The sequence below is a fragment of the Aquarana catesbeiana genome, linkage group LG03 (genome assembly GCF_042186555.1).
Source record: "Aquarana catesbeiana isolate 2022-GZ linkage group LG03, ASM4218655v1, whole genome shotgun sequence".
NCBI classification, from domain to species: Eukaryota; Metazoa; Chordata; class Amphibia; order Anura; family Ranidae; genus Aquarana; species Aquarana catesbeiana.
In genome coordinates this window covers 279,349,180-279,492,363 of record NC_133326.1, presented here as the reverse complement: position 1 = coordinate 279,492,363, position 143,184 = coordinate 279,349,180, and the positions used below count along the sequence as shown (strand labels likewise).

Genomic DNA, 143,184 nt, shown 5'->3' with positions numbered 1-143,184 from the left:
ACAGAATGTATTTTGGGGTGTAATTTCACATATTCCCATGGCATGTTTGAGCAATATATCATTTAGTGACAACTTTGTGCAAAAAAAAAAAAAAAAATGTGTCTCTTTCCCGCAACTTGTGTCACACTATAAAATATTCCATGGACTCGACATGCCTCTCGGCAAATAGCTTGGGGTGTCTACTTTCCAAAATGGGGTAATTTGGGGAGGTTTTGAACTGTCCTGGCATTTTATGCACAACATTTAGAAGCTTATGTCACACATCGCCCACTCTTCTAACCACTTGAAGACAAAGCCCTTTCTGACACTTTTTGTTTACATGAAAAAATTATTTTTTTTTTTTTTTTTGCAAGAAAATTACTTTGAGCCCCCAAACATTATATATATATTTTTAAAAGCAAATGCCCTACAGATTAAAATGGTGGGTGTTTCATTTTTTTTTCACACAGTATTTGCGCAGCGATTTTTTTTTTTTTTTGGAAAAAACACACTTTTTTTTTAAATTTTAGATTTACAGAGGAGGTCTACTGCTAAAATTACTACCCTCAATCTGACCTTCGCGATACTTCACATGCATGGTGCAATTGCTGTTTACATTTGACGCCAGACCGATGATTGCGTTCGCCTTAGCGTGAGATCAGGGGGGGGCAGGGGTGCACTTTTTTTTTTTCCTTTATTTTTTTGTTTATTTTTAAACTGTCCCTTTTCATATATTTTTTTTTTTTTTTTTAATTTAATCATTTTTATTGTTATCCCAGGGAATGTAAATATCCCCTATGATAGCAATAGGTAATGACAGGTACTATTTTTTTTTTTTTTTTTTTTAAATTGGGGTCTATTAGACCCTAGATCTCTCCCCTGCCCTCAAAGCATCTGACCACACCAAGATCGATGTGATAAAATGCTTTCCCAATGGCGCTGTTTACATCCGGCAAAATCTAAATCTTGAAATGCTCGTAGCTTCTGGTTTCTTAGGCCATAGAGATGTTTGGAGCCACTCTGGTCTCTGATCAGCTCTATGGTCAGCTTGCTGAATCACCGGCTGCATTCTCAGATTCCCTGTTGAGACAGGAGAGCCAGAGAAAAACACGGAAGACGGTGTGGGGGGGCATTCCCTCCCACTGCTTGTAAAAGCAGTCTAGAGGCTAATTAGCCGCTAGGATTGCTTTTACATCAAAGCCGACCGCTAGCTGAAAAGAATGATACTAAGATGATACCTAAACCTGCAGGCATCATTCTGGTATAACCACTCAGTCGTGAATTGCGTACCTGAAGACAAAAAAATGGTTAACAATAAAGCACGGTAAAGTATAAAAAATTGCATACCTGAAAAGCAAACATGATAAAACATAATAAAACATTGCAGAATAGAATACAGTAAAAAAGAGCAGAACAATAGAGAGAGAGAACAATGAAACGACAACTTTTTTTTTTTTTTTTTTTATATATTTTTTTGTTTTGTTTTTTACACTTTTTTTGTAACTAACTTTTATAACTGTAACCGGTTCCAGGTTCGGGTCTCTCAAAATGCAATGGCATCTTGGGAGACCCTGTGAAAGTGTGCCTAGTTTGTGCAATGCTGTACCCTACGCTAATACTCAACTAGTGTATGGTAGCGTTCAAAACATTCACCAATGCAAAGACCAGGATTATCAGGACAGGAGGGACAATAATAGCGGGTGTCACGCCTATATCCGCGCTTGCTGCAGACACAACATCTTTTTTGGGGGGGTTCGTTGGGTAGGGGTACTCGGGAGGACATAAAAATGCCTCTCATGCAGCCGACTGCATTTGGTTGGGACGTGAATGGGGGCAGTACGAGCGCTGCAGAAGCGGTGGGTTCCCAATTATTAGGATTGGCGAATGCAGCAGGAAGGGCACGACGGGCCTGTGTTTGTCTTCTTAGTGGCAGCGGGACACTACTTGTGCTTTCCACCTCACCAGCTTGAACTGCACTTATGGGACTCGCCACGTCACCAAGTCTTACTGCAGTGCTGGTTTGACTACGACCGGGGTGTACTAGGCCGCTGGTGCTTGCCAGTTCACCAAAATGCTACCAAAAAAACTGTTAGCGATCGCAGGGATCAGGCCTGACTCTGCGAACGCTGCAGTTATGCATTTAGTGTTTTGTAAGTGACAGTGATCGATCGATACTGCACTTGAGTGTGCGGGCGGAGGGGCAAAACGCAGGTGCTAGCAGGTATCTGGACTGATCCCGCTAACACTGCGTTTTTGGGAACCCTAAACTGCTGGGGACACTAGTATAGATCTGATCAGATATTGATCTGTTCAGATACTATACCACTAAGGGAGGCGTATGCTGCGAGCGTGGGTGTTAGCGGTACTGGCGCTAATCTGACGCTGCCTGGGGCGACGCATATCACCGCCGGGTGATCAGGGGGCTAAACCTTTATTCGGTAATAAACAGCGGGTGCCCTGACACTATAAAAAATAAACGAACTAACCAGCGTCACCCATAACAGTTATACGGTGCTCAGTGGTGAAAGGGTTAACTAGGGGGCAATCAAGGGGTTAAAACCTTTATTAGACGCTATAAAACGCTGACGACAAACCTAAATATTTACCTCCCTAACTAGCGTCACCAGTGACACTAATACAGCGATCAGAAAAATTATCGCTTAGCAACACTGGTGACGGGGTGATCAAGGGGTTAAAACTTTATTAGGGGGGGTTAGAGGGGTACCCTAGACCTACAGGGGGCTAACACTAACTGCCCTACCACACTAACTGTCACAAACTGACACCATGCAGTAATCAGAAAAAAAAAACTGCTTGGTGTCAGTGTGACGGGGGGGGGGTGTAGTAAAGTGTGCCTGGCGTGTGTGTGTGTGTGTGTGTACTCACATTGCAGTCTTCTCTCCTCGGTGCCAGAACTGAAAATACCGCAGCAGCAGAGGAATGATTCTGATTGGCTGGGAGCGATCGTGAGGGGGGGGGGGGCACGAATGGATGGTCTCCCCCTCGCCTCTCATCGCTCCCAGACCAAAGCCAACCGCAGGAGGCAGATCACGTACAGGTACGTGATTCTGCCGAGGTACATCGGCGTGAGGCAAGTGGTTAAGAAGCCAGGTTAATCAGGTGCTAGAAGTGATTGGTGGTTTAAAAAAGTAATGCCAACAGGGCCAGGTGTTTTCGTAAATTTAGAGTGAGAGTCATGTGCAATATGGATCAGTTCTTCCATCTCTTCGCTTTTACATAGGCAGGTGAGCCAATAAGGTACAGTGCCGATTTTGCAGGTTTTCTGACTTACAAAGCATGTATGGGTCTGTAATTTTTATCATGGGTACTCTTCAACTATGAGAGATGGGATATAAAGCAAAAATCCAGAAAATCACATTGTATGATTTTTAGGTCATTTAATTTTTCATTTTATTGTATGACAACAGAAAAGCAGAACTTAATATTTGGTACAGAAACCTTTCTTTGCAATTACAGAGATCATACGTTTCCTGTAGTTCTTGACCAGGTTTGCACACACTGCAGCAGGGATTTTGGCCCATTCTTCCATACAGACCTTCTCCATATCTTTCAGGTTTCGGGGCTGTCGCTGGGCAATACAGACTCTTAGCTCCCTCCAAAGATTTTCTATTGGATTCAGGTCTGGAGACTGGCTAGGCCACTCCAGGACCTTGAGATGCTTCTTACTGAGCCACTCCTTAGTTGCCCTGGCTGTGTGTGTATCGGGTCATTGTCATGCTGGAATAAAAGAAAACAAATGCAGCCCAGCGCTCAGGGTGTATTGAAAGCAAGCTGCAACAGTCAAAAAAATTGAGTAATTTAATAAACCAGTAATAAATAATTATGAAGTGACAGTAATGAATACTAATTAAAAACCAAGTTAGAAAGCACTGTTACAGAAAAAACACAGTAACACAGTATTAAAAACCATAATCTCACAATGATAAAAAAGTTGAAAAGTATTACGCTAAGTATCAACATGTGAAGAGCACTTGAAATGGGATACAGTCAGCCTTAGAACAACAGGAGACCTTTACAGGAGTTCCATACCAAAAAAATGCCCCAGCAGAAGATAATGGGTGAAGTGGTGGGAGCGGAACACAGTGCTCACAGCAGGAGGCAGTGGGTGAGGTGGTGGGGGCAAAACAAGTTACTCACAGCAAGAGGAAAACACTCACAGCTGCCACGTTCGTTGGGAAGTCTGGCATCGTGCAGGACAGCTCGCCGGCTCCAACAGGCTGTGAGATGACCGCAGCGTGGATGGTGTCAAGGCTCCGCCGTAAGGAGAGCAGCCTAGCTGGAGCTCCGTGGCGGTGAAAGATGATGTCAGCACGGGGGAGCCGCTGGAATGTCAGCAGATGGAAAGCAGACCGCTGCCCTGCCGGATGGTGTCTCCACAGGGGTGAAAGTTCCTCAGTGAAAAATGGTGACACTGCACCAGGATCAGTACTTAATCTGAGAGGCTAGTCAAGGGGGAAAATGATGCTGCCGGCAGGCTGATGGAGCTCACATCTGCCTACACGGCCTGGGGTTCATCAGAAAAACGTGAAATAAATCAATAACAATAAAAAATAAAACAACCGGAGAAACTTGATCGGAAGTCGCCAGACCAGGAAGGTGAAGATGATGATGGTGAGGAAAAACCACTGCTGTTTGATGGGGCGGCTTCGCAGAAAAGATGGATGGATGGATGGATCAAGGCTCGCTGTGAAATGGCTCTAGCTGGGGCCACTGTCATGGGATTGCCTTGACGACGCTTTTCGTGCATGAGCGCTTTGTCATAGTCAGGGGTGTAGGCAACTCGCAAGGTTTAAATAGATAAATGTGAATTAAAGGAGGGGACATAATGGGAGGGGAAAAAAAAAAAAAGGTTAACCCATTATGGGGGACAGGGGGGAAAACAGGATCTCCAATGTTAACCCCCTGTTGTTCAAAACACCCAATAATGGAAAAACATACAATACTATACATATATATATATATATATATATATATATATATATATATATATATATATATATATATATATATATATATATATATATATATATATACACATATACACACAAATATAAATACAGGGTACAAATCCTAGAAACACATAATTTACACTCCAACACAAAATTTTCATTGGTTGTCACTCGGTACTTTTAACATAAAGTCTCTTGAAAATCTCTAAAAATCTCATACGAATATCTTAAAAATCTCTTAAAAATCTTATTTGAAAATTATTTTTGATTTCATATCATACCTTCATTATTATTCTAAAAAACATTCAGCCTCTCACCAATTTTACACAAAACTGCATGTTTCCAGTTCTTCATTCAACCCCTTAGGGGCAAGCGAGTCAAACATATAAATCCAAAAAAACTCACGCTTGCACAGCAAGGAGAATCTCTCATTGTTGGTTAGTGTACCCTTGGGGATCGTTTCAATCACAAAGACCTCTAGATGTCTAATGTCCTTGTTGTGGAAACGTAAAAAATGCCAGGGCACACTGTGTTCATCGCTCCCTTTCGAGATGAGCCTACGGTGGTCACCCACTCTAGCCCGTAATGCCCGAATGGTCCGACCAACGTAGACTAGCCCACAAGGGCAAAGCAAAACATATATAACGAAATCAGTGGAACAAGTGATGAATTGCCTAATCTCGTATTTTTTGCCTGTGCTGGTTGTGATAGTCTTGGTGCCATGGGCAATAAATTGGCACGTGAGGCACCCCTTCTTTTTACACTGAAATATGCCCTTTCTATCGTGAAAATAAGATCTGATATCAAAGGGGGATTTGGATGATTTGTTTATTATTTTACTAGGTGCTAACAAGTTTTTTATAGTGCGTGCTTTTCGGAACGTTACCTGTGGGACCTCAGGTAATACTGAAGCAAGACGTTGGTCCAAACGTAGAATACCAAAATGTTTTCTGACAATTTTAGAAATAGACTTATAGTTATCATTAAAAGTAGAAATAAATCTAACTGGTTCTTGATTCATCTTTTGGACACTCTTCCCCTCTTCTTTTTCATCACTGCCCCCTGTTAGACATAATCCTCCACTCTTGTGCAATTGCATCTAAGTCTGTTAAATTGACCACTTGGGATGTTGCGTTTCCATGATGGATGGTGGCAACTTCCAAAATGGAGATAGGAATTGCCGCTGGTTGGCTTAACATGGTTTCTAGTAAGAATCCTATGTTGATCATGGACTAACACCAGATCCAAGAACACGAGTTCCTGGGGATCTATAACGTAAGTAAATGACAGGCCAAGAGCATTAGAATTACAGTGGGCCACGAATGAGGACAACAGATTGGGGCTCCCGCTCCATATGATCACAATGTTATCGATGTACCGCCCAAAAAAGACAATGTGCTCAGCGAACGGATTATTGGCCCAGATATTATATTCTTCCCAAAAGCCCATGGTGAGGTTAGCATAAACCGGAGCAAAGTTCGCTCCCATGGCAGTTCCCCTACGTTGTAAATAGAATTGTTCACCAAACGTAAAATAGTTATGTCTGAGGCAGAATTCAGTGGCTTGAACCAAAAATTGTGATTGTAGCGAAATGAAATCCCCACTATTGGTCAAAAAGTGTTGTACGGCTCTCAGGCCTATTTCATGGGGTATAGAGGTATAGAGAGAAGACACATCCAGGGATGCCCACCAATATCCCTCCTCCCATGAATAATTCTGAAGAGCTTTAATTACTTCGTTGGAATCTTTAATTTATGATGGTAGTTGGCACACAAGGGGCTGCAAACAATAATCAATATACATGGACAAACCATTACTAAAGCTATTCGTGCTCGCTACAATAGGTCTCCCGGGAGGGTCCACCAATGATTTGTGGACCTTTGGGAGGTGGTAAAAGTAAGGAGTACTACATTCAGATGGTAATAGAAATTGTCTTTCTTTATTAGTGAGCACTCCATTTTGCCAAGCTTCCTGAACCAGTGACCTTAATTCCAGTTGAAACCCTGGAAGAGGGTCAGACTGTAATTTTAAATACGTGTTAGTGTCCACTAGCAATCTACTGGCCTCTTTGATGTAATCGGTGCGATTTTGTATCACCAGACTACCACCCTTGTCTGCCTGCCTGCCTAATGATGATCCTAGTATTGGACATTAGCTCTTTCAGGGCCGCATTCTCACATCTGCTCAGATTCTGATGTTTCCGCCTTTTAGAACCATCACATAGTGATAAAAAGTCTTTATATACAGCTTGATAATAAGTTTCAATGTAGGGGCACTTTGAATTGGTTGGAAAGAAGGTTGATTTGGGTCGGAAGGGGGTATGCGTTATTGGTGGTTCTAGACACGCGGAGGGTACAAAACCATCTATATGACCCTCCGCCCATAGTTCCTCTAGGGCCTGTAGTGCAGCTTCATCAAGTTCTGTAGAGGGTGTGCACTCTGGTACAGGACCCTGTGTAGACTTGGCCTCTTTCCTATCTTTTTTATGTAAAGCCAATGGGTTGGGGGCATAGTGACGTTTTAGAGTTAATAAGCGTACAAAATGGTGTAAGTCTTTAAAAAGACCAAACTTGTTTGGCCCTATTGTGGGAGAAAAACCCAAACCCTTCTGGAGTAAAAGCTCTTCGGACGGGGTGAGAGTATGTGAGGACAGATTATATATTTTTATTGTGCTATTATTTATGTTGATGCTGACCTCTCTTTTTTTGTTTAGTCTTCCTAGTGGTTCCTCCTCTTTGTCCTCTTCTACTTTTCTTTTCTCTTTGGGCACTCTCTTTGGAGGAGAGAACTGAAAATTTGGAGAATTAGAACCTTTTGGAGATAATGTAAGACAGTTGGCGCCCTGGAGATAATGATCATCTCTAGTGTCTTGGGACTTTGGTCTGGCTCCCAGCAAGATATAATCCTCTAAGTCCCGAGACAAGGGGCTAAAACTGTTTTGGGTAGGTATATTATATGCCAATTTAAGTTGAGTGGTAGGTTTTTGAAACAGTAGCAACCTCATGCCTAGCAGTGGAAGGGATGAGTGGTACCATCAAAGAGGAGGAAGCCACGACGAGAGGGGAGGGGCTCAGATCTATAATAGTGGTGGTCGGTATAGTTCCCCCTCTAGTCTCAGATTTTGATTCCAAAGAACTCGGACTGGTTGGATTGGAAGCCCCCCTAGCTTGTGGATGTGGAATTGTTTTGGGAATAGGTTTCTTAGGGTTATTAGGATTACGTTTTTTAGATTTTGTTTTTTTGGGTTTAGATGTGTATATAGGTTTTAAATGAGTTGAATATATTACTGTCTCGTTGACCTCTTGTTTGTGGCGTTGCCAATCGAACACTTGGCCATTTCCATAATCAAAAAGGTCTCGTTCTAGCTTTTTAGTTTTCTTAAGGACCAAAGCATCTTCATGCTTCTTGACATTTCTCTCAAGAACTTGAAGCCACTTGGGAAACAAACAGGAACCACTGACTTCTTGAACAATGTCCTCTTTATCCTTTACCTGTTGTATTGCTAATTCTAATTTCCTTTCTCTTTGCGAAATAAGGATTTTGATCCATTTGATTGTGCAGAACTCTGCTAGGGATCGCCATTCCTTGTGAAGATATTCGTCCAGGAAGCTACATTGCTTCTTGATACGGAGTCCTCTAGGGGTGATGCCTAATTCTATGTATTTTTTGAGAAATGCTAGATCCCACCATTGGGTCTGTTCATACTGTTTAGCATCTTGCAACCGTAGGAAAGCTTTCCTCATACGAATTTCAAAAGCTTCCGTATGTGGTCGTTGAGAGGAAGTACCCATGGGTGCTTCATCAAATAGTGGTCGAACAGTATTGTTATTGTTCATGTTCTCAAAAATGGCCTGTAGCCGATGTGTTCTATCGGTACCCATAACAACAACAACAATCAAAAGTCTCCCACCTGGGGAAGAGAAAAATTAAAATAGGATAGAGATCTGTGTTACGTGGGATATACCTCTCTCTATAGGGACTTAACCCTCAAGGCTACTCAGGGTGGTTATACAGAGGCTGCCGGTGGATGAGAGAAAACAGAAAAAAACACACAGCAATAACCCAGTCCCAATGGTAGACTACCCAGAGAGCTCCAAACAGAACATGTGATATATGATTTGTATATTAACTGGAATACCCAGCCACGACCCATCTTTAATGCTCTTACTGAGGGAAGGAGGTTGTTAGCCAAGATCTCACAATACATGGCCCCATCCATCCTCCCCTGAATACGTTGCAGTCGTTTTGTCCCCTTTGCAGAAAAGCAGGCCCAAAGAATTTTTTTTCCACCTCCATGCTTCACGGTTGGGATGGTGTTCTTGGGGTTGTACTCATCCTCCTTCCTCCAAACACGGCGAGTGGAGTTTAGACCAGTGGTGTCCAAACTATGGCCCTCCAGTTGTTAAGGAACTACAACTCCCATCATGCCTAGTCATGTCTGTGAATGTCAGAGTTTTACAATGCCTCATGGGAAGTGTAGTTCCGCAACAGCTGGAGGGCCGTAGTTTGGACATCCCTGGTTTAGACCAAAAGGCTCTATTTTTGTCTTGTCAGACCACATGACCTCCCATTCCTCCTCTCGATCATCCAGATGGTCATTGGAAAACTTCAAACGGGCCTGGACGTGCGCTGGCTTGAGCAGGGGGACCTTGCGTACGCTGCAGGATTTTAATTCATGACGGCGTAGTGTGTTACTAATGGTTTTCTTTGAGACTGTGGTCCCAGGTCATTGACCAGGTCCTGCCATGTAGTTCTGGCCTGATCCCTCACATTCCTCATGATCATTGATGCCCCATGAGGTGAGATCTTGCATGGAGCCCCAGACCAAGGGCGATTTGTCATCTTGAACTTCTTCCATTTTCTAATAATTGCGCCAACAGTTGTTGCCTCCTCACCAAGCTGCTTACCTATTGTCCTGTAGCCCATCCCAGCCTTGTGCAGGTCTGCAATTTTATCCCTTATGTCCTTGCACAGCTCTCTGGTCTTGGCCATTGTGGAGAGGTTGGAGTCTGTTTGAGTGTGTGTACAGGTGTCTTTTATACATGTAACGAGTTCAAAGAGGTGCAGTTAATACAGGTAATGAGTGTAGAACAGGAGGGCTTCTTAAAGCGGAAGTAAACCCATCTATGAAACCCTTTCATTTCCGGCATGTGCCGGAAATGTAACACTCCCATTGGTTGTGCTCTCAACCAAACTGTCAAACCATCCAACGGCTGGTGTCTTAACTGATCACATGTGGAGCATCATGGCAGTTGTAGATTAAACAGAGGCAAAGATGAAAGCTTCCTTGGCTCAAAACGATCGGAGGGTTTACTTACACTTTAAAGAAAAAAATAACAGGTCTCTGAGAGCTGGAATTCTTACTGGTTGGTAGGTGATCAAATGCTTATGTCATGCAATAAAATGCAAATTAGTTTTTCAAAAATCTTACAATGTGATTTTCTGGATATTTTGTTTTAGATTCTGTGTCTCACAGTTGAAGAGTACCTATGATAAAAATTACAGACCTCTACATGTTTTGTAAGTAGGAAAACCTGCAAAATCGGCAGTGCATCAAATACTTGTTCTCCCCGCTGTATATTTGGAACACTGGGTGTGCCCCAGTATACCGGAATGCATAATTTCGCGACATTGATCATGTGCCCAAATGCATAATTTCGCGACATTGATCATGTGCCAAAACTGGGGTGCTCTGATATGCAGACATTTATTTTAATGTCAAAGGCTGGCCCACTTATTCGATTTCCAACAGATAGCTATTGTTTACAGAACCTACCTAGCATATTTAAGAATCCATAGCAATGTGCTGGGGGTTGTGAAATAACTCTTGGCAAGTAAATTGCCAAGATGATTTTCGTATGTTTAGCTCCCCAGGATATAGTGGGCCAATGCCACTTTAGGAGAAAATTTAAGATATGTACTATAAAGTTTAGAAGAGTGCTTTACATTTATTTTTCTGTTAGATTGTTTGTTCTGTGGAAAGGTTCTTGAAGAAATCATAAAATCCAATTGCCAATAGTAATTTTATTATGAATTCCATTGTAGCCTTATATGGATCCAGAACCTGACATTTAAAGCACTGATAAAGTACATCTAAAGTAGCTCTATATACAGTACTTGTCATGGAAGGACAGTGTTTCCCACTACTATCTCAGGAAAACAGTTGGAGCATACCAGGCTATGCTGCACCTTGGGTCATTTATGAGCACATATGTGCCTTGGATAGTAGTACAAAAGGTGAGGGACACACATTCAGATATGCTTTTGTATCAGAGATATGGTTTTAAGCTAAAAATACAGGTTGTAAGGACAAACCATAGCAAGGATTTGTCAGTTGATTTTAGCATGAATCGTGTTTTTGTATAGTGCAAACTTTCACAAAAGACCTTGTTCCAGTGAAGCTTACAATCTGATTTCTCTGTTTATAGTCCTTCAGTACACACAAAGCAAATTAAACTATTTGCATGGAAGTAAAAAAAAAAAAATGGCATATGTTACTGAACTATTGTGGTAGGCCAACCCAGCTAAAGCAAGCCCAAAGGCATACAAACTCCATGCATACTATCCTGGTGGAAAACGAATCCAGTAGTACAGTGCTAAGCACTAATTCTGCCAGTCTTGGGCACTGTGTGCAACTCTTAAAATGATTGAGTTCAGGTGATTCTAGTGAAATGTGCCATTAATGTTACAGCACAAAGACATTTTAGACAATTGCACACTTCCAACCTTGTGGCAACAGTTTGAGGTAGGCCCTTTTCTATTGCAGCATGACTATGATCCCATCCACAAAGCCAGGTCCATAAAGACATGACATGACTCAGTTCTGACCTTAAATGTATTAAATACATTTGGGATGAACTAGGAAGCCAATGGTGAGCCAGGTCCTTTTGTTCAATATCAGTACCGGACCTTATCAAAGTGTTTTTAGCTGAAATAGTACAAATTCCTACAAACGCATGCCAAAATGTTTGCAGAATAGATAAAACTGTTTAAACCGCAGAGGGTTAACTCCATATAATGCTCATGGTTTTGCTATGGGATGTCCAAAAAAGAAAACGCAAATGTGATAGTTAGGTTTCCACAAACTTTTGGTCAGTGTGATTGTTCCCATCAGTTTCTATATTATTACCTTCAAATAACATCAAACCCCAAATCACCCTCTTGGTTCATCTTAGGACAACTATACTTAACTGTATTCTAGTAAGTTAATATATTTTAATATTTGTACTTGTGGTTTAACTAGTGTTTGAGCTTTGCACCGCAACTTTGGCTTAATATGAATAAAATAATTTAGTTATTGAATCTACAAGTTAATAAACACAGAACAAGCAAAACTAATAGCTTACAGTAGAACATTGTTTTTAGTCCATGCATATATTTATTTTCTGGACCATAGTTTGTATTTACCATTAAAAAAAAGGAACATCAAGGGACCCAAAGTGCTGGTAACTGAATATAAAATATCAGGCAACCAATATCTGGTGGCTGCCATTGCATGATTCTCTAAGATTCACCAAGAGATTTTTTATAAATGCACTCTGCTTCTTATTTTCTAAGAGTTTAATCAAAACTCTCGACACTTCCCGCTGACATCACCAGTTGTGGAAGGGAGTTCCACATCCTTACCGCTCTGACAATAAAGAATCCCCTAAAGCAATTTAAGCTTAAACCGCTTCTCATCCAATTTCATTGAGTGGCCGTGTGCCTTTTTAAGCTCCCTGAAACTGAAAAGATTTTTCCCTATGCTAGAATTAACAGTATTTGTATATCACTGTCATATCTCCTCCCAAGCCTCTCTTCTCCTGGGAGAAGTTGTTCAGTGCTTGTAGCCCTTTCTTGTAACTGAGGTCCTTCAGCCTTTATTTTTTATTTTGTTGCCCTTCTCTGGACTCCCTCCAATTCCAGCACATCGTTCCTGAGGACTGGTGACCAGAACTGGACGGCATACTCAAGATGCGGCTTCACCAGAGTTTTGTACAATGATAGAATTATGGTTTTGTCTCTAGAGTAAATATCTCTTTTCAACTTATGCTAATATTCTGCTTGCTGCAGCTTGGCATTGCATGCCATTGCTGAGCCTCTGATCTACTAGGAGCCCCAGATCTTGTTCAGTCCTGGATTTCCCTCAAAGGTTCTTCCCCTAGCAAGTAACTTGTGTTTATATTTATAGCCCTCAGGTGCATTACTTTACATTTTTCAACATTAAACCTCATTTAGAAAAAAGTGTAAAAACCGCGCTATGGAAACTAGAAAAAACTAAAGGGGTGGTGGCAAGATGATTACCAACGATCCACCACATCGGGAGCCGCAATGATTATGTACAACATCAATACACTCATAAATAGAAAAAATTGGAAAATCGCGTTACCCTTAGAGAACTTAACCAAAAACCTATGTGGTTAATGATAAATGTAATCCAAAACCAATATACAATAGATTTGTGAAGTTGATCAACAGTACAAAATTAATTAATTGATCAACTTCGCAAATCTATTGTATATTGGTTTTGGATTACATTTATCATTAACTACATAGGTTTTTGGTTAAGTTCTCTAAGGGTAGCGCGATTTTCCATTTTTTTTCTATTAAACCTCATTTGCCATGTAGCTGTCAACCCCCGTTATTATATTGAGGTCTTCTTGTGAAGTTTCTTTATCCTATTTAAAGTTACTGCTTTGCTTAGCTTTGTATCATCAGCAAAAACTGCGTTTTGAGCTATTTATACCATACTCTATATCATTTATGAATAGATTAAACAGAATTGCTCCCAGGACAGAGCCTGGGAGCATCCCACCTACCACTTCCCACCATTCTGAATACACGCTATTTATCACCACCCTTTTGAATGTGGTTCTGTAACCTGTTTTCTATCCAGGTACATACTCTAAGGTCCATGCCAAAAGGCCTCAATTTGTAAATTAAGCATTTATGGGGAACATCCATAGCCCTTCCTTTTATCTAGATCGCAGCTTACTTACTCGTAGAATGTTAACAGATTGGTCTGGCAAGAACTATTGTTCATAAATTCATGCTTATTACTACTAATGGTATAGTTTTTATTAGCGAATTCTTGGATATAGTCCTTTAATAGTTTACATAATTTCAATGTTAGACTGACTGACCATGATTTCTTTTAAAATATATATATATATATATATATATATATATATATATATATATATATATACACTCTGTTAGAGTATGTGTGCTTCTTATAGTATTAACTATATACTTCACTAACAGGTGTGCATTCTGGGCATGCTGTGTTATCTGGATGTGGCCTCAGCTACACACAATATACCAGGGATATGCAATTAGCGGACCTCCAGCTGTTGCAAAACTACAAGTCCCATCATGCTCTGCCTCTGGGTGTAATGCTTGTGGCTGTCAGAGAATTGCTATGCTTCATGGGACTTGTAGTTCTGCAACAGCTGGATGTCTGCTAATTGCATATCCCTGCAATATACAGTGCTGTGTTCCGGCAGTGGGTGTGAACTTCCTGTCCCATTCCTAAAACAAAATAGTCAGGTTCATCACTGCTCAGCCATTTACAGGAAGCTTTGTATTCTTTCAAGAAAAAAAAAGCTTCCTCTGGCTGGTGGATGACATTATGATCTCCACTTCGACCAAGTAGAGGGAGCTTTGTATTAATTCATAGAATACAAGCTGGCTCAAATAATCTATTTAAAGGGACAGTTTGGCTTTAAACGGTTATTTCACCCTTTTTCAGTGACTATTGTATTCCAAAAACATTTCCTTAACCACACACTGTTTTTGGTTTTATTTCATCGCCAGATCTAGGCGGGTGCTGGAGTGGGCTGTTCCCCCCTAAATTTAAGTGGCACCTCTCCAAAGCCACCCACCACCCCTAATGCTGTATTGGCCATTTCCCATCCTTGAATGGTAGACAGCATGAGCACAGGCACTAAGGGGTCTCCTCCCACACACAACACACACTGTAGTTGAAATCTGATTTCCTTACACACAGTTATGATCTGCATAGTGTATAGCTGGCTAGTTTAGTTAAGCTGCTTTTCCAGCTATGGAATTTCACAGGTCAGAACTGCAACACAGTAGTCAGCTATACACTGTGCAGATCGTAGCTCTGTGTAGGGGAATCAGTTTTCAGCTACTGTGTGTTGTGTGGGGAGGAGGAGATCTTAGTGCTGTGTAGTGCTTAGGCTGTGTACTGTGCAGGGATGGGAGAAAGAGCTCTGCTTCGTACCCTGCCAGCAGTGACCCCTTTCCTCTCTCCTGTCATCGGTAATCCTTGTCCTCTCTTCTGCCAGCAGTAACTCCTGTCCTCTCTCCTCCTAGTGGTGACCTCTGCCCTGCCAGCGGTGACCTCTGTCCTTTGCTGACCCCCTGTCCTTGGCTCAGTTGACCCCTATCCTTGGCTCTGCTGACACCTGTCCTTTGCCCTACTAACCCCCCTCCCATACACTGCCTTACCCATTCCTATACACTCCCCTGCTGATCTCCCATCCTCTGCCCTGCTGACCCTGCCCCCATCCTACTGACCCACAGTCCTCTGTCCTGCTGGCATCCTGTATACTGTTCTATGAACTAATAGCCCCTGTACACTGCCCTATAAACTGCTGACCCTATTCTATGCACTGCTGACCTCCCATCCTTTGCCCCTCTGACATTTTTTACTGCACTTCCACATTATACAGACTATATCTGACCCTGTTTAATTTTGTTCATGTTTACAGGTCCTAAATTTTCTGTTAAAAACATGTGAATCCTGCCTGCTGTTGCACACATTTTTCTGTGAAATATTCTCATGTGATATGAATAATTTTACTATGTAAGGTAACCCTGAATTTACCAATAAAATTTACTATTAATATAAATCATTAATTAAACAAATACTATATCACCAGCTAACAATTTTATTGGTCTTTTGTTTTTAAAATCATTATTCTTTTTCTGTTCTGTTATTATTACATTAAGCTATTTTCTCCTTGGCTAAATATTATTAGTATTATTTGGTCTTCATACAGAGGACACCCACACATGACAAACTACTTTTGAATACATAAATTGTATTAGTTTGTTTGGCCACCTTAAAGAGAATAGGCAAACCCACTTACACTCAGCTTCCTCATGCCTCCCTGCCAATCCATCAGAGGTGCTGCAAAATATCTGATGATTCTGGGTATGGGGAGCATGCTACCTTCTCCTATGATGCAGTAAGTGGTTGGGCCTAGTGTGCAGTCCTGAACACTATCAATAAGGTAGATGATATCATCAAGCTCCAACACCTTTCAACATGACGATTACAAAGGGTATGACTCCGGTATCCTAAAGAGTAACAGATCGGAAAGGGCGTGGGGTGAAAAGGAGTATAACTGGGTGGGGGGGGCTCTCTTTAAAATAAACAAGGAGGAACCACTGTAAGCAATGGATAGTTTATATTTTAGATAACCAGGAGCATGTCTAAAAAATAATTTTCTGTTGTTTAGTGTTCGTTGGGTGTTTAAAGGAATCCTGTCACTATGCTGGTTAATTCAGACTGAGCTGAATGATCAGTAGATGATTTTAAAGGTTTGTAAACCCTTGTGTTTTTTCACCTTAATGCATCCTATGCATTGAGGTGAAAAAACTTCTGACACTGACTGGCTCCCCAGCCCCTGCGTTTTACTCACCGGAGCCCGTTCCCACGGCAGAGACGCGCTCTACCTCTCTGCCCATTGTCTGGCATTCTGTGTCTATGGACGTAAATGCTGGACTCAGGAGCGTGCCCGCATGGTAAACCCCAGGGAGAGCGCTTCTCCTAGGGAGTTTTCCGATGCGGAAAAGAGCTGATAGTGCCACCGGGGGTCCCCAGAAGAGGTGGATCGGGGGCCACGCTGTGCAAAACGAGTTGCACAGTGGAGGTTTGACATGTTTGTTACTTAAAAAAAAAAAACAAGGGTTTATAACCCCTTTTAGCTTTTCTTATAACAGACATCTCAAGTCTCCTGCGAGGTGCGGGAGCCTCCCGGACACCCGCAAGTGCTGCCTGATATCCCGTCTGCAGGCTGATCCTGGATGGTCCCCTGGTTCACAGCCAGGGATGATCGGTGCAGCAGGAAGGACAGCTATGAACACCGATCTCCCTGTATAGCTGACATCCACTTCTCCTTCTCTCCCTCCTGCGGCTGTCAGCTAAAAAGCTATACAGGGAGATCGGTGATCACAGCTGTCCCTCCTGCTGCACTGATCATCCCTGACTGTTCCCTGTATCCTCCTCCTCCAGCCCCCCTCTGTGTCTTCTACGGCTCCCCTCCTGTCCTTCACCCAGCTCTCTGTCCTCCTCCTCCAGCCCCCCTCCGTGTCCTTCACCCCTCTTCTTCACCGGCTCCCTGTCCTCCTCCGCCCCCATCCCCCGCAGCTGGCTTCCCTCCTCTCCCGCCAGCTGTGGGGATCTGTCAGGATGGCGAGCGGAGGAAGGGACCTGTCATTTCCCGGCCCCTGCCTTTTCTGAATTGGACACAGTAAATGAGATCGCTCCTGTGTCCTGTGAAAACTTTATGAATGGACAGGAGCCGCTGTCTTCTGTCCATTCATCTTCAATGCTGAGAAAGGGACTGGGGAATCAATGTCCTCAGTCCCTTTCCATGTCTCAAAGAGGAGACCCCTGATATCTCACCAAATCCCCCCCCCCAATAGAGTTGATTAAAAAATAATTAAAAATAAATAAAATTGTAAACAAAAATTATAAAAAAAATAATTATATGTCAAAAAACTCAATAAAAAGTAATTTACAAAAAAAAATAAAATTATAAAAAATATATAAAATAAAAAACTATTGACACCACCCCCTGCCCTACCAACACTATCCACTGCCCCAACCCCCTCCCCCCAAAAAGCATTGTGAACAAAAAAAAAATTGGAAAAAAAAAAATATGTAAAAATAAAAACTACTGCCACCATCCACTGCCCTACTGACACTATCCATTGCCCTACTGACACCATCCACTGCCCTACTGACAACATTACCGCCACATACTCCCCAGCCCCTTCCCCAGAAGCACTGTGAAAAAATATTTTAAAAAATGATTTAAAGAAAATAATAAACAACAAAATTGTAAAACATAGAGAAAATAATGAAAACAAAAAACTACTGACACACTGCTCTACTGACACTGTCCACTACCCCACCCCAAATCATTGTGAAAAAAATAAAAAATAAAAAAGTAAATTGTAAAATCATTTAAAAAATACAATTGTAAAAAAATAATAATAAAAATAAAGTCCTACTGACACCACACTCCACACCCTCCACTGTAAGTCATCTCAGACTCTATTAAACCACACCCCATTTAAGCCACGCCCAACATGTAGCACAGTTTAAGTCACACCCACCTCCCTGAAATGAGTTTTTGCAGGTTGGGATGTCTGTTATAAGATGATCGAAACCTTTCTTAAAAAATTAAGCCACACCCTTCCTCCTCCTAAACATCCATGTTACTGTTGTAGTATATTGGACAGACAGAAAAACCAACGGGAGAGGGTAAAACAAATCTGGCTTTTACTATAAAAATTAGAGGACAGCCCCAAGTAATTACTTTCAGAAAAAAAAACTATGAGGCAAGTGTCTGTGACGGTTCTCATTTGTCCAGGTCATAGTATATCATGTAGTAATTAGTCACGTTCAGTTGGACTTGTTCTGTAATGTTTAAGGCATTTTATAGCTTATAATGTAAACAAAAAGCAGCACTAATAAAGGTTGCATTAACAATATGTTAGATTTCATAGCTTGCCAAGCCTCTTCTTCAATTCCTAAAATGTCAGGAAGATATTCCAGCATTTTTTTTCACATCTTGGGACACCTAATTCAATCACCATGAAATGTGGACAGTAAATGTTGTTGATCCAAGAGCAGGATGAGAGGTCTGGTAGTTGTGGCACGCTACTGTCCAGATTACGTAAGCCCATTGTTGATGTCATTAAGCCTGCATACATGGGTGTCAGTTCCTAGATGTTCATTGCTAATGGTTTTATAGCTTCTCAAATGCCCAGAGTGGAGATGTTAAAACTACATTATGCAGTATGTGAAAGAAATATTGCGACAAGTGTTTTTTAGTTACCTCTATGGTGTTCTTTCTGAGATACAGTATGAGCTCCCTGCTCATTATTTCAATTAAATTAATCACTGCAATCAATTCCCTATATACTTCTGTACCAGCAGGACATTAGGGCTCAGACGCAGTGAGTGATACTACCGATGGATAGAAAATGTCTAGGAAAGTTAGGCCCCATTCACACTAGCGCGTTTTTTGATGCATTTTGCATTTTGCAGAAATGCACGGGAATTTTTTAACATGGGTTCCTATGGAACATGTTCACATCAATGCTTTTTTGTATCTCTGCGTTTTTGGAAAGGGTCGGGGACTTTTTTTCATGCAAAAAGCAGCGTTTTGCATGTAATGGTTTTCAATGGACAAGCATCAAAAATGCAAGTGCACCGTTTTTGCAGCGTTTTTGATGCGTTTTTGGTGCGTTTTTGGTGCGTTTTTGCCGTTTTTTTTTTTTTTTTTTTTTTTGTAATTTTTTTTTAAGACTGTAAAAAAAAATGAAAAAAAAAAAAAAAAAAAAAAAACGCAAAACGCAAATCGCGGCAAAAACGCGGCAAAACGCCGCAAAAACGCGGCAAAAACGCGGCTCAAAAACGTGGCAAGCATGAAAAAAAAACCTCCAAAAACGCTCAAAAGCAACATGCATAGGTGTGAATCGAGCCTAAGAAAAACATCCTGTGTGCATGAAGCCATAGGCCCCTTTCACACGTGCGGACCGTATGTCCGTATTTCATCCATCCGTTTTTGGATGAAATACGGACATACATGCATCCCTATGGGATAGCGGGTGTCAGCGGATGTACATCCGCTAACACCCGATGTTGTCCGCCTCCGCTCTCGTCCGATTCTGCGGACGGAAGAAAATCCTATTTTTCTATCCGTCTGCAGAGCGGATCGGATGAACACGGACAGACGGTCCGTGTTCCTCCGATCCCCCATAGGGGAGAGCGGAGATCTGACAGGGCGGTCCCTGCACAGTGTGCGGGTCCCGCCCTGTCATCTGCCTGCTCAGCTGGGGAAAGCGGAGCGATCCCCGCTGAGCAGCGGATAAACACGGGGCGGATCAACACGGATCCGTCCCGTGTGAAAGGGGCCTAAGACCTCATACTTTTAGATTTTCTGCAGATTTCGGTCTTCAGATTTAAAAGAGAAAACAAACGTGCGCTCATAATGAACATAATCTGTGTAAAAAATACATAATCTAAATCCCTGTAAGAAAATCAGAAATGTGCATCAAAAAAATATTGATAATTAATAAATGGTAAAAAGCTGTGAAAAAAATATGCTTAAAAAGTGTCATAACATTTCAAGAAAAGTTTTCACAACCCAAATGGACAAGGAACAGTCCTTATGAAATACTCCAAGGAGCAAAAGTTCTTATGATGAACAGTAGGAGAGGGAGTCCCATACATAAACAGTTACTTCACAGAAGCAGGAGGAAGCATCCACTTTCCGACCAGTCAGACACTGCACATATATATGGAGAGGGAGGGAAATGAGGATAAGAGCTCTCATATAGTCCCACAGTATTAAAAGGTGGACCCTTACCCTCAATGATGGACCTCCTCTCTGGCGAGGTCTCACGCGCAGGCAGACTTTGCCCTCTGCAGGGACTGTGGATGGATGATGTCCAGATCCAGCTCATACAGTGTGCGTCTCCAGCTTGGCTTCTACCAACTCGTCCACCTGGGGGGGGGAGGGAGTGACAAGCACACTTGTCCCAAAGGGAGGTGGATAAAAAAACAAAAGAGGGGCTCCGATGGTGTAATAAAGTTTTGGAATTTATTGCTAGTTAAAACAATGGAGTCACAACAAGTGAGCTCCGTGAATACAATATAAAAAAGCCGGCATAAAAATAGCAAACACCCGTGCAAATCATGGGGCGGACTGAGTGATGGCTTACGATGCATAGCCATGCCCTACTAGTTTCGTTACATCTAACATCTTCAAAGGGGCACGGGCGACGCATCAAGTCATCACCTATATAGTGCATCCTCTGCATCCTCTGCATTATATAGGTGATGACTTGATGCGTCGCCCGTGCCCCTTTGAAGGGTCTTTATTTTTGCCACATGACTTTAACGCTTTACACATACTATTGGACTCAGCTGAAAATTATGCTCACTTATTTGGAAAAATTATCCTTATCTTGGGGACTGAGCTTTGTGGCATGAATCTAATGTTTGGTCATTTATACCAGTTTTTTTCAAATGGCAGGGTCCATGAAAAGATTAGTGCTGCTTGTTTACAGTCACAATTGTGAGTCATTTCTAAATATTTGAAATAAATTCAAGAAAACTTTTTTTTTTGTGTAGCCAGGTGCCAGCCAATTCCATGTTTGTGAACCTCCGCCTGCTTGCCAACCATCCATGGCCTGATTTGTTCTGTGTTTACAGAGCGGGCTCTGCATGTGTAGCAGCCGACACTCTCTCCCTTTACTTCTCTGCCATTACACAGCATCAGAGTTGCTCCAGCAATTTGAACTTCTAAGGTTTGACCTCATATTATATGGTTTTGGTAAATCTGAAGGCAAAAAATCTACAGAAAATTGGATAGTGTGTATCCAGCTTTAGTCTGCGCTCGCCCTGAGAGAGCTTGTGAGAGTTTATTGCTGCTCGAGAGTGGAGCTGGAGGGACACGTTGCCATGTGTGAATATACAAGTGAGGACCAGAGCTGAGAGACTTAGCTTGTGGGGACCTGTTCATGAGGACCAGATCGTAAGGACTGAGCCTTTTGGGACAACCAATCACCAAGTGTAATGGTAATGGACCTGTTGCATATCAGGAGTGGTGCTGGTCCTAGCCTCTTACTACCTACAGTTAATACCAACAAAAACTGTCCCTTAATGCCAACAAAAACTGCCCCTAATATCAGCCATCCATTGAGTACAGCCTGAAAAGGACAGCATCAGGTGCACCACCTCACAGATTGGCCCCAATGATAGTTGGCTAATACTGACAATTAGGCTAAAGCTACCTTTAGCTATCTCCAAGGGTTCCCCTTGTCAGGAATGTGTAGTCCCAACCATTAAAGGGCTGTATGCACTCAAGGGCATTTATTTGGTTAGGTGATATTTAGTTTAGTTATATTTCCCACTGTTTAGGTCAGTTAAATTTCAGGTTTAACTTTATTGCGGTCAAGTGCCATTGCATAGGTTGGTGTATATCCTATTTGGTCTAACCTATTCAAACAAGTTCAATTGCTCGTTTACTGATGCATGCATTGTTTAATTGTCTTGTCAACCAAGACAATGTGCTAGAGAGAGTCACTATAGACACAAAGGTATTTGCCACAACCTCTGCGACACCTGCCTGTCTCCTTCTTCACAGATGTGAAAAATCTGGGTGAGACTCTTTGCGAAGAATAGTCCGACTCCTCTCTGGGAATACCCCCATGACCTTGGAGGATGAGGACTTGGACACTTGGATCGACCAAGCTGTGCAGGCTGAAGAGTGGGAAGTGGCCGACACTATAAAGAGACAGAGTAACAGAAAGTCTACGGGCACTGGCTTCAGATGTCATCTGAAATGTAAAGCTTGACAAATCAGGTTGCATTACTGCAGAGTGACTGAAAGCTCTTCAAGAAGTCTACAGAAGAATGGTAAGCTGCACAGAACTAATCTACCTCTTTGAGCACACCTATCAAGCAGAGGCAGAGAAGTTGTCTTTTGTGACATGCCTGCATAAGGTCCTCCACTAGATTATATTGAAGAGTCAAGTAGAGACCGACACTGCAAACAGAACTCTGCTCTCTCAGGCCCTTGAAGGGGCACAACCTTTAGATCCAATAATGCTAAAACACAGGACAAGAGACACCAGACTGACTCATTGACCTACTCCAAAATTATGATAAAAAAAAAATCTAGGAGGAAGAGGCTCAGACTGCGGCCAAGACCCAGAAACTCAACACTTCTGAGGAGAGATAGGCAAGAGCACAGTGGAGTGTCTTTGTACTCAGTTCAGGCTATCCTGGATGCACCAGAAGGGGAGGAAGTCATGTTTAAAACCAAGTTAGGTTGGTAGGGGTTATGGAGGTCAATCTGGAGATAGCCACCATGAAGTCACAAATGATGACCCTACTGCCAGCCAAAATTGCCATATTGTTTGGTGAAAGTGCTTAATGGCCTAGTCAGTCTCTTACCCCACTGAATTCTGTGTTTACAGAGTGAGTTGTACATGTGCAGCAGTTGGCTCTCTCCCTTCATTATTGCACAGAATCAGAGCAGCTATGTGTTCAAACCTGATCCTGCAGACTGAGCCTTTTGGGACAACTGATCGCCAACCGTACTGGGACTGGACCTGTTGCATTCCGGGAGTGGTGAGCAGAATTACAGGCTTAGTCTCTTACTGCCTACTGTTAATGACAACAGAAACTGCACATTTTTGTTATTATTGAATAATTACCATATGCATTAATCGGCTAAAAAAATAAGTTTGATTATGATATAAATGTCAAGTGAAAGACACTCCACTCTTCCAATCAGCCACAATAGCATAGGAATCAAGATCAGCTTCAGCCTGAGAGTCCTTGTCAAAAGGTCATTCCCACTGATGCATTTTGCCCCACCCACTGTAATTCTTTGAATTTCTTTTTCACTTGATGTATGCAATGCTCTGGATGGGCATTTTGGCAGCAATCACCTATTTACCGGTGTATCTTGGGAATGCAATCCCCGGTTTAAGCGGCATTCGGCTGAAGGTTCAGCTTAAAGCGGGGTTCCACCCAAATTTTGAACAATATCTGTATGTATTCTCTTCCTTGTCTAGATGCTGACATGCCGTTTAAAAAAATTTAAATCGCCGTAATTACCTTTTATTTTTCTATTCGTCTTTGCACTTCCTGGTTCTCCTCCCGTGGGAGTAGGCGTGTTTCTAGCCTCTCCCAGACTCCTGGGAGCTAGTCTCAGGCTTCCCAGGATGCCACTGAGCATGTGCGGGAATGAGCGGTGAATGCTGGGAGCACAGCATTCACCACATCCAGGAAATAAATGCTTGTGGGCTTCAAATGCCCACAATGAAGATGGAAACCGCCTGCAGTGAATAATATAAGTTATTCTTTCCGATGAAATCTGACACAGGCGGACATATTACACACAATATGTGAGTATGTAATGCTGAGAAGAAAAGTTTGTGAATGAACTAAAAAAAAAAAAAAAAACGATAGATAGGTGGACCCCCGCTTTAAAGTCCAGTTTAAAGGGGTTGTAAACCCTCATGTTTTTTCACCCTAATGCATTCTATGCATTAAGGTGAAAAACCTTCTGTCACTCAGTAGCCCCCCCCAGTGCCCCCATTATACTTACCTGAGCCCTGTGTTTCCCACAATGGGAACAAGCACACCAGCTCCGGCCCGTGTCTCGATTGGATAGATTGATAGCAGTGCAGCCATTGGCTTCGGCTGCTGTCAATCAAATCCTATGATGCGGGCGCCAGGGGTGGGGCCGAATCCTGCTTTCTGTGTGAATAGACGCAGAAGCAGGACACGGGAGCACGCCCACACAGGTGTCCACGAAGGAGAGCGCTTCTCTGACAGGGCACTCGAGAAGAGGAGGAGCCAGGAGCAACGCTGAGGGACCCCAGAAGAGGAGGATCGGGGGCCACTCTGTGCAAAACCAACTGCACAGCGGACGTAAGTATGACATGGTTTTTTTTTGTTTGTTTGTTTTTTTTGGTTTTGAACCTCTTGGTTTCTGAACCTTTACAACCCTTTAAAGGTTACTAAGATGTAAATATGTGTCATTAGATCACTTGGTCCTTTTAGATTATAAAGTTTCTGGCACCTGGTTGGCTACAGGATGAGAAGGTCACCAAACCGATGGCTCCTAGCTTTACTTCCTTACGGGTAGACAACCACAGATCAGCCCAAGAACAAATTGTTTGCGACACCTTCAAGGCAGTAATGAGGGGGGACATGTTTGACATAAAAACAGCTCATATGGAACATAACAAGACCCTACAATGGTTACAGATGAGGAAGTGGCATGTATCTGCTCACATCTCCCTTCCTCTATCAGATACTACCTATACTGACTTATTATTGGAAGCCAGGCAACAACTGTGTTTATATGTACCAGAACAGACAACTCTTTAAACAGGGAGATAAAAATAGAAAATTGTTAACTATTAGTAACAGACCAGTAGACTCCGTCTAATATTCTGTATATAAAGACAGTGGGGGGAGACCCTCCCACAGACACGGAGGTCATTCTCAATTCCTTGGTCTACTTCTACAGTACGCTTTATGTGCCCATCTCTCCCTACAATAAGCAGGACCTGGTGGTTCTCCTCACTCTCTATTCCTTCACTGTCTGGGGACGACGGTGCCTTATGGATGCCAAAATTTCTGTGGAGGAAATAGACAAAGTGATTAGCTCCTTTCCAGCTAATAAATCCCTGGGACCTGATGGGCTTTTGGTAGAGTCCTAATGCTGAGCTCTTGGTTATTAGGTTGCACTCTTTATATAAAGATTGTCTGGAGATGTCCTATATTCCTGACTTCATCCTTGAAGCACATGTTGTATTACTGCCCAAATCAGGCAAGGATCTCACAGAGTGCCCATCCTTTAGACCAGGGGTCTCCGAAGTGCCGCCCATGGGCCACAACAAAAGCAATTATACTACACTGGAAAAAACCTGCAGCTTCTAAGCTACAGTTCTGGAAGGGATTGATAAACACTGCTCTACCATGTTATAAAGCCACATACATTAACAGGGGCTGTGTCAAAAACCATGAAACCAGGCCGAGACAGAAGTACAGTTAAATCACACTTGTTTAATATTAAAAGTAAAAAGAACAAACGTAGTCAAAACATAGCCAAAGTTTAGCAACCGGAACGTATAGTCAGCCAAGCCAGAAGTCTAGGATCAGTGTAGTGGAACAGCAAGCAGGATCTGGAGCCAGAAGGGATGTCAGCCAAGCAAGTCTTGAACTGGATCGCAGTTTCTGTGATGTGACCAAGGGAAGGGCAGAGCTCCTCTGGACTGGACGGCTTACGTAGGCAGGACTGACGAGCAGGATATCAACAGCTGAGTAACTATGGAGGGATAGGAGCTGGCAATCAGCCGACACCTGAGTGGCCAGCTTAGAGAAGGAAGGGCTGAGCCCAGCCCTGACATGCTAGAACTGCTGGACATCTTTGTCAGATACTACAACCCCTGGCAAAAATTATGGAATCACCAGTCCCTGAGGATGTTCCTTCAGTTGTTTATTGTTGTAGAAAAAAAAAAGCAGATCACAGACATGGCCAAAAACTAAAGGCATTTCAAATTTTTATTTATTTATTTCAGGTACTTATATAGCGCCGTCAATTTACGCAGCGCTTTACATATACATTGTACATTCACATCAGTCCCTACCCTCAAGGAGCTTACAATCTACGGTCCCTAACTCACATTCATACATACTAGGGACAATTTAGACAGGATCTAATTAACCTACCAGCATGTCTTTGGAGTGTGGGAGGAAACCGGAGTAACCGACACAGGCACAGGGAGAACATGCAAACTCCAGGCAGGTAGTGTCATGGGTGGGATTCGAACCAGCGACCCTTCTTACTGCTAGGTGAAAGTGCTATCCACTGCACCACTGTGCTGTCCATTTCAAATGGCAACTTTCTGGCTTTAAGAAACACTAAAAGAAATCAAGAAAAATAATTGTGGTGGCCAGTAACAGATTTATAGAACAAGCACAGGGAATAAATTATGGAATCACTCAATTCTGAGGAAAAAAAATTATGGAATCATGAAAAACAAACATACAAAATAACACTCCAACACATCACTAGTACTTTGTTGCACCACCTCTGGCTTTTATAAGTGCTTGCAGTCTCTGAGGCATTGACTTAATGAGTGATAAACAGTACTCTTCATCAATCTGGCTCCAGCCTTCTCTGATTGCTGTTGCCAAATCATCTTTGCAGGTTGGAGCCTTGTCATGGACCATTTTCTTTAACTTCCACCACAGATTTTCAATTGGATTGAGATCCGGACTGTTTGCAGGCCATGACATTGACCTTATGTGTCTTTCTTCAAGGAATTTTTTCACAGTTTTTGCTCTATGGCAAGATGCATTATCATCTTGATAAATGATTTCATCATCCCCAAACATCCTTTCAATAGATGGGATAAGAAAAGTGTCCAAAATTTCAATGTAAACCTGTGCATTTATTGAAGATTTAATGACAGCTATCTCCCCAGTGCCTTTACCTGACATGCAGCCCCATATCATAATTGACTGTGGAAATTTGCATGTTTTCTTCAGACAGTCATCTGCATAAATCTCATTGGAACGGCACCAAACAAAAGTTCCAGCATCATCACCTTGCCCAATGCAGATTCGAGATTCATCACTGAATATGACTTTCATCCAATCATCCACAGTCCACGATTGCCTTTCCTTAGCCCATTGTAACCTTGTTTTTTTGTGTTAAGGTGTTAGAGATGGCTTTCTTTTAGCTTTTCTGTATGTAAATCCCATTTCCTTTAGGCGGTTTCTTACAGTTCGGTCACAGATGTTGACTCCAGTTTCCTCCCATTTGTTCCTCATTTGTTTTGTTGTACATTTTCTGTTTTCAAGGCATATTGCTTTAAGTTTTCTGTCTTGACGCTTTGATGTCTTCCTTGGTCTACCAGTATGCTTGCCTTTAACCACCTTCCCATGTTGTTTGTATTTGGTCCATGTTTTAGACACAGCCGACTGTGAACAACCAACATCTTGTGCAACACTGCATGATGATTTACCCTCTTTACCTACATACTGACAAGCAGATTTAATCTGATGCAGGTGTTAGTGTTTGTAATGAACATTTACAGGGTGATTCCATAATTTTTTCCTCAGAATTGAGTGATTCCATAATTTATTCCCTGTGCTTGTTCTATAAATCTGTTACTGGCCACCACAATTATTTTTCTTGATTTCTTTTAGTGTTTCTTAAAGCCAGAAAGTTGCCATTTGAAATGCCTTTAGTTTTTGGCCATGTCTGTGATCTGCTTTTTTTCTACAACAATAAACAACTGAAGGAACATCCTCAGGGACTGGTGATTCCATAATTTTTGTCAGGGGTTGTATTGTGTAGTAATTTTTCCTTTTAACTTGATTGTAGTGGCACCTGGAGCGCTCGAAGGGCCGATGTAAGACACTAGCAAGGTCAGAGAAAATCTATCTGGCTGGGCTGGTACCACCCAGATCCATCTTTTTCACCTCAAATTAAAACAAGACTCCTAGGTTCAGAACTGTACCATGGCTCTAATAGCTGGTACAAAAGGGGTGCTCAGAAGTAAATACAACGCATTGGCATTGATTTTGACATTCAAGTGACTGCTGGGTGTATGGGGGCATGCAGTTTGGCATCTTTACCCTGGGCGCTGGATGATCTCTTCCGAGCACTGAATACAACACCTAGATATAGATTATGTACAATGTTCATCCCCAGACCATCCAAATATCCTACAATTAAAGCCCTACAGAGATACTATGAATAAACTTATTAATGCAGCAAGGCAGTGGGTAAAACATGCAGAGGCCCTAGTTTGCAGGGAAAATTAAGTAAGGATCTTCTGCAAGAGCATCAACTACTTATGCTGTGTACACATGACCGGTTTTGCCGTCAGAATATACTCCGAAGCTTTCTCCGACGGAATTCCATTCAAGCGGTCTTGCCTACACACGGTCAACCCAAAGTCCGACCAAAGTCCAACCCGCAAGAACGCGGTGACGTACAACACTTACGACAGGACTAGAAAAAGGAAGTTCAATAGCCAGTAACCTATAGCTTCCATCTCGTACTTGCTTCAGAGCATGCGTCGTTTTTGGTCCGTCAGAACAGCATACAGACGATCGGTTTTCCCGATCGGAATTGGTTCCGTCGGAAATATTTAAAACATGTTCCATTTCTAGGTCCGTCAGAATTTTTGAAAAAAAAAAAAAAAGTCAGATGAGGCCTACATACGATCGGAATAGACGATGAAAATCTTCCTTTGGACTTTTTCTGTTGGACATTCGTGTGTGTACGTGGCTTTAGGCTGACAGCATGCACCTATTGTAAAAGTTAGCCAGCAATTTTGAAATTTGTATAAACAGGTTTAGCTGCCAGACTGGAAAGTGAAGTGTGAATTGGCCAACTATGGGTTCAATTTAAAAGGGAAGCTTTGGTGGTAATTTAACCAATTTTATTTTTTCTATGTCATATTATATATTATGTGAACCAAATTCAAACCTCTATAAATGTGAGAATGAATAATGGCGCTACCGTGAGAAAAAAAAAAAAAAAACACAACAAATGATTTGAAATCTATGTGAAATAAAAGAGAACAAAATCTCAGTGAAAGTGGAATGAAAATAAAATTAAATATAAAATGTGTTAGACCAACTATATAACACCCTGTGACAAGTGTAAAATATAGGTGACACTTCTCAAAGAATAATGAGTGAATAATAAAAATGCATGAGGACAGTCCATACACAATGTAAGCAACCAGCAACAAATAAACCTAGTGAGATAAAAGTGTCACTTCTCAAAAACAAGTGAATATAAAATAACAATCCATATAGGACGTGGAGAAAACAGATGAAATACACCTCGTGACAAAAGTGCAAGGTGTATATCACTTATCCAGGGATGATAATGGGAGAAAACAATCCATATAGAGGTTTGAATTCGGTTCACATATTGTCTTTTTTTAAGTGGCAGCTATAGGATCACTCTTTCCCATTTCCTAGAGCGCAGTGGTGGTATTACGGGTTAGGGTGGACTCACTTGTAAACCATTAGTTTGTACCATATTATATATTATACAATGTTTGTATAAATCACAAATAAGAATTTAGGCAGAGGCGTAACTAGAACCTTCAGGGCCCCGATGCAAGAAACCTGGAAGGGCCCCCCCTGATCCCCGGACAGGGCTCTTTTAGCTGAGCCTGGTGGCGGAACACCAGGGCCCGCTCACAAGTGGGTGGCTGCATATAAAAGGAATCGATTTCTCCATTCCCCTTCCCCCCCCCCCCGCTTCTCCTCCTCTCCCTCTCACAGGCATTCAGCGGCTGCAGGAGGAAAATGGAGAGATCAGTTCCTCTATGACGATGTTTCTCAATCTTTTTCCAGTCAGGACACCCTTAAAGTATACCCCTAGGTGAATGGGGCTGCACTGCAACCACCCTGCAACTGTGTGCATTGCATGCAATTGCAGCATAGTGATGATGCATTTAAGGGGTTAAAACAGGCGGTCAGGAGGCAACATATTGCCTCTTTACCGGCTGTCAAATGCCTCTGAAAAGCTATCTGAGCATGGATCACATTTCAGAGGAACAGCATTTTTTTTGCTGGTACTATGAACTAGCAAAAAAAAAAAAATCGGTTCTAAATGGGACACATATAGGGGGTCAGGATTAAAAGCACATATATAAATGTAAACACACATACATTATAATTATATATATACATATATATATATATATATATATATATATATATACACATACACACACACACACACACACACACTATAATATATATATATATATATATATATATACATATATACATATATACATACATATATACATACATACACACACATACATATATATATATAAAAATGCACATATGCACACACACATAAACCAGTGGCAGCTGGTGCTCAAAATTTTTGTCGGGGCGCAAGCAAACTGAAAAATTCTTTAAAAAAAAAAAACGCATCAATTGCAGCCTCACTGTGCTCAAACGCAGCCACTGTGCCCATCAAACGCAGCCACTGTGCCCATCAATTGCCACCACTGTGCCCTCAAACGCAGTCACTGTGCCTATCAAATGCAGCCACTGTGCCCATCAATTGCCACCACTGTGCCCATCAATTGCCACCACTGTGCCCATCAAACGCAGCCACTGTGCCCATCAAACGCAGCCACTGTGCCCATCAAACGCAGCCACTGTGCCCTGAAGCGCAGCTGCTGTGACCCCCCTGCCCACTCGCAGTCTGCCCGGCACTCACCCTGTCTCGGTGGGGCAGTGGGTGTCCATGCGTCTCCTCCCATCCTCTCCTCCTGATAGGCATCCAATAGCGGTGCCTGTCGTTTCAGCCAATCAGGTGACGGCCGGGTAACAGACCCGAGCACCTGATTGGTGGAGAGGCGGTTCAGTGTTAGGAAAGCAAATATTCATTCGCTTTTCTAACACACCTGGGTGGACTGTGAGCGGCAAGCATGGCACTCGCAGTTCACCTATTTTGAAGCCTATTAGTGCTTTAAAAACATCCCCGCCGGTGTAATTCAGGCGCCCGGCGTCCGAAAAGGGACCAGGCGCCTGAATAGGGGGGACAGCGACGGCCATGGATTCATGCTATGCATGAGAGAGGGGGCGGCACCCGTGCACCATTATGGACGCACCGCCACTGATATAAACACATACACACATACATACACATACAAGCACATAAGCACACGTACATGCACGCACACACACACGCACATATACATACATGCACGCACACACACATGCACACACATATACATACATGCACATATATATATATACACATACATGCACACACACACACATACATATAAACACACATACAGTAGATAAAAAACATCAGACCTTTACCTTAGCTCTTCCTGCCGGGTACTGCACTGTAGGGGGAGACAAAGAGCACAGCACTGTGCTTTCACTTTGTAATCAATGTGAGCAGCTCCCCACACAGTGCCGATTACAGTACGGCTTATGATCGGGGAGCTTGTCTCCGCTCCTCCTATCGAAATACTGTATACAGGGGGCCCTCATGGGCCCCCTGCAACAAGGGGCCGGTCACCATGGCAACCTCAGCAACCCCTATAATTCCGCCACATGCCCCATTCACACCTGAGGATTTTTTAGCTTGAAGCTCCAAAGTGCTCAAGGAGTAAAAAATCAATTATTCTTTATGATCGTGGTTCTCATCTCCCCTCTAAAACAACTGAAGATTAAAAAAAAAGTTTTGAAGCTAGTTTTGTAGCTTGAATCAGGCAGATTAGTGTGTTTATGAAGCAGCTGAAAGCAGAAACACATAGCAACAAATGATGTAACAGATGATAGTTTTCTCTATTGGCTAATACAAAAATGGCAAAGCTCCTAAATGCTTGGAAAACACTGTAAAAAAAAAAAAAAAAAAAACGCTCAAACAAGCATACAAAACCTGTCACAAAATGCCCAAAAAAAAAAAAAACGCACAAAAGCTTGATGCTCAGGTGTGAATGTAGCCTTAGACATGGTCTCTTGGTGTTTGTAGGGTGGACACTGGGTCAATATGTTATATTTTCTGAGGTATGCGAATACATTTTTCAAAAACATTTTTACCCCTAAACAGTGTTTTTGTAAATATTAAGTTGTTTATGCATTTTTGTTTCCTTTAAAATAAATGCTTTGATGCGAAGCTCAGTACCTGCACGCATGCACCAGAAGGTGCAGCATGTACTGCTAACATTCTGAAATACTGCTGTACCCTCAAGCCTACTGAATCTACATGCAAATACTGATCTTCACTATCAATATTCCATCTAGGTATTACAATATTTTTCTACAGCGTAATGCATGATATTATGTATAGCTCCAACTTTTCTTAGAGTCAGTGCCACTGAGCTTAGTTTCACTGTTTTTTTTTAAATATTTTTTATGAGAAAACACATGTGATATGAGATGATGTAAATAGGGAACCGGCAAAAACATCTGTCATACTTATCCAAATGCTTGCTTGTTTTATCGTCTTGTTTTAATGTAAATTTTCTACATGCTTACAACAAAAAGGATTACATTACACAACACGTATCATCTACAATATATGGGGGGCATGTATGTTACAAATATTTTACCAAAACACAAGCCTATAACAGTAGCGTTACATGATTGGAAACTTGTTTCCTTAAGAAGTTCCTTCAGTAATTAGACTTCTACATTTGGAAACAGCTATGGACTTGTACGTAAATCATTTAGTGAGGACTGAAATTCCTGAAGATTATCATGGTCCTGGTTATCATTGTGGTCCTGGGGATCATGCACAGAGGTGTTGCTTAGTGACATTGAGTCCACTGAAAATGCAGTAGGGGACACTGGTCTGGATTCAGGAATGTGTTCCATTCTATATTTTTCAATGTATGGTTCTGCCACATGCCAAATCTACACAAGAGTGGGGAAAAAGATAAAAATTAGCAAATATAAATGGAAAAGAAATCTGTAACAAAATGTACAGTTGTAAGCTGCCCATTGGATTCCAAGACTCGGGGCACTTTGTTCTGCAAATTCCAAATATAGATTACAATGGTAAAATTAGAGCAAAACTGATGACTGTAGGTGTAACTAGGACTGTACTCATGTGCACCAACAGTACAACTGCACCCAAATGAAGAGTTAGAACTAAAGACTGTCCCCTTTACAGCTGCTCCAAAAGATCTTTACCCATTACTTATGCCAAGAGGTACATCTAGGGAAACATTGCACTATAGCCTAGCCATTCTCATAGACTACACTTTAAACTAGTTATGGTTTTATTACTTATATTGCAGTTAATGCTTACATGCAGAGTTTATTGCCAACTTTGCTGATTTAGGAGTTGATTCCAATCTAATGGTACAGAACTCTGTTCTTACTTCGGCATAGAGATTGTATTGTCTAGCAGACTGTCTGAACCTACCTCCTGCATGCTCATTTATGCTCAAACCACCATTTGTTATAACCCATACTAATACATTTAGTTAATTTACCATAAAAACGGTCGTGTATGTCCTAGTGCAAAGTCACAGCCGAGTTAAAAAGGCATCTATGCTCGTGTTTTTATAAGTGTTAGCAGTGATTTTCATTCAAGCAGGTGTCTCCGAGGGGCTGAGGTTGTTCTTGGAGTCAATGTGCAGAACAGAGAAGTCAAATTACCAAGCGGCTCCTTCGACGGTAGCAACATACAGAGTAAGAGTGAGTTGAAAAGTATTGAGACTGTGGAGTGTTTCAGAAATTAATTGAAGATGCCAGCCAATACCAGCCCATAGTTTCTAGTTTTGAGGATCTAGGGCAGGGGTCTCAAACTGTCGGCCCCCCAGCTGTTGTGAAACTACAAATCCCATGAGGCATTGCAAGACTGACAGTTACAAGCATGACTCCAACAGGCAGAGGCATGATGGGACAGTTTGAGACCCTTGATCTACGGAATGTGTCCCAGATCACTCTTAGATGGGCTTTCCATTATGCTCTAAAGCAGGGAGTCCATATATGCACAGAACAGCAGGAGTTTCAGCTCCAAACTTTGACAAGCACCGCCCAAAGCCAAAATGTGTTTCAATTTGGATAAAATGGGGAAGGTTTAGAACTTCAGTTAGGTTTTTATTGCTGTCTCAGTCTCCACTAGGGAGATTTACTCTCTATATATTTGTACTGGTGACCACTGTCACCAAGACGAAAAATGAGGGGAAATTCAAAATTTGTAATTGTCGCAGGGGGATTTGGGTCTAAAATAATGACAGTTAAATAAATTTCAAGTATAGCTTACAATGGTAAAAATCAGAGCAAGCTGATGCCTGCAGGTGTGACTGGGACTGTACTCATGTGCACCAACAGTACAATTGCCTCCCAACGCTAGCCAGATGAATAGTTGGGACTAAAGACTCCCCTTTACAGCTGCTGCACAGGGACCTTTGCCTATTCCTTATGCCAAGTGGTACGTCACGGGACAAAAAAAAATAAATAAACTGCTTGCTAAATTTTATTGCATAGATAATTAGATGTACATATCAAAATGAGACATTTTTTGAACATATATCAATTCAATCTAAGGGTTTGGTCACAGGGCCAGCGCTACCACTAGGGGAATAAGGCAGCCACCTAGGGCGCAGCCACGACCGGTCACCTTCTCATCTCTGGTGGATGTCACCTCTGAAGCCGCTGTCCCTGTGTGGCAAGTCTGCAGGAGTGTATCGGAGGTCCGGAGGAGGAGAGGGATCGTGCAGGGGTGCGGGGAGGGAACTATCACATGCAGTACACCGACAGATCCCTCCTCTCACTCTCCCAGCTGCAGAGCTGTTTAGCGGCTCAGGGCTCTGAATGATGCCGAGCATCTGGCACGCCTCCTTCATTTCACTGGTTGGGACTCATGAGGGGGCGTGACCAGCCAAGGGCTGATTCGTTCATCACTGGGGGGGAGGGGGCAGAGCAGCCAACCTCAGGGATGACTGCGTGGTCCTTCTGGGGCAGAGAGCGACATGGAGGTAAACAGATTGTCTCTAGAAATGCCTATTTTTTTTATTTTTATGCAGCCATTGGACTATATGGCACTGCAACTCCGGGGGTTGGGTTTGGTCGGCAAGCATTGTAACTCCGAATCAGCCAGCCTGGGAGGTGGTGGGGGGAGGTTGGAGAGGGAAGATCAGTGAGAATTCCTCCTGCTCTGCTGTTTGCACGATCGGGGACCGCCCACCCCTGAACATCCTGATCAAAGTTTGCTGGGGGTAGAGGTGGCAGGCTGGGCTAAGGGATGGCAGGGTGCTGGGAGTGGAGACAGCAGGGTGCTGGGAGTGGAGACGGCAGGGAGCAGGAATGGCAGAGCGCTGGAAGTGGGGATTGCTGGGAGCAGGAATGGCAGGGTGCTGGGGGTGGGGATTGCAGGAGAAATTTGGCTTGTGGAGAAAGCAGCAACTTTGAAGGTATTTTTATTTTAAGTGTTTGAGCAGTCATTAAAAAGGTCAGGGCAAGGGCAAAGGGGCAGGGTCAAGGGCGGAGCAGCAAAATAAGGTTTCGCCTAGGGTGTCAAATATCCTTGCACCAGCCCTGTTTGTTCACATCTGGTGCGTTGAGCTGCGATGATCAGTATTAATAAAAACAGTCTACATAATGCCTTATACAGAACAACGGTTTTCTATATGGCCCATTCACACTATACAGGTGGATTGCAGTGCCCTACATATGTCGTAGAAACGAAGAACCTCTGATGGAACAGAATGAAATGTCTATTTGTGGAATTTCAATAAAATTAAAAAACAAAAACTAAACAGTGTGACACGTTGTAACAAAGCATCGAACTGCCCCTTTATAATGTACACCAGTGGGCTGCCACAATGATTTTCTTAGAAGATGGGCACATACGCTGTGAGATTGATTTACTAAAAACGAAGAGTGCAAAATCTGGTGTAACTATGCATGGTAGCCAATCAGTTTCTAACTTCAGCTTGTTCAATTAAACTTTGACAAAAAATAAACCTGGAAGCCGATTGGTCTCTATGCAGAGCTGCACCAAATGTTTTGCACCAAATTTTGCACGCTCCGGTTTTACTAAATTAACCCCTGTGTGCTTAGCAAACATCCCTAGTGCTACCTTATTTTACAGTATTAAAAGTCCATTATACAAAATAGTCCACAGAGGACAAGAAGGTATTCACAGATGTCAAATTGGTCTTGAAATTAGCAAGAGTGGCTAACCATTCCAGAATCAAAATCTTGAAGTAAAGTTGAACTATTTAGAATGGACTTGATGATGTTTTCTCAGAGTCTCATTCAAAGATATCATGGGTCAGAAGGAAAGATAAGCAAATTCTGAAGGCAGTTTAGTGGTTCTGGCAGTTTTTGGTTACATAAATAGGTAGAGGATCAGAGAGACCTTTGGTCCCGTTTTACTTGATAGCTTACTTTTCCTCTGAAGAGTGTGTACAGTATATTAATCATTCACTCCGATTGTCAGAACTGTCTTACTCTTCAACTTTTAAACATAATCGAACATGGGAATACACAAAATTCAGCTACAAATAACCACACAGACTTGCCAAAGAAAATAAAAAGGCAGTAAGGGCTCTTTCACACAGGTGGCCAAGGGGCAGTAATACTGGTGGCTAAGCCACAGTTTGGCTGCCCACCCAAATTCTAACATTACAGCCTGATAGTTCTGTACACATTGTAGGTATGATCCATAGCGTCAGGATTGCTGCATTTTTAACTCTGACTGCAGAGTTTGACAACACCTGTCAAACTCGTCCCTTAAGATCAATGGGCCCGCACCACAACCACGAGCCAAATGCTTGGCTCGCAGTGGCAGCACAATCCTGCAATGTAAAGTTGCCCATTTAGTATATGGGAAAAAACAGGGCATAAGGAGGCAGTCTGAGTGTGAATAAATGTTAGATATGAGAATTAAGCAAAAGGTAAGTGTACGTGTATTCAGAGGATGCACTGACTCGCAATTTATGTATTACTGTGGTAAGTGGCAAGAATAATACTTTTCTTTTAATATGTCCTCACATGCAAGCCTGTGCAATAAGAGTAGCATACCTGAAAAAAAGTTTTAGGAAAAGCGGTTATGGCATACTGCAAGCATTTCAAGTTCAGTTAAGTCTGTCCCAACAGAAAAGCTTATACTAGGTTCACACCTGTCAGAAGACAGTTCACAGAAGAACCAACACAGATGAGGTTTGCAGGCACTCAGGATTGTGACCATGCGAATGTGCATGTGGGTGCGACTGGTTGCGAACATCGATGCGCAATAGCGCATACGCCATGGCGCACACAATGAGTGACAGATCCTAGAACCCAGTGGCCTACTTAAAGTCAGCAGTCTGATCCACAAGTTGCTGGATGATTGTAACCCACCCCCCCGTGTGTTTCTGCTTATGCCATTATTGGATTCCCTGCTACCGAACCGGCTTGCCTTTGACCTGTCTTGTCTCCATCCCTGGCTTGTTTTACTGACTCTGCTTTGCCTGATTGCCCGTTTATGACCTTGGTCTGCTCTCCTGATTACGCTACTGCCCAATTCCCTGTGTATTACCCTGGCTTGTTCCCGATTCTGCTACCTACTTCTGTTCCTGGCCGAACTCCGTGCATGACTACTGGCCTGGCTTCTGACCCTGCTACTGGCTCTCCCTACTGCCAAGTATCGCCTGGTACTTCTGAGGGACTCCTGCTCTGCAGTACATCCTGTTTGCCCAGCCTTCATCCAGTGATCATCTCCTCAGCACTTCAGCCTAACACAGCTGGCAACCCGTACTTCTTTGGGCGTAGCATCTCCTGTTACCACCTTCAGGGGTGCTCTGCACTCAGCCGCAAGGGAAGCACTCTGGCCTCCGACTAGGCAACACCTGTGCAGGCGATTGCCGCTGCGGGACCGCTCCTGCAGCCGCAACCACATGCACATAAAAATGAATTGCTCCTCGGGAGATGCGCGGAGTTGCTATTAATCCTAATGGCACCCCCATACACTGGGAACTGTAGTGTGGCTTCCCACACTGGGTACTGCACTGAACTTGCGTTTTTTCTATGCGGGCAGCATTTTCAAAAATGGTACAGGGACCTTTTCCAATGAATGGGCTGCCGTGCCTGGGCAAAATGCGTCTCTCAGAGCCACACAAGTGTAAACCTAACCTTAGGACAAGGCGAGTTTCCTCTCATTAACTTACTATGCAGAAGGCAAGCTTCTGTACCTCCAACCCTTTGTTAGGGCACACCATGTTTAAATCTGGTTTTCATCTGATAATTTGCAGCACAATATACTGTAGCCAGGGACATTGACGGGAAAACATAACTCCGCAGCCCCCTAATAGATATAACACCCTGATGTTTAGGCAGGGTTGCTCCTAAATTTACCTGCCAGGTGTAGCAACCTTGGCTCATTGTTAGGGATCAATTGAGTTCACCCCAAGTCTGGAATTGCTGCACTTCTCTCTTCTGTCGCTAGGTGGCCAGGTACCTGGTGACATTAGATAAGACAAGGGCAAAGCAAGGACAGATTAGAAGTATATGGGGTACCTCAGCCAATGGGCAGGGGTTTTCTTAAATCTCTTGGCCTGCTGGGAGAACCTATATATTTGGATGGAGTCAGGTGATCGTGGTTCTGTGCCACCTGGACAGCTGTCTGGGTGTGTGTTGTACTGCCTGGGCTGCTAGGCCAGAGTTTGGGCCTATCCCGGGCACATCTGGCTGCTAGGCTGTCTGAGGGCCTATCCAGAAGCAAGAGAGCAGCATAGGGTTGGGATTGCGGCTTGCAGTCCAACTAGAAGTGACGGATCTGCCGGCCGGAGAATCTGTCGGAGGTACGGTCGCCACTAAGGGACCAACCACCTTATTATCAGGGCCCACAGTGAGTAGCTGAAGCAAGTACCAGAGCAGTGTTCTCACCAACTGGGGACGGTGAAGAATTGGGAAACTTTAGCAAGTGTCAAGCCAGGGACCCAGCCAATGGAGTTGACACTTGCAGAGCAGCCTTGTATGCTAAGCCAGGGACGAGCAGGCCAGTGGGGTGAAGCTTGAGAAGTATCTGGAGTACCAAGCTAGGGACCCAGAAGAGAAGAGAGGGTGACGCTTGAGGAAGATACTTAAGCGAAGTTTGGAAGAGCTCAAGGGATGTGTGGGAGTGAATCAGCAAGTCTAGTGAGAGAGACTGGGACCTCTGTGGGTTGAGAACCTGTAGGAAGTGACTGTGGAGAAAATAAAGGAGTTTGTTAGGAACTGTTCTAAGACTGTTGCCATATGAGACAGCATTCCTACACATGCAGATGTGGTGTCTTGCTGGATGCCTTTCCCTGCATGGCTGTCTACCTGTAGAAGTCTGAGTCTGTTAATTAACATTGCAACTACCAAAGGGTGTCCTGGCCCTTACCCTCTCTCCCAAAGTTCTGTTCAAATCTATCTTGCATTACGCTCTCTATGCCTTACAACCCACTCTATAAAGGAAGGATGTCAGCAGCTCTTGGCTCATTAAACTGGAGGTTCTCATTAGGCTAAAGGAGGCCTGGGATCTTGCTACATAAACAAAGAAAACTAAGAAGGATAATTTGGAGGAGAACATCTAAAATGGTAATAAGCAATTTTTAAATATTTTTTTTTTTTTTTTTATAAAATAATGGGAACAAATTTTTACAAATACAAAAGTAGAGCTTGTTCGGACTTGGCTGCAAAAGTGGAAAGACACTTTTAATTCAAAAATGTTTCTTTCTACCACGTTCTCCCTGTCAACCATTTTAAGAAAGGGCAGAGGATTATTTCTCCCTTTCGTCATGGACTTGTAAGCTGCCGAAATCATTCCCTTGCATCGCATTTTTATTACCGTCTATTCATCACTCAAGAGTTTCACATTCATGATAATTTGGCTTCATAGAACAGCGCCATTTCCCTTTTTTTTATTAATTTTTTTAAGATTTCACTTTGTGAAGTTTGTTTTAGGGAGGCAGCAGTTCTCATTACTCCTAAGCACGGAATTCTTGTTTATTTTTATGACTTGGATCCTGGCACTTTTCCCCCAAAATCTTTAAAATAGTTTGCATATGTCAATACAGATTGTTCAAACTATAGTGGTTATTATTGGGAAGTCTCTTCCAAAACTATGCAAAGTTATACTAGTTTACACTCACCGAATTAAAAAAAAAAAAACAAACAAAAAAAAAAAATACAAGTTGCAAGCCAAAAAACAAAAAAACAAACCCTCACCTTCTGATCAACAAGTAATCTATGAGCAGCTTCAATGTCAGGAGCCATGAAACGGTCCTTCATCCAAGGCCTAGCAAAAGACAAGCAAACATTTATTGATCATTAACCACTACAAAAAGGAGGCCTTCAAAACACAAACACAGGGAGATACTGTTTGCTTTTACCTGACCACAGAGCGGACAAGGTCATAGACTTTCTCCAATGGAGTGGTGGTTCTAAGAGGGCGTAGAAATTCAATACCTTGGCAGGCTGCAAGCAGCTCAATGGCCAACACTAAATAGAAAATATTAGTGTTACATATAAACAAACAAATGGATCGACACTCAGACGCTGAATAGCAAATATACTGTAACAAAGATTATGAACTGCTATGAGCCGATCTGCTTTTTCTGTATTATTTACAGTCACTTGCAAGTTGTAGATCATTTGATTCTTTTATGCCACACACATATAGTTACTTTAATAATTATCCATTTTTAGCAAGGGCTGTGGAAATTTACACCAGATAATTCAGATCTACATGGGTGCCTTGGTTATAGTTTAAAAGTGTCGACACCTACATACAAGAAATGAACCAAACTTCCCTCCCCTGGACCCTGGCTTCCTTGGCCGCTAAAACTGCAAATCTAATTATCATTTCTGCTCTGCTTGGCATTCCTAGAAACATGACCCATGACAAGGATCAACTCCCTGGAGAGCAGGACCCACCAGCTTATCTATACTACTTCCTTTACCCACTTTGTACTTTTCCCCCAAAGCCCCCCCCCGAACGGGGTCTGCCATAATTGTTATTAAACAGTAAAAAGCTTCACTACCTTGAAGTGACAGGTCAAGGATCCTTACCTTTTTATCTGATTACCTAGTCGCTTATTACTATACAAAGCTACTATAGTACATATGGAGTTGGTGGCTTATAGTTTTTATATTGTTTGTTGATATATGCATAACATTGGAAAAAGTCACTTGAACTTCATATGGGTCTGTACACATATAAATTGTTGGAAGTTATTGTGACAACATAAATAAATTAAAAAAGAAAAACTAGATGTGCAAAAAATATACATACTTGCAATCTAAATTTACATGAATAAACTGTACATTTCCTGTTTAATAATTACAAAGTTTGTTCCAAACTTAAATATCCTGTTACATGACCTGTCAAACCCTTCCAAGACTTCTTTCCCCTCCAAAAGTCTAGGAAAAGACAGATCAGTTGTTGTCAAACATGCAGAATAGGTCTTACAGTCTCAGAAAAAGGAAAAGTTCTCATTGGCTACCACAGCTGTGGATATTAATGGATCGCACTTGCAATGTCAGGCTCCTACAGACACTTCCTATAGCTCTCTGCTCATACCTCCATATGAGCCATTACTGAGCTGCAGGAAATGTCAATAGACTACAAGGGAGCTGATCGGAGCTTCTATGATGGTAAAACTTGACTTGTAGTTTTTTGCATTCACATGGGCTGGTGCATAGCAAAATGTTACATATTACACCCTAAATACAGATGTAACATGTTGCTAAAGGTGAAACTATCCTTTAAATTATAACTGGCCTGTACTAAGTGAATTTTCCTCTTGGTTGATATCCTGTAAACATCCCATTTCTCTACCCATTCCTAACAGGATGGATGTAATGATGAATTCATTTGGTAATTTCTCTTACCATGTTCTACATGTTCAATGACTCGAAGTGCTTTTCTTGCTGCCCAGCCACCCATGGAAACATGATCTTCAGTAGCAGCACTAGTTGAGAGGGAGTCCACAGATGATGGATGGCACAAAGATTTGTTTTCAGAAACTGAGAAAGGAAACGATGGTTGAAAAACTGAGTGCACATCTAACGATTGTCCCGCCACTATTTTTTTGTTTTGAATAAAGTAGCAAAAGGGTGTTTTGTCATATCAGTAAGAGAAAGACACATACACAAACAGAGCCACTTCCAAATTCTAATTGGACTGTCAACCAGGGCAGTTGTGTGCCAGTGCTTACAGCAACAGGTTAGAGGCATCAAGATTCAAAACTAGCAGATTGTGATAACTTCCACCTCATTTCCTTCCTCTGGCTACCTCTGGACATTTATTGCTATATTTAGTAAGAGATCTATAGAGGGGACGAGTACATGAGTCATTAAGTAGTCAGAAGACTTCAAAGTTCAGGAGACTTTATATATCTCGTTTTTTGGAGGTCTGTGCAGCTGAAAGTATTTCTGCATGTGAATCAGACTTGATGCCTTCAAACACACATTCTGGCTTTAGTTGTTATTTAAAATAATCACTGCAAAATGAATGGAGCTCATAAAAAAGCATCATCGTTCAGTCTTACCTAGGGTAGCATGTCAACTAAATACAACCCTGCTCCTATCTATAATAGGCCCCTTTCACACTGAGGTGCTTCTGGACTGCCATTAAAACACTGCTTTTCAGGCGCTTTCCATTTCAATGGAGAGGGGCGTTTTTGAGGTGCTTTTAGTGCTCCAAACATGCTGCTTGCAGGAGTTTTTTCACAGCCCCGCCAGCGCACTGCCCCAATGTGAAAGCATTCATTGATTTTAATGGAAATAGGTTTTCGTGGGCTTTTTTTTTTTGCGCAAAAGCACATCAGTGTAAAAGGGGCCTTAATTCCACATTTATGGCCTCATACTTTTACTGTTAATCCTTGCCTTAGAGAAACAAGTTAAAACCCAACCTTTAAGGTTTTGGACAAAGTAGGAAAGACTTATAACCTGCATCTGTTTTAATTGTGGTCTGTGCTGCTGCAGAGTCCCCTCATTACCTGTTCTCTATGACACCTGTTAAATAGACAGCAAGTGTGGAGAAATCTCCCAAACAGACACATCAACATCATTAAGAGTTTGATAAAAGTTGTTTCCCTAAAACTTTGAAGTTCTAATTTGGCCTCACGCCAGTAGAATTTTGTTAAAAAAAATTGTCATTTTTGGAATTTTTCTTCATCTGTAATGGTTAGTGGGGTCAAATCAATGTTTGTTTTCAGCCATAGTGGGGAGAAAATGCAAAGGAGCATGATGAAATTTTATTCCTCAATTCTAACTGTGAATGCGGTTTTCTCACAGGAAAAATACATATTGTAATTTGTTTATCACATCTGGAATTCCATTCAAATAGCAGGTCAATATGAAATTTTAAGGGCTTCTGAACAAAATTAGTTGACAAGAAAGAATCTTTTGACAAATCATTTTTCTGCAAGTGTTCCAAAGAAAATCTAACCATGTATGGCAAACTTTAGATTACACTAAGAAATACTGGGCTTTGATTACACAGAACACTAACCAAGTGCAGCCGCTGTGCAGTGTGCGATCATGAAACCAGAGTTTAGTCCACCCTCAGTTACCAAGAATGCTGGCAGTTCACTGAGGGAAGGGTTGCAAAGCCTTTCAATTCTTCTCTCACTGATTGCAGCAAGCTCATGGACCCCAATAGCAAGATAATCCAAGGCCTGTAAAGCATAGCAAAATGTAACAGATCATGTCATTCTATAGATATGTAAAAGATACTTTAATGCCGCGTACACACGACCGGACTTTACGGCATACTTGGTCCGGCAGACCGGAGTCCGGCGGACAATTCAATCGTGTGTGGGCTCCAGTGGACTTTTTTTCCCCAAAAGTTCGACGGACCTAGAAATGAAACATGTTTCAAATCTTTCCGACGGACTCGAGTCCGGTCGAAAAGTCCGCTAATCTGTATGCTAGTCCGACGGACAAAAAACGACACTAGGGCAGCTATTGGCTACTGGCTATGAACTTCCTTGTTTCAGTCCGGTCATACGTCATCACGTATGAATCCGTCGGACTTTGGTTGATCGTGTGTAGGCAAGTCCGTTCATTCGGAAAGTCCGTCAAAAAGTCCGCCGGACCAAGTCTGCCATAAAGTCCGCTCGTGTGTACGCGGCATTAATCTTTAAATAGTTATCAGGAAAAATAGGTTTACCTTAGCTGGGTATTCACCATGGAAATTTCCACCTGAAATGGTTTCTCCTCTTGCTGCAAAAACCATCTGAGAAAGGGTCAAGGAATTCATTTATTTTTTTCTCAGCCTCTACCCCTGAATATTGAGATTAAACCCAGACATATACAACCTAAAATTTCTTATTTTGGCTACTGAAAAAAGGATTCCATGCTCAAACTGGCTAGTGTATGAAGGATCAATTAAAAAAGGAGCAATGTTGAGTCCAAAAATGTGTAACACTGAACAAAATCTTAGGGCATGCTGAAACAGTTCAGCGTTTCTGGTTGTGAATTAATTATAAAGTAAAGGAATTACAAAATCAAAACTATTCCTTCAACATCATTCACATAAGAATTGTCTGCGTTGACCCTCAGCAATCAATCAATCATTTTTTCTTTCACTGCCCCACACTTCAAAAAGGAAGAATTTGAGATAACTCTTCCTTCATAAATGATGCCCTCAATGTTAAGCATAGTTGTGGGAGCCTGAAGGAGGATTTTTGCTAGACTGTAGTTTCCAGGAAAGGAGATCAGATTATACATTGTAGACAAGTTACCATAGTGTATCAACCATCACAAGAAAAGTAAGTTTTGATAAAGAACTCATGATTTTTGAGTAGTTTATATTAAAGTGATTGTAAAGTCTCCTTTTTTTCTATAAAAATAACAAACATGTTATACTTCCCTGCTCAGTCCAGGAGCCAGTGGCACCACTGCTGTTTCTTAGCCAGTCAGGAGGGAGAGTCTAGGATGGCTGAGACACTCATGGACATCGCTGGTCAGAGAGGGGGCTCAGGTAAGTGTTATGCCGCGTACACGCGGTCTGACTTCGACCGGACTGGTCCGACGGACGCAGATGGACCAAATCCGGCGGACAATCCGATCGTGTGTGGGCTTCACCGGACCTTCAGCGGACTTTTCCAGTCACAAATCTGACGGACTTTAGATTTGGAACATGCTTCAAATCTTTACGTCGTAACTCCGCTGGACCCAGAAATCCGCTCGTCTGTATGCTAGTCCGATGGACAAAAACCCACGCTAGGGCAGCTATTGGCTACTGGCTATCAACTTCCTCATTCTAGTCCGGTCGTACGTCATCACGTAGGAATCCGTCGGACTTTTGTGTGATCGTATGTAGTTAAGTCCGTTCGTTAGAAAGTCCGCCAAAAGTCCGTCGAAAGTCTGTCGGACGGGCTGTCGGACTTTTGTAGCTGAAAAGTCCAACCGTGTGTACGCGGCATAACAGGGGCTGCTGCACACAGAAGGCTTTTTGTCTTAATGCATAGAATGCATGAAGATAAAAAAACCTTCTGACTTTACAACCACTTTAAATAAACATCTGTATTATGGTAAATTATACCATTGGTCTGCAGATATGTCCCAGGGGAAGTACTGAATCTACAGCATCAGCATAACAGCCAGGTATGTAATGTTTTTAGAAGAAGAGGTCAGCAATGGTAGCATCGATATGTTTCTTAGCATTGGGTTTTTTTTATTTTTATTTTATTTTTTTAAGTGAAATGAAAGTAAAATCTGCTGGGAAATAAAGCAGATGTGGCAGTATTTATCTCAGTTACTTTTTCATCTTTTTTCACCAGGTGAACTGACCGCGTATACATTGTGGTTATTTCATACTACATCTTAGGTGATCAACCTGGTTATTATGGCTGTTACCGTCTCCTTCTGAACACTGTAGCCAATGAAATGCATCGGTTGTTCAAAATATAACACACTAGGGGGAAAATTCAGTAAAGCTGCTGCGCCACTTTTCTGGCATTTATCCCTCGCTAAGGTATTGCGCCAAATTCTTGAAACATTTGCAACACTTTGGGTTTGCTTCAGCGACTCATGCACTAAATTCAGGTAGTTCTAAAATGTGCCAAAAAAACACTACAGCGCTGACACTGTGCCCACCCTATAGTGATAAAATGTCATACCAGGATAAAAAAGAAGTATTGAAAGACATTTATTCCCGGGAGGTTTCGGAATAAAAATTTCAATTGGTAGAAAACGGCTGACACTGTGGTACTGGCAGGGCTGCTTTAATTTGTGGGTTGGAAATCCACAAATCTGTAAAATAGGAAGAGAAGAAAGCGCCAAACCAGCATAGTGTAGCACAATTTATTAAGTAAAATAACATATAAAACAAATAGAACTCAAAAGCGGGTGGGGGAGAGAGGGGGAGAGGGGGAGAGGGGGAGAATGACAGAATGACAGCCCACAGTGGATTGTAATGAGCTGGGAGCTGTGTGGTAGCCCTTGGTGGAGAAGAAAAACAGCTGTGGCGAGGAGCAAGATAAGCCTGAAGTCCATGTAGGGAGACCAGCGTCAGGCTGCCCTGTGTGGCCCTGATGGTATATCCAGAAATCAGATGTCCGCCCAAAGACAATGTGTCCAGCTGCAGTAGTGAGAGGAGCTGTCAATCCCCTTCATTAGCATGTGGTTAAGCTTCCAAAACGCGTCCCGATTGTCTCACACAGCGGTTGGACTAACAGCTCCTCTCACTACTCCAGCTGGACTCATAGTCTTTGGGTGGACAGCCGATTTCTGGATATACCATCACAGTCACACAGGGCAGCCTGACGCCGTTCTCCCTGCATGGACTCCAGGCTCATCTTGCTCCCCACCATAGCTGGCTTTCTTCTCCACCAAGGACACAACGCTCCCAGCTCATTACAATCCACTGCGTACTGTCATCCTCTCTCTCCCCCTCACCCACTTGTGAGTTCTATTTGTTTTATATTGTATGGTATTTTATTTAATTGTGCTACACTATGCCGGTTTGGTGCTTTCTCCCCTTCTCTTCCAGTTCTAAAATGTGCCCCTTTTACATTGTGTCACAGTCAATGCACTAAATGTAAAAGTGGAGCCAATTAAGACCAACTATCTTGAAAAACTGGATCAGACAGATTTTGCAGAAGTGCCTTGCATGCATTTTAAAAGTGGTGCAGCATGAGCCAAATTCAAGTACAAGTTCTAGACAGGTATATGAATTTGGCACGTGCTTCCCCACTTTTAGAATGCATGAGAGAGACTTTCACAAAATCTGCTTGCACCAGTCTGTATGAATTCCAGGGGCTGATTTCTAAAACTGGTAATAAACACAGGGGTGTGAGCAACTGTAAAAGAACATGGAGACCCTGTCCAATTTCTAGGTCACTAGACATGGACACGCATCATTCGATGCATGTCAGTCAATTTGCTACTGCGGCATTAGGTACAAATACATGTGGCTGGGTTGTCCCTATTCATTCCTACTTTATCAATGTTAAATATTCAGGTATCCTTGGTTTATATCATGTCACGTTATGAATCATGCTATAAGAAGCTGCAGTCTCGTACAAGTACACTAGTTAAGTTGAACAGTTACCGGTGACAGTGTTTCTAGTAAATCTTCCAGGACGGCACACATGAGATGACTGGTCTCACCTGACAGAAAACACAATCAACAATAGAGTTTAAAAGCTACCACCCTTCCCTAGTATTAGCCTACACCAGTGCAAGAGCGTACATTCTGTGAGAATTGAACATCACCAACAATTAAGGGTAGGGAAGTAGACCTGCCGTTCTGGAAGATTTCCTAGAAACACCGCTACAGGTAAGTGTAACTGGTAATTTTCTCCAGTCACCTTCTAGGACGGCACACCCGAGATGATGAACAAGAAGCTCAGGCCTACCTTAGGGTGGGACCACCGCCTGTAGGACTTTTCTGCCGAACGCCAGGTCCTGAGGTGACAACAGCTCCACCCTGTAGTGCCTCAGAAAGGCGTTTTAGCTTGTCCATGTGGCTGCCCTGCAGATCTGGTCAATTGATGCGCCTGCACTCTCTGCCAAGGAGGTCGCCGGTGATCTAGTCGAATGAGCTTTAAGTGAGTTGGGATTGGCTTACCTGAGTACTCATAGGCCACCGAGATAGCCTGTTTTATCCACCTTGCTATAGTTGGCTTGGAGGCCTGCAGACCCTTACTCTGGCCACAGAAGCTAACCAGTAGATGGTTGGATCTTCTAAAGGCTTTAACTCTCTCCAGATAGACATATCGCCATCGTCTGAGGTCTAGCAAATGAAATTCTCTCTCTCATTCTTGGGGTTCTCACAAAATGAGGGCAGTACAATCTCCTGTGACCTGTGGAAATTTGAGGTCACTTTAGGCAGGTACAGTGAATCCTATCTGAGGATTACCCTATCCTCTATGAGCAACAAAAAACGGCTCTTTAATTGTCAGAGCCTGTAGGTCACCAACCCTCCTGGCTGTCGTAATTGCCAGAAGGAAGGCCATTTTGAGGGAAAGGAATTTAACTGAAATCTGAGCCACTGGCTCAAAAGGCCCTTTAGTTAGGGCATCCAGTACCAGGGACAAGCCCCATGGTGAAAACCTATTTGTCTTTACCGGGCTTACTCTTTCCCTGGCTAACAAAAATCTTTTAATGAGAGGGTTCAGAGCGAGTCTACTATCCAAAAACATGGATAGGGCCGCGACCTGAACCCTGGGAGTATTGACTGCCAAGCCCTGGTCAACCCCCTCCTGAAGGAAGTCCAGGACTGTCGGTATCGTTTGGAGAGTGCCTTCTCTAGCTTGAGTCCAACGAGAGAAGACCTCCCAAACCTTAGCATAAATCTAACTGGTGACAGGCTTCCTACTTAGCAGGAGGGTATCAATCACCTTCTTCGAACAACCCCTATTCCTGAGGATCTCCCTCTCAAGCACCAGCCAGTCAGGGAAAGGAACCCTGGGTCAGGATGTAGAACTGGTCCCTGACAGAGGAGATCGCATCTGGACGGGAGATGCAACGGAGGGGCGATCGACCACCTCACTAGGGTGGGGAACAATGCCCTCCTTGGCCACCAGGGTGCGATTAGAATAAGACAACAGTCTGTCTGAGACAACTTCTGTAACACCCGGGGGATGAGTACCAAGGGAGGGAACGCGTATGCAGGGCCGAACCTCCAGCTCTGGGCTAAAGCATCCACCCCCTGGACGCCCTGTTCCCTGGCGAGAAAGAACTTCCGGACCTTCCTGTTCTTTCTGCAAGCAAACGGATTGATCTCCGGTCTACCAAAATGTTCGCTTACCAGCGAAAACACCTTGCCGTTCAGCTCCCACTCTCCCAGATGAATGGGCTGCCTGCTGAGGAAGTCCGCCTGTATATTGAGGGTCCCTCTATTATAGACCGCTAAAATTGAGGAGATTCTCCTCTCTGCCTCCTCCAAGATCTCCTGGGTTAAATTCATAAATTCATTAGCCTCCAGGACCTTGTTCCTGTCCCTTTAAGTAGGACACTCCCACCGCATTGTGTACCTGTACTTCTCTCCCCCGGATCTCTCTGAAAGGACATCTACGCTTCCACATCTTGAGCCCAAGTACCTTTCCACTCAGGTTCCTTCCACTCTCTCAGGATTATGTCCTTGAAAGATTGGTGAACCGGGAAGGACTTAGCCTGAGGTCTGCCCAGACCCCTATACAATCTATCCTGAGCTGAGACCTGCGTGGATGGCTGTTGAATATCCTCAGATGCATAAATTGCTTTGAGGAGGCCCTCCATGTCATCGGCAGAAAAGAGGTGCCTTCCAGGCCTAGCTTCCCCACTCTGACTATCCTGGTCCAAATCTTCCCCCTCTTCTGGAGAGCTCTGCCCTGAGGCCACTGTTTCCTCCTCATCAGAGTAACAAGGTGCAGGTGCTCCTTGGAACCCCCCTGCGTTACTCGTTGAGGTTCCCTCCTAAGAGGGGGAGTCCTCCCTACGGGAAGGGGTCTCCGCCTGCCGACTGGCCCCGACTGTAGATTTAAATGATTAGAGAGTTGCTAGCATCTCGGATTGCAGAGCAAGGCACTTTTATGACCTGTGCCGATTCCTTGCCCACTAATTTATAAATGCATTGAAAGCAAAAGGGCTTGGTGTGGTCCTGCGGGAGTTTCTCATTGCAGTATCTACAACGTTTTGACCTAGAGGGGCCCTTGGACTTGGATCTACCGGCAGACCCCTGGGCACGGCATTCTGTTTCTGTGGAAACAAAGAATAATTACCCATTAGCCAGCCACTCTAAGGTGTTCTGTGGGGGTGAGGGAATAGGACCACCCCTAACCTTACCCCCACAACAGCCAGGTAGACTCACCCCCTGTGGTCCCCTCAAGTGCTGTGGCCGCACTCAGCCCATCCTCCTCCTCTATCCCTCCTAGGCTTTCTGCGGGAAAGTATCTGCTTAGGCGGTTTTGAAGGTACCAGGACCTTGGACCCCCGCTCCACTGTCTCTTCAGCGCTCGTTTTAACAGCGCCGATCGCCGCCATTTCGTTGGAGCCTCCGTCCCAGGTAATGACCTGGTGGAAGTGAACCCGTGCGAGCGCCCAGCCCCTCTGCCCGACATCCGGACCTGCGCAGTAGCGACGGCAGATGCCGAAGCCGCCATGCCAGGAAACCTGCATGTTCGGCCCGTCCTCCAGGAGCTTCTCGCCCCCCCCGCGGGCAGAAGGGGTGTGCAGACCTACTCCTCCATCCCATCCACCACTATCAGGTAGGAGGAGAGAGTGGAAATGTGATCCCTGGAGTTCCGGACACACTTCACTGTGTCCAGGGGCCTCCAGCTCTCAGGGGGACTCTTCTGTTACCTGCTACTCCCCGAGTACTCTTTGGAGACAATATCCCCCTTGGGAAAGGCAAAGCCCTAGCAGACCCGGCATCCACCACTGGCCTGCCTAAGGTCTGATATCCCAGGGGGGGATCTCAGCCCCAGGCCTGGGTCCGGAGAAAAAACAAAAAGGTTTTGCTGCATCTTGTGGGAAACACAATCAATAACTGAGGGACAGAGGGAAGGGTGGGGCCTTTTAAACTCTGTTGATGATGGTGTTTCCTGTCAGGTGAGACCAGTCATCTCAGGTGTGCCATCCTGGAAGATGACTGGAAAAAAAATATTTTGGAAAAAATACTTAGAAGCTATAATATACTTCAGATTAAGTCAGAGGATACAGGGTTGTCAGTTGCGCTGTTAATTTCAGTTGCAATGATGTTCTTCACAAAATCAATGGTATCGTTCACAACACCATGTACCTAGGGACATATATATCAATCAGGAGGCAGTCAACATTAACAGTATCAGTCGTGTAAAAAAAAAATAAATAAAAATACAAATTACATCCCATTACAGAAGGGTTAAAACAATTTTTAGCTGTATGTCCCACTGGGGAGATTTTCCCCTTCACTTCATAGGCATATAAGGAAGTGAGAAGAACTCTCTCCAAAGTGAATAAAATCCTCTCTTAGCCAGTTGCTATGGCAATAATTATCACTGGAACAGGAGTAGAGGAGAAATCTTTCAATGGAGACAACTCAAAATGTTGTATGCGCCCTCACTTCCAGTCCTGGTGACAATGATGACAAAATAGAGAGCGTGAATCTTCCCAGGGGGGAAAAGAAAAAGAAAAAAGGATAAAGAGAAAAAGAAAGAAGGATCCAACGGGGTTGATAACTCTTTTGAAATAATTTAAGTCTACAAGATAATGCACACCCAGCTTAATACAGGAGGTTATTCATGCAAGATGAAGAGAAGCTTTTTCTTTGTCACAAATACACCAACTAGATTCTGGAAATTGTAACAAGTAACATTTGCACATTAGAATGCCTACCTGTGGGCAGCAACGCAGTGTGTATGCATCTTGGACTCGGTCACAAAACCTGTGACTCTCTGCAAGAAAAAAAAAAAAAAAAAGAGAACACAAAACAATAAATCCACAACCCTCAGCAATTTTAAGTCTCAGTATTGACATGCAATCTACATTTCCAGTAAAGGTATGTTCACAACATATAAAGATTACTTCTATTATTTTATGGCAGTGACATATTCTGGTAGTGAATTTCCCTAGATAAGCACCCTTATGAATTTATCAGTAACCTTTTTTGATAAAAACACACACACACACACACACACACACACACACAACCACCTTTGATGTTCCTCTTTAGAATGTTCATATATGGACTATTTTTCAGAAAATTCAAAGAATAATCAACAAATACTGGTCATCGCAATGATCATAAGTGAATAGAATATAGTATCAGAATTTTAACATCTCAACTTAAAGGGGATAAGTTGATTCAACTTCAACATTAGCAGTGTAAATTGTCTAGCACAGTAAACAAACATTTATTATGGTCATATTTCTCAAAAACCATCTGCTCAAAATGGTTTTCCAACAAACTGGAGAAAAAATTTGGAATCACCTATACCAGTGATGGCGAACCTTGGCACCCCAGACGTTTTGGAACTACATTTCCCATGATGCTCAACTGCACTGCAGTGTAGTGTAGTTGAGCATCATGGGAAATGTAGTTCCAAAACATCTGGGGTGCCAAGGTTCGCCATCACTGGTCTATACAGTATGTTCCAGATTACTTTTCAATACTAGAAAACAGAAGTTGACTGGTTCAAATAGCACAATGTTTCTTTATAAAAATGATTATAGAGGAATACTGCATAAAGAGGAACATAGAAGATTACCAGCAATCTCTGATGGATGATGATCAGAATCCAGGAGTGATCTAAATCGAAAGGCCACCTCCACTTGTCCAGGGTGAGGTCGTAGTGCATGAATATCTAAAAATCAAAATTACACTTTACTTAAAGTCCATCAAGCTTTACAAATTTTCATCATTACCAAAATCTGTTTTTTTTAGAGAACAAAAAATATATTCCGTTCAATGAAAAAGAGAAAATCCCCAGTTCCCTGCCAAAGCAGTCCAGGGTATATGGCCTCTGGCTTTTACTACAGAGTCTATCGTATTTAATCAGCAATGTTTTAACAGAAAACATTCAGACTGGATTACCTAATCCCATCCACATTTATATCTAAAATACAATTTTCTTTTAGGTAGTTTGGAATTAACTGTAGCAAATATTTTTGTGAATTTGTTTTCTACAATGACATTAAATCCTATCGATTTTTCTATAGTGCCTTGAAAAAGTATTCACACCCCTTGAGATTTTCCAAATTTTGTCATATTACAACCAAAAATTTAACTATTTTTGGGGTATTTTATGTGATAGACCAACACAAAGTGCCTCATTATTGTGAAGTGAAAGTAAAATGATAAATGGGTTTTCAAATTTTTTTACAAATAAATATGTGCAAAGTGTGGCGTGCATTTGTATTCAGCCCCGAGTCAAAAGTTTGTTTGCTGCAATTACAGCTGCAAGTCTTTTTGGGCGAGTCTCTACCAGCTTTGCACATCTAGACGTTTTTGCCCATTCCTGCAAAATAGCTCAAGCTCTGTCAGATTGGATGGTGAGCGTCTGAACAGAAATTCTTGCAAAAGCAAGTCTTGCCACAGATTCTCAATTGAATTTAGGTCTGGACTTTGACTGGCCATTCTAACTCATTAATATGCTTTGATCTAAACCGTTCTATTGTAACTCTGGCTGTATGTTTAGGGTCAATGTCCTGTTGGAAGGTGAACCTCTGCCCCAGTCTCAAGTCTTTTGCAGACGAACGGGTTTTCTTCTAAGATTGCCCTGTATTTGGTTCCATCTTCCCATCAACTCTGACCAGCTTCCCTGTCCCTGCTGAATCCCCATAACACGATGCTGCCACAACCATGATTCATAGTGGGGGTGGTGTGTTCAGGGTGATGTGCAGTGTTATTTTTTCGCCACACACAGCATTTTGCTTTTAGGCCAAAAAGTAAAATTTTTGTCTTATCTGACCAGAGCACCTTCTTCCACATGTTTGCTGTGTCCCCCACATGGCTTCTCGCAAACTGAAAACTGGACTTCTTATGGCTTGCTTTCAGCAATGACTTTCTTCTTGCCACTCTTCCATAAAAGCTATATTTGTGGAGTGCACAACTAATAGTTGCCCTGCGGATAGATTCACCCACCTGAGCTGTGGATCTCTGTTACCATGAGCCTCTTGGCTGCTTCTCTGATTAATGCTCTCCTTGCCCGGCCTGTCAGTTTAGGTGGACGACCATGTCTTGGCAGGTTTGCGGTTGTGTCATACTCTTTCCATTTTCAGATGATGAATTGAACAGTACTCCATGAGAAGTTCAAAGCTTGGGATATTTTTTTTTATAACATAACCCTGCTTTAAACTTCTCCACAACTTTATCATTGACCTGTCGGATGTGTTTCTTGGCTGCCATGATTCGGTTTGTTCACTAAGGTTCTCTAACAAACCTCTGAAGGCTCCACAGAAAAGCTGTATTTATACGGAGATTAAATTACACAGGTGGACTCTATTTACTAATTAGGTGACTTCTTAAGGCAATTGGTTCCACTAGATTTTAGGGGTATCAGAGTAAAAGGGGGCTGAATACAAATGCACACCACACTTTTCAGATAGTTATTTGCAAAAAAAAATTAAAAACCATTTATCTTTTTCCTTCCGCTTCACAATTATGTGTCACTCTGTTTGTCCATCACATAAAATCCCCATAAAATACATTTACAGTATGTTTTTTATTGTAACATGACAAAATGTGGAAACTTTCAAAAGGGTAGGAATGCTTTATCAAGGCACTGTATCTATCTATCCATCTATCTTAGACATGTGCGGTCCGTTTTGTTCCAAATTGAAATTCGGACAAATGTTCTTTTTTTTTTTAAATTCGGATGTATCTAAATTTCCGAATTACAACAGTACTGAATTTAAACAAATCTGTAATAAAACGGAAAAAAAAATTCGTACAAAATTTGAATGCTTTTTGAATTTCTAAAGAGAATAAAATAGAATAGAAAAAAAGGAATAGAATAGACTATACCATAATAGAAACAAATACGATAGAATAACATAGAAAGAATATAACCATCTTCTGAAATTTGAATTTCAAATAGAATACATTTTTGAATACATAAAAGAATAGAGAAAAAAAAGGAATAGAATAAAAAAATAGAATAGAAAGTATATAACCATTTCCCAAAATTCAAATAGAATTAATTCAAATTTGAATAGAAACGAATATAGATTGGAATAGATTAGAATAGAAAATAACAGAATAGTATAGAAAAAAAAACAATAGAATAGAAAGAATATAACCATCTTCCGAAATTTGAATAGAAAAGAATAGAATAGAATAAACCAATAGAAAAAGAATAAAAATGAACAATAGAATGAATATAATAATTTCTCAAAATTCAAATGGAATCAATTCGACATTGAATAGAAAAGAATAGATCAGAAAAGGAAGATCGTTATATTCATTCTATTCTGTTTTTTTTCTATACTATGGTTTTATTTTCTATTCTATTCTGTTCTGTTTACTCTATTATATTCTATTCCTTTATTTTCTATTCTATTTTATTCTCTTTGGAAATTCGAAAACGATTTGAATTCGAAAACGTTTTGAATCGATCCGAATAAACAAAACTAAATTCCGTAAAATGAATTAAACAGATTAAACTAATTTAACTAAACAAATTTTTGTAAATAACAAAATTTTTTTGTTTTGCACATGTCTAATCCATCTATGAGCCATCTAAACAGTATTCTGTCAATATTAATGGGTTTCCTTTGTTCTAGTATTTTAACCTTTTTATACATATATGCTATATATTGGTGTATGTGTGTATAATCTGTTGAGCAGCTGATATAAGGCATTTAAAAAAAAGGGTTTAAAAATAAGTATACGGTTATCTCCTATCACCAGCTTGTTGAGTTCAAACAGCATTATATAAACTTTAGGAGAATATAGTAGTTTAACTTGCTTTGTCACACAATGATTTACCAGTGTCAAAGGCTTTTGTGGTTCCTTTCAAGACCTCCAATGTTAGAGCAGCAACAATGTCAGCTTGCTTTGCAATTGCACTGGCTCTCTCCACGGCCTCACACCCCAGGGATGTGATCATCTGCGTCCCATTAATAAGAGCTAAACCCTGCAAGCATTGAGCAAAACAGCAGATAAAAGTGGACAAGGAATACATTCATTGATAGATATTTCTTCTTGTAAAATAAGTTATAACAAACAGAAAGAACACCAAGAGCTTGAAATGAATCAGTCTCACCATTTCTATCCTAAAAATATATCAAGCTATGTCACCTAAATATGGATACACAGGTTGTAATAATTTCAAATTTATAAAACGCTCAAGAATTAGTCATGGATTACTGTAAATCTTATTATAGCAGAAATTCTCAATTTCATTCCTCAACTCCCCCAAAGGATAATTTTAAGGTTTCTCAAAGGATACTTGATGTGAAAAATGTGAAGGCCTACTATTGCCGACTATCTCCTGTAAATTATTATTATTATTATTATTATTATACAGGATTTATATAGCGCCGTCAGTTTACGCAGCGCTTTACAATATTAGGGCAGACAGTACAAGTACAATACAATTCAATACAGGAGGAATCAGAGGGCCCTGCTCGTTAGAGCTTACAATCTAGGAGGGAGGTTCAAATTATACAAAAGGGTAATAGCTGTGGGGCATGAGCTAATGGAGAAAATAGTGCAGTTGTTAGATGGAGGCAGGATAGGCTTCTCTGAAGAGGAAAGTTTTCAGGGATTGCCTAAAAGTGGATAAATTTAGAGACAGTCTGACAGATTGGGGTAGGGAATTCCAGAGGATGGGCGAGGCTCGGGAGAAGTCCTGGAGGCGGATATGGGAGGAGGTGATGAGGGAGCTAGAGAGCAGGAGGTCTTGGGAGGAACGGAGATGGCGATTAGGTTGGTATTTTGAGACTAGGTTAGTGATGTAGCTGGGGGCAGAGTTGTGGATGGCTTTGTAACTTATTGTTAGCATTTTGAATTTAATTCGTTGGGTGAGTGGTAGCCAATGGAGGGATTGGCAGAGAGGGGTAGCAGACACTGAGCGGTTTGTAAGGTGGATGAGTCTGGCAGCAGCATTCATGATGGACTGAAGGGGGGATAGTCTATTTAAAGGTAAGCTAGTTCCTTTGTGTCATGCTGACCCTCTGGCTTAAATTCCTGAGTTATTGACCCAAGAAAAATATACTGATGTTCTCACTTTACCGACAAGGAACTAGCAATTTTAGAAAGAGCTCAGCAATTATAGCCTAGGCAATCTTCTCATGAGCAGATCCTTTTTTTTTCCAGCTTCACTGGATCAGATCAGCAATATTCATAAGCATTGTTGAACCAAAGGCCAATCTAATTGCATACTCTTAACCACTTGCCGACCGCCTAACGCCTATATACGCGAACAGAATGGCACGGGCAGGCAAAATCACGTACCTGGTACGTGATTGACTTCCCGCGGGCGGGGGGTCCCATCGGACCCCCCGGTGCCAGCGGCGGTCGGCCTGTGACTGGAAGCATTCAGAGATGAGGGGGAGGCCATCCGATCGTTTCCCCCCCCCCTCGCGATCGCTCCCAGCCAATGACAATCATCCCCTGCCTCTGTGTAGTACACAGAGGCAGAGGATGTGATGTCATCTCTCCTCGGCTCGGCAGTTTCCGTTCCGGGGAGGAGAGAAGACATGTGAGTGCACCAACACACACACACACACACAGTAGAACATGCCAGGCACACTTTACACCCCCGACCCCCCCCGATCGCCCCCCAATCACCCCCCGTCACACTGACACCAAGCAGTGTTTTTTTTTTTTTTTTTTCTGATTACTGCATGGTGTCAGTTTGTGACAGTTACTGTGTTAGGGCAGTTAGTGTTAGCCCTCTAGTTAACCCTTTCACCACTGATCATCGTATAACCGTTACGGTTGACGCTGGTTAGTTTGTTTATTTTTTATAGTGTCAGGGCACCCGCCGTTTATTACCGAATAAAGGTTTAGCCCCCTGATCACCCGGCGGTGATATGCGTCGCCCCAGGCAGCGTCAGATTAGCGCCAGTACCGCCAACACCCACGCACGCAGCATACTCCTCCCTTAGTGGTATAGTATCTGAACGGATCAATATCTGATCCGATCAGATCTATACTAGCGTCCCCAGCAGTTTAGGGTTCCCAAAAACGCAGTGTTAGCGGGATCAGCCCAGATACCTTTTAGCACCTGCGTTTTGCCCCTCCGCCCGGCCCAGCCCAGCCCACCCAAGTGCAGTATCGATCGATCGATCACTGACACTTACAAAACACTAAACGCATAACTGCAGCGTTCGCAGAGTCAGGCCTGATCCCTGCGATCGCTAACAGTTTTTTTGGTAGCGTTTTGGTGAACTGGCAAGCACCTGCCCCAGGCAGCGTCAGGTTAGTGCCAGTACCGCTAACGCCCATGCACGCAGCGTACACCTCCCTTAGTGGTATAGTATCTGAACGGATCAATATCTGATCCGATCAGATCTATACTGGCGTCCCCAGCAGTTTAGGGTTACCAAAAACGCAGTGTTAGGGGGATCAGCCCAGATACCTGCTAGCACCTGCGTTTTGCCCCTCCGTCTGGCCCAGCCCAGCCAAGTGCAGTATCGATCGATCACTAACTTACAAAACACTAAACGCATAACTGCAGCGTTCGCAGAGTCAGGCCTGATCCCTGCAATCGCTAACAGTTTTTTTGGTAGCGTTTTGGTGAACTGGCAAGCACCTGCCCCAGGCAGCGTCAGGTTAGTGCCAGTACCGCTAACACCCATGCACGCAGCGTACACCTCCCTTAGTGGTATAGTATCTGAACGGATCAATATCTGATCCGATCAGATCTATACTGGCGTCCCCAGCAGTTTAGGGTTACCAAAAACGCAGTGTTAGGGGGATCAGCCCAGATACCTGCTAGCACCTGCGTTTTGCCCCTCCGTCTGGCCCAGCCCAGCCAAGTGCAGTATCGATCGATCACTAACTTACAAAACACTAAACGCATAACTGCAGCGTTCGCAGAGTCAGGCCTGATCCCTGCGATCGCTAACAGTTTTTTTGGTAGCGTTTTGGTGAACTGGCAAGCACCAGCGGCCTAGTACACCCCGGTCGTAGTCAAACCAGCACTGCAGTAACACTTGGTGACGTGGCGAGTCCCATAAGTGCAGTTCAAGCTGGTGAGGTGGCAAGCACAAGTAGTGTCCCGCTGCCACCAAAAAGACAAACACAGGCCCGTCGTGCCCATAATGCCCTTCCTGCTGCATTCGCCAATCCTAATTGGGAACCCACCGCTTCTGCAGCACCCGTACTTCCCCCATTCACATCCCCAACCAAATGCAGTCGGCTGCATGAGAGGCATTTTCTTTATGTCCTCCTGAGTACCCCTACCCAACAAACCCCCTCAAAAGATGTCGTGTCTGCAGCAAGCGCGGATATAGGCGTGACACCCGCTATTATTGTCCCTCCTGTCCTGACAATCCTGGTCTTTGCATTGGTGAATGTTTTGAACGCTACAATTCACTAGTTGAGTATTAGCGTAGGGTACAGCATTCCACAGACTAGGCACACTTTCACAGGGTCTCCCAAGATGCCATCGCATTTTGAGAGACCCGAACCTGGAACCGGTTACAGTTATAAAAGTTACAAAAAAAAGTGTAAAAAAAAAAAAAAAACACAAACAAAAATATAACATAAAAAAAAAATAGTTGTCGTTTTATTGTTCTCTCTCTCTCTATTGTTCTGCTCTTTTTTACTGTATTCTATTCTGCAATGTTTTATTGTTATTATGTTTTATCATGTTTGCTTTTCAGGTATGCAATTTTTTATACTTTACCGTTTACTGTGCTTTATTGTTAACCATTTTTTTGTCTTCAAGTACGCCATTCACGACTTTGAGTGGTTATACCAGAATGATGCCTGCAGGTTTAGGTATCATCTTGGTATCATTCTTTTCAGCCAGCGGTCGGCTTTCATGTAAAAGCAATCCTAGTGGCTAATTAGCCTCTAGACTGCTTTTACAAGCAGTGGGAGGGAATGCCCCCCTCCCCTACCGTCTTCCGTGTTTTTCTCTGGCTCTCCTGTCTCAACAGGGAACCTGAGAATGCAGCCGGTGATTCAGCCAGCTGACCATAGAGCTGATCAGAGACCAGAGTGGCTCCAAACATCTCTATGGCCTAAGAAACCGGAAGCTACGAACATTTTATGACTTAGATTTCGCCGGATGTAAACAGCGTCATTGGGAAATTGGGAAAGCATTTTATCACACCAATCTTGGTGTGGTCAGATGCTTTGAGGGCAGAGGAGAAATCTAGGGTCTAATAGACCCCAATTTTATCAAAAAAAGAGTACCTTTCACTACCTACTGCTATCATAGGGGATATTTACATTCCCTGAGATAACAATAAAAATGATTTAAAAAAAAACAAAAATGAAAGGAACAGTTTAAAAATAAGATAAAAAAGCAAACAAATAATAAAGAAAAAAAAAAAAAGGCGAACGCAAGCGTCGGTCTGGCATCAAATGTAAACAGCAATTGCACCATGCATGTGAGGTATCACCGCGAAGGTCAGATCGAGGGCAGTAAGTTTAGCCGTAGACCTCCTCTGTAAATCTAAAGTGGTAACCTGTAAAGGCTTTTAAAAATGTATTTAGTTTGTCGCCACTGCACGTTTGTGCGCAATTTTAAAGCATGTCATGTTTGGTATCCATGTACTCGGCCTAAGATCATCTTTTTTATTCCATCAAACATTTGGGCAATATAGTGTGTTTTAGTGCATTAAAATTTAAAAAAGTGTGTTTTTTCCCCAAAAAATGCGTTTGAAAAATCGCTGCGCAAATACTGTGTGAAAAAAAAAATGAAACACCCACCATTTTAATCTGTAGTGCATTTGCTTTAAAAAAATATATAATGTTTGGGGGTTCAAAGTAATTTTCTTGCAAAAAAAAATAATTTTTTCAAGTAATCAAAAAGTGTCAGAAAGGGCTTTGTCTTCAAGTGGTTAGAAGAGTGGGTGATGTGTGACATAAGCTTCTAAATGTTGTGCATAAAATGCCAGGACAGTTCAAAACCCCCCCAAATGACCCCATTTTGGAAAGTAGACACCCCAAGCTATTTGCTGAGAGGCATGTCGAGTCCATGGAATATTTTATATTGTGACACAAGTTGCGGGAAAGAGACAATTTTTTTTTTTTTTTTTTTGCACAAAGTTGTCACTAAATGATATATTGCTCAAACATGCCATGGGAATATGTGAAATTACACCCCAAAATACATTCTGTTGCTTCTCCTGAGTATGGGGATACCACATGTGTGGGACTTTTTGGGAGCCTAGCCGCGCACGGGACCCCGAAAACCAAGCACCGCCTTCAGGCTTTCTAAGGGTGTAAATTTTTGATTTCACTCTTCACTGCCTATCACAGTTTCGGAGGCCATGGAATGCCCAGGTGGCAAAAAACCCCCCAAATGACCCCATTTTGGAAAGTAGACACCCCAAGCTATTTGCTGAGCGGTATAGTGAGTATTTTGCAGACCTCACTTTTTGTCACAAAGTTTTGAAAATAGAAAAAAAAAAATTTTTTTCTTGTCTTTCTTCATTTTCAAAAACAAATGAGAGCTGCAAAATACTCACCATGCCTCTCAGCAAATAGCTTGGGGTGTCTACTTTCCAAAATGGGGTCATTTGGGGGGGGTTGTGCCACCTGGGCATTCCATGGCCTCCGAAACTGTGATAGGCAGTGAAGAGTGAAATCAAAAATTTACACCCTTAGAAAGCCTGAAGGCGGTGATTGGTTTTCGGGGCCCCGTACGCGGCTAGGCTCCTAAAAAGTCCCACACATGTGGTATCCCCATACTCAGGAGAAGCAGCTAAACGTATTTTGGGGTGCAATTCCACATATGCCCATGGCCTGTGTGAGCAATATATCATTTAGTGACAACTTTTTGTAATTTTTTATTTTTTTTTGTCATTATTCAATCACTTGGGACAAAAAAAAAAAAAAAAAAAAAAATGAATATTCAATGGGCTCAACATGCCTCTCAGCAATTTCCTTGGGGTATCTACTTTCCAAAATGGGGTCATTTGTGGGGGTTTTGTACTGCCCTGCCATTTTAGCACCTCAAGAAACGACATAGGCAGTCATAAATTAAAGGCTGTGTAAATTCCAGAAAATGTACCCTAGTTTGTAGGCGTTATAACTTTTGCGCAAACCAATAAATATACATTTATTGACATTTTTTTTACCAAAGACGTGGCCGAATACATTTTGGCCTAAATGTATGACTAAAATTGAGTTTATTGGATTTTTTTTTAGAACAAAAAGTAGAAAATATCATTATTTTTCAAAATTTTCGGTCTTTTTCCGTGTATAGCGCAAAAAATAAAAAACGGCAGAGGTGATCAAATACCATCAAAAGAAAGCTCTATTTGTGGGAAGAAAAGGACGCAAATTTCGTTTGGGTACAGCATTGCATGACCGCGCAATTAGCAGTTAAAGCGACGCAGTGCCAAATTGTAAAAAGTGCTCTGGTCAGGAAGGGGGTAAATCCTACCGGGGCTGAAGTGGTTAAACCTTTCTGCTGCATTTGATATTGTTGACCACCTGCCCATACTCAAAAAAAACTCCACTACTTTGGCCTCCAAGACACTTTAGTAGTTTTCCCCTACATAGCACAATGCACCTTCAAAGTCATCTACAAATCTATTTCTGTCAGAAACCATGAAATCAGGCAGAGACAGAACTATAGTTAAATCACACTTGTTTAATAATAAAAGTAAAAAGAACAAACATAGTCAAAACATAGCCAAAGTTCAGTAACCGGAACGGATAGTCAGCCAAGCCAGAAGTCAGGGATCAATGCAGTGGAACAGCCAGCAGGATCTGGAGCCAGAAGGGATGTCAGCAAAGCAAGTCTTGAACAGGATCGCAGGAAATAGTTTCTGTGATGTTGACCAGGGCAAAGGCAGAGTTCCTCTGGACTGGATGGCTTAAGTAGGCAGGACTGACGAGCAGGATATCATCAACAGCTGAGTAACTGCAGCCAGCTCAGAGAAGGAAGGGCTGAGCCAAGCCCTGAGAGTACCCCCCTCCCCCTCGGAGGACCACCAGGCTTGAGGGGAAAACTATGGAAATTAAGGAGGACGACAGGGGCATGACCCAAGAGACCCAAGAGCGTTCCCCTGGACCGTAGCCTTTCCAATGCACCAGGTACTGTATGTGCCCACGGAACCTACGGGAGTTAACAATGGACTGCACTTCATACTACTCATGGTTCTCAACCTGTACAGAGTAAGGACGTGGCACCGAGGTGGTAAAGTGGTTGCAGACCAAAGGTTTTAATAAGGAGACGTGAAATACAGTCGAAATACGCATATTAGAAGGAAGGTCTAATGCGTAAGCCACTGGGTTAATCCTGAGAAGAATACAGAAAGGCCCAATAAACCGAGGTGTGAACTTCAGTGAGGGAACACGAAGTCGGAGGTTGCGAGATGACAGCCAAACCCTGTCCACAACATGGTAGGAAGGCACAGGCAGGCGTCTGCAGTCAGCATGGAGTCTGTACCTATCATTAGCATGTCGCAAAGCCTCCTGCACTTGTGCCCAAGTGTAACGAAGACCACAGAGATGCTCCTCTAACGCAGGAATATTCTGTGGAATAAACAATTCAGGCAACATGGAAGGTTGGAAAACATAATTCGCCATAAACGGGGACAATCGGGAAGCAGAATTCAAGGCACTGTTGTGAGCAAACTCTGCCCATAGTAATAGGTTTGACCAGTTGTTATGATGGTCATAAATATAGCAATGTAGGAATTGCTCCAAGGACTGACTCGTTCTGCGGCCCCATTAGACAGCGGGTGATACGCAGAGGAGAAAGCAAGCTGAATTCCCAACTGTGCACAAAAGGCTCGCCAGAACCGGGACAAAAACTGGACTACCCCTGTCTGAGACAATCACCTTGGGTAGCCCATGTAAGCGAAAGATCTTGCGAGCAAAAATGGAAGCCAGTTCCTTAGGAGTGGGCAACTTCTTAAGTGGAATAGAATGACACATCTTTGAGAACCTGTCAACCACCATAAGGATAACCGTGTTGCCCTGGGGAGTTGGGCAACTCCACAATGAAATCCATAGACAGGTGGGTCCAGGGCTTCTCTCCATTGGGTATGGGTTGTAGGAGGCCCACTGGAAGGTGTCGTGGAGTCTTACTCTGACCACACACGGAACAGGCAGCACGTAGACCAAGCCACCAGAATTTTTGGGAAATGGCCCAAAAGAGTCGATTCTATCCAGGGTGGCCAGCAGCCTTGGGAGAATAGTAAGTCTGGAACACGGCAGTACAGAGACTCTCTGGGACAAAGCAGTGGTCACAAGGTTTCTCAGGAGGAGTATGGACCTAATCAGCAACAATTTTGTCACCCAGAGGAGAAGTGAGACTGGTGTGAACCGTAGCCAGAATACGATCAGGAGGAATCACAGGAACCGGAACCGACTCCAACTTGGAAGCGGAGGAAAAAATTGTCATGACAAGGCGTCAGCCTATACATTCTTAGTACTGGGTAAGAATGAGACATTCATGAGAGATTGAGACTTTATTGTGCCTGGCCACAATAAAGGCACAATCTCTCCCTTCTCCTTAAGGTTCTCTCATCCGCAGAGAGACACGTGAAACCCAAGTGCAAGGGTTCATCTTCACTGACCGACTCGGTACCAGGAGGGAGGCATGGGAGGTGAGGGAGACACAGGTGGGACTGCAAAGCTCGGAGACAAAACGTACAGGAGGATTCCACAAGCGCTCCTTAAAAGGAGTCTTTCTCTGAGTCTGGAGTCAATGAGGGTGGCAAATGTGATCAACTTCTCCAGCTCAGTAGGTATATCTCGGGCTGCTATCTTATCCTTGATGGTATCAGAGAGACCATGAGAAAAAGCAGCCACGAGGCCCTCGTTGTTCCCGCAACCTCTGCTGCCAGAGTACAGAATTCAATGGTGTAGTTGGCAACAGTTCTCGTACTCTGTTTGATGGACATGAGGCACTTGGTAGCAGAAGCAGAGCGTGTGGGAACGTCAAATACCCTTTTAAACAAGCCACAAACTCAGGGTAGCTCAAAACAACAGGTTTTTGAGTCTCCCATAGAGGGTTTGCCCAGGCGAAGGCTCTCTCAGAAAGCAAAGATATCACAAAACCTACTTTGCTTCTGTCCGTGGGAAACACCTGGGGCAGCATCTCAAACTGGTTGAGAAACCCTCTGCATTGGACTGGATCACCCCCAAATCGCTGGGGAAGCAGAGCGGAACCAGTCATACCTCTTGTAGAGGTAATATTCGAGGCGGGTGCCTGCACAGAGACTGGAGCAGCAGCAGGGTCAGCTTGCAACATAGGTTGTACCGGGGCGCCACAGTGGGAGATTCCAGGTAAGCTGTGCAACCCAAGAGCGTTTGTAACGCCATGGCAAACTGATCCATGTGGTGATCCAGTTCATCCATTCTGGAAAAAATATTACCAACAAGTGGATTGACTGCATCTTCTGAATTCTTGGCCTTCGCCTACTGTCAGAAACCATGAAATCAGGCCGAGACAGAAGTACAGTTAAATCACACTTGTTTAATAATAAAAGTAAAAAGAACAAACGTAGTCAAAACATAGCCAAAGTTCAGTAACCGGAACGAATAGTCAGCCAAGCCAGAAGGCAGGGATCCATGTAGTGAAATAGCAAGCAGGATCTGGAGCCAGAAGGGATGTCAGCAAAGCAAGTCTTGAACAGGATCACAGGAAATAGGTTTCTGTGATGTTGACCAGGGCGAAGGCAGAGCTCCTCTGGACTGGATGGCTTAAGTAGGCAGGACTAACGAGCAGGATATCATCAACAGCTGAGTAACTGTGGAGAGATAGGAGCTGGCAATTAGCTCACAGCTGAGCGGCCAGCTCAGAGAAGGAAGGGCTGAGCCCAGCCCTGACAATTTCCTCCTCTCCTCTTCCTCTTTCCATTGGGGTTCCCTTAGGCCAGTGAAGGCGAACCTTGGCACCCCAGAGGTTTTGGAACTACAGTTTCAATGATGGGAAATGTAGTTCCAAAACATCTAGGGTGCCAAGGTTCGCCATCACTGCCCTAGGCTTTGCCCTTCTCACTGGGTCAGTTGATAACCTTCCATGGCTTCCAATCCTCTAGATTGTAAGCTCTAACGAGCAGGGCCCTCTGATCCCTCCTGTATTGATTTGTATTGTAAGTGTACTGTCTGCCCCATGTTGTAAAGCGCTGCGCAAACTGTTGGCGCTATATAAATCCTGTATTATAATAATAATAATAATAATAATAATACGATCTCTATGCTGATGACATACAGATCTTACTATCTACTCTTCAGCTTACCCCACCTCTTCATTTGCCATGCCCCCTGTCTTTTCCTTTTTAATCAAGATGAACAGCACAACTATCAGTCCTTTCTACTCATGCCAGGCTACTAGGTATAATTCTGGACTCTAACCTCCCCTTCAGGCCCCGCCTCCAATGACTGTCAAAATCTTGCCACCTTAGCCTCTCTTCCATTTTCAAATTTCACCCCATCTTAGGCTGGATTCACACCTATGCATTTCTAGTGCTTTTTGCAGATTTGCACTACAGTCCATTTAGCATGGTTTCCTATGGAACATGTTCTGTAGTGCAAATCGGCTAAATGCAAAAAGCACTAAAAATTCATAGGTGTGAATCCAGCCTTAAAAAAATGACACCACACAGCTACTAATACACTTTCTAGTTATATTTCACCCTCATCAAGGCTGGCTCCTTCTACTTAACGAGCAGCTCTTTTCTAGCAGTGCTCAGAAGCAGCTCAGCTGTCCGTTAATTACCAGCCACTCATTGTTACCACAGTGACTCACCCAGTTACCATTAACCTGCCTCATTAGTCTAGCCTACAACCAGACCCTTTTTGCTATTTAAACAGCTTAGCTAATTTTCTCCTTGCCCTTGCGAGGTCTATGATCTCCAAGTGCATTCCTTCCTGCGTTCCGGTGTATGTCTTGGCCCGGCTGACTTCCCTTCGATTTCTGTTCCTGATTTTTGCTACTCTGACTTCTGGTTTCCTAGCCCGGCTCGTCTGAATACCAAACCCTGGCTTCTGTTTTTGACTACATTCCTGAACTGTTATTTCATTAACAGTGTGATTTTAACTGACCTGTCTCTGTCTGTTTATGGTTCCTGACACGCCTCAACTATTGCAACTCCCTACTCATTGGCTTACCTTTATACAAGCTACTCCCCCCTCCCCTTTCAGTCTATCATGAATTCTGCCGCTAGCCTCATCTACCTTACCAACCCGTTATTGGCTACCACCACCTCCTACCAATGCCTCCACAGGCTTCTGCTAGTCTAACTTACAAAATGCTATCATACAAAGCCATACACAACTCTGCCTCCAGCTACATCTCCAACCCCATCTCAAAATATCACCCAAGCTCTCAACTCTGCTTTTCCATCCTTCCTACCCTAACCTGTACACACACACACACACACACACACACACACACACACACTATAGGTTTACACATATACACAATGAAACCAGCTGAATGGTCTAGAGCACAGATGTCAAACTGGCAACCCTCCAGCTGTTACGGAACTACAAGTCCCATGGGGCATTGCAAGGCTGACAGTTACACGCATGACTCCCACAGGCAGAGGCATGATGGGACTTATAGTTCTGCAACAGCTGAAAGGGACAGTTTGACACCCCTGGTCTAGAGTGATGGGGCTTGTTTTTGGTCTTTGAGGCTTCCTAAGGGCCATAATCACACGGGAATAGAGACTAATAGAGCAAGGAGAACACTCTTCTGCTCCTATGAGGTCAAACCAGCAAGGGGTTTCTCCTTTCCTGATCAGCCACATCCTGAAGCTTTTCAACTAGAAAGAGGGCAATGGGATATGAGCAGGAAAATATTCCTATGTTGTTTGTTTTCCTATGATGTAACATGGCCTATACAAGGTGTGTTAGACTGGCAGGTAAAAAAATTTGCACTCTTTTACAAGGGATACTATTTATTGTAGCTCTATGCCTATCTGATAGTTAGGGAAATATGAACTATTAGGGGGTCCTTGAAAAGTCAATTGGATCATCACTGTTATAGGAGGTACCCAAACATGTAGCTTTCTTTCACTCAGGTTGTATGGTTGTTTCTTTGTGTGAAGCAAACATAAGATCTACAGCTCTAAACTATTAGGTCACTGAATGTAGGGCAGCTTGCACCATCATGAAAAGTTCAGAATATATTATTATTATTATTATACAGGATTTATATAGCGCCAACAGTTTACGTCGCGCTTTACAACTTGAGGGTAGACAGTACAAATACAATACACTTTGATACAGTAGGAATCAGAGGGCCCTGCTCCTTCGAGCTTACAATCTAAGAGAATATAAGAATATTATAATAGCCTCATGTGCATACATTATAAGTTTGCAATAAAAACATATGGAGAAAAAATATGAAAGCTAAAATGATGTACGTGTAAACAATTACCTCTTTAGGTTTCAGTGAAACTGGTCTTAGTCCATGTGCCTCAAGAACCTGCATTTAAAGACATACTCTGTTCATACAAATGTTCACAAACACTCCAGTCACCAAATAATAATCACATAGGGAACTTGTCCCCTACGTAATGAAAAAATATATTAGGAGCAGTTGCTAAGTCTTACATATTTAGCATCAGCCCAGCCGCTCTTTGGTGACCACATCTTGCCTTCTCCTATTAAGCCCAAAGCAAGATGTGAAAGGGGGGCAAGGTCTCCACTAGCTCCAACGGTTCCCTTCTCTGGAATGTAGGGCAAGCAACAAGCTGAAAAACAGAAGAAAGCATTTAGCCAACAAAACATCTACTGAAATTAGTTAACTTGTGGGTCATGACTAAAATATTTCAAACAACACACTATAAATGGGACAGTTACCACAAGATACACATTACCACCAAAACTCTCAATTAACTTTTCCTTGATATGCATTTTAGTATAAAACTACAGTGAATATACCCAAAGCTCCATCTATAATGATATAACATCTTGCTTTCTTACTTAAACTATTTCAGTAATATTATTGACAACACGGAAAATAGATTTTATAAAATTACAGACACTATTGGGTCAATTTATTAAAACTGGAGAGTGCAAAATCTGGTGCAGCCCTGCAAAGAAACTAATCAGCTTCCAGGTTGTTGTTTTTTTTGTCCAATTTAACTGACAAGCTGAAGTTAGAAGCAGATTGGCTACCATGTACAGCGGCACCAGATTTTGCACTCTCCAGTTTTAGCAATCCCTATGAATTGTAATATATATATATATATATATATATATATATATATATATATATATATATATATATATATATATATATATATATATATATATATATAAAATCAGAGGCAGACTGGGACTCTGGGGCCACCTGGAGAAACGCAAGTCTTGGGACCCACCATGAAATTTATATATATTATTATCCATCTGATTTCTACATTATTGCGCTCAGTGAAAAAAATCCCAGATGTATATAAACAGCTGACAGATGACTTAGCCAGAAAATAGTCAAGCAAGTGTCGCTAGGTATGGGGAGGATGATGACTAATCGAGCCAAATTCATTGTATTGCCCAGTCTATGAGATGTCCAAGATGGTTAAGTTATACAAGCTTAGCATTGTCTCTGTAGAGAGAGTAAGGCTGGGTTCACATATATGCAATGCGGGAACCAGCCCGATTCCAGTGCGGGTTCCCACATCGCATCTCACTTGTAGGCAGTTCACACTGCCCTCTGCAAACTGCTGGGGGTGTCAATAGAAAGTTAATGACACCCCCAGATCCTTTCGCAGATCGCACTGCGAACTGTCAAATGGTACAGGAGTCGGATTGCAAGGGTGTGAAAAAGGGTTCTGCACCATTTTAGTGCAAATGTGATGCAATTTCAGCCAGTTTGCATGTCTGAACTTGCATCGCACAGACATCACATGTGATTCGTACCGCATTGCTTTGCAGATCACACGCAATTTCTGTGTTTGCACCAGTGTGAACCCAGCCTGAAGTAGAATGAGCAAATTTATCAAAGGATGTCATCACAAACTAGATATTAGCCTCAGTGCTTAGTAAATTTATTTTTTCTGACTTTGAAAAAATTCTTTCACACGACATTTAAATGCATGCAAAAGTAAGAAGTCCTTTATAGAACGCAAAATGGTAGTTAAAAAAAAAAAATGAAAGTTCAACCCTACATTTGTACAATTTAGGGTTAGTTTGCAAAGCTAATGTTGTAAGGTCAGTTTGTTTAATCTAGCTCAGGGGTCTTCAAACTTTCTAAACAAAAAGGGCCGGTTTACTGTCCTCCAGACTTTAAGGGGGCCGAAGGGGTCAGTGGAAGTAGAAAATGCATCAGTAGGAGAGAAAAAGTTGCATAGTGCCTGTAGTCAGTAGAAGGAGGAATAGTGCCCTACCATTGACATTAGTGGGAGGAATAGTGCCTAATGGTTTATATCAGTAGGAGGAATAATGCCCCATTGCTAGTGTTAGTGAGAGGAATAGTGTCCCATCATTGATTTCAGTGGAAGGAATGGTGATCCCTTGTTGGTGTCAGTAAAATAAAAAAAATTCCCCCTGAGGGCCAGATAAAGGCAAGCAAAGGGCTGCATTTGGCTCACTTTGGAGACCACTGATCTAGCTAAACCGTTACTGGTCTAAATATGTATATCCCAGTATTTTAAGCATAAATAGCAAGATAATCAGTTGATAAGCGAGTGAATGACCCACAAATATATAAATTGCATTCTCACGGTAACACAAGGTATATTTTTTAATTTTTAGTCAGTTATTGAGATTTGAGGCTTTTCTGGTTCACTCGCTAATAAACATGGTTGCCCAGTTGCAGTATTACCAATTAGGGATGGGCGAGCGGTTCGGCCCGAGCATGAGTTTGGGCCAAACATTGGCTGTTAGTCCGTTCGAAGAACACCCGAATTATTGGGGCGTTCTACCATTTATTCTGCCCGCCAAATGACCATAATGCATTGCGCCGCCGCACAGTGCAATGGAATCCCTGATTGGCTGAAGCAATGAAAGCTTTGCCCAATCAGGGCACAGAGCACTGTTAGAGTCATGATTGGACACTGTCAGGATGGCTCTATCCAATCGTAGCTCATTGCTCTTAGTCCCGCCCCACACTATAAAAGTATTCTTTTAATAGTGGCCATTTTTAGTGTGATATCGGCGTGGAGAGAGATAAAACAGGGCTCTGTTCAGTGCTACTAGACTGTTAGGCTGGATTCACACCTATGCATTTTTAGTGCTTTTTGCATTTTGAAGATTTGCACTACAGAACGTGTTCCATAGGAAACCATGTTACATGGACTGTAGTCCAAATCTGCAAAATGCAAAAAGCACTAAAACTGCATAGGTGTGAATCCAGCCTTAGTGTGCTATTCTGATTCTATGGTCAGTGTAGAATATCAGTTTAGTGTGAATCTAGTGATTGTTCAGTCAGTGTGAGTGTAGTGACCACCATTCATCTTTACATTAGTGTGAATCTAGTGATAAATGGTCATTACATCCACACTGACTGAACACCGTATATTTCTGTGCATTACTGCACGTTTGACACAGTATATTGCAGTGCGTCAGTGCAGTTTTACAGCATTATATTACAGTAAATCAGTGGGCTGTGTCGTGAGTAATCAAGTTAACCACTTGCCGCCCGCGCACCGTCAAATGACGGCTGGGCAGCGCGTCTCTCGTTCTGGGTGGATGTCTTATCACGGCCCTCCAGAACGGGCACACATCACGGTGATCGACGGTGTGTCAGTCTGACACACTGCTACACCAATCTCGGTAAAGAGCCTTTGACGGAGGCTCTTTACCACGTGATCAGCCGTGTCTAATCACGGCTGATCACGATGTAAACAGGAAGAGCCATTGATCATCTTTTCCTCACTCGCGTCTGATAGACGCGAGTAGAGGAGAGCCGATCAGCTGCTCTCCTGACGGGGGGGGGGGGCTTCTGTGCTGATTGTTTATCAGCACAGCCCCCCTCAGATGCCCACCCAGGACCACCATGATGCCGCCAGGACCACCAGGGATTGCCACCACACTGGACCACCAGGTATGCCACCCTAGACCTCCATGGACTTGTTGATACATGTACCATGCCTGACACATGTCCTCAATTTGGTGGTGCAGCATTTCCTAAATAGGTACCCAGGGTTAGAAGATCTGCTAAAGCAGACCAGAAGAGTCTGTAGCCATTTCAGGCGGTCATACAAAGCCAGTGCTCGGTTGGCTGAAATTCAGCAGAAATTCCACCTGCCCGTAAACCGCCTGATTTTTTACATGCCCGCCAGATGGAATTCGACTTTGCTAATGCTGCAGTGGCTGCACATGCAGCAGAGGGCCATCAATGAGTATCTGTGAGAGTATGGCACAATGACAATATGGACAGGGCACTTGAGGCAGAGCAGTGGGAGGAAGAGGAGGTGGTTCTGGCAGTTTTGGAGGCATTGAAGCAGAGGAAGACATACGTCAAACAGTAAGAGATGGTTTTCCATTCCCAGAACTCTTGGGGAGTAGTACGTGGCTGGGAGGAGGCAGTTCCAGATACTACAATCTTCAGTGACCCCGAGGAGTCTACTTCTCATGCCTCCGCAAATTTGTGGTGCATGGGCTCCCTCATGCTTCAAGGCCTGAGAAAGGACCCAAGAATACGTGACGTAAAGGAGAAGGATCACTACTGGTTGGCAATCCTCCTTGACCATTGCTTCAAGGGGAAGGTCTCAGAACTAATCCCATCCCCACAGAGAGTGCAGAAGGTGAAATCTCTTGAAGACACCTTAAAGAGGCGTTTATCTAAACGCTTTTTCCCCCCCGACTCTGGTAGGTTACAGTGTCATGGAAAACATAGTTTTGAGGCTTCTGTTGGTCAAGAGAGGAGCGGTGCATCCAGCGTGCTTTCTGAACGGACATTCAGTGTTGATGGAGGTTTTGTTACTGATAATAGAACGCGTCTGTCCACAGACTCGGTGGACCGTCTGACATTTATCAAAATGAATCAGTCCTGGATTGGCAGCAGCTATGAAGCCCCTGATGCCAATGTCGCTGATTAAGTGTTTTTGGGATGTGAAATCTCTGCAGGACTTCTAGGCTGCCTAGCATTGTGGGTGTTGATTTCATCTGGAAGAATTTTTTTGGTGTAGGTTTCATGGGCACAATTAACACCAAAAGACCAATTTTTCCGCACCTGTTTGACAGGTGCATATAATTTAAATTTTTGACAGCAAGGCCAATTCTTGCTTTCATCAAGTACCTCTATAAAGGTTATGGTGTGAAGGCGGCACCAACACCCAAAGACCAATTTTTCCGCACCGGTTACTTCTATCCAAAGTCTGTGGAAGAGACACCAGAATGTATCCAAAAAAAATCTCTACTCTTGTTCCCAGTGCTCTACATTGTGGCCTCATCATACAGACTGGCTCCGCAAGCCTTTGCTTACAAAATAAAGAAAGCTTGCAGGGAACATGTCATTTCAGGAATTTTTCATTTTTTTGCTTTCACTTTAAGCATCAATAAATCACTGCTCATTAAAAAAATTACGTTTTTTTTTACAAACTTTTTTTTCCCCATTGAAACATGTCCCCCACAGCAGTACTACCCAGACCCCCATAACCATTGTATGCCCAATTATTTGCATATAAGCCTTCAAAATGGGCACTTTTGATTTTTACAGTTCGGGTCCCATAGACTTTAATGGGGTTCGTGATGTTCGAAAGTTCTGGTGCAAACCAAACAGGGGGTCGTTCGGCCCATCCCTATTACCGATGCAGATGTGAGTGACTAAGAAATTTTACCATTCTTACTGTGCCTCAAGATATAGATTGTTCATATTTAGTCAGCTGAAGTTCATTGACCCTCATTGAGTGTCTGGCCCTCAAATAAGTTATAACATTCTAAAAGGTCCTTTCACACAAGCAATCCGTTTGTTTCATCAGTTCACTCACGTTTTTTAAAAGAAAAAACTGATCAGTTTCGTATCAGTTTCTTATCAGTTTTACATCAGTTTTTTTTTACATTCACTACCAGTGCAAAAAACAGATGCAAAACAGACAGTTTGTTCCTTTACATCCATTACATCTTTTAACGAAAGAAAAATAGAGCTTCGATCCATTCCAAAAAACAGATGTTGTCGACGGAAGCGGATGTAAATGGATGATCATCCATTTACATCAGTTTTTCCATAGAGATGCGTTGATTTCCATTTTTCATCCATCAACGGAAGGTTGAAAACGGACAAAACTGAGAGCCTTACTGTGCCCCAGGATAAATTATGTTAATTTTTAGTCAATCAATTATCAAGATTACTTTAGGCTTTTCTAGTTGGCTCACTACAGAAGATGGCTATAGCTGCCATATCACACGTCTCTTCCTTCCTGCACTCCCACACAGCCAGCCAGCTCAGCAGCGCAGTTTCCTTCAGCTCCCGGGGTATAGTGGTTTTTATTTGGGTTACGGAAGGAAGGAGAAAGGCAAGTGGTCTGACAACGGTCTCTTTACATAGGTAGTTACCTGGCAACACAGTTGCAGTGGAAGAGAGGGGGTGGGTCTCAGCCAGGTGATCAACATCAATCAGGTTACACATGTTGCAGCACTTGCTGAGGTTGCTGTGTTCAGTGCTTGTTGATGGTAATGATGAGGGGGGTTGGGATGTAGAACGCTCAGAGCAGAGAGACGGGCATGATGTTGACTGGTACAAAATGACAGACCCCCACTAGGTACTTAAAATGTTTTACTGGTGAGCCACGCTGAGCCTGTATATGATGTGTTACAATGAACCACACTATTTTACTAGGTTTAGTTTAGTCTTCCTGGTAAAGATACCATGTACACCATTTGTATATACCACATTTTTTTCAGAAATTGCTATGTATGAATTTGTCATTTCTAGGTCATTTCTAGAGACAAAAAGGCAAAAACTTTTTTCCTGGTGCCTCCATGGGAACATACCAATGATTGGTTGCTCTGCCCCCGACCAACCCACAGGACCACTTTAACTCTATAAATAAAAGAGTTGTTCCTCCCTGCCGGCATTCTTTTCTCTGTCCTCATTCTTGCAGGATCACACTCAGCCCTACCTCACCGCTTTATGGTGTGACCATTGCAGGTTCATGCTCTCCTTCAGTATGGAGTTGCATTGCTTGGGCTGCTAAAGGCGCCAGATAAGTATGGGAGCCTGTTTTTTCTGTGGATCTTTTTGGGTTAACAGGAGCCAGATTTCCTCCTCTATGTTCCCTTGTTCAACATACCTTGGGAGTATATGCTTAAATTCTTATGCTTCATTACAAACGCTATGGGTTTTTCCTGTTTTACCTCCACAGCGTGCCCCAGATGTCTGTGTATCTCTCCTTCCAGTCAGGAGTGTGTAGCGCTTCGTGTGTGCAGTAGCGATGTGAAGCCGATGGCGGCCATCTTGAGACACCCAGATCACTCTCTGATATAAAAGAGAGCCTGCTGTCAGTAGGAGTTTAGTTGGTTAAGGGAAGACATCTCTAAAGGTGTCTTCTCCATCTTGTCTGTCTTTTCTCCCCTGTGCTATGGAGCCCAGCCAAGGTACCAGCGGGGGTGGGGAATATTAATATTAATTTGGAGGAGGTTTATGAGCGCTCTCTCTCTCTCATATATATATATATATATATATATATTGGTCTGAAAGTTCCAGATGCGGCCAACGCACATTCCACGCGGGAAATGGCCTCCTCTTGGGCAGCTTTGGCACGGGTCTCCCCTGAGACAATTTGCCGAGCATCTAGTTGGTCTAGTTGGTCGTCCTTCAACACTTTCAGGTCTCACTATAGTGTTCTTACCTCCTGGGAATTTGGGGAGAGAACTTTGCGGTTATCGATGCTGTAGTTTTCATTAAATTTCTTATTGCAGTACCCTCCCTGGCACCAGGAAAACAGAAAATTGAATACTTACCTTTCCGTAATTTTCCTTTCCTGGTGCCTACCCATGGCAGCATACACCCTCCCTTCAATAATCCTTAATACGCTGAGATCTAGTTACAAGAATGCCGGCGGGGAGGAACAACTCTTTTATTTATAAAGTTAAAGTGGTCCTGTGGGTTGGTCGGGGGCGGAGCAACCAACCATTGGTATGCTGCCATGGGTAGGCACCAGGAAAGGAAAATTACGGAAAGGTAAGTATTCAATTTTCCGTTTTGTATAGATTTAAAAAAAAAAAAAAAAAAAAAAAACACCTTTTTCCCTTTTTTATAAGTGATCACATCCCCTCTGTTCTCAGCTGCACAAGAGCTAGGAAACTGACACAGTGTGCTCTCCTGCTTAGTGTGGTCAGTTTTTAATAGGAAAGCAAGGGGGCCACATGGATTTCACACAAAGGAAACAATACAAAGAGAACAGGATACTTTCTCATACAAGTACATGGTGCAGCAGGCACATATAAAGTGTGGAATATGAAGTGTTGGGGTAACAAACGCTTTAAGCATAGTTCTTATCCTTCTATATAATGACTATATATTTCTTGATGTATGTACATGTAGCCCTCATGAAGCCCTTTGAAACACGTTGGTCGACTTTGCTGAACCCGAAAAAAAAAGAAATGATTCTGTACACATACTATGGAGCGGCACCTTCATTCCTTACCCTTTCTTAAAGGGGACATGTCAGCAGGACGATGGGAAACTGACTAATTTTTACGATACATGACCAGGGCTCTCATGCTCATCCTTAGATCCCCAATTAGCGAGTCCCTTACCCAGAAAAATTATGTTCATATCTGGCATTTCAATAATATAGATGTATATGCTTATGCAGTGATTTTCCAGGTTGTATGGTGCAAGAATGGCAGGCCTGGAACCTGCACCTTGAAAAAGAAGTCAGCAAAAACAGCTCTCATATTTCTGTCCTGGCAGGGACCTCTTAACCTGAGCTCAAAGAACAGCTACCTCTCCATTCCAAACACTGCTACTGTGTCCTTTACCTTGTTTAAAATTAATGAGATTTTCTATTTTAAAAATAAACAGGATAAGGATATTTCAGGAGTTTCAGACTTACCATTAAAAGCTTCTATAGCTTGTTGTAGAGTTTCAAGTGAAATGCCACTATACCCTTTGGCCAAGACATTGATCCTTAAAGCCAAAAGCATGCGAGTACGCTCAGGACTTAGAGGCTTTCCAACACCTGTCATAAGCAAAAACAACTTTACTATCAGTTACAAAAAAAACACAAAACACGCACACACACACACACACACACACACACACACGACACCTAATTTTAAACAGACAAGACAGTCATTACCTGCAGAATGGGATCGCACAAGATTGACTTGAAGATCCCTAAACCAGAGATAAAAAAAAAAAAACGCATGTATACCATGGTTTCCAGTTGTTCAAACTGTTCTGGCTGTTACTGAAAACTTTTAGGCTATATACACAAAACACACTGAACTAAAAAGGACAAATTAAAGAACACCAATACATAAAGGCTTAAAGTAGAAGTCCACCATAAAAACTAACATCCCTGCATCTTTAGACACGCACGATCTAACACTAACCTATCTAGCCCTGTAAAAATAAAAATAAATAAAATCAGTATACATACCTTTTTTGAAGCCGATCCGACCCGATCTCCAGCGGCAGAAGCTCTACAGAAGACACAGCCAACAACGGCTGTGAAATGAATGGGGAGTGACATCGCCCATAGAGTTACTATGGGGCTTCCATTGTTGGATGTGTCCTCTGCACCCACCTCCACAGCGAAGCCGTGGCTGACATATGTATATATATAGCGATTTTTTTCTTTACAGGGCTAGATAGGTTAGTGTTAGATCTTGCATATCTATAGATGAAGGGATTTTAGTTTTAGGATAGACTTCTACTTTAAACTAGGAGGAATGCATAGGCCACCAGAGAGTACAAATAAGTAGGCTATGTGAATAATTAGGATCACAATCCCTGTGAGGAAATAAAAGAGCCAACAGAGCTGTTATACAGATCATATGATGCATAAGTGACCTGTGCTAAAATGGGAATGTGTAGTGTACTTTAATATTGCCTATCTTTTTGTAAATTATGTATCAGGACTAATAAAATAAAATAGTTTTTTAAAATGTCTTTTAGTCAGATAAAAATGTTGAACATTTAATATGATTATTTTATCTTTAGCATTTGCAAGTAGCACGTGGCGTGTTGAAAGCTGAAGGACTTTCTAAAGAGTGGATTACTACTACTACTATTCTGTGAATAGACCCCAATAGCAGAAGATCACATTATACAAACACAGCCCAGAGGAGGAACGCCCCCTTCCCCCTAAGAGGTACAGACCTAAATAGCATTCCAGTTAAAACAAAGAAAGTCAACAAGGGAATGGGCAGTGCTTTTCTTTCTTTTCTTTGCCAATTTTATTTTTTTGTTTTCAAGTTTATAAACTGATTTGGTGGATAATTTGTTATTACTCATTTCATTTTACATTTAGAAACATTGAACAGCAGTTTCCACTGCTCTAACCAATCTTCCAGCAATGCAAAATCATATTCCATTTTTCAGTTACTTCCAGGGATATTAACCCAATTCAAACACCTTTGTAGCAGCAAAAAGATATACCTTACACACCAAACCTTTAGCTATACAATTTACAAAGAGATTAAATAGAGCAGGACCAAGTACAGAGCCTTGTGGTACACCACTAGTAACTGATCTCTGTTCCGAATGAACCCCTTTTACAACCACACTCTGGTATCTATCCTTGAGCCAACTGCATATCCATACCCAACCCAAGGGTTAAGTTCTAGCTTGTGCAATGTTTGTATTAGATCATTATGTGGAAACTGTATCAAAAGCTTTGCTGAAAAAAAAAAAAAAAAGAAATGCTTTATGCCCCGTACACACGATAGGATTTTCCGATGGAAAATGTGTGATAGGAGCTTGTTGTTGGAAATTCCGACAGTGGGCAGGCTCCATCACACATTTTCCATAGGAATTTCCGTCACACAAAATTTGAGAGCTGGTTCTCAAATTTTCCGACAACAAAATCCGTTGTCGGAAATTCCGATCGTGTGTACACAATTTCGACACACAAAGTTCCACGCATGCTCGGAATCAAGCAGAAGAGCAGCACTGGCTATTGAACTTCATTTTTGTGTAAGTCACCGTGTTCTTGATGTTCGGACTTTCTGACCAACTTTGTGTGACCGTGTGTATGCAAGACAAGTTTGAGCCAACATCCGTCAGGAAAAAAACATGGATTTTGTTGTCGGAAAATCCTATTGTGTGTACAGGGCGATACTTACCCACAAAATATCACTAGCCACAAAAACCCAAGAAAAAGGGTATAAATGGGTATCTAGATGGTATAGGATGTCCCTCTGTCCTACATCACTTCAACCACAATATACCATATATAGGTTGGCGATGTCATACTGCTAAAGGAAACATGCTCCATATTTGGTGGGATTACCCCCTCTGTGCGCATGTTCTGGAAACACATTTTTGATCTATACTGTAAACTAATGGACACCTTTATCCAAACATCACCAGAGTGGCCCTCCTGTCCATGATTCTTGGACCTCTTCAGTCAGTGAAAGAAGATGATGTGCTTAGACACTTCCTCACTGCAGCCAGAACAGTCATTCCTTGACACTGGAAATCAACTTCCGTACCATAAATATTATATATATATATATATATATATATATATATATATATATATATATATATATATATATATATATATATATATATATATATATATATATATATATATATATATATATATATATATATATATATATATATATATATATATAAAAATATATATATATAATATTTTTTTTTTTTTTTTTTTTCATACCTGGACCAGGTTTAGAGACTCACCTGAGTTCCTAACCTGGGCTAAAGGGAATTCAACCACCATTCCTAACCAGCCATGATGGAGTGGTAACCCAACGTCTTTCAACTGTGGTTTTTACCTCCCCCCCCCCCCCCATCAACTGTGGTTTTTACCTCTCCCCCCCCCCCAGGTAATATTCTCTCTCTCTTTTTTTCCTGCGCTTAGTGAGTGTAGCCCAAACAATATACTGTAGCTCACAAAATTGAGTACACCCCTAAGTGAAAATGTCCAAATTGGGCCCGATCAGCCATTTTCCCTCCCGGGTGTCATGTGATTCGTTAGTGTTACAAGGTCTCAGGTGTGAATGGGGAGCAGGTGTGTTAAATTTGGTGTTACCGCTCTTACTCTCTCATACTTGTCACTGGAGGTTCAATATGACACCTCATGGCAAAGAACTCTCTGAGGATCTGAAAAAAAAATTGTTGCTCTACATAAAGATGGCCTAGGCCAGTGATGGCGAACCTTGGCACCCCAGATGTTTTGGAACTACATTTCCCATGATGCTCAACTACAATGCAGAGTGCATGAGCATCATGGGAAATGTAGTTCCAAAACATCTGGGGTGCCAAGGTTTGCCATCACTGGCCTAGGCTATAAGAAGATTGCCAAGACCCTGAAACTGAGCTGCAGCACGGTGGCCAGGACCATACAGTGGTTTAACAGGGCAGGTTCCACTCAGAGCAGGCCTCGCTATGGTCAACCAAAGAAGTTGAGTGCACGTGCTCAGCCTCAAATCCAGAGGTTGTCTTTGGAAAATAGACCTATGAGTGCTGCCAGCATTGCTGCGGAGGTTGAAGGGGTGGGGTCAGCCTGTCAGTGCCCAGACCATACACTGCATCAAATTGGTTTGCATGGCTGTCGTCCCAGAAGGAAGCCTCTTCTAAAGATGATGCACAAGAAAGCTTGCAAACAGTTTGCTGAAGACAAACATTAGTATAGGGTTTTTTCTTTTTTATACATATATACTCTTTTTTTGTATATTATAAAGGGGAATTTTGGCTTATATAACTGAAAAGCTTTAAATAAAATACGATTCAAAACAAAAGCTTTACTGTAATCAAGATATGTCCACAGCACCATCCTGGTCCAAAACATTGGTAATATAGTCAAAAAATGCAAACAGATTAGTCTGACATGATCTGCCCTCAGTAAAGCTATGCTGCTTTGGGTCCAGCAAGTGTGTTTTTAAGTGATCAAAGATCCTTCTTTTCAGGAGTGATTCCATTAACTTGACTACAAACAGATGTTAAAAACTCACTGGCCTGAAATTGCCAGCTTCTACATCATTACCCTTCTTGTGGATAGGCAAAATCCAACAGTCATGGAGAATGCCTCATAAAATGCAGATTTTATATGAGCAAGGCTAAAAATTTATAAACTTGAAAACAAAAGAATTAAAATTGTCCAAAATTGTACTTTATTTAATAGAAGCCAAAATGTTGCACTGTAATAATGTCCTGTAGAAAACAAATGAAAGCTTTCTCCAGCTATGCACCAAAGAATATGTCCTAGGAATCATCTTTCTGGCTTCTATTAAATAAAGTACAATTTTGGCCAATTTTATTTCTTTTGGTTTTCAAGTGTATACATTTTGTTCCCAGTGCCTTTCATCAGTTACTTTCTTACAGCTGATATATGGTGCCAGAATTATCAATATTTATTTGTTGGGGTTTTAAAATGAAAGGGTTTTAAAATGAAAGAGGATTCCTAGGACATATATGATACATAGCTGAAGGAAGCTTTCATTTGTTTTCTACAGGACTTTATTACAGTGCAACATTTTGGGGAAAATCAGGCATAGTACTTGAGCCTTACCATGCATGGTCCCTTTCAAGCCACTGCAGCCCATTTGATATACAGTATGAATGAGCCCTAAAATCTGTATTAAAAAAAAGAGACTTACAAAGTACACACATTATTAAAGTGTGTACACATATAAATGCTGGGCATGTTTGTTACTTACTTGAGCTGACTTACAGGGATTACTGTGCGAGCAAACTTTCCAAATCCAGTAGTGATTCCATAAACAACTGCAATAAATTGAACACAGCTTAGGTAAGGGGCTTTACATTCCAATATCCACATCAGTTGCCCCTATACATCCTTTGTAATAATGGTTTACCTTTCTTCTCCTGCACAATACTTTCAATGAGAAGCCTTGACTGCATCACCCTTTGCTCAGCATCAGGAGTAAGCTTGTAAAGAACAAACCATGTTTAATTAGATCATTTGAAATATGGAAGGAGAACTCATCTTTCTGCTTTTTTTATTGTGATTTACATGCAAGAGTTTTTCTGTAAACCAGAACAATGGACTTTTGTTTTTTTACTTCCCTTTGGTCGGTTAAATACACCACTGAGTTTTACCCTTGGTTGACACCTATGTGTTTATTTAGTACGTTTTTGCAGAAACACACTACAGTCCAGTTAACATGGTTTCCTATGGATTTAGTTTACAATATGGCGTTTTGAGCCAGTGCGTTTTTATGGAAAAGGTCAGGGACTTTTTTCCCCCACAGCAGATTGCATTTTGAGTGTAATAGAATTCAATGGGCCCACACCAAAAACACAAGTGTTGCGTTTTGCTTTGGGCTAATAGGAAAGTATGACATTTCTGTTCATGAAGTCCGACTTTGATGCGACTTTACACTCTCTGGCACTCAAGTCACATCAAAGTAGTTTCAGAAACCTTTAGGTGTCCTAACCCTAACGATTACCGCTTACCCTAGCTCTAATTCTAAGCTGCGACTTTGGACACAAAGGTTCCTGCACTACTTTGATGCGACTTGAGTGCAGTTTTATTTTTTTTCCATAGAATGTGTAAAAGTGTGTCCTTTTCAAAAGAAAGTCCAATATTTTTTTTATAGTATTTGGTACTGACTTTTCAATTATTCTGTTAAGTTGAACAGCTTGATAAATTAGATCAGGCATTGCTAAGGCTAATTCTATGGGGTGTAATATATTTTGTTTTAATTCTAGGTGGTTTGTGAATAGCAAGTTTACTCTTTTGAAGAATATGTGGGCATCATGATTGGGAGGGCATTCAATTTATAAATATATATAAGTAGTATAATTTTGGAATGGATTTATTCCACCTAGTGTAGATATCACAATTTAAATAAAATGTAAAAAAAAAAAAAAAAAGTATCCATTTCTACATTTTAGAAAAGTAAAAATAGTTACCCTTATTTTATAGAGTCCTTTTCCCAGGTTAAGCAAATCCTCTGTTCTCAGGCTTTCTCCATCTATACTAATATACTGCATAAAAAGACTGTTAGTTTCAGAAAATGTTAATGGGTGCAAATAGACAATACACTTAAAAAAAAAAAAAATAAGGTAATCAGTTAAAGCAAACCTCAATAGGAGAAAACTGATTATTACTACAATACTACTTTTTCACATAGCATTTTGTGCCAGCGGTTTTGCTACATTTTTAAAATAATAAATGAGGGGCATTTGAGCAGCAAGAATCTGTTCGCACACTCCACATGCAGAGCCCGCCAGGAAGTCGGCACGTCGCTGAGCTAATCACAGGCAGTGAGACATTTTCCCAATATGCGGCTGCAGAGATCGGGAAATGTCTCACTGCCTATGATTAGCGCAGCGCCGTGTCGACTTCCTGGCGGGCTCTGTAAGTGGAGTGTGCGAACACGCCTGAGCCCAACCAAATTCGATCTTTCATTTTCAAAACTTAAGGGCAAATTTACACTGCTTGGTCAGTTAAAATCGCAGAGCAGCCAGAACAATTCAGTGCTCTGGCCACTGTGCATTGCCTGCTTACTAGAGGGCAGTGTGGTGCATGATTCAGCAAACCGCATCTTTTTTTTGTGCTGCCTGACATTGCATTATTCGGGCCAGTGTGCTGCGTTAAAATGCAGCAGGTCTGCATTTTAGCACAGCGCTAGGCTGCATTGCAGTGTGAATGGGACACATAGGAAACATCTGTAAAACGTACATCACTGCATATAGTGTGAATTGGCCCTAACTGAAGAAATGCAAAATGGAAGCTGGCTGACTATTTACCACGCACAGCTGCTCCAGATTTTATAAAATACCTCATCTTCAAACAATGCTTGTGCTACCTTCCTCACAAGCATTTTAATGCAAAACGATTCACAATGACAGCCATTTCTTGTAGGGACCGTAATGCCCCGTACACACGGTCGGACTTTGTTCGGACATTCCAACAACAAAATCCATGGATTTTTTCCTACGGATGTTGGCTCAAACTTGTCTTGCATACACACGGTCATACAAAGTTGTCGGAAAATCCGATCGTTCTAAACGCGGTGACGTAAAACACGTACGTCGGGACTATAAACGGGGCAGTGGCCAATAGCTTTCATCTCTTTATTTATTCTGAGCATGCGTGGCACTTTGTGGGTCGGATTTGTGTACACACAATCGGAATTTCCGACAACGGATTTTGTTGTTGGAAAATTTTATATCCTGCTCTCAAACTTTGTGTGTCGGAAATTCCGATGGAAAATGTGTGATGGAGCCCACACACGGTCGGAATTTCCGACAACAAGGTCCTATCACACATTTTCCGTCAGAAAATCCAACCGTGTGTATGGGGCATAACAGTTAGCCATGAACATCCATTTCACACAGTTCTATTGATTATAAATTATTTGGCTGTGGGATGTCTGCAAAGGTAATATGCTGCCCATAGGCATGAAACCTAATCCAAAAACAAATCAGCTGGATTTAAAGTGGATGTAAACCCACTGTCATCAATTTGACAGCATTAGTAAAGTATATACATAAATATATATATATATATATATATATATATATATATATATATATATATATATATATATATATATATATATATATATATAGAGATAGCTTTACATGCCTCCTGCATGTATCCTTATATTTAAATAGTCACCCCCTCACCTGCTAGAGCCCTGCAATCTTCCCGATTCTGTGGGCATTTTAATTCTCGGCGCTCGGTGGGTGGTGTCGTGACGACAGAGGACACCTCCGCCCACCACTACACTCCCACGGCCAGACAGGACGAGCCTCGTGCCTGGTGAGACTCATGTGCAGGAGTGACAAGAGCGTGCTCATGTTACTCCTGCGCATGTGCAGACCAGGAAGCACGAGAAGGAGAGACAGAGAGGCAGAACCATTGGAAATTGTTGTACATCCAATCCTGACAGAGCAGCAGAAGAAAGGAGTGGGGGAGGGAATTAAAAAATAATGCATGTCTCTTAGGCTAGTGCACGAGATGTAAATCACCTGTCACTCACAGCAACGGGGGAGATTTGACAAAGTTTTTCTCCGTTTGTCAAGATTTGTCTCACTGAACAATAAGATAAGGATTGCTCAGAGCTGGAATAACTCTTTGTGGCAAGACTGGGCTCAAATGATAGGAAATCTTATACTCTACGTTGTGACATAAAAAAAATAAATAAAACATTTCGGGTTTACATCCACTTTAATTACAGGCACTTATAGATGGTTATGCAAATCTCCCCTTAAATGCTGATTAGTAGTAGTGGGTTAAATCAATAAAAATGTGTAGGGTACATTTTCCTTTAACATTTTACAGCAGCAGTGAAGCTAAAATGTAGACTTTATAATATATAACGCCTGCTATGATGAAACACGTTGGTAGATGTGATGTCACCATGCACACGGATACAGGAAGTCTGATTGCGGATTGAGACTGCGGCTGACTGGATGGTAATAACAGTGTATTTAGATGTCTCCTCTTCTTTAACCATGTGAGTGTACATTTAGGTGATTTTAATAAACCTTAGTACTGATTTTACTACACAAAGAGTTTTTTACTCCATATGTCATTGGTCTGCCTGGGTTGGGGTAATTGAGTTGGGCTGGTCGCTAGAAGATTCCTGGATCCAGACACCTATATAGGTTTTGAGCGCTTCATGACCATATCCTTATACATGGAGGTTGATTTTCTAAAGGCAAATATACTGTGCACTGCATCTGAGGGGAAGCTCTGAAATGAGGGGAATCTCTGCTGGTTTTAAACATCCAATCATGTACAAACAAAAGTTTATTTTCCTTGCATTTGAGTATTCTTTCCAAAGTGAAGTTTTACCTCATTTACTAATCTCTGGAGAAAGTCCACAGTATATTTGCCTTTAGTAAATAAACCCCATGGTCATATACCTTATGGTAAGGTACTTCAAAAGCCACATGATCACTTTAAGTGCACTTATTCCTTATTTGGTGGATGCGCATTGTTGAAGAATTGTTTTTGGATTTTTTCATAATATGGACACTGGGAAGGGATGGTCTCTTTTTTTATTGCACTTTGTGTATTTTGTTTCACATGGACACTTAATATTTTATTGTTCTTCATTCACATTATATCTATGTATTATAGCATTGCATCTTTGTATAACAAAATGTAGACTTTACTGCTCTACAAAGTTCTGCCCTTGCCCTACATGACCGCTGGAGTTACTAGACTGGGTAATCCAGCATAAAAAAAAAAAAAAAAAAAAAAAAGCTTACCTGTGTAGCACCTGCCTAGTATATGATGTTAGGTAAATTAAGTCTTTGGCTCCTCTGTAATAATTGGAGCATCTATTGATTACTTTGGGCTGTCCTGGATTTCACAGGCTGCAGGTGTGCTGCTGTCAATCCCTGGGAAGTTGTGCCCAGGTGGCTGGAACGGAACATAAATAGTCTGAGGCCTGGAGCAGCGGCCAGGATCTTGTCCTGATGGAGAAGTTCCAAGCATCAGGGGCTTCTGCCCCTTTGACACAGTCCTGCTGGACTCCGCTGATGCTGTAGTAGAGAACACCTACCCCCTGCCGCCCCCAAATTCCCCCTTCCAACACAAATCCCCTCCCTATCTCCTTGTGGCGCCCCCACTTCACATGAAACCACAGTGCCCAGGGCAGCCACCCCTCCTGCCCACCCCTTGTTCCGGCCATGGTCTCTTGATGCATACTGCCCTAAAAGTTAATACAGCTCAGTGCACCATCAAGTTCCACTGCTGGCAGCCTCTTAAAAGTCTAAGATGCTGACTGCTTCTGCGTCTGGACAGTGCACGGAGCTGTACTATCATCCACCCACAACTAAATGCCAGAGTATCCTGCATTGGGGCTAAATGTCCAGTGTGCATGAGGTCTAACTGGAAAGATGTGAGTTGCTGAAATATTTTAATACCTTGTTCCCAAACTACTTTACCTCCCATATTAATGTGTAATATTTTCCCTTATATTTTTGGACTGCATGTACATTTTACAAAGATATACAAGCTTGCTACCCAGACTGCATATTAAAACATTATAGCACCTTTTAAGCATATAAAAGCATTTATATCGTTTCATATACGATTTCAGTTACAAATCAGGAAAAACACTCACCTTTTCTGGTTCTTTATATTTGCTATATCTGTGTATTTGTTAAAGAAATGCAAGTGCTTACTGAGGAAAAAAAATATATAAGAAGCAATATAACAATTCAATTTATCGTGGAATAAAATTATTTCAACTGGAAAGTAATATGCTTTTTGGGGCATGTAAAAAACACAATGCCTGATTCACCCAAGATTTGCCAAACATTAAACAGCATAGCATATTTTCCATCATCAATATCACATTCATCCTACAAAAATGATTTTACTCATTTGCTTTTTTTTCTTTGATGTAAAATGTAGTTTCACCAACAGATATTCATCTTTCTAAACTGGCTTTTTAAATTATTTAAAACCCAAGTCAAACCTTTTTATGTTATACAGAGCAGGGGCAGGCTAGACCCTTTGTTGAGTTTTGTCTGCCTCCTCACTGGGGGGCTTTTCTTTCATTTATGTCTCTTTGATAGGTGCCAGACAGAATATGAAGTGAGAAGAAATCTTCCCAAAGGGAATAAAGACAACATATAAATAGGGGTTCTAACCTTTTCCCACTCTTTGAAAAAAAGTGCCTGCAGTTGGACAGCTGAGGAATCCAAAAGCTTCCTAAAAATAAATTTCATTGCCCTTTATTATGCATTTCCTGAAGATTTGGTCTATAATCTTTACATGCATTCATCCACTGAAACATTTGTTAGCCAGGTTTATAAATAATGTTCCACTCAATGGATGTTGGGGAATCCAGGCAGATGTATGTCACACTCTTTGGCTTTGGGGCATGACAACCTTTGGCCTTTTATCTGTTGCAGAATTACAGCTTGATCAGTTGCCCAAGCCTGTTGGCCGGCAGCATAGATGTCTGAAATTCCTACACTTGTACTGGGTGCTTTTTTTAAAATTTTTTATTAACCAGGTTTTGGAAAATACAGATAAATATGCACACACACAAAAAAAAAAAAAATGTATACATCTCATTAACTAAAGGATACAAATGAACACCTTCTGGCTGAGACGGTATAAAGTCTGGGGACATCACATCTCCTTCCAGAACTTAAATAAACAAAAATGATCAATCAATTCATGCAAGCAGTAAACTATATAAATTAATACCCAAGTCATGGTAACAGATCATGCAATTCTGACAGTGTTTTCAGATTGCAAGATAACATTTCCAAAGTCACAAAGGATAGATCAGATAACTAATTGGATTTACATCTTGGTTTGATTTATTGTGCTGCATGCAGTATTTAGGCAATATTAAAAATCACAATAAAGAACAAAAAAAATAAAAAAAATTGTAAAAATGAAATGTATGCCAACTATATTAGAGTATACATATTTAATGTACTGAAGTCAACTATAGCACAATTTTGTATTGGCAAAATTTTAGAAATTACAATATGATATGGATTTGAAAAAGCTACAGATGCTGCGACCAGGAATCAAAGTTGAGAAGCCTTTTTTTAACATTATAAAACCAAATCCATCTTAAAAATATACCAAGGGCAAATACACACACGTGTATACAACTTGCCATAAGTCTCACTCGTATCTAAACAGAAAAAAAAAAAAAAAAAAAAAAAAAAAAACTTACCGACTTCAACAAAATCATTATCCTCCAGACAATCTTCCAACGTGTCATCAAGGTCTAGTAAACCCAGTCCTTTACATCTTCGGAGGTAAAATTTGACATTATCCAGTGAATCAAAGCCTCCATTATCTGGTTTATTCTTTATATACCTCCTCAGAGCTTCCTTGCCCAGACATCTGATGGTTTTTTTAGGGTCCTTACAAGGCACTGCCAACCATTCTCCCCGTACATGTACAGTGTATCTTGGCATATTTCACTAGAGTCAACTATTAAAGCTGGTACCAAATGAAGAAGCTTAGGGTTAGTTTAGCAGTCTATAATGACATTTCCTAAGTGGAGAAACACAGGCTAGTGGCATCATCCCAAATATCTCACCTGCCTTTAAGGTTAATGATTGAGGAAGTGTGACCAATTGCTAGTGGACAGAAAGGCACGCCCTCTTTTGTCTTCAAAAGTAGGCAAAACTTTGACATTTTTACATCTAGTAAAGGAATGCCCTTCACTAAATAAGTATCACACTAATACATTATGAACCTCAGAGCTTTGTAAACAAATTAAAGTTTCATTGGTTTTACCATATCTACTAGAGTGTGCTTGCATTCACATACAAAGAAAATGTATTAAAGTACTCAATAACAGAAAAAGGTTTATTTCAATCTGAGATATATTTATAATGCTATAGATCATTTCCATTATGTTTAATAAGACAGAAAGAGAGGAAAAAACATTGATGATATTTAAATAGTGTTACAAAATAGGAGTTATAACCTATAGCAACCCAGATTCCTTATTTCCCAATAATAGGGAAGATGCAATTTGGCTGATTGTTATGGTGAATTCATTTTTTTTGTCTTCCCTTTATCTTAGGCTTGATTCACACTAATGCGTTTTTTGATGCATTTTGCAGAAATGCAGGGAAATTTTTTAACATGGTTTCCTAAGGAACATGTTCACATCATTGCATTTTTGTGCCTCTGCGTTTTTGGAAAGGGTAGGGTTTTGAAAAGGGTACTTTTTTTTCCCGCAAAATGCAGCGTTTTGCATGTAATAAAATTCAATGGACCCACATCCAAAACGCAAGTACCGTGTTTTTACTGCGATTTGCGTTTTTTTTATTTCTTTTTTTTTACACTGTATATAGCTGATTGCTAAGTAGGGGGCCGTGAAGCGGGCCGTTGCGTCCTTAACAACCGATAAGTCATCAGCTGTCAGCTGGCTTCCCGCTCAATGTAAAAAAAAATTTAAAAAAAATAAAAAAAATGCTGGCTTAAAAAAAAAAAAAAAAAAAATGGCGTGGGGGTCCCCCCAAAATCCATACCAGACCCTTATCCGATCATGCAGCCCGGCAGGTCAGGAAAGGGAGGGGACGAGTGAGCGCCCCCCTCCTTAACCATATCAGGCCACATTCCCTCAACATGGGGGGGGTGGGTGCTTTGGGGCAGGGGGGGGGCTCTGAGCCCCCCACCCCAAAGCACCTTGCCTCCATGTTGATGGGGACAAGGTCCTCTTCCCGACAACCCTTGCCCGGTGGTTGTCGGGGTTTGCGGGCAGGGGGCTTATCGGAACCTGGAAGCCCCCTTTAAGAAGGGGGCCGCCAAAACTCGGTCCCCCCATCTGAATGAGTAGGAGGATGAAGATGCGGGAGAAGATGGAGGAAGACTGGAGGAAGAAGCGGAGAAGAAGAAGAAGAAGAAGAAGAAGAAGATTTTTAATAAAAAAGACTTGTCAAAAACTGTATTTTTTAACACTATACTACTTTTGTTTTAGTGAATGGGTAGGGGTACAATGTACCCCATACTCATTCACATGGGGGGCGGGATCTGGGGGCCCCCTTGTTAAAGGGGGCTTCCAGATTCCGATAAGCCCCCCGCCCGCAAACCCAGACAACCACTGGGCAAGGTTTGTCGGGAACCAGGCAAGGATTGTCGGGACGGGACGCTCGCTCGTCCCCCTCCCTTTCCTGACCTGCCGGGCTGCATGCTCGGATAAGGGTCTGGTATGGATTTTGAGGGGACCCCCACGACATTTTTTTTTTAAATTTTGGCACGGGGGTCCCCTCTGAATCCATACTAGACCCAAGGGCCTGGTATGGATCCACGCCATTTTTTTCTCTCGATTTTTTTTTAGCCAGCAATTCTTTTTTTTTTTTACATTGAGCAGGAAGCCCGCTGACAACTGATGACTCATTGGTTGTTAAGGACGCAGCGGCCGGCTTCTCGGCCCCCTCCTTAGCAACCAGCTATATACAGTGTAAAAAAAAAAAAACGCAAATCGCAGAAAAATCACGGTAAAATCACGATAAAAACTTGTGTCCAAAAACGCGGCAAGCACAGCAAAAAGCACTGCAGAAACGCTCAAAAGCATCATGCATAGATGTGATTCGAGCCTAACAGCTGGGTTCACACCTATGCAGTTAGCAATTGATGCTTTTTCCAGTGTGTTTTGCATTTTCTGACATGTGTTCTTGATGGGTTTTGGAGAGGCGTCTGTTGTAATGCCGGAGAAATCAGCAAAATTGCACTGTAAATGCATCAAAAGGCAAGCAGAGCTTTCTTTGAAGTCTATCGAAATCAACAACCTGCTGCGGGAAAAAAAAGTCCCTGACCCTTTCCAAAAAAAAAAAAAGCACCAGTTAAAAACGCACAAATGTAAACATGGCCCATAGGAAAGCATGTCTGCAAAACTGAAAACGCACTGCAAAGCCTTACACTGAACTATTTTCCCATATATGAACACAAAAGTTTATATTGCTGTAATGAGGTCACAGCTATTGAACTGGTTTGTGTGTTAAAAGCTTTAAGTGATTGTAAAAGGCACAGAGTGTTTTAAAATAACATCCATTTTTTTGCAAAAACCATGGTTTTGCACAGAGCAGCCCCGATCCTCCTCTTTTTGTGTCCCCCACTGGTGCTCCTGGCCTCTCCACCCACCAAGTTCCCCCATAGCAAGCCACTTGCTATGGGGCACTTGTGCATGCTCGCTCCTAAGCCGTCTCTGTGTGTTTACTACCATCAAAGATAAATGGCATATTGGGGAGTTATTTTCATGGGTGAAGTTCCTCTTTAACCACCTCAATACTGGGCACTTTCACCCCCTTCCTGCACAAGCCATTTTTCAGCGCTGTCGCACTTTGAATGATAATTGCACGATCATATTACACTGCACCCAAATTAAATTTTTATCATTTTTTTCCCCACAAATAGAGCTTTCTTTTGGTGGTATTTGAGGTTTATATTTATTGCGCTATAAACAAAAGAAGAGGGACAAGTTTGAAAAAACACAATATTTTTTACTTTTTGCTATAATAAATATCCAATTTTTTTTTTTTAAACAAATTTTTCCCTCAGTTTAGGCTGATATGTATTCTTCTACATATTTTTGGTAAAAAAAAAAAAAAAAAAAAAAAAAAAAAATCGCAATAAGCATATATTGATTGGTTTGCACAAAAGTTATAGCGTCTACAAAATAGGGGATAGATTTATAGCATTTTTATTATTATTTTTTTTTTTTTTTTACTAGTAATGGTGGCGATCTGCGATTTTTATTGTGACTGTGATATTGCAGCGGACATATCGGATACTTTTGACACATTTTTGGGACCATTCACATTTATACAGCAATCCGTGCTATAAAAATGCATTGATTACTGTGTAAATGTGACTGGCAGGGAAGGGATTAACACTAGGGGGCGATCGAGGGGTTAATGTGTGTCCTAGGGAGGTGATTCTAACTGTGGGGGGAGGGGACTGACTGTGGGAGGTGACCGATGGGTGTCCCTATGTACAAGGGACACCCATCGGTCTCCTCTCCGACAGGACGTGGATCTGTGTATTTACACACACAGATCCTCAGTCCTGCTCGGTTGCTGGGCAATCGCGGGTGCCTGGTGGACGCGCATCGGGTCCCCAGTGATGTGGCGGGAGCGCGCGCGCCCTAGTGGCTCGGGAAGGCGGTCATGTCATATGACGTCCGCCCAGAACGAGAGCTGCCTCGTTCGTATGACAGTGGGCAGAAGGGTAGAGAAGGAAGCGCCACCTGAGTGTAGTATTAACAAATGATGTTTAATGACACCAGGTAAAAACACACTTACAGGATAAAAACATATAAAAGGCTCATCTGTATAGGTATGCGGTCCTCGGTGTTCCCTCTGATCCTGTGGTGGTGACGCTGCAGGGATGCTGGGCTGCAGAAGGTGGATTACCAGCCGGGAGCTCCTTCTGTGGCCATCAGGAAGAGACTAGGGGCCGGCGTGGAGCGCACGTGAAGCGTGCATGACGTCACAGGTTGTCCGTCTGCTTCCGGGTTCGGTATCCAGGGGAGGGATCGTCCAGGGAGGAGGGCTAGCAGAGAGGTTGAGAGAAGGCTACGCGCTCAGAGCCACTGCTCCTTCAATAGGCCTAATAGGAAGGTGTCTGCAATGTGCTTTTATATGGCAGCGCTGTGGGATAACAGGTCCCAGCGTCTATCACAAGAAAGCACAGTGCCACCTGTGGGCGGGAGGGGAACTACAAGGTAACAATATACACAGAGAAAAAAACAGGAGGTTATATAATAGTCAGTGTTATATATATGAACATATATATGAAGAAGCATATATAAAACATATATATGAAGAAGTGCATGGTAGTAAACATGGAGACAATAATATTAACAATAGTAAAAATGGGAGTAACAATGGGGGCAAAAGATGGAGGTAAGTATAAGCCCGGTTTCACACATGTGCGGTGCGAAATGAGCTCAGGTGGCGCTTCCTTCTCTACCCTTCTCTCATCCATCACAGAGCCAGCTCTCTGAGGAAACAGCAGCCGCCTAGCCTACCAGCCTACTTTAACCATTACATTACCGGTTACCACTTAACCCTTGAACTTCCAGCCTGTCCCCTATGGACTAAGTTGCTCAGCCCTTTATATCTCCTGTTATATATGGACTTGTGTGTTTGCGCTTACAGTTACCAATACTCTATATGACAGTGGGCAGGCAGCTAGTGGTTAATGAGAGTGCTGACCATCGCCATTTTTAGGGTGGAACATGTCCCACTCCTGCAGCTGCTGCCCACTCTGCTCCCTGTAGTGACAGCAAGCGGGGGATCTTCTTTCCCCACTTGCTGTCACTATTAAAAAAAAAAAAAAAAAAAGGCACGTGGCCGTGCAGGGAGTTCTGTGAACAGCAAACTACAAGTACCGACAGCCTTTTAAGGTGAGATATTACGAGCAAACTGGTCCCCACACCCCCCTGATCTGACAGCTAGGAACAGCTAGCGGGGATCCTCTCCTCCCATCTGCCTAGCTTTCAATTTTACAAAAACATGACCGAGTGGGGCTCCGCCCACCTGGCCGCATCACTCATTCATAGTGTTCTGTGAATGGAAAACGACAGGTTCCAGCAGTCTATGTAGCTGTCGGCTTGTAGTTTTCAATGAGCTATTCTACAGCGCCGTGGTAGTTCATTCCTTCTTCCTGTCAGATTGCATCTGCTTGCCCATACAGGATGCATGGGCACATCGCTGATGCAATGCTTTAGAGGCTCCAGAAACCAAAAAATAATAAATGCACATTTTTTTTACCTGCAAAAAAATGTGACTGTATTATTTTTTGTTAAAAGGTTACCTTATCCTTGAACATCCCAATACTGGAACTGAAGTTTACTTCAAGCCTCCACAAGAATACTTAATCTTGCTAAAAGCTTTACAAGTGTTTTGAAAAGCTTGCTGTAAGAGCCCTTTCACACGGAGCCGCGGGCAGCGTTAGTGGTAAAGCAGCGCTATTCGGCTGCTAGTGGGGCGCATTTAACGCATTTTAAGGGTTAAATGCGCCCGTGTAGCGCCGCTGCCGAAGCGCTTTGCAGGTGCTTCGGCAGTGGTGCCCATTCATTTCAATGTGCAGGGGCGGTTTAGGAGCGGTGTATACACCGCCCCAAAAATGCTGCTTACAGGACTTTTTTTAACGTCCTACCAGCCCAGCGCCCCAGTGTGAAAGCACTTAGGCTTTCACATTGGGGTGGCTTGAAAAACGCCTCAATATGAAAGGGGTCTACTACAGTCCATTAATTGTAACGTACCTATGCACACAGGAGCGGAAACAAGAGCCGTGCATTCTTCAGTAAAAATAAAATAGAAAAATCTGCATTTTTGGTCCGTAAATTTATGCCTCATGCGCGCAAATCACATTTACATATAATGCAGAACAAAAACGCGAGAATACGTTTTCACACTTGCGTGTGAATTTGTGTGAAAATTGCGTGAGCGCATATTCACAAAAATACGTGCACATACATACAAAAAAAAAAGTCTGAAAAAGTAAATGCTCAAAACAGGAGTATCGTATGCAAGAGGCCTTACAAAGTCAAAACGTTTTTTTTCCCCTTTAAACAGGATAAAAGAATCTCATTCCTGCTTTTCGACAAGCTGAGGCTTTAGGAAATCCAGCAGGTGAGCATTTACTGTCTGAGATCAAAGGTGTAACACACACAACACACACACACACACACACACACACACACACACTACAAATTCCTCACTGTTTAGTTAATCAGCTAAGTTTCGACACATTAGGAAATGGAATGAAATTATTATTATTATTATTGCACTTAGCTTTTTTAAATATGCTTGAATGTGGCCTAAACTAAATTTCAAACGTCTTAAAAAAAAAGTCTGCGACATCTATTCATTTTAGAACTCATTCTAGTAAATTCCAGAATACAATCACTTACCAACACATTCACTGAGGCCAAATGTTCACAAAAGAAAGCATGTGCATCCACATGAAAAGTGACAGTTCCATGGGAAGAAGCAGCTGTTCTCATAGGGCTGAGATCTGACACTCTGTGCTAGATTAAAAGAGCAAATAAAACAGGTGCTGTTACTTCACAGGGAGTTTAACCACGTCATTGCTTAATAGACTGATGATGTTTTCTGGCATAAAACAAGCAGATCATTGGTATGGGCCACTGCCAAATTTGTCACCGCTCCTGTGTTCTGGTGATGGAAGATGAGTGACACATACTGTATATGGAGGTCTTGTATGACTATTATCGACTTTCAAATTATATAGGTGGTTGGCATCTGCTTGGACATCCAGTAACCATTATATTTGGAAATCCTCATAGATGTTCAGGTCAGACATCCCGCTGCCAAAACACACTAATCTCAGTTTGCACGGTTCATTTTACTGCAGTAAAGTGCATCTGTTTTACCATATATTTGTGCGTTTAAAGAAGAAATTCAATTCATTATTAACATCTAGTTGTATTTGTAGAAGTAAGACATGCAGGGTTTTTGCTTGCACTAACCTTTGGCTCCGTTCACACTTATGCACGTGCGACAGTGCTTGTGTGTTTTTGTGCGATTCAACGTGTTGCAATTAGGGCAGTCCATTCATTTCATGGCCAGCTTTATGCATGAAAATTGCACAAACAAAGCACATGGCCCTTTTTTAGAAACTCATGCTACACCAAAATGCATGCGACTTTAGGGTTTTGCATGTATTCCCACAACACACAAATGTGAACCTAGCCTTAAGCTGGCCATACATGGCTCAGTTTTTTTTTAATTCAGCCAGTTGGCTAAAGCCTGGTACACACTACAGTTTTTTGGCTGGGTTGCACTACAAAAAAAAAAAGCTAAGAGCCCTGATCGGGAGCTGCTGGACTAACCATGCAAGGTTAGTCCAGCAATCTCCCCCACTGAGCTGTTGTGTTCTGGGGGGCGGCCATTGGTTGAGAGTAAGGATGAGCTCCGGCGTGTTTGCATGCTGCACGTGCCGAGCCCGCCAGGAACTCGGCACTGCACAGCGCTAATCACAGGCAGTGAGACATTTCCCGATGTGCGTCTGCAGAGATCTGATTAGCGCAGCGCATTGCCGACTTCCTGGCGGGCTCGGCACGTGTAGCATGCGAACACGCTGGAGAAGCTCATCCTTAGTTGAGAGCTTTGATCGGGAGTTGGTCGGCTACTGGTTTTCCAGCATGCATGTCCAACAGAAGCCGGCTTCTCTCAGACACACCAACATACACGCGGGCAGAATGTTAGCCAGTATTTTTTGTACCAGGATATGTCTCCCGACATTCTACCCGTGTGTACTGGGTTTAAAAGAAAAAACTGAGCCGATCTCCTCACCCATAAATTCAGGCTGGCTTCATATCTAAGCCGCATGTGGCTCGCAGCAGGGGTCTGGTGCATCCATGTTCTCTGTTTCAGGGACAAATTTTTGCCTGAATTTGGTCCTGAAACTGAGCCAAAGACACACAGGACCTCTGTGCAATCTGCTCTGCAGCCTCCCTGGAGATATGTGAACTGACTCCATAGAGAGCTGGTCACAATCGCCTGACATGCGAATTGGATGTGTAGAAAAACTCATATCCAATTTGCACTAATATGGACCCAGCCTCATGGTGGATGAGGCAATCCTCCCCACTGTGTCATTGTATTCACAACAGAACTCATCAGAAAAAAACTGATCAGCTCTGCAGCTAATTGGCTGCATGCAATCATCCTGAGGAAAGTTTCCAACAAGCCCATTTATGAAAAATCAATGAGAACTTCCAAGAAACCTAGACCTAATTCTGACCACATACGTTACAGCTGGATTCTACAAGCAGATAAGGTTGAATTGTTTTGTTAATTTTGATGTGTAAGTCACAAAAGACTCATTAAAAAAAAAAAAAAAACTGGATAAAATTATATGAAACTTTGTGAAGTAGGTATGAAATAGTGATTGGATAATTTTGTTTTTTTAGATGTGCTAAGCAGATAGATTTATAAATAAGGCAGGCCATAGATGATGCAATTTTCTTTTCCTGCATGAAAGAAAATTGCTTGACTCCTACATCAACACTGACTGTGAAACCTCCCCTGCAAGCTATTAGGCCCCTTTCACACGAGGCCGTTGATCTCCGCTGAGCCGGCGGATGACAGGTCCCTCTCTGCTCACTGAGCGGGGAGAAGCTTGTCAGGCGCCGCTGCCGCCTATGGAGGGATCGGACGAAAACGGACAGCGTGTCCGTTTTCGTCAGATCTCACCCGATCCGATCCGCCAGCGACGGATCTGGACGTAGAGCCATACGTCTGCTTTTAGCGGATCGGACGGGGTCGGATGTCAGCGGACATGTCTCCGCTGACATCCGACGCTCCATAGGCTAACATGGATCGCCCGTTCAGGTCCGCCGTCAAAACTGACAGGCGGACCTGAACGGTCCGATCGTGTGAAAGGGGCCTTATGTTCTCCCGGCGGAGTGGAGCTGTCCCTGTCGGTAGGACAGAGCGATTTTTGATAGTGGCTATAGCTGCAGGCAATAATCACATGAAAAAATCTGACATGCTGGTTGTACCCAAGTTGATCGATGGATCAACTTGGGTACCATCAACCAGCCCATAGATGGTTCGAATCTCGCTGAACCGGCCGAGATTCAAATCATCTATGGCCGACTTAATGCATTGCAAATGTAAGGTCCAAGTCACACACAAATCAACAGGTCCTTTAAGGCAGTGGTCATCAACCCTGTCCTCATGGCCCACTAACAGGCCAGGTTTGCAAGATAACTGAAATACATCATAGGCGGTATCATTTGCTGCTCAGTGATTGCAGTATTCTAGTCTGCATCTCCCCAAGGTAATACATAAAACCTGGCCTGTTAGGCTGGATTTACACCTATGCATTTTTAGCGCATTTTGCAGATTTGCACTACAGTTCATTTACCATGGTATCCTATGGAACACGTTCTGTAGTGCAAATCTCCAAAATGCAAAAAGCACTAAAAATGCATAGGTGTGAATCCAGCCTTAGTGGGCCGTGAGGACAGGGTTGATGACCACTGCTTTAAGGGTTTAGCCAAAGAGCTGTTTCAAATATTTTCCTGTACCAATATTCCCAAGGAAATTTTGACAGACCAAGGAACCCTTTTCCCGTCGAAGGTAACCAAAAACTTGTTGAAAACCACTGTGTACCACCTCCAAACGAATGGGTTGGCAGAATGATAGAATATAAGTCTACAGAAAACTGAAAGATATGCTAAAAGAAAGATATGTTGATAAGGATGGAAAAGACTGGGGTCTCCTGTTCCCTTACTAAACTAATGTTTTCAATATGGGAAATGACACAGTCCTCCACAAGGTTTTCCCTGTTTGAACCCTTGTATGGTAGATGTTCCTGAGGACTCCTGAATATAGCCTGGAAAAATAAACCCCCGTCTCATGCATTGTTTACCACTGGCAATTGAACCTGTGTCCTTACACCATATAAAAAGACATTTCCTCCTCTTGCATGATGATTATAGATAATGTCTAAATTTTGAGTTCTTCCTTCTCAAATAAAACTTTTTAAAACTAAAATAAATATTCCCTTGTTTACAATTCTTATTTGAGGTGGTAGAGGATGCTTTCTAAAAGCACCTGACAACCCTATCAAATTTTTCATTGCATCAAAGCAGAACTACACCGCATCTGAGCACCACAAAAAAAAAAAAAAAAAACCTATTTAATTCACTTTTAATATTCAATGCAAACTCACTCGTCCATCCATGTCTTTTTTGCTGAGAAATCACTTTGAAAAACACACCCTAGCATTTCTGACCGTGGCCATCTTGAGTAAGGGCAGATGATTCATGTAGCATTTACTTCCTGGAATCTATCTGTCCTGCTCAGGCATGCAGGGTGGATGGTGCGCTTAGCTGAGAAAACCCCTCCTCCCTTCCTGAAAACTCCTGGGATGTATGAGATCATTTGCCTGGACGCCAGGAAGTAACTGAAAAAATGTAAAAAAAAAAAAAAGTTAAAACAAGTAGATATGATGTACTTTCCTAACTATTTACTAATGACAGCAGCAAAGGGATTACAATAGTCAATGTTGATTGGGAGACAGAAGTTCTGCTTTAATGTGATAATTAGGCAGGGCTTTTTTTCAGGGGAAACTTGATGGAACTCAGTTCCACCACCTCTGGCTCAGACCCTTGGGGGGGGGCCTGCTGACCACAATCACTTGTAAACACAGAAGTCCAGTTTCTGTGTTTACACATGACAGCTCTGCACTCTGTGTGTAACCCCCTTGAACTCTGCACTCTGTATGTAATGCAATCTTGGTATTTAATGCCCCTTTAGGACCCTCCTACTTTTCGTGAAATTTGACTGACCACACCCACTATTTGATGTGATTTGGAGGGTGTGTGTGGGTGGAGGGGTTTTGGGGGGTCGTGGTTGAGTTCCAGCACCTATTGTTTGAGAAAAAAAGCCCTGTAATTAAGAATGAGCGAACAGTTCGGCCCGAGCATAAGTTCGCGCTGAACTTTCGTTGTTCGGACATTCGGTGAATATCCGAACAAACAGGTCGTTCGACCGTTTGTTCGGCCCTCCGAACTGACCACAATGCATTGCAGCGCTGAACAGTGCATTGCAAGCCCTGATTGGTTGAAGCAGTGAAAGCTTCAGCCAATCAGGGCACAGAGCACTGTCAGAGTCATGATTGAACACTGTCATCGTGACTTTATCCAATCATGGCTCATTCCCGCCCCACAGTATAAAAGTATTCTTTCAATGGCAGCCATTTTCAGTGTGATTTCGGTGTGGAGAGAGATAGAACATGGCTCTGTTCAGTTCTATTAGTTAGTTAGTGTGCTATACTGCTATACTGTGCTATTTTGCTTCAATTGTTAGTGTAGAATATTAGTTTAGTGTCAGTCTAGGGATAGTGTGAGTGTAGTGAAGAGTATCATCATTCAGCTTTGCATAGTGTGCAGCTAGATTAGGGACAGCTCAGATAGTTTCCCTGTAGTGTAGTGAGACAGTGTCATTCATACATACATTAGTGTAGAGTAGGGACAGCTCAGATAGTTCCTGTGTAGTGTAGTGAGACCGTGTCAGTAATCTTTACATTAGTGTATAGCTAGAGTAGCGTCAGTGTAGTGACGGTTGAATTTTTTGATTGCGTTAATGCCAGTTTAACGCCATTTACTTCTGTGTGCGTTACTGCCAGTTTAACCCCTTTTACTTCTGTGTGCGTTGCTGCCAGTTTAACCCCTTTTAGTTCTGTGTGCGTTACTGCCAGTTTAACGCCATATAGTTTTGTGTGCGTTACTGTCAATTTAACGCAACATAGTTCTGTGTGTGTTACTTCCAGTTTAACACCATATAGTTCTGTGTGCATTACTGCCAGTTTAACGCCATATAGTTTTGTGCGTTACTGCAAGTTTAACGCTATTTATTTCTGTGTGCGTTACTGCCAGTTTAACCCCTTTTACTTCTGTGTGCGTTGCTGCCAGTTTAACCCCTTTTACTTCTGTGTGCGTTGCTGCCAGTTTAACCCCTTTTAGTTCTGTGTGCGTTACTGCCAGTTTAACGCCATATAGTTTTGTGTGCGTTACTGTCAATTTAACGCAACATAGTTCTGTGTGTGTTACTTCCAGTTCAACACCATATAGTTCTGTGTGCATTACTGCCAGTTTAACGCCATATAGTTTTGTGCGTTACTGCAAGTTTAACGCTATTTACTTCTGTGTGCGTTACTGCCAGTTTAACCCCTTTTACTTCTGTGTGCGTTGCTGCCAGTTTAACCCCTTTTACTTCTGTGTGCGTTACTGCCAGTTTAACTCCATATAGTTCTGTGCGTCACTGTACATTTGGCGCATTATATTGCAGTATATTATAGTGTATCCATGGAGTGTGTCTGTGTAGTGTGAGTACTCAAATTAAAGTGCACCAAACACCACTTTACATTGATTTAAGTGCATCTATGTACAGATTTCGACTTCTTCTTTACATTTGCTTATAAGCACCACCCCCTCCCTCCCAATAATGTCTGGGAGGACAACAAGGAGAGGCAGACGTTCCCTTGGCACTGTAAGGGGGCCAGCAACAAAGGTTTCCACAGGTAAAGGTGGATGTGGTGATCAGTCCTCAGGCAGGGCATCATTTATCGTTTAGTGAGTTTGCCCGTGCTATCCAGCCACAGCATGCAGAGGAGGTGGTGGACTGGCTTACTAAACCTTCCTCATCCTCCTTATCCTCTGTCACGCAAGCAGAGACAAGTGTGCAGTCCCCTGCAGTTGCCAGAGTGGATTAACATGCCTCTTTGTCCATCTATTCCTGCCATAGCCCCCACATCAGCCATGGAGGAGTCAGCTGAGTTATTTGACCACAGAATCAGCCACTTGCTCCTTGATGATGCCCATCCATTACTGGATTCAGATGTTGGTTTTGAGGTTGAGGATGACAGGAACATGAGCCTAGAGAGAGGGGAGGACACTGGTAGACAAATTGGCATTCATGTTCCCCCAGCCGCAGCGTATTGCCAAGTTGTCTCCAGTGGTAATGATGATGATGAAGATGGAGGAGATGGAGATGATGATGATGATGATGATGTGGTCACTGATGCGACTTGTGTGCCAGATAGAGCAGAGGAGGAAACTGAAGGTGAGATGGCACAACTCCAAGGAGGCCGACATCAAGAAAGAGTAGAGAGCAGCCACCCTATTCCATCACATTCTGCAGCTGTTATCTCCCAGCCCACTCTCCAAAGCTCAGCTGTCTGGGCCTTTTTCAGCACATCTGCAGTAAATCGCACTGTTGCTATCTGCAAAGTGTGTCTCAGGCACATCAAACGTGGCAAAAACACCAGCCATTTTGTACCACATGCTTAACAAGGCATTTAACATCCAATCACTCAGCCCGTTGGCAAGAGCACCTAGAAGCCACACAAAAGGGGCACAAATCCTCCTCCTTCTTACCCACTTTAGTCTGCCCCTGATATACCGAGTCATTACCTCTCAGCAGCCTCCACTGACAGGGATGATGATATAGCACAGGGTGTCCCAGGTCCTGGCAACACATCTGCCAGCAACACACCACAAGCTGTAGACTGTAGCCGCCAATATTCTCTGCACCATCTGCTGCAGCGGAAAAAAAATACAGTCCCTGCCACCCATATGCCCAGCGTCTAAATGCAAGCTTGTCAAAGCTGTTGGCTCTCCAACTTCTGCCTTTCAGCCTGGTGGATTGTGCCCCCTTCCGTGAATTGTGCTGTACCACAATGGCAGGTTCCCAGTCGCTATTACTTTTCACGTAAGGCCGTTCCATCTCTCTATCATCACATGGAAGGGAATGTTCTGGCATTGTTGGACATGGCAGTCACATTACTGCTGACACGTGGTACAGCAAGCATGGGCAGGGATGATATATTTAGTTCACAACACACTGGGTAATGCTGCTTGCAACTCTAAAGAATGCAGGACAGGGCTCGGTGCTGCAGCTTGTTGTGCCCCCACGTCTCCATGCAGCTGGTAGTGATGATGCCAGATCTGTGAGCTCTACCCCCTCCTCCTCCGCCACCTCCATGCCCTCCTCTGCAAAATTGTTTTATGAACATCAGGTACCCCCTAAGCGTTCAAAGGGCTATTCCATGAGTCAGGCTAAAAGGTGCCATGCAGTTCTTCAGCTGGTGTGTTTAGGGGACAGGAACCACACCGGAGCAGAGATTCTTGCAGCTCTGCAGGGACAGGCCCAGAGGTGGTTCACACAACACCAGCTGGAGCCAAGAATGGTGGTGTGCGATAATGGCTCAAACCTCCTGTCCGCCCTTAGACAGGGAAAGTTGATACATGTGCCATGCCTGGCACATGTTCTCAATTTGGTGGTGCAGCGTTTCCTAAATGTGTACTCAGGGTTGCAAGATGTGCTAAAGCTTACCAGAAGAAAATAAGCCATTTTAGGCGGTCATACACAGCCAGTGCTCGGTTGGCTGAAATTCAGCCTGCCCGGAAACCGCCTGATTTGTGACATGCCCACCAGATGGAACTCGACTTTGGCAATGCTGCAGCAGCTATACATGCAGCAGAGGGCCGTCAACGATTACGGTATGACGACAGGCTCAGGCCATCTCTGCTTTTTTCCCCGTGCCAATGGCTGATCATTAAGGATGCATGCACTGTATTGTCACCATTTGAGAAGGCCACAAGGATGGTGAGCCCTGACAGTGCATGCATCAGTGGCACAATCCCTGTTGTGTTCCTGCTGGAGCAGACTCTGCATGGCATTATGGACAGGGCACTGAAGGCAGAGCAGCAGGACGAACAGGAGGACTTCCTTTCCTCTCAAGGCCCACTTTATCCAGACACCATCATTCCTATGTCACAGAACACACAAGAGGAGAGAGGGGAGATGGATGAGGTGGAGGATTCTGGCACTTTCATAGTTCGAAGAAGAGGAAGACATGCGTCAATCTGTAAGCGATGGCTTTTCAACCCCAGGACCCTTGGGAGTAGTACGTGGCTGGGAGAAGGAAGTTCCAGATGCTGTCATCCTGAGTGACCCCGAGGAGTCTGCTTCTCAAGCCTCGGCAAATTTGAGGCGCATTGGCAACCTCATGCTTCAAAGCCTGCGAAAGGACCCAAGAATACGTGGCATGAAGGAGAAGGATGATTACTGGTTGGCAACCCTCCTTGACCACCGTTGTAAGGGGAAGGTCTCAGAACTTATCCCATCCCCACAGAGAGTGCAGAAGATAAAATCTTTGAGGACTACATTGTGTCCTCATCATACACACTGGCTCCCCAGCTGTTGCTGAGCAAAATAAAGGCAGCTTGCAGGGAAAATATCATTTTTTTGGCTTTATAAATGCAATTATTGCTGCAGCAGATTCTAGACATGGTACAGATCTGCCACTTTACAGGTAGACTAAGGGGACCCCCCAGACACTATATAGGAAGGAATTTTTCATTTTTATGCTTTCACTTTAAAAATCAAAAAAATCACTGCTCATTTAACCACTTCAATACCAGGCTCTTATACACCTTCCTGCCCAAGCCAATTTTCAGCTTTCAGCGCTGTTGCAATTTGAATGACAATTGCACGGTCATGCAACACTGTACCCAAACAAATGATATGGCTGCACTGACGGGCACTGATTAGGCGGCACCGATGGGCACTGATGAGGTGGTACCAATGAGGTGGCACTATTAGGCGGCACTGATGGGCACTGATAGGTGGCACTGGTATGCGGCAGTGATGGGCAGTCATAAGCGGCACTGATGGGCACTCATAGGTGGCACTGATGGGCACTCATAGGCGGCACTGCTAGGTACTTATGGGTGGCACTGGGTGCTTATCGGTGGCACTGATAGGTGGCACGGATGGGCACTGATGGTCACTGATAGGTGGGCACTGATGGGCATGGATGGTCACTGAGAGGTGGCACTGATGGACACTGATGACACTGATGGGTGGCATTGCTGGGCATCACTTGTCTGTACTGATCCATAATGTTGCCAGTCATGTATTGGGCATATTTTTTATATGTAGATGGCCATGAGGTACATACCTGACCATCCACATGCTGGGGGCTTCCCTGGTGGACCTGGTGGCTTCCCTGGTGATCCAGTATGGGCATCCCTGGGGGGGTGCGCTGATAAACAATCAGCGCAGACCCCCGCTGTCAGGAGAGCCGCCGATCAGCTCTCCTCTACTCGCGTCTGTCAAACGCGAGTGAGGAAAAGCCGATCAACGGCTCTTCCTGTTTACATCGTGATCAGCTGTGATTGGACACGGCTGATCACGTGGTAAAGAGCCTGACACACCGCACCACCGATCATCACGATGCGTGCCCCCCACGGGCGCGCGGCGGCTGTTATTCTGCTGGACGTCATATGACGCCCAGTCAGGATAAGTGAACCACCGCCAGGTCATCATTTTGCTATAGGCCGGGGCGGGAAGTGGTTAAAAAAAATTTTATTGATACATTTCCCCCAGGGCGGGACTCGGACCCCTATAACCATTGTATACCCAATTACTTGTATTTAAGCCTTCAAAATGCGCACTTTTAATTTTTGACGTTTGGGTCCCATTGACTTTAATGGGGTTTGTTATTCGGGTCCGAACTTTCGCGGTGTTAGAAAGTTCTGGTGCGAACCGAACAGGGGTCTGTTCGGCCCATCCCTAGTGATAATTACCCCAAACTTTTGTTTTAATTTTGGATAGGATAAGGAAGGATAAAGCCCCTGACAGTTTATTTTTCTGGTGCCAACATGGCAGCATGCATATAGAGCTCTGCCCCTATCTGCACTCACAGGATCAGTATAAATCTATAAAAAGAAAGAGCGAGAGACCTATGACATTCTCCTTTTTTTACCTCACGATCTACACCTAGAGACAGTTGTCCTTGTCAGTATGAACTAATCCTCTACCTACCTCTCCCAGGTGCAGTTCCGTATCTTGGGTGGTTAAATGCACTAACAAGGTGGAGAACCCCTTCTGGAGGTCTTTTGGAGCTGATAGAAACATTAAACCTCAGGCACTTTTCATGGTGTTGTGGTGATTCAGTATTCAGAGCTGTGTCTACACTCTCATTCGGTTTATGTGTACTGTACTTTTTCATACTTTTATTTCCCTTTTCTTATAGTTTCTTGGTATCTAAATTTGTTTTTACCTCCATGATGATGGATTTTGGCTGGAAGACCATACAGTCTTTTAAATCCAATCTTAATAAAGTTTGATTGCGCATATTGACCCTCTCTATTCAGCTCTTTATTTATCAAAAGTATACTGCCATGTTGGCATCAGAAAAATGGAAAATTGTATCAAATATTTACCGTAATTTTCCTTTCCTGGAAATCTATGGCAGCATACAAAACCAGAATAAACTCTGTGGAAGCTCCTAGGGAGTCGAAACCTTGGGCCCCCTCTCACAGGTTTCTTGCACATGCACTCTTCCAGGATATCATTGAACTTAGTAGTGTGCACATCTGCCGCTAGATGGAGATGACCATCTCCACGGTACATTACACAAACGTAGGTTCCACCAAGATGTTTTACAAACTGACAACTGAAAGAAGATGAGCTTTTAAGAAAAAAGCCGTAATGTGAACCTGATATCTATAGATTATGTGCTTTTTTAAAAATGTAATTATTTTCCGTATGTGGTAATTTGCAGAAAGACAGATGGTGCAAGAGCATGCAAGACACGTCTGACATTAATATGATGACTACTGTATGACTAATTTGTCCACCTAAATAATTTTTTACTTTTAAGAATTTTCTATTTATTTATTACAGCCATACGGTATATATTTAAGCAGCACTTTACATCAGTTCCTGCCCTCAAGGAGCTTACCTACTTTTAGGTTGTAATTTGTTTAATAAATACCCTGCTTTAATTTTTTTATTATATGCTTACAAATGGACAAAAAAATGCATCTTTGATTTTTACAAACTGCAATCCACAATCACTGCAGCTGGCAGGTTTGTTTGCAAGTATAGCAGTGTGTGTTGCCAGATGCATGTGCCTCCTTCACTTCCCTCTCCCCAATATCACTGTGCTGCAGTTGCTGCCTCTCACCCGGAGCTTTCCAAGGATCGAGTGTGAAACCCCGCTCCTGCTACTGCCACCTCCCCTCCCACCCCTGCCAACAACAGTGTTGAGCCAATCAGGGGGAACGAGGAACTTGCTATGCAGATGCAATGGTTTATGGGAAATCTAGTCTTAAAGGCGCACGGTACAATACAATTGAATGGCTGCAGAACATCAGTACCCAGCCTGTTCTGTGTCAAGAGGAGCAGAGATACAAAACTTTCTTGTGCAAATTACCAAAGGTAGTGCCGCACAGATAGATATAGGTTGTAGACCTGTGCTGTCTGTGTCCACGCTCCCACTAAAAGAAAGAGTGAGAAAACTCTTGAGAGCTGACCCAGAGCCAAGGAGGACTGCATGAGGACCGAGTTCCTGAGTCCTGGGCTGGAGCTGTGCAGATTATGCATGTCTCCATCAGGGCTGAGAGACTGAGCCATTAAGTGTCACTGTGTTTTGGGATCAGAGCTGGAATACTTGTTGATTGTGTCCACAGCTAGTGAGGACTGAGACTTCTGGGACAAAGACATGGCCCATGTCTATTTATGAGGTGGCCTGCCCCCTTCCAGCCCCTTTTTTGCTGGGGATTGGTTGAGATCCTCATAAATATGTATGGTAGCCCTCCTTACTCTCACCCTCCAGCTCTGGAAGTTTCTACCAACTTCCAGACCAGGGGGAAGTGTCAGCATTTTTCTTCCTCCAAACACGGCGAGTCGAGCTAACGCCAAAGAGCTCAATTTTGGTCTCATCTGACCACAGCACTTTCTCCCAATCCTTCTCTTAATTATTAAGATGTTCTTTGGCATCACTGTAAATGTGCCTTCTTGAGGAGGGGGACTCGCCGTGTTTGGAGGAAGAAAAATGCTGACTATGACCTTAAGAACACCATCTCTACAGTCAAGCACGGAGGTGAAAACATTATGCTTTGGGGCTGTTTCTCTGCTAAAGATACAGACCGACTTTGCCGCATTGAGGGGACAATGGACGGGGCCATGTATTGTAAAATCTTGGGTAAGAACCTTCTTCCCTCAGCCAGAACACTGAAGGTGAGTTGTTGATGGGTCTTCCAGCATGACAATGAACCAAAACATACCGCCAAGGCAACAAAGGAGTGGCTCACGAAGAAGCACACTAAGGTCATGGAGTGGCCTAGCCAGTCTCCAGACCTTAATCCTATAGGAAATTTATGGAGGGAGCTGAAACTTTGAGTTGCCAAGTGACAGCCAAGAAACCTTAAGGATTTAGAGAAGATCTTTGAAGAAGAGCAGACTAAAATCCCTTCTGAGATGTGTGCAAACCTGGTCACCAACTACAAAAAAGGTCTTATCTCTTTGCTTGACAACAAAGGGTTCTCCACCAAGTACTAAGCCATGTTTTGCTTGGGGATCAAATACTTATTTTACTCACTTAACTGCAACTCAATTTATAACATTTGTATCATGTGTTTTTTCTGTATTTTAAAGTAAAATACACCTATGATAAAAATTATTGACCCTTCATTTTTTTGTAAGTGGACAAACTTACAAAAGCTGCAAGGGATCAAACAATTATTTTCCCCACTGTATATAAAATGTTTTTATTGGACACTGAAGGAAGCTCAACACTACATATATCCTTTTCTTTCAACAACATCTGTTAGATATTCTGTATTTATGAAAAACTGCCATATTTTGCTTGCTCCTTGTCCTAAATTTATATGACTATTGCTCTATGCTGAGCTTTCTGGGTTCAACACGATGTGATGTAACACAAGTACACAAAAATGGAGGTGAACATAAACCTTGCCCTATACTTCACTATGGTTTATTCTTCCATCATTTAGTTGGCAGCACTGCAAGAAAACAAGATCTGAAATAAAGAGGCATTCACCCCATGATGATAGTTTGAAGAAGAAAAACCCAAGGTGCTCCTGTAAACTATTTCTACCCATTTGTTGTTTAGTTTAAACAGCGTACAGGGAAGAAACTGTCATTGTAATATCTGAGTGCGTCATTTCATTAACTACAGAAATGATATGAGTGAACTAACGGTAGTTACTTAAAGCAGAACTGAAGTCTCTGCGCTGCATTGTCTCTTCTGCAATAAAATACCCATATCTGTCTGCTCGCTGCCTTCTCTGGCACTGTAAACTGAGCTGCGCATATGCAGCTCAGTTTACAGTGCCAGGCCGGTCTCTGAATTCCGGGAGGGATGATGACCTCCTGCGAATGCGCAAGAGTGGCATCTTCCCCCGCAAGCTGATGTAGAGGCCTGAAGACCAGCACTCAGAAGAAAATGCCAGTGCCGTAGTAGGACTGTTGAACAGGTGAGTAACAGACCTTTAGTTCTGCTCTAAATTATGTCTCAAGCTAAAACTTAAATTTTTTATTTTTGAATATATAGTTTAAAAAAAACAATTTTCTGTCCTCAAGAAAAAACAAAGTAAAAAGAAAGCTTACCAAAGGGAAGGGAACTCACCATATAGGGTAGATTTAAATGTGCATCCGAATCCCCCTTTACTCTGAAGCCCGACCTGTGTTCAGATTGTGCTTCGGGGGCTACTGACAGGTGGCGAGGAAGCCATGTGATGCCTCCTCACTGTTTTCACCCCATTTTTGCCGACAAATACATCGCAACCGTGTGCATTTACAGGCGTTTGCGGTGCTTTCCCATTTGCTAGAGTGTATAGCATTCATCACTACATGTCAGGTAAACTTTGCCACAGATGCAAATCAAAGCATCATGACCACAGCATGTAAACACATCCGTATACTGCCTATTTAAGGGAGGGGGGTTTGTGGGCAGCAAAAACACAGCTTAACCGCACATCTTTTCTTGTCCCCACCTCTAAATGAAGCCTTAGACAATTGCCACCAGAACATTTGTCCCACTTGGAAGATTTGCTTACCTCCTATTCCTGTAAAATGTATTTTACTTTATTTATTACAGGTACTTATTTAGCCTTATAAACTTATGCAGCGCTTCACATATATATTGTATATTCGCATCAGTCCATGCCTTTAAGGAGCTTACAATCTAAGGTTTAAAAAGGGAAACTGATATATTTTATATAGATGCGTTACACACAGAGCGATATATTTTAAGCTTTTTTTTTTTTTTTTTTTATTTTGATGATTATGGCTTACAGCTAGTAAAAACCCAACATTCAGTATCTCAGTAAATCAGAATATTACATAACACCAATAAAAAAAAGGATTTTTAATACAGAAATGTTGGCTTGCTGAAAAGTATGTACAGTATAGTATGCAATATACCAATACTTGGTCGGGGCTCCTTTTGCATGAATTACTGCATCAATGTAGCGTGGCATAAAGGCGATCAGACTGTGGCACTGCTGAAGTGTTGTGGATGGAAGCCCAGGTTGCTTTGATAGTGGCCTTCAGCTCATCTGCATTGTTGGGTCTGGTGTCTCTCATCTCCTCTTGACAATACCCCACAGATTCTCTATGGGGTTTAGGTCAGGCGAATTTGCTGTCCAATCAAGCACAGTGATACCATGATCATTTAACCAGGTATTGGTACTTTTGGCAGTGTGGGCAGGTGCCAAGTCCTGCTGTAAAATGAAGCATCAGCTTCCCTCTGCTGACCAGCTTTATGCAGATGCTGATTTCACCTGCCCACACTGCTAAAAGTACCAATGCCGCTATCAAAGCAACCTGGGCTTCTATAACACCTCATCTGTGCCACAGGCTGATCGCCCCCATGCCATGCTACATTGATGCATTAATTCATGGAAAAGGAGCCCCGACCACGTATTGAGTGCATACTAAACCGTACATGGACATACTTTTCAATAAGCCAACATTACTGTATTAAAAATCCTTGTTTATTGGTCTTATGTAATCCCACGGAGGAAACCCACGCAGGCACAGGGAGAAGATGCAAACTCCAGGCAGATTCGAACCAACAACCTTAGTGCTGCCAGGCGGAAGTGCTAACCGCTTTGGCACTGTGCTGCCCATATGTTAGATTTGCCATTACCAAATGTCACCTAAACAAAAATCTAACACTTCCACCAGGGGTGGCCTGTCCATTAAGGGCAAAAGGGCACCCCTATTTATGCATCTGGCCCTTTTCAGGATGCCGGGCGCATGAATTACAGCAGCGGGGGTTCTTTTTTTTAAGCACCTGATTAGAGCCAGAGGCTCTAATAGGCTTCAAAATAGGGTGGGCTCCAGACGCAGAGCATTGCGCTCGGAGCCCACCCAGGTGTGTTAGAATAATGTGGTGGCGGGTGCACTGTTTGCCACCCCCACCCAAAAAGATTACCACTCTTTATCCAGAAGTAAAATATTATGTTTAGGCTTTAGGTAAACTTAAAATGTTTGTTTTAGCTGCCACTTACCAAGAAGGGTAAACCATGACGAACCAATGACACTATGGCATTATATTTGCCACAGTCTTTATAGCATATTGCATACTGCTCCTATAATTCTTCTAGTCCATAAAAAGGAAAATGGCAAGGCAAACGTTCAGAGTTTAGCAATTATGGGTCACAATGTCACAATGGGTTCATTGAGCTTAAGTGGGTGTAAACATCCATTATTATTATACTGCTGATTAAAGTGCATAGGCTGCATAGGCTGCACAAACACAAAATGATTTGGTCTCAATGGACCATACGCTAACTATGTGAGAAAAGTTGTGATTGCTCAACTCTAAGAAAACATTTTGTTATGCAATGTACGCATTATGTGCCTTTTATCAATAATTGCTGTTTACATTTTTGAGTAATTAAAATATAAATGACATACTAAAGAGGAACTACGCTCATTAAAAAAAAAAAGTCAAAGAATGAAAAACATATTGCAATCTTACACAATAATAGTTGACCGTTGGTAGGTGTGTAAAAGATCCCTGGTTTTCATTTTAGTGCTCACTAATAGCAGGTAATAAATAGCTTTCCATCCAACAGGATAACTTTACAGGTTCATTCAGGCATGCATTGTTGGAGTAAATTATCATTATATGTCTCCTACAGAACTGGATGAACACGAATCAAGCTAAAACTTGTAAGATTGGTGTGTACAAAATTAATTAATGATGCTACTGAAAAGCCAGAGATGCAGGAAAAAGTAAAACTGGCCATAGATCAGTAAAATTTAATTCAAAATAATTTGTTTTTAGGAACGTTTGCCTGATTTTCTCATAGTTAATGGGGTGAAATTGAAATTGTCTTTGAGAACATTTTTCTCAAATAAAATTCTAATTGTGAATGTGATTTTTGTCTGGGAAAAAATGCACTATTAATAAAGTGTGTGTGCATCCTGAAATTAAATGTAGAGTTCAAAACATTGGCATGGCAATCGAACAAAAATGTCAGGGTTTTTATGCCATATAGGTTGAGTCCTTAATGGTTCTATCAAATGCTCTGATCTTGGCCCCTAACTGAGAATGATAACTTCTTTGTAATGACAGGAGTAGAAATTCCAGTATCAAGCAAGAAAGTTCACACCCTATTTTATTGAGTAGTACCTGTTTATTCAGTCTTCAGAGGTGGAACCACAACAAATAAACACACGTGTAGATCAGTCCTAAAAGAAGAATGTCTGGAGGCTTCCATCTTTAAAGCAGAACTTCACCTAAAAGTTCCGCTTATTCTCCTCTTGCCTCCCCCCCCCCCCCCCCTACAAGTACCTGCTCCCACTTCCGCATTTCTACCTAGGCAAGAGTTATGGCAGTTTGCGTGCCCACAACCTCCTGGAACACGTCATATGTCCCAGAAGGCTGCAGGACCAGTCAAAAAGAGCAGCATGATCTTACGCATGTTCAGAGGGAATCAGGCTGTGAAAGAGCAATAGTCACATGTGGCCCCTACAGCCAAGATAGAGGCACCTAGGATTTGAAGACCAGCGTAGAACCAGCTCCGGTGAAGACAGTGCACGACTCATGAACTGGTGAGGGTCTAGTCCTTAAAAGACAGCAGCTACAGTATTTGTAGCTGCTGCCTTTTTTTTTTAATGAGCGTAGTGCCTCTTTAGCATGTCATTTATATTTTAATTACTCAAAAATGTAAACAGTAATTATTGATAAAAGGCACATAATGCGTACATTGCATAAGAGGAAACTTTTTCATAGCGCTGAGCAATCGCAACTTTTCTCACATAAGTAGAGTATGGTCCATTGAGACCAAATCATTTTGTGTTTGTGCAGCCTATGCACTTTAATCAGCAGTGCAATAATAATCGATGTTTACACCAACTTAAGCTCAATGAACCCATTGTGACATCGTGACCCATAATTGCTAAACCCTGAATGTTTGCCTTGCCATTTTCCTTTTTATGGACAAGACGAATTATAAGAGCAGTATGCAATATGCTATAAAGACTGAGGCAAATATAAGGGCAGAATACAATGTGCTGTAAGGACTAAGACAATTATGAGGGTAGCATGCAATATGTTATAAATACTAAGGGAAATATAAGGGCAGTAAGCATAATACTAAAATGACTGAAACACTTAATATTGCAGTATGCAATAAGCTATGAAGACTGGAAGACTTATATAATTAATATGCTATAATGACTGTAAGACTTGTGTTACTAAACTCAGAACAGTAAAATCAGTCTGTATATGCAGTAAAGCAAGCTTGTTCTACTCACTGTCAGGGAAGACCAGCCAGTACTCAAGATGGCCGACGGAGAAGTTGACCTGTGACCTCAGCCTCTGCCAGAACACCTTCGGTGCACCTGTGTGCACATTACCAAGAGGCTATTTAAACTTGGTCTGTGCTTGCATCCAGTGCTGTCTACAGCGTTCCCGTGTGTTCCTGCCTGCTTTACCCATGATACCTGCACCTGTTTACCGACCCGGCTTGCCTCTGACTCTGCTACCTGCTGCCTGCATCTGACCCGGCTTGTTCTGACTCCGCATCTGCCTGCTCCTTCTACTACCATGCTGCCAGCCCGTTGCCAACCCTGCCTGTATCCAGACTACGCACCTGCCGCCGCTTCTGCTCCTGACGTTCCCGCCAGTGTTTGACCCGGCTTGCCCGACCTGCATCTTCCGCTCATTGGAGAACCCTGCTCCAGCACTGTGCCACCTGCCGCTGTTCTACATTACAGTGAAGACTAACTGTTTGGCACTTGTGCAACTCTGCACTTCTGCTCCTCCTGTCTACTCTATCGGGGCCAGAATCAGAGGAGCAAGAGAGGCCATTTCCTGCATATCAGGCTCTACCGTCAGGTACGTGACAGTAACGGACAGCCATGTCTGAGCCTGCGCAGGGACCCTCTCCTATGGATGAACTTTACCAGCACCTGGCCGGCTTGGCACAAGCTGTCAAAGACCTACAGCAGGGCTACACTCAGCTAGAGGGACGCCTACAGACCCTGACAGGCGCTGCAACTCCGCAGGGTCCACCTTTAGCATCAACCTCCTCTCAGGGATCTTCTCCTGCTCCTGCTGTGGTCCTGCTCCCACCTGAGCCCAGGGTTCCTACCCCAGACCGGGTCCTGGGTGAACGCAGCAAGTTTAGAGCGTTTCAGAATGCATGTGAACTGTATTTTGCCCTTCAACCCCGCACATTCTCCTTAGAAGCTACCAAGGTCGGCTTTGTAATCTCCCTGCTACAAGGGGAGCCACAGTCCTGGGCCCACCGCCTTCTGGAACAGAAGGCCGAATGCTTATCCGACTTAACCTCTTTCTTCAGTGCCATGGCCCAGCTGTATGAAGATCCTCAGCAGACAGCTTCAGCTGAAGCAGCCCTTCATGCACTTCAACAGGGTCGTAGGGCGGTAGAAGACTACGTCTCTGAATTTCGACGATGGGCATTTGACACTGGAACGCTGCCGCCCTACGATACCAATTTCGTATGGGCCTCTCCGAACCACTCAAAGATGAGTTAGCGCGGGTAGGGGTACCCCCTACCTTAGAAACTCTGATCTATCCATCCAGATCGATCGCCGGCTGAGAGAACGAAGACTAGAGAGAGCATCCACTCCATCCCGTCCAGTGTGGATGTTACCTCGGGTACCCAGCTCGTCCTATCCCGATCCACCAGCTCCAGCCACTCCGGCTCCTGACACCCCGGAACCTATGCAACTCGGCCTGCTGCGGCCCTCTCTTACTGTCGAAGAACAACAACGCTGCCGCCAACAGAAATTATGCCTATACTTCGGGGGATCAGGACATTATGTGAGGTCCTGCCCAGTGAAACCTCGTAAGTCTCTCTTCACTACTTCTGCCTCGCTAGCCCCAAGCTCGCTTAACAACTCCGCTCACTTTACTATTCCCATTTCTCTACAGCTGCCAGGAAGGACTCTTCAGACTACCGCCATAATTGATTCCGGAGCCTGCAGCTGCTTTGTGGACTTGTCCTTTGCTGCCGAACATCATATCCCCCTGCAGCCTAAAGCACAGAAACTCTCGGTTCACTTGGCCGATGGTTCCACCATTAAGTCCATAGCAGTCACTCACGAAACCATTCCTCTGCTAACCATCATGTTCCAGGACCACCGAGAACTGCTACGACTAGACGCCATCACTTCCCCTCTGTTCCCAGTTATCCTCGGTATACCTTGGTTGAAGGCCCATGATCCCCATGTCGACTGGTCTGAAGGAAGCATTAACTTCGTCTCCTCTTACTGCACCCAGCACTGCCTACAGACCTCCTGTGATGTTCCCGCTCTGCTGTGTCTAGATACGGACTCTGAAACCAGTCAGCTTGTGCCTACAGCCTACCACAGCTTCCTAGACATGTTTAGTAAGAAGGGGGCAGAGATCCTCCCACCTCATCGGCCCTATGACTGCCCTATAGAGCTACTCCCCGGAGCCGAAGTTTCCTTTGGGAGGATTTTTCCTCTGTCTGAAAGCGAGCTGGTGGCACTGAAGGACTATATCAATGACAATCTCAGGAAAGGCTTCATCCGCCCTTCCACGTCTCCAGCTGGGGCGGGGATTTTCTTCGTCCAGAAGAAGGATCAGTCGTTAAGGCCCCGTGTGGACTACCGTGAACTTAACAAGGTGACGGTGAAGAACCGTTACCCACTTCCATTAGTTCCCAAACTTTTTCAAAGACTTGGTTCCGCTACCATATTTACAAAATTGGATTACAAAATCTATAATTTGGTGCGCATTCAGGAGGGAGACGAGTGGAAGACTGCATTCCGCACACGATTTGGGCATTACGAGTATCTCGTGATGCCCTTCGGGCTCTGCAACTCTCCGGCTACCTTCCAGCATTTCATTAATGATGTTCTCAGAGACTTCCTGGACTTATTTGTCATTGTATACCTTGATGATATGCTAATTTTTTCTTCCTCCCTAGAACACCACCGCAGACACGTGAGAAGTGTATTAACCCGCCTTCGACAACACAGATTATATGCCAAACCCGAGAAGTGCGAGTTTGAACGCCAGAGTATCCAATTTCTGGGGCTGATCATTTCCACCGAAGGTATCCGGATGGATCTCCAGAAGGTAACGGCTATCCTGGACTGGCCTACTCCATGTGACAAGAAAGGTATTCAACGTTTCATAGGCTTTGCAAACTTTTATCGAAAATTTATTTGGGGGTTCTCAGCAATCATTGCCCCCATTACACAGCTTACCAAACAGAGGTCCCGATTCCGCTGGTCTCCAGAGGCTCAGTCGACCTTTGAAACGCTGAAGAGGTTTTTCACATCTGCACCCGTCTTGAAGCACCCAGACTCGGCCTTACCGTATGTCTTAGAAGTGGACGCCTCGGAAACTGCGGTGGGAGCTATCTTGTCCCAAAGACAGGGCCCCGAGGCCCTGTTGCACCCAGTCGCATTCTTCTCGCGTAAACTGTCTAGCGCAGAGAAGAATTACAACGTTGGGGATCGAGAACTTTTAGCAATTAAGGCAGCATTAGAAGAATGGAGATACCTTCTCGAGGGAGCAGCACATCCAATCTTAATCTACACAGATCACAAGAATCTCGAATATCTAAGAACAGCAAAGAGATTGAGACCTCACCAGGCCAGGTGGGCACTTTTCTTTTCGAGATTTACCTTCCATCTGACATACAGACCTGGATCCAAGAACATAAAGCCGGATGCGCTATCACGCATGTTTAGCAAATCCCAAGACATCTCTCCCCCGGATACGATCCTGTCCTCGGGAAATTTCCTTCTCCTACAAGGGGACTTAATGACGCAGATTAAACAAGCCTCTGTGAGGAGTTCTACACCATCTGGGATCACTTTACGGACACAGGAAGGGCTTCTCTGGTATGAGGATAAGGTCTTTGCCCAGAGGATCTACAAACTGCCATGTTGAGCATGTGCCACGACCACGTGCTGGCAGGACACTTTGGGGTCAGCAAGACTGCTGAATTGGTGCAGCGAACCTTCTGGTGGCCGGGGGTGGCAAGAGACTGTAGGAGATATGTGCGGATATGTGCACCACCTGCATCCGTAATAAGAACAGCAAATCCAGGGCCTGGGGTCTGTTGAAGCCATTACCTGTCCCGAACAGACCATGGAGAATGATTTCAATTGACTTCATTGTGGAACTGCCACCATCCGAGGGATACAGTACTATCTTTGTAATCATTGATCCTATGAAGGGCACCCCTTCTGCACAAGAGACGGCACGGATCTTCATCCGAGAGGTTATAAGACTCCATGGGGTTTCGGCTAACATCGTCTCAGACAGAGGGGTCCAGTTCACCTCCAGATTCTGGAGATCCTTGTGTGAATCCTTGGGTATTGAACTTTCATTCTCTTCAGCCTATCATCCGCAGACTAATGGTCAGACAGAAAGGACCAACCAGACACTGGAACAATATCTGCGCTGCTTCTCCTCCTTTTCACAAGACGATTGGGTGTCCTTACTTCCCTTAGCCGAGTTTGCCTACAATAATTCTTCTCATTCAGCCACGAAACAATCTCCCTTCTTCGCAAACTACTGTTTTCACCCGTCCTTTCTGTTTAATAACATTCCGGAATGCCCGGTACCCGCTGTACTTGAAACATTGGATTTCTTTAGATCCAACAACAAGCTGCTACAAGAGACGATGGCTAAGACTCAAGCTTATAACAAACAGATCTTCGATAAGAAGAGAAGAGGGGACCTGATCCTGAACCCGGGGGACCAAGTCTGGTTGGCCACAACAAATCTGAAACTAACCTGTCCCTCAAGCAAATTAGGCCCCAGATTCGTGGGACCCTTTCCTGTAAAGAGACGAATTAACAATGTTGCCTATGAGCTGGAGTTACCGGAGACCGGAGACACCCTGTGTTTCATATAACCTTACTGAAGCCCGCCACCCCCAACTCTTTTCCGGATCGGAATACAGAGCCACCCGAACCTGTGGTGGTAGATGGCGAAGAGGAATTTGAAATAGAGGCGATTTTAGATTGCAGGAGAAGGAGAGGTCAAGTTCAATACCTTATTAAGTGGAGGGGTTACGGTCCTGAAGACAACTCGTGGGAACCTGAAACCAACATTCATGCCCAAGAACTGATCTGAACCTTTAAGAGGACCTATCTTGACAAAGTAGCCAGATTGGGCATCCGGAGGCTGCCCGTTAGGGGGGGCAATGTCAGGGAAGACCAGCCAGTACTCAAAATGGCAGAAGGAGAAGTCGACATGTGACCTCAGTCTGTCAGGGAAGACCAGCCAGTACTCAAGATGGCCGAAGGAGAGTTCAACCTGTGACCTCAGCCTGCCAGGGAAGACCAGCCAGTTCTCAAGATGGCCGACGGAGAAGTCGACCTGTAACCTCAGCCTCTGCCAGAACACCTTCGGTGCACCTGTGTGCACATTACCAAGAGGCTATTTAAACTTGGTCTGCGCTTGCATCCAGTGCTGTCCGTTCTACAGTGTTCCCGTGTGTTCCTGCCTGCTTTTACCCATGATACCTGCACCTGTTTACTGACCCGGCTTGCCTCTGACTCTGCTACCTGCTGCCTGCATCTGACCCGGCTTGTTCTGACTCCGCATCTGCCTGCTCCTTCGACTACCACGCTGCCAGCCCATTGCCAACCCTGCCTGCATCCAGACTACGCACCTGCCGCCGCTTCTGCTCCTGACGTTCCCGCCAGTGTTTGACCCGGCTTGCCCAACCTGCATCTTCCGCTCATTGGAGAACCCTGCTTCAGCACCGTGCCACCTGCCGCTGTTCTACATTACAGTGAAGACGAACTGTTTGGCACTTGTGCGACTCTGCACTTCTGCTCCTCCTGTCTACTCTATCAGGGGGCCAGAATCAGAGGAGCAAGAGAGGACGTTCCCTGCATATCAGGCTCTACCGTCAGGTACGTGACACTCACTGTGGAACCTAAGGTGGTTAATCCTGGGCAATGTGTAAAAAGGCTGTTTGATCATGTCTTCTCTGATCCACCCCTTCTTCCACAGACCCCAAGCCATCTCCCGATAGAGCCTTGGGAGCACTCTGCACATGCTCAGTTTGGTGTGTATTGCTGGAGAGTTTTTTCTTTTCTTGGGAGGATGCATGTGATCGGCACTGGGCCAATCAGCACTGTCCAGACAGAGGGTCAGGGGTCCTGCAGCCTCATAGGACAGAGCCAGAAAAGAAGGAAAACTTCTCCTACAAGCTATAAGCGGTGCTCAGCCGGACACTGATGGAAGTCACAAGACTGCTATATACTGCTGATGAGCAAAGGTATTTAGCAGTTTATATTTACTAAAATAATTGCATTTCCATGTTCTGTATACTGTTGGAGACCAGATATAGTGAATGCAGGCTCCTGGGTTTAGTACACTTTAAAGGGGCAGTATGCAATATTCTTTAATGACAAAGAGACTCGTATGGATAGTATGCATTATGCTATGAATACGGAGAGACTAATAAGTCTATCGGTCCTTTAGAAATATTGCTTTCTGCTCTTATAAAGACTGACAGTCTTGCTGTTATTGTGCACAGAGATCAGATTACTCACATTCTGGAGAAACCAACTGAACTGATTGTGAGCTCTTCAAAGCTTGTATCATTGAAGAGCATTGTATCATCAGCAGCATTATAAGTACATCACTAGTGCTGCTCTAGTCATAAGTCCAAGAGTTTTTTTTTTTTTTATTTAGTCAGGTAAATATGAAATATTGAAATTAAACGTTGGTATTTTCCTTCTTGAGCCAGCAGGTGGAGCCTTTGGCCCCTTTTAGTATTTTCCAGTTTCCTTGCCTCTTGATAGAAAAAACGCTAAATTTTACACCCAAGTGCATGGTTTACAGCAGTGAGTAATCACAGTAACTTATCCCTCAATGGACTGAGGTTTCAATGAGAGACAGCTTGCATGAAAGATGTTGATTACTATTGTACTATCTTTTTAGCTCACCCTAAAAGCTCTCAGAATCTTTTTTGGAAAAAGATGATTGTTTACATATAGTATAAAAACAGATAAAACATCAGTCAAAGATAAAAAAAAGCTTTAAAATGATCAATTAACAAAACTAACCCAAAACCAATATAGTTTCTTCTTTTGCACATATAAACATTAAGGTCATGCTTACCTAAATTCCACTTAACATACGTAGCTGAGGTCAAAGTCTTTGTTTGTGCCCTAGCTAAACAACTTTTAACCATTGACCAATGTTAAGGAATAATCACTGTGTCTAAACCCTTTGAAGGATTAACATCAATATCTAACAAGATAAGAAAAGATAATGCCATTTTTTGGTCAATGTGAAGAATACTGAAGACTTTTATTTTTGATTTTTCCATTATATTTTTATAAATAACCCACTTAATGTAACCAAACACATGAGATAAAGTTTGGAAGATCAGAAAACTGAACCACAGTTAGGGACCTTTCACACTGAGGCGTGGGGGCATCGGCGGTAAAGCGCCGCTATTTTTACCTTCGTTTTGGCTGCGCTTTTCGGTCGCTAGCGGGGAACTTTTGACTCCCGCTAGCGGCCGTATAAAGGGTTAAAAGCGCCCGCGGTGCATACACCGCTTTAGGAGCGGTGTATACACCGCTCCCAAAGCGTCTCAAAGATGCTTCTTGCAGGACTTTTTTTTAACGTCCCACAAGCGCACTGCTCCAGTGTGAAAGCCCTTGGACTTTCACACTGGAGTGACAGGAGAGGCGCTTTACAGGCGCTTTGCAGGCACTATTTTTAGCACTATAGTGCCTATAAAGCGCCTCAGTGTGAAAGTGGCCTTAGTTAAAATTATTATGTTGCAGTATGTATTGGCCAGGAATACATGTGTATGCACTGAACAGATATACTGTCTAGGCCTTAACCTAGGGGAATAATACTAAATGTTATATACCAGCGCTAGGAAGAGACCAAAAAGTGTGTGCTAGAAACAAAAAATAGATAAAATATATAAAAATATATATACTGTATATAATGTGCCACAACAACTGCTGTGTTCAAAGTGATATCCAACAACTCTCTACTATTTACAACAATCTTTATACAGCGCTGTGTGTATCATACTATCCAATAGACATGTGCACTGTCAAAAAATTTGTTAATTTTCATTTCGTTCACTTTTTTTTTTTTTCGTTTTTCAGATCATTCGTTATGATCGAAATTCGTAAATTTGTAAATTCAAACATTCTAAAATTCGTAAATTCGAACATTCCAACTAACTACTAATAAGTATTAAATTATAGGTATTGGAATTTCCTTTCAAATTTGGCTGTTAGTCAACGTAACGAATACGAATTTATCCGAAGTTACGAATTATCCGAAATAACGAATGCCACATCTCAACAAATGGAACGGAATGAATTAATAATAAATAATAATAAAAAGTTTTTATTATTGTTATTTATTATTGTTAATTCGTTATGTTCCATTCGTTTAAATATGGCATTTGTTATTTCTGATAATTCATAACTTTGGATAAATTTGTATTTGTTACGTTCACTAACAGCCAAATCTGAAAGGAGATTCCAATACCTATAATTTAATTGTTAGTAATAGTTAAGTTATTATTAGGTATTATTTCAGATTTTTGAATTTTTGGGTTTCAGAATTTCAGAATTTTCGAATTTCCGAATTTCCAGGTTTTTGAATTTTGAATTTACAAATTTTTGAATATTTCGAATGTGTTGCTGACCGCCGCACGCCGATGTACGTCGGCACGATGGCACGGGCAGGCATAAGGGCTTACCTGTACGTCCCTGCCTGCCCGCGGGTGGGGGGTCCGATCGCCCCCCCCCCGGTGCCTGCGACGGTCGGATTCTAGTCAGGGGAGATCAGGGGTGAGGGGGAGGCCACCACCTCGTGATCGCTCCTGGCGAATGAAATGCTTCCTCGGCTTCTGTAATGTAAACAGAAGCGGAAGAAGTGATGTCATCTCTCCTCGAGACGGTCTTTTCGTTCCAGCGCCGAGGAGAGAAGACATCAATGTGAGTTTGCACCAACACTACACTTCCAGTAGAACATGCAGGCACAGTTTTCACCCCCCATCACCCCCCCAGTCACCCCCCGATCACCCCCCTGTACCCCCTGTCACAGTGACACCAATAGCAGTTTTTTGTTTCTGATTATTGCATTGGTGTCAGTTTGTGACAGTTATAAGTGGTAGGGCAGTTAGTGGTAGGCCCCTTTAGGTCTAGGGTACCCCCCTAACCCTCCCTAATAAAGTTTTAACCCCTTGATCACCCCCCGTCGCCAGTGTCACTAAGCAATCGTTTTTCTGATCGCTGTATTAGTGTCACAGGTGACGCTAGTTAGGAAGGTGAGTATATAGGTTCGCCGTCAGCGTTTTATAGCGCCAGGGACCCCTATATACTACCTAATAAAGGTTTTAACCCCCTGATTGCCCCCTAGTTAACGCTTTCACCAGTGATCACCGTATAAGTGTTATGGGTGACGCTGGTTAGTTCGTTTGTTTATTATAGTTTCAGGGCACCCGCCATTTATTACCAAATAAACGTTTAACCCCCTAATCCCCCGGCAGTGATATAAGTTAAGCTTTAGGGTCAGACAGGGTCTGCGTCGCCCCAGGCAGCGTCAGGTTAGTTCCAATACCGCTAACACCCACGCACGCAGCATACACCTCCCTTAGTGGTATAGTATCTGAATGGATCAATATCTGACCCGATCAGATCTATGCTAGCGTCCCCAGCAGTTTAGGGTCCCCAAAAACGCAGTGTTAGCAGGATCAGCCCAGATACCTGCTAGCACTTGCGTTTTGCCCCTCGGCCCAGCCCTGCCCAGCCCACCCAAGTGCAGTATCGATCGATTACTGTCACTTACAAAACACTAAACACATAACTGCAGTGTTCGCAGAGTCAGGCCCGATCCCTGCGATCGCTAACCTTTTTTTTATAGCGTTTTGATACAGTCGCTAACAGGAGCTTTTTTACCTGTGAGTCTCACTAGTATACCACTAAATTTAGGGCCCAAAATGGCAAATCGAAGGTACATTAGTGAAGAGGCCTACACGTTTCTGAGCATGACAGATAGTGAAGAGGAAGTCACTCATCTGTCAGATTCAGGCTCAGAATACGAACCTGTAGACAGCAGCGGCTCCATGACAGATAGCTCTGACGACGGAGTTGTGGTCCCTGACCAGACCCCGAACTTCTTCTGCTGTTGAGGTGCAAGAACCGCAGGGCTCTCGTATGCAGCAGAGAAGTACTAGCGCTGCTATTCCTTCTGGTGAACTGGCAAGCACCAGCGAGCACCTAGTACACCCTGGTCGTATATCCAGCACTGCAATAACACTTGGTGACATGGCGAGTGCAGTTCAAGCTGGCGAGGTGGCAAGCACAAGTAGTGTTCCGCTGCCACCAAGAAGACGAACACATAGTGCCCTTCCTGCTGCATTCGCCAATCCGAATTGGGAACCCACCACTTCTGCAGCACCCGTACTTCCCCCATTCACTGGCCAACCTGGCATTCATGTGGAAACAGTTGATTTTACGCCACTTGATTTTTATTCGCTGTTTTTCACCGAACATTTCTATAGATCTATTGTGGACCAAAGCAATTTGTACGCTGCTCAACACATCGCCACTATTCCCCAGTCCTCCCTTGCCAGAGATTGGAAACCAATTACGGTTTCCGAATTTAAGATCTTTCTGGGCCTTTCCCTCTTTATGGGCATAACCAAAAAGAGTGAGTTGCAGTCATATTGGTCCACTGACCCAATTTACCATATGCCCGTGTTCTCTGCCCCCATGACCAGGGCACGATACGAGCAGATTTTGCAGTTCATGCACTTCAACAACAATGAACTCTGTCATCCTCGTGGAGACCCTGGATACGATCGGCTCTACAAAATTCGTCCCCTCCTAAACCACTTCAACCAATGTTTTGCAGACTTGTTTACTCTCCATCAAGTTGTCTGCGTTGATGAGTCCCTGATTAAGTTTTCTGGCCGCTTGTCATTCAAACAGTACCTTCCCAGCAAGCGTGCCAGATACGGGGTCAAGATGTATAAGCTCTGTGACAGGGCCACAGGCTATACATGTAGTTTTATGGTTTACGAGGGAGAGCCGACAAACTGCCCTGACTACATAGGACGCGCTGGCAAGATTGTGTGGGACTTGGTGTCACTCTTATTCGGAAAGGGGTACCACTTATATGTGGACAATTATTACACGAGCGTGACACTTTTTAGTCACCTTTTTGATCATCAGATTGGAGCATGTGGCACCGTGTGACCTAATTGCCGGGGCTTTCCCCAGCGGCTTGTAGATTCCGTCTTAGGCTGGGGGAGAGAGCCTGCTTGCAGTGTAATAATTTGCTCGCTATGAAGTGGAGGGATAATAAGAATGTTTTAGTTTTTACCTCCCTTCATGCAGACACGACGGTCCAAATTACTACGGCGACTGGTGTTGTGGAGAAACCCCTCTGTGTCCACGAATATAACCTCAATATGGGAGGGGTGGACCTCAACGACCAGTTGTTGACGCCGTACCTAGTTGCCCGTAAGGCCAGACGCTGGTATAAAAAAGTGTCTGTATACTTATTTCAATTGGCTTTGCTGAATGCTCATGTGCTATACAGAACTTCAGGACGGACTGGATCCTTTCTTAGATTCCAGGAAGAGATCGTCGGAGCCCTCCTGTTTCCAGACGGTGCTCCACCTCACCTTCCCAATCCAAATACAGTAAGCCGGCTGCATGAGAGGCATTTTCCCCCAAAAGAAAATGTCGTGTCTGCAGAAAGCGTGGATATAGGCGTGACACCCGCTATTATTGTCCCTCCTGTCCTGACAATCCTGGTCTTTGCATTGGTGAATGTTTTTTTGAGAGACCCGAACCTGGTACCAGTTACAAAAGTTAAAGTTACAAAAAAAAGTGTAACAAAAAAAAAGTAAAAAAAAAAAAAAAAACACAAAAAAATACAAAATAAAAAAAACAAAAATAGTTGTCGTTTTATTGTTCTCTCTCTCTCTATTGTTCTGCTCTTTGTTACTGTATTCTATTCTTCAATGTTTTGTTGTTGTTATGTTTTATTTTTTTATACATTACTGTTTACTGTGTTTTATTCTTAACCATTTTTTTTTGTTTTCAGGTACGCAATTCAGCTGCAGCACGGATTTATTTATCTTGACAGCAACAGCGTTTGCTCCCACGATACATAAAGCCGTGACTCCAGCGCTGTCGGAGGTTTCACCACCACATTTACATACTTCAGCATATATGCCGAAGCATGGGGGCAGCAGGGGCAGAGGAGCGATTTGCTCATACCTTTTGCGGGAGTATGCCCCCATGCTTCGGCATATATATATTTTAGGCACAGGTTGCGTTAAAAAATGTTTTATTTTTTACTATGTTTTTTTGTATTTGCTTTGCAGGTATGGTAAGTCTTACTGTTATACTGTAATGTTATTTTGTTTTATTGTTAACCATCATTTGCTTAGCAGGTACTCCATTCAGTTGCAGCGCGGATTTATTTATCTTGACAGCAACAGCGTTTGCTCCCACAATACATAAAGCCATGACTCCAGCGCTGTCGGAGGTGATTTCACCACCACAGTTAAAAAAAAAGGAGAGAGGTGTCATCCCAATAGGCACTGTATATTTCTAGAGGTGGGCCCCCATCCCAATTTCTTGCCAAACACAAGCACCCCCTATCGGAGTGCAATTCCTCTAACGGGACTTTTTAGCGGGGTCACCTCTGATAAAGTAGAAAATAGTAGAAAATTTAGGTTTCTGTATAAAAGTATTGTAGTTTATTGGTTTAACATTTAAAAATCATTACACATGACCTAACCATATGTACAATAAAATGGATGCATATAATGGGAAGAAACAATTGTATAGGAAAAGTGACCAATTGCAATGATACAGGTAAATAAAGACCCAATGATCATAGAAACCCAACGTTTCGAGGTATGCAAAAGGGTTGACCTCTTCTTCAGGGGTAACGATAATTGGTCAGAGTGGGTGTTTCATCTAAAAAGTTAACAAAAAAGCAGAGCAAACATAAGTGAATGAATCTCTCAGATATTCACAACAGGAGGCAGTAGAGAGCATTTAGTTTGCATTACAAAGTTCAGTGCACATTTAAACAGTTGTTACATCATTGGTAAATTCTAGGCATATACAAGCAGAAAATTCATACTGACCCCTTGAAAATCATGTAAAAACTTTCCCAAGGACATTTCCAGCATCCAGTGCGACTCAAACAAATTGCCGTCCGTCACGGCCACACAGGGATCACAGAACCAAGGTTCAAGAAGACAGAGAAAGGACCAAGTAGACCACAGGAGTGAAAGCCAGGGTGGGCTGAGGTTGCTTCACAAAGGATATCCCCCATAAAGAGGAACAGACACAGTCCTCCCCTTTTCCCCCTATGAGGGCTTGAAGAACAGCCTGCTTGATGGAGTATGGAAGGTGGGGGGTAATAGCCCGCTGCAATAAAAATACTTCAATGAGAATCTCAGAGAAGAGCCTAGTATAAGTACAATGTTATTCTCCAAAATAGAGGTAATATTGGGGTAAGCAGATAAAAATCACCCAGAATTGTACGTATAATGTATGTCAAACACATACCTAAGAAAGTGGAGGTGAGTGGAATCAGGTCACAGATCCCAATATTGAGCCCCAAGGAGATGTTTAAATAAACCTCAGATTAAAGTGGGCCAAGGTCCAAGAGGGTATGCAGGTTCCCTGGTTAGGTATAAGCCCGCATAGGTCTGCAGATTATAAAACACATCAGGGAAATGTTGTGAGTGAATAGATAATCAATCGCCTGTATGGTTTGCAAAAATCCCAGCCAAAAATAATCCTCAGGTTTACCTGTTCGTCTTAGCTTCCTCCAAGCACATCTGTGTGGTATAGGAAACAGCTGATAAGTGCAGCGCCAGAAGGGTTTAAGTGTGAGTTAGCTGTAGTGGGTGTTGGTGTCCAATCAGTAACCTGATTGGCTAAACCAAAGGTGGGGGGCGGTCTGAAGCAGGGATGCCAAGACGTGTCTGTAAAGGACATCCCCTGGGCGGAGCGACGTACAACGTCATCGCCACGATGCACTCCCTGGAGTGAAAACATCCACAGCAGGGCAGAGATGGGCGTGTGCGGAGGCGCAGCGCTCGGCGTAGGGCGGAGCCAGCGCGACGTGGAGAATTCCCCCATACGTCTAAGATCCCGCAGCGCAGAGCTGGCGTGCCCGTTGTCATGGGAACCCATGACACAGACTGCCAGAGAGAGGGGGGGGCCGGGCGCGCTCAGAAGAGAGCGTGTCTCGGTCTCCCCCGGGTGCGCTGAGTGAGCTGACACACAGCCCAAACCTGGGAGGATTGAGGAGAGAAAGAGTGAGAGTGATTGGTTGAAAAGTGAAAAGGCGGAGGGAAGAAAGACAGCCAGGTAGAAAATGCAGGCATGAAAGAAGAAATAAGGAAAGAGAGAAAGAGGTGACAGTGAGTGAAAAGAAAAAAGGTGGAGCTAAGAGGGAAGAAAGGGAGAAATACTGATAGCATGCAGGAGAAGAGAGAGAGGGGGGAGGGGGGAGGGGGGGAGGGGGGGAAGAATCTGTGTAGAGGAGAAAGGGAGGAAGAAAAGAAAAAAAAAAAAAAAAAGAGAGGAAAAGGAGGGGGAAAAAGGAGGGAATGAAAGTGCATGCAGTGAAATTACCAACACTTGGTGAGTTATCTGTGTAGTCGAGAGGGACGGTCCCACTAAATTGGAAAAAAGGTCCTGAAATCATAAAACAAGCTTATTACGTCATATATTTTAAACAATGTGTTGCATCAGGAGTCAAGCAGGAATACACATATTTCAAACTAGAGATACAGTCCTAGTGGTTCTTGTGTCCTATCAGTTCTAAGGACTATCCCAGAGACCTGGGGCATATTAACAGTCCCGTATAAATGCACGATTACTATATTATGGATAAGAGGTACAAAAAGGTCCGAGTAGGACAAAGGACTGCATCAGTTTGATTAAGGGGTTGATTCTATTATAAAGATTCCCATTCGGATCCTCCTGAGGAGAATCCCTCCAGGAAGGGTCTGAAGGAGGTGGTTGCGTTAAGGCCAGGTGGCATAGTCGCATTCAAGCGAAAAATCCACCTTTGTTCGGCCTGCATTAATGTTTTGTTAGTGTCACCCCCTCTTATACCAGGATGTATTCTGTCCAGGATCAGGAAGGAAATCTTCGGAGTGATTCCTTCATGTAGATCTCTCACATGTCTCCCCAAAGGGAGGCTTGGGTTGCAGGCCTGCATGGATAGAATGTGTCGATAGGCACGTCGCCAGAAGGGCTGAATAGTTTTGCCCACATAAAAACAAAAGCAGTTACATAGAAGTAGGTAAACTACATTAGCTGTTTGGCAGTTCGCATAGTGTTTAGGGCGGTAGCGTTCGCCATTTGGGAGTGTTATATTGCGCGTGGTGTTCATAAACCGGCAGTAGTTACACCCACCACAGGTAAATGTACCTGGGTATTTACACGGATCCTGGTGTCCAGAATCATGGTATTCACTGGACACTAGGTAGTCCTTGAGAGATCTAGCTCTTTTGAATGTGAAGACCGGGTGTTTACTTACATAAGGACCTATAGTGGGGTCCATTGAGAGAAGATGCCAGTACTTGTTGGCGATTTTTTTGAAAGTTTCATGTTGGTTGCAGTATTTTGTTATAATCGAGATTGGATTTTTTTTAATGTTTTTAGAAGATGGATTGTAAAGCAGTTCTTTCCTAGGTTTCAATACTGCCCGATTATAGGCCTTTTTAAGGCAGGATTTGGAGTAACCCCGAAGTAATAATCTCTCTCTCAGGAGATCAGCCTCTCTCCTGAAGATTGTGTCGTCTGTGCAGTTTCTCCGTGTCCTCAAATACTGACTGAAAGGGATGGATGCAATTAGGGGTGTTGGATGAAAACTGCTGGCATGTAATATAGTATTGCCCGCTGTTGGCTTCCTGTATAAACTGCTGCTAATACGCCCCCTGTCATCTTTGTAGATAGTTACATCCAAGAAGGTTATGGAAGAGTTGTCAAAAGTCATTGTAAAGCTCAAGTTGAAATTATTTTTGTTTAGACATTCTAGGAAGGGTTCGAGTTGATCCTGTGGGCCATCCCAGACAAGAAGGACATCATCGATGAATCTGAGCCATAGGCTCACATTCATCATGAAAGGGGCCAGATCATCGGATTGGTTGATCATGCGCTCCCACTCCCCCAGGTACAGGTTGGCATATGATGGGGCACAAGAAGTCCCCATCGCTACCCCCTGCACCTGGAGGAAGTGGGAGCCATTGAAGGTGAAGTGGTTATGCTGTAGGATATAGTCCAATGAGTCCAACAGAAAATTGCCCATTTTGGGATTGAATCTATTATCTTGTAAGATGACCTGTTGAATACAGCTTAGACCCTTGGTGTGGGGAATTGAGCTGTAAAGGGCCTCCACGTCGATTGCCACCAAGGTCGACGTGGGGGGGTGGCCATTCCGTCCAGGATCTGAAGTAAGTGGGGGGTATCACGAAGGTAACTGGGAAGGTTGGTCACAAAGGGGCGAAGATGCCCATCGATGAAGGAACTAAGGTTCTCTGTTATTGAACCGTTCCCCGACACTATGGGTCTGCCTGTAGGTCTTTTAACACATTTATGCAGTTTCGGTAGGGCGTAAAAGGTTGGGATCTTGGGTTGTTTGATTCGTTTGGAGGCCCTTTACAGCTCAATTCCCCACACCAACGGTCTAAGCTGTATTCGACAGGTCATCTTACAAGTTAATAGATTCAATCCCAAAATTGGCAATTTTCTGTTGGACTCATTGGACTATATCCTACAGCATAACCACTTCACCTTCAATGGCTCCCACTTCCTCCAGGTGCAGGGGGTAGCGATGGGGACTTCTTGTGCCCCATCATATGCCAACCTGTACCTGGGGGAGTGGGAGCGCATGATCAACCAATCCGATGATCTGGCCCCTTTCATGATGAATCTGAGCCTATGGCTCAGATTCATCGATGATGTCCTTCTTGTCTGGGACGGCCCACAGGATCAACTCGAACCCTTCCTAGAATGTCTAAACAAAAATAATTTCAACTTGAGCTTTACAATGACTTTTGACAACTCTTCCATAACCTTCTTGGATGTAACTATCTACAAAGATGACAGGGGGCGTATTAGCAGTAGTTTATACAGGAAGCCAACAGCGGGCAATACTATATTACATGCCAGCAGTTTTCATCCAACACCCCTAATTGCATCCATCCCTTTCAGTCAGTATTTGAGGACACGGAGAAACTGCACAGACGACACAATCTTCAGGAGAGAGGCTGATCTCCTGAGAGAGAGATTATTACTTCGGGGTTACTCCAAATCCTGCCTTAAAAAGGCCTATAATCGGGCAGTATTGAAACCTAGGAAAGAACTGCTTTACAATCCATCTTCTAAAAACATTTAAAAAAATCCAATCTCGATTATAACAAAATACTGCAACCAACATGAAACTTTCAAAAAAATCGCCAACAAGTACTGGCATCTTCTCTCAATGGACCCCACTATAGGTCCTTATGTAAGTAAACACCCGGTCTTCACATTCAAAAGAGCTAGATCTCTCAAGGACTACCTAGTGTCCAGTGAATACCATGATTCTGGACACCAGGATCCGTGTAAATACCCAGGTACATTTACCTGTGGTGGGTGTAACTACTGCCGGTTTATGAACACCACGCGCAATATAACACTCCCAAATGGCGAACGCTACCGCCCTAAACACTATGCGAACTGCCAAACAGCTAATGTAGTTTACCTACTTCTATGTAACTGCTTTTGTTTTTATGTGGGCAAAACTATTCAGCCCTTCTGGCGACGTGCCTATCGACACATTCTATCCATGCAGGCCTGCAACCCAAGCCTCTCTTTGGGGAGACATGTGAGAGATCTACATGAAGGAATCACTCCGAAGATTTCCTTCCTGATCCTGGACAGAATACATCCTGGTATAAGAGGGGGTGACACTAACAAAACATTAATGCAGGCCGAACAAAGGTGGATTTTTCGCTTGAATGCGACTATGCCACCTGGCCTTAACGCAACCACCTCCTTCAGACCCTTCCTGGAGGGATTCTCCTCAGGAGGATCTGAATGGGAATCTTTATAATAGAATCAACCCCTTAATCAAACTGATGCAGTCCTTTGTCCTACTCGGACCTTTTTGTACCTCTTATCCATAATATAGTAATCGTGCATTTATACGGGACTGTTAATATGCCCCAGGTCTCTGGGATAGTCCTTAGAACTGATAGGACACAAGAACCACTAGGACTGTATCTCTAGTTTGAAATATGTGTATTCCTGCTTGACTCCTGATGCAACACATTGTTTAAAATATATGACGTAATAAGCTTGTTTTATGATTTCAGGACCTTTTTTCCAATTCGGTGGGACCGTCCCTCTCGACTACACAGATAACTCACCAAGTGTTGGTAATTTCACTGCATGCACTTTCATTCCCTCCTTTTTCCCCCTCCTTTTCCTCTCTTTTTTTTTTTTCTTTTCTTCCTTCCTTTCTCTCTTTCTCCTCTACACAGATTCTCCCCCCCCCCTCCCTCCCCCCTCTCTCTCTTCTCCTGCATGCTATCAGTATTTCTCCCTTTCTTCCCTCTTAGCTCCACCTTTTTTCTTTTCACTCACTGTCACCTCTTTCTCTCTTTCCTTATTTCTTCTTTCATGCCTGCATTTTTTACCTGGCTGTCTTTCTTCCCTCCCCCTTTTCACTTTTCAACCAATCACTCTCACTCTTTCCCTCTTCAATCCTCCCAGGTTTGGGCTGTGTGTCAGCTCACTCAGCACACCCGGGGGAGACCGAGACACGCTCTCTTCTGAGCGCGCCCAGCCCCCCCCTCTCTCTGGCAGTCTGTGTCATGGGTTCCCATGACAACGGGCACGCCAGCTCTGCGCTGCGGGATCTTAGACGTATGGGGGAATTCTCCACGTCGCGCTGGCTCCGCCCCCCGCCGAGCGCTGCGCCTCCGCACACGCCCATCTCTGCCCTGCTGTGGATGTTTTCACTCCAGGGAGTGCATCGTGGAGATGACGTTGTACGTCGCTCCGCCCGGGGGATGTCCTTTACAGACACGTCTTGGCCTCCCTGCTTCAGACCGCCCCCCACCTTTGGTTTAGCCAATCAGGTTACTGATTGGACACCAACACCCACTACAGCTAACTCACACTTAAACCCTTCTGGAGCTGCACTTATCAGCTGTTTCCTATACCACACAGACGTGCTTGGAGGAAGCTAAGACGAACAGGTAAACCTGAGGATTATTTTTGGCTGGGATTTTTGCAAACCATACAGGCGATTGATTATCTATTCACTCACAACATTTCCCTGATGTGTTTTATAATCTGCAGACCTATGCGGGCTTATACCTAACCAGGGAACCTGCATACCCTCTTGGACCTTGGCCCACTTTAATCTGAGGTTTATTTAAACATCTCCTTGGGGCTCAATATTGGGATCTGTGACCTGATTCCACTCACCACCACTTTCTTAGGTATGTGTTTGACATACATTATACGTACAATTCTGGGTGATTTTTATCTGCTTACCCCAATATTACCTCTATTTTGGAGAATAACATTGTACTTATACTAGGCTCTTCTCTGAGATTCTCATTGAAGTATTTTTATTGCAGCGGGCTATTACCCCCACCTTCCATACTCCATCAAGCAGGCTGTTCTTCAAGCCCTCATAGGGGGAAAAGGGGAGGACTGTGTCTGTTCCTCTTTATGGGGGATATCCTTTGTGAAGCAACCTCAGCCCACCCTGGCTTTCACTCCTGTGGTCTACTTGGTCCTTTCTCTGTCTTCTTGAACCTTGGTTCTGTGATCCCTGTGTGGCCGTGACGGACGGCAATTTGTTTGAGTCGCACTGGATGCTGGAAATGTCCTTGGGAAAGTTTTTACATGATTTTCAAGGTGTCAGTGTGAATTTTCTGCTTGTATATGTCTAGAATTTACCAATGATGTAACAACTGTTTAAATGTGCACTGAACTTTGTAATGCAAACTAAATGCTCTCTACTGCCTCCTGTTGTGAATATCTGAGAGATTCATTCACTTATGTTTGCTCTGCTTTTTTGTTAACTTTTTAGATGAAACACCCACTCTGACCAATTATCGTTACCCCTGAAGAAGAGGTCAACCCTTTTGCATACCTCGAAACGTTGGGTTTCTATGATCATTGGGTCTTTATTTACCTGTATCATTGCAATTGGTCACTTTTCCTATACAATTGTTTCTTCCCATTATATGCATCCATTTTATTGTACATACGGTTAGGTCATGTGTAATGATTTTTAAATGTTAAACCAATAAACTACAATACTTTTATACAGAAACCTAAATTTTCTACTATTTTCTACTTTATCAGAGGTGACCCCGCTAAAAAGTCCCGTTAGAGGAATTGCACTCCGATAGGGGGTGCTTGTGTTTGACAGTTAAAAAAAAGAGCATATATGCCAAAGCATGGGGGCAGCAGGGGTGGAGGAGCGATTTGCTCCTAACTTTTGGGGCGGATGCCCCCATCCTTCTGCATATATAAATGGTGCATGTATGCCCATCATCAGGTATTCTAATGGTGGGCATACCCACCGATCAATCTCTTTTTTTCGTTCAGTCCACAGGCTGCATGAAAAAAAAGATTACAATATATGCCCAACAAGGACCAGCAACGTAATGGTATGTTGCTGAACTTTGAGTGGTTATACCAGAATGATGCCTGCAGATTTAGGTATCAACTTGGTATCATTCTTTTCAGCCAGCGGTCAGCTTTCATGTAAAAGCAATCCTAGTGGCTAATTAGCCTCTAGACTGCTTTTACAAGCAGTGGGAGGGAATGTCCCCCCCACCGTCTTCCATGGTTTTCTCTGGCTCTCCTGTCCCAACAGGGAACCCGAGAATGCAGCCGGTGATTGGGCCAGCTGACCATAGAGCTGATCAGAGACCAGAATGGCTCCAATCATCTCTATGGCCTAAGAAACCAGAAGTGACGAGCATTTCATGACTTAGATTTCGCCGGATGTAAACAGCGCCATTGGGAAATTGGGAAAGCATTTTATCACACCATCTTGGTGTGGTCAGATGCTCTAAGGGCAGAGGAGAGATCTAGGGTCTAATAGACCCCAATTTTTTCAAAAAAGAGTACCTGTCACTACCTATTGCTATCATAGGGGATATTTACATTCCCTGAGATAACCATAAAAATGATTAAAAAAAAAAAATGAAAGGAACAATTTAAAAATAAAATTAAAAAAAGCAAAAAAATAATAATAAAAAAAAGCACCCCTGTTTCCCCCCTGCTCTCGCGCAAAGGCGAACGCAAGCGTCGGTCTGGCGTCAAATGTAAACAGCAATTGCACCATGCATGTAAGGTATCACCGCGAAGGTCAGATTGAGGGAAGTAATTTTAGCAGTAGACCTCTGTAAATCTAAAGTGGTAACCTGTAAAGGCTTTTAAAAATGTATGTAATTTGTCGCCATCAATCATCTTTTTTATTTCATCAAACATTTGGGCAATATAGTGTGTTTTAGTGCATTAAAATTAAAAAAGTGTGTTTTTTCCCCCAAAAAATGCATTTGAAAAATTGCTGCGCAAATACTGTGTGAAAAAAAAAATGAAACACCCACCATTTTAATCTGTAGGGCCTTTGCTTTAAAAAAATATTTAATGTTTGGGGGTTCAAAGTAATTTTCTTGCAAAAAAAAATTGTTTCATGTAAACAAAAAGTGTCAGAAAGGGCTTTGTCTTCAAGTGGTTGGAAGAGTGGGTGATGTGTGACATAAGCTTCTAAATGTTGTGCATAAAATGCCAGGACAGTTCAACCCCCCCCCCCAAATGACCCCATTTTGGAAAGTAGACACCCCAAGGTATTTCTGAGAGGCATGTCGAGTCCATGGAATATTTTATATTGTGACACAAGTTGCGGGAAAAAGACAAATTTTTTTTTTTTTTTTGCACAAAGTTGTCACTAAATGATGTATTGCTCAAACATGCCATGGGAATATGTGAAATTACACCCCAAAATACATTCTGTTTCTTCTCCTGAGTACGGGGATACCACATGTGTGAGACTTTTTGGGAGCCTAGCCGTGCACGGGACCCCGAAAACCAAGCACCGCCTTCAGGCTTTCTAAGGGCGTAAATTCTTGATTTCACTCTTCACTGCCTTTCACAGTTTCGGAGGCCATGGAATGCCCAGGTGGCACAACCCCCCCCCCCCCCAAATGACCCCATTTTGGAAAGTAGACACCCCAAGCTTTTTGCTGAGAGATATAGTGAGTATTTTGCAGACCTCACTTTTTGTCACAAAGTTTTGAAAATTGAAAAAATAAAAATAAAAATGTTCTTGTCTTTCTTCATTTTCAAAAACAAATGAGAGCTGCAAAATACTCACCCTGCCTCTCATCAAATAGCTTGGGGTGTCTACTTTCCAAAATGGGGTCATTTGGGGGGGTTTTGTGCCACCTGGGCATTCCATGGCCTCCGAAACTGTGATAGGCAGTGAAGAGTGAAATAAAAAATTTACGCCCTTAGAAAGCCTAAAGGCGGTGATTGGTTTTCGTGGGCCCCGTATGCAGCTAGGCTCCCAAAAAGTCCCACACATGTGGTATCCCCATACTCAGGAGAAGCAGCAGAATGTATTTTGGGGTGTAATTCCACATATGCCCATGGCATGTTCGAGTAATATATCATTTAGTGACAACTTTGTGCAAAAAAAAAAAGTTTGTAATGTTCCCGCAACTTGTGTCAAAATATAAAATATTCCATGGACTCAACATGCCTCTCAGCAAATAGCTTGGGGTGTCTACTTTCCAAAAGGGGGTCATTGGGGGGGGGGGTGCCATCTTGGCATTTTATGGCCTTCAAAACTGTGATAGGTAGTGAGGAGTGAAATCGAAAATTTACGCCCTTAGAAATCCTGAAGGCGGTGCTTGGTTTTCGGGGCTAGGCTCCCAAAAAGTCCCACACACGTGGTATCCCCATACTCAGGAGAAGCAGCTAAATGTATTTTGGGGTGCAATTTCACATATAACCATGGCATGTGTGAGCAATATATCATTTAGTGACAACTTTTAGTAAATTTTTTTTTTTTTTTTATATCATTATTCAATCACTTGTGACAAAAAAATTTTATATTTTATCGGCTCAAGATGCCTCTCAGCAATTTCCTTGGGGTGTCTACTTTCCAAAATGGGGTCATTTGGGGGGTTTGTACTGCCCTGCCATTTTAGCACCTCAAGAAATGACATAGGCAGTCATAAACTAAAAGCTGTGTAAATTCCAGAAAATGTACCCTAGTTTGTAGAAGCTATAACGTTTGCGCAAACCAATAAATATATGCTTATTGACTTTTTTTTTACCAAAGACATGTGGCCGAATACATTTTGGCCTAAATGTATGACTAAAATTGAGTTAATTGGATTTTTTTTAATAACAAAAAGTATAAAATATCGTTTTTTTTCAAAATTTTAGGTCTTTTTCCATTTATAGCGCAAAAAATAAAAAACGCAGAGGTGATCAAATACAATCGAAAGAAAGCTCTATTTGTGGAAAGAAAAGGACGCACATTTCGTTTGGGTACAGCATTGCATGACTGCGCAATTAGCAGTTAAAGCGATGCAGTGCCAAATTGTAAAAAGTGCTATGGTCAGGAAGGGGGTAAATCCTTCCGGGGCTGAAGTGGTTAACCACTTGCCGACCACCTCACGCCGATATACGTCGGCAGAATGGCACGGGCAGGCAGAATCACGTACCCATACGTGATCTGCCTCCCGCGGGCGGGGGGTCCGATCGGACCCCCCCCCGGTGCCCGAGGCGGTCGGCTTGTGACTGGGAGCGATAAGAGGTGGGGGGGAGACCATCCGTTCGTAGCCCCCCCCTCGCGGTCGCTCCCAGCCAATGAGAATCTTCCTTTGCTGCTGTATGCTAAACAGCAGCAAAGGAAATGATGTCATCTCTCCTCGGCTCTGTATTTTCCGTTCCAGTGCCGAGAGAAGACATCACTGTTAGTGTAAAACACAAACACACATAGTAGAACATGCCAGGCACACATTACACCCCCGATCCCCCCGATCACCCCCCAATCACCCCTCCCCCCCTGTCACACTGACACCAAGCTTTTTTTTTTTTCTGATTACTGCATGGTGTCAGTTTGTGACAGTCACTGTGGTAGGACAGTTAGTATTAGTCCCTTTAGGTCTACGGTACCCCCCTAACCCCCCCTAATAAAGTTTTAACCCCTTGATCACCCCCCGTCGCCAGTGTCGCTAAGCGATCATTTTTCTGATCGCTGTATTAGTGTCACTGGTGACGCTAGTTAGGGAGGTAAATATTTAGGTTCGCCGTCAGCGTTTTATAGCGACAGGGACCCCCATATACTACCTAATAAATGTTTTAACCCCTTGATTGCCCCCTAGTTAACCCTTTCACCACTGATCACCGTATAACCGTTACGGGTGACGCTGGTTAGTTCGTTTATTTTCTATAGTGTCAGGGCAACCGCCGTTTATTACCGAATAAAGGTTTAGCCCCCTGTCGCCCGGCGGTGATATGCGTCGCCCCAGGCAGCGTCAGATTAGCGCCAGTACCGCTAACACCCACGCACGCACCGTACACCTCCCTTAGTGGTATAGTATCTGAACGGATCAATATCTGATCCGATCAGATTTATACTAGCGTCCCCAGCAGTTTAGGGTTCCCAAAAATGCAGTGTTAGCAGGATCAGCCCAGATACCTGCTAGCACCTGCGTTTTGCCCCTCCGCCCGGCCCAGCCCACCCAAGTGCAGTATCGATTGATCACTGTCACTTACAAAACATTAAACGCATGACTGCAGCATTCACAGAGTCAGGTCTGATCCCTGCGATCGCTAACAGTTTTTTTGGTAGTGTTTTGGTGAACTGGCAATCACAAGCCCCAAGCAGCGTCAGGTTAGCGCCAGTACCGCTAACACCCACGCACGCAGCGTACACCTCCCTTAGTGGTATAGTATCTGAACGTATCGATATCTGATCCGATCAGATCTATACTAGCGTCCCCAGCAGTTTAGGGTTCCCAAAAACGCAGTGTTAGCGGGATCAGCCCAGATACCTGCTAGCACCTGCGTTTTGCCCCTCCGCCTGGCCCAGCCCAGCCCACCCAAGTGCAGTATCGATCGATCACTGTCACTTACAAAACACTAAACGCATAACTGCAGTGTTCGCAGAGTCAGGTCTTATCCCTGCGATCGCTAACAGTTTTTTTGGTAGCGTTTTGGTGAACTGGCTAGCACCAGCGGCCTAGTACACCCCGGTTGTAGTCAAACCAGCATTGCAGTAACACTTGGTGACGTGGCGAGTCCCATAAGTGCAGTTCAAGCTGGTGAGGTGGCAAGCACAAGTAGTTTCCCGCTGCCACCAAGAAGAAGACAAACACAGGCCCGTCGTGCCCATAGTGCCCTTCCTGCTGCATTCGCCAATCCTAATTGGGAACCCACCGCTTCTGCAGCACCCGTACTTCCCCCATTCACATCCCCAACCAAATGCAGTCGGCTGCATGAGAGGCATTTTTATGTCCTCCCGAGTACCCCTACCCAACGAACCCCCCCAAAAAAGATTTTGTGTCTGCAGCAAGCGTGGATATAGGCGTGAAACCCGCTATTATTGTCCCTCCTGTCCTGACAATCCTGGTCTTTGCATTGGTGAATGTTTTGAACGCTACCATTCACTAGTTGAGTATTAGCGTAGGGTACAGCATTGCACAGACTAGGCAAACTTTCACAGGGTCTCCCAAGATGCCATCGCATTTTGAGAGACCCGAACCTGGAACCGGTTACAGTTATAAAAGTTAGTTACAAAAAAAAAAAAAATAAAAAAATAAAACACAAACAAAAATATAAAATAAAAAAAAATAGTTGTCGTTTTATTGTTCTCTCTCTCTCTATTCTCTCTCTATTGTTCTGCTCTTTTTTACTGTATTCTATTCTGCAATGTTTTATTGTTATTATGTTTTATCATGTTTGCTTTTCAGGTATGCAATTTTTTATACTTTACCGTTTACTTTGCTTTATTGTTAACCATTTTTTTGTCTTCAGGTACGCCATTCACGACTTTGAGTGGTTATACCAGAATGATGCCTGCAGGTTTAGGTATCATCTTGGTATCATTCTTTTCAGCCAGCGGTCGGCTTTCATGTAAAAGCAATCCTAGCGGCTAATTAGCCTCTAGACTGCTTTTACAAGCAGTGGGAGGGAATGCCCCCCCTCCCCTACCGTCTTCCGTGTTTTTCTCTAGCTCTCCTGTCTCAACAGGGAACCTGAGAATGCAGCCGGTGATTCAGCCAGCTGACCATAGAGCTGATCAGAGACCAGAGTGGCTCCAAACATCTCTATGGCCTAAGAAACCGGAAGCTACGAGCATTTTATGACTTAGATTTCGCCGGATGTAAACAGCGCCGTTGGGAAATTGGGGAAGCATTTTATCACACCGATCTTGGTGTGGTCAGATGCTTTGAGGGCAGAGGAGAAATCTAGGGTCTAATAGACCCCAATTTTTTCAAAAAAGAGTACCTGTCATTACCTATTGCTATCATAGGGGATATTTACATTCCCTGAGATAACAATAAAAATGATTTAAAAAAAAATGAAAGGAACAGTTTAAAAATAAGATAAAAAAGCAAAAAAATAATAAAGAAAAAAAAAAGCACCCCTGTCCCCCCCTGTTCTCGTGCTAAGGCGAACGCAAGCGTCGGTCTGGCGTCAAATGTAAACAGCAATTGCACCATGCATGTGAGGTATCACAGGGAAGGTCAGATCGAGGGCAGTAATTTTAGCAGTAGACCTCCTATGTAAATCTAAAGTGGTAACCTGTAAAGGCTTTTAAAGGCTTTTAAAAATGTATTTATTTTGTTGCCACTGCACGTTTGTGCACAATTTTAAAGCATGTCATGTTTGGTATCCATGTACTCGGCCTAAGATCATCTTTTTTATTTCATCAAACATTTGGGCAATATAGTGTGTTTTAGTGCATTAAAATTTTAAAAAGTGTGTTTTTTCCCCAAAAAATGCTTTGAAAAATCGCTGCGCAAATACTGTGTGAAAAAAAAAACGAAACACCCACCATTTTAATCTGTAAGGCATTTGCTTTAAAAAAATATATAATGTTTGGGGGTTCAAAGTAATTTTCTTGCAAAAAAAAATAATTTTTTCATGTAAACAAAAAGTGTCAGAAAGGGCTTTGTCTTCAAGTGGCTAGAAGAGTGGGTGATGTGCGACATAAGCTTCTAAATGTTGTGCATAAAATGCCAGGACAGTTCAAACCTCCCCCAAATGACCCCATTTTGGAAAGTAGACACCCCAAGCTATTTGCTGAGAGGCATGTCGAGTCCATGGAATATTTTATATTGTGACACAAGTTCCGGGAAAGAGACAATTTTTTTTTTTTTTTTTTTTGCACAAAGTTGTCACTAAATGATATATTGCTCAAACATGCCATGGGAATATGTGAAATTACACCCCAAAATACATTTTGTTGCTTCTCCTGAGTATGGGGATACCACATGTGTGAGACTTTTTTGGAGCCTAGCCTCGTACGGGACCCCGAAAACCAAGCACCGCCTTCAGGCTTTCTAAGGGCGTAATTTTTTTATTTCACTCTTCACTGCCTATCACAGTTTCGGAGGCCATGGAATGCCCAGGTGGCACAACCCCCCTCCAAATGACCCCATTTTGGAAAGTAGACACCCCAAGCTATTTGCTGAGAGGTATAGTGAGTATTTTGCAGACCTCACTTTTTGTCACAAAGTTTTAAAAATTGAAAAAAGAAAAAAAAATTTTTTTTCTTGTCTTTCTTCATTTTCAAAAACAAATGAGAGCTGCAAAATACTCACCATGCCTCTCAGCAAATAGCTTGGGGTGTCTACTTTCCAAAATGGGGTCATTTGGGGGGGGGTTGTGCCACCTGGGCATTCCATGGCCTCCGAAACTGTGATAGGCAGTGAAGAGTGAAATCAAAAATTTACACCCTTAGAAATCCTGAAGGCGGTGATTGGTTTTCGGGGCCCCGTACGCGGCTAGGCTCCTAAAAAGTCCCACACATGTGGTATCCCCATACTCAGGAGAAGCAGCTAAATGTATTTTGGGGTGCAATTCCACATATGCCCATGGCCTGTGTGAGTAATATATCATTTAGTGACAACTTTGTGCAAAAAAAAAAAAAAATTGTCACTTTCCCGCATTTTGTGTCAAAATATAAAATATTCCATGGACTGAACATGCCTCAAAGCAAATAGCTTGGGGTGTCTACTTTCCAAAATGGGGTCATTTGGGGGGGTTTTATGCCATCTGGGCATTTTATGGCCTTCAAAACTGTGATAGGTAGTGAGGAGTAAAATCAAAAATTTACGCCCTTAGAAATCCTAAAGGCAGTGATTGGTTTTCGGGGCCCCGTATGCGGCTAGGCTCTCAAAAAGTCCCACACATGTGGTATCCCCGTACTCAGGAGATGCAGCTGAATATATTTTGGGGTGCAATTCCACATATGCCCATGGCCTGTGTGAGCAATATATCATTTAGTGACAACTTTTTGTAATTTTTTTTTTTTTTGCCATTATTCAATCACTTGGGACAAAAAAAATTAATATTCAATGGGCTCAACATGCCTCTCAGCAATTTCCTTGGGGTGTCTACTTTCCAAAATGGGGTCATTTGTGGGGGTTTTGTACTGCCCTGCCATTTTAGCACCTCAAGAAATGACATAGGCAGTCATAAATTAAAGGCTGTGTAAATTCCAGAAAATGTACCCTAGTTTGTAGGCGCTATAACTTTTGCGCAAACCAATAAATATACACTTATTGACATTTTTTTTACCAAAGACATGTGACCGAATACATTTTGGCCTAAATGTATGACTAAAATTGAGTTTATTCGATTTTTTTTTTTTAATAACAAAAAGTAGAAAATATAATTTTTTTTCGAAATTTTCAGTCTTTTTCTGTTTATAGCGCAAAAAATTAAAACGGCAGAGGTGATCAAATACCATCAAAAGAAAGCTCTATTTGTGGGAAGAAAAGGACGCAAATTTCGTTTGGGTACAGCATTGCATGACCGCGCAATTAGCAGTTAAAGCGACGCAGTGCCAAATTGTAAAAAGTGCTCTGGTCAGGAAGGGGGTAAATCCTTCTGGGGCTGAAGTGGTTAAACAGGTTTTCGTTAATTCGGATATTTCTGAATTAACGAATTTGTCAAAATTCGCAAAAAAAAGAATTCGGAACGAAACGAATTGCACATGTCTACTATCCAAACATTACTATACATAAAAAGAGTCCATATATACAGTGATCTTGTGCTTCTGTTTTATCCCCTTCTGGCCCTCAGGCCATCAATAATGTGTCCGTGCAGTACTTTCATGCAAAGTGTCTCGTATTCTTCAAACACTAAACAATACGATAGTGATATTGTTCTTCAATTATCCTCCACCACCAACACAGAGAACTCACCAGAAATATATGACCACGCACTACAGGTAAGTGATTCTACGCTTGTGTAT

The 143,184-nt window shown here is 43.0% G+C and overlaps 1 protein-coding gene across 3 annotated transcripts; it reads right to left on the bottom strand.

Moving 5' to 3' along the window:
- Positions 1 to 32,734: 32,734 nt before the first annotated feature.
- On the bottom strand, positions 32,735 to 95,824 carry HAL (histidine ammonia-lyase). 3 transcript variants are annotated; one of them, XM_073620147.1, is made up of 21 exons: positions 95,699 to 95,824; positions 88,994 to 89,265; positions 88,389 to 88,449; positions 87,413 to 87,440; positions 83,238 to 83,312; positions 82,178 to 82,250; positions 82,019 to 82,085; positions 77,467 to 77,504; positions 77,221 to 77,346; positions 68,831 to 68,970; positions 68,655 to 68,702; positions 56,108 to 56,255; positions 52,887 to 52,982; positions 52,015 to 52,073; positions 51,359 to 51,439; positions 44,381 to 44,446; positions 43,721 to 43,886; positions 42,097 to 42,231; positions 40,596 to 40,704; positions 40,432 to 40,501; positions 32,735 to 33,156 (listed from the first exon to the last, which is right to left on the bottom strand). In XM_073620147.1, exons 2-21 carry the CDS (start codon positions 89,238 to 89,240, stop codon positions 32,947 to 32,949), a joined length of 2,043 nt encoding a protein of 680 aa, XP_073476248.1. In that variant the 5' UTR covers positions 89,241 to 89,265; positions 95,699 to 95,824; the 3' UTR covers positions 32,735 to 32,946. The 3 variants fall into 3 exon arrangements, with proteins under 3 accessions (XP_073476248.1, XP_073476250.1, XP_073476251.1); XM_073620149.1 differs by lacking the exon at positions 95,699 to 95,824 and adding an exon at positions 93,081 to 93,185; XM_073620150.1 differs by lacking the exon at positions 95,699 to 95,824 and having other exon boundaries at positions 83,238 to 83,325; positions 88,994 to 89,018.
- Between the last annotated feature and the right edge of the window lie 47,360 nt (positions 95,825 to 143,184).

What these genes read in the sequence shown, in the direction of transcription:
- HAL (XM_073620147.1), bottom strand. Translation starts at nt 89,240, where the DNA reads ATGCCAAGATACACTGTACATGTACGGGGAGAATGGTTGGCAGTGCCT. An exon ending in ACAGCGCAACTGACAACCCT is followed by an intron (nt 44,447 to 51,358) that starts GTATCCTCTGAC and finishes ACCCTTTCTCAG; the next exon opens with ATGGTTTTTGCAGCAAGAGG. An exon ending in GATTACTTGTTGATCAGAAG is followed by an intron (nt 33,157 to 40,431) that starts GTGAGGGTTTGT and finishes ACTCTTGTGTAG; the next exon opens with ATTTGGCATGTGGCAGAACC.